Source organism: Sinohyriopsis cumingii, chromosome 13 (genome assembly GCF_028554795.1).
Source record: "Sinohyriopsis cumingii isolate HCF-2022 chromosome 13, ASM2855479v2, whole genome shotgun sequence".
NCBI lineage: Eukaryota > Metazoa > Mollusca > Bivalvia > Unionida > Unionidae > Sinohyriopsis > Sinohyriopsis cumingii.
Window position 1 is genome coordinate 56,375,996 of NC_142973.1, and position 144,179 is coordinate 56,520,174.

Below are 144,179 nucleotides of genomic sequence, written 5' to 3' on the forward strand. Positions count from 1 at the left end.
TCACGGCCATATGCGAAAGGTCTATTTTTAAGTATATAATATACATCTTTAGTCCAATCATCTTCATTTTGCCAGGATTCAACAAATTTAGGTTTTACATATTTTGATAATTCAATATATCCCCATACGGCAGTCATTACTGCATCGTCATAATTTCTAATAAGTTTAATCCCTTTAGTTGTAAATTTATTTTTAATATTAATAACTTTTGGATGTTCTCCAGAAGATTGTGGTTTTTGTTGTTGTGGTCGAGGAATTTTTGAAGGAGATTTTGGTTTTTTCTGTTGTCTCTCTATTTGTTGCTGCGTTGGAGGAAGTATATATGAAGACTCTTGCTCAGGAGGTTGCGGTGAAAAAGGTTTTTGTTGTGGAAGTTGTGCCACTGCCATATTATAAAGTCTTTAACTTCATTAACAAGATTTGTATACCTTAAATCATGAACTCTGGCTTTATTTTTTGTTGTAAAAAACTCGATATATTCATTTTGATAAGATTAGTATCAGTTACATTTTCGTGACCGGGTTTTAAGTATTTAGATTTATCTGAAATACACTTTAATATTGTTATCGATAATTTATTTTCCTTAATAGTTCTAAGTTTTTCAATAAAGTTATCTCTAAATTTTTCAATCAGTTCAATATTTTTTTTTTATACTTTGGGTTTAGGTGTAAGCTCTTTTAATTTAGCAATACCTTCAAGTATTTGTTCACCCACAGGAGGCGGCAGCTATCTCTGTTGGAAGATCTCGCAAAATCTATTTTGTTTGGTTAGTTCTTTTTGCTATTGTTACAGTTTGCTCAGCAATTTTGTCTCACTAGTGGAAGAAGACCTCCAGTAGCCTCTGCAACTCTTTCAGTAATTTTTGTAACAGGTCTAAATAACTCTTCTGTATCTTCTGAAAATTCAGCTTGCGTTTCTTATTGTTCTTGCAATTTTTGTTTGACAGAATCACGAACAGGAAGAAATTTCTTTATTTCCTCATGTCGCTCTCGAGCTAAACTAGCTGTGTAAGATTCCGCAGCTGGTGTCATTATTATATCAATATTGATTTAATTAATCCGCACGGATTTATAACAATAAATTTACATGATCCTTGATCACGATATCGTATAAGTCTTGATAAAATAGTTGGATGAAAGACTGATCTAATTGAAGCAGCAGAGAGGGTGCGACCTAAAATGAAACGTCCGGTGGGCAAACTAAAACACTCATACTTTAAAAAAAAACTAACGACAAAAATAAAATAACAAAAAACTAACCCAATTAGAGACACTCGGTGAGTTAGAGGCTTTTTTTGCGTTATTGGCCTTTTTTAAATGACGTTGTAGCAAAAGGTCTGTTCATCCTCTCTGCTGCTTCATTATTATTTTTTTTATTACCCGGTCAATTTTTGTTGAAAAATATATCAGCAATGTATGATTCATCTATTCTGTCATGTATGGGGGTGATAAACACAAGTGGTATTCAAAATATTATGAATATTAGTGCGCTGAACAAAATGTTCTGTATAAGTCAGCGGTACATCAGTGTATTCACGGAAAGTACTCCCCGGCGTACTTCATTAAGGGGATTCAAGCCAAAATCACTTGGAACTAAATCAGACATGTATCAAGGATGTGGCAAAGTTTGAATGCTGTACTCATCAGGAAGTCTGTCACGACGGTGGATTTATGTGCTATTGAGTTATCATCGACTATATGGATATATCGTGTATCGGTGTGCGGACGAGCGGTTCGGCAGTGTTACACAACTTTTGGCATGCAAATGTCGAGTAATATAAGCGGATGCACGCACAGGTACTTGGATGGCCTGACTTTTTGTAACGAAAAGTAATGCGTACAAATCTATATTGATAGGCCAGCTTTTGATCTTACGTCGTGTTCAAAAAAAGGAAAGCCATGTTTCATCACAAGAGAAAATCTTACAAAAGGTTTCTGGTCACTCTGTTCACATTTGGTCAGTAACAGTCTGTCTGGTTTTGATTAGCCATCAATAATGTGATCACACTTGCACAAACCTTTCTGAGCTTTGAATGGTTCTTCATTTTTTTAAAAATAGCTGATAACAGAAATATCTTCCTCCGTATATCGGGTATTTCCATCATTTTTCCTCTTCACTTCAGCCATTTCCAGCTTGCCAATCGCAGTCAACGGTAATCGAGAACGTGCGTCATTTTCCATGGATTTGTAACCATCCTTATACCATGTCACCATCTCAAAATTGTAGGATATGACAGGGAATTAAAATGTATTCAAGTCGGTCTCGATATCAGCTAGAGATTACTCTAAGAGCACATTGACTTTACAGTATGTTCAGTAGTACATTTATTCTCCTCCGCTGACATTGTACGTCACTGTCATTTACCTATGCTATCCACACACACACACACACACGCACAAATATATATATATATATATATATATATATATATATATATATATATATATATATATATATATATATATATATATATATATATATATATATATATATAAAGAGAGAGAGAGAGAGAGAGGTGGGGGGCGGCGGACGTGCTCCATTTGTAGCTACGGCTGATTTTATAGAACTTTTCATTTTGTCTATCAATCTGCATTAAAAGTTCTGATCTGCTAAAGGAAACAAAATTTTTCAAGAAAATATTCAAACCTGTTCGAATACCTCTCATAACGTTTACATAGTTTAAAGTAAAAATATTGACTGGTTAGATATCTGGATTGGGAAAGAGTTACGTTTTGCGGGATGGAATGGAAATAGTACGTTTTTGAGACAAGGAGAGATTGATTCCTGTATTTGCTTGCGCAAAACATGATGAAGCAAACTAAATAGGAAAGAAAAATCTTATTATTTAATTGGTTTTCATTACATAAATTTCCCCCCAACCCCCATATCATTTTCATGATAATACATACCAATGAAATTACAAGAGTCACGAGTTTGGAAAAATACTACATTAATCATCTCTTCTGTATCGACTTAAGGTTAGTTAATATCATGAATGACGTTACTGAGAACATTATGGATTTTAACATCTTCACTACTGGACATGCAGTTCTAGCGAATTTAAACGTCAGACTTTTGAATACATGTCAAATGCAGTTACACAGTTGATTCTACTTTTCCTTAGGATCTTGTGGGAAAAATACATTGTTATACGCAAGGGTTCCTCTACCGAGCGAATCAAACACCTGCAAAAGCGTGGATTGAAGTCCTTTGGCTCCCGCTGTTTCCAAGGATCTCAAGAAAACAGTGGTTGTCAATCGAGATGTTCTTAAACGCGCAAATGCTTCAGATTATTGTGCTCTAATCTTCTAATGAGCACTCATCAAGAAACTTCCATTTTTACGCTTGAGTATTTTTTATTTTCTTATTTCACATTTTTTTGATTTACCAGTAAGTCTTTCCAAGCCGAATATTAGTAATTCACGCCAAGCAATACAAAATACGACCCAAACACCTAATACAAAAAATTATTCCTATTTCAAATTACTAAACACATGTATATACAAATATCCAGATAATTTCCTTTATTAAGAAATTAGGGAGGGTTCATTTTAATCCATACCATTATAAAGTCTCTTGCATACTGTACATTTTGACGTCTGTTCCTAGAAACTGTCTAATTACTCGGGCTGAGAAATATCTTCCAAGACCGACTTCAATCAACGAACAACAAAATCCTAAAATCTAACGAAGCGTTGAACGGATACGTAAATACAAATATCACATATTTTAGGTTAATTGAATTAATTTTAGAACACTAAATGACTACCTTTCGAAAATCTATTAAATTGATGTTCGCTAACTTTCATATTAATTCTTTATATATTTCAGGTGAGTAAATTGCCAATGATTCGTAGCAAAAGATGTCAGTGTGGTGTCAAAAATAACAATAGCTGCTTTGCATGAAAATCTAATACGTGTTATGCATAAATCGCCCCACCAGTTACGTTCAAATTTTACTGTTACTGCCCTGGTCGTGCAGAGTTTTGCATTTATATACATGACGTAGAACTTTGGTTTTATATATTCGCCTATTTACAAAATGTCATTTCTCATTCACCGCCCCATCGTAACATGCTTTCTAAGCCATTATATGTGCTTTTTCAGACAGTTATGTGTGATCGCGTCTGTTTTTTTTTGTAATTGTTACGCTTAAATATTCCATTATTCATTCACAAAAAAACGTAGACTTGTTTCGATAGGCCTCATTGGAATGTTGATTCATGTGGAACACTTTTTTCCACGCTACGATGTGTTATCCACGTATGCTGTAAGAGAGGCATTTTTAACTGATTGCAACTTTTTCACGCACCTTGTCTATTTACATCTTAAGTGTATGACGTCTTGAATATTTAACATTTCATTTGTAGTCATTCATGTTTAATTTATATATGATTTATTCTAAAGTGTGTCATGTTTTTAGGTCTTCGTGTTTATGTTGCACAACGGCGACACCTAATCATTTGCTGTATTTGTACTCATGTCGAATTTTATCAGCAGCTGAAATTGGTAATTATTTACCAGGGATGGGCAAATAAATCTACCATTATTTTATTCGATTATACTGATGCAAACACGGTTAGATTTACCAATATGTGGTAACCTTGTGTTCAAGCGTTGTGTGCACTTGAGCGTTGACCAACACCGCAAAACACTTCTTCATTTCACATTAAAGTAGGCTTAATATTATACAAATGGTATATTAATATTTACGGACGTTACTGAGTCCCATGACATGGTGCTGATGTATGTCTGAGTCGGTTTGTCACCAGAGCGGATTAGACTGATTTTTCAAGTAGTCTAGTTCATTTTGGTGAGCTCGTAATGTTTGAAGAAAGAACTGGTAAACTGAAAACGTCAAACGTGGACATTCAAGATATTGTTTATAGGTTGAAAGGCACTGTCGCAGATATCTTGTTGTGATTAATGAAGTCGGAGGAATCAAAGACTCTGGCGTGTGGGTTGCGTATATCAGACACTAAGTTGAATCAAATACGGTTTTGCCGGTCACTGAGATTACTGCCTATAATCTTGTATGACTATGTCCATTTTTGGTCCACTTCACTTTTGTGCATTGGAATCCATTTGTTGCATATAGTATTTATCTGTAATGCTAAAATGAATACAAATCACCGGGAATAGAAGGTCGTTATTTTTATAGAAGCAAGAAAAGACAAAACATAATTTAACACAATACTCCTTCTAAGAAATTAACAATATACAGAGAAACAGATGATATAGTCATACCTATTACAGTGATAATTTATAACAAATATCTCTTTTTTTCCTCATGTTTTTACCGTAAACCCTGTATAGCTATGTCACATGTCCAATTATCTATGTGCCCTGTTTAATGCTTTCAGCATTGCATGTGTTTGTGGCTTGGGACTATGGTAACGCAGATAATGTTACATAATTTTCTTCCAGCAGATGCAACCTTTCACCTAATGGTAATTTGGAACTATCGTTCTCATTCTAGCTGTATTAGATATCCAACAAACAAATACGCTTTCTTCATGTGCGTCCTCTGAATTTTCGGGGTGGGGTGGGTGATGGAAAAGGACAGCTTCTACACCATTTATCCCTAAACTGTCATTCTTCTTGTGTAGTATATAATCTCTTCACTGCCAAATATTTCACTTCATGTAAAGAAATTCACCTAAATTCAAACTCAAAATGAGCGAATTAATGAATGCATGTTAATTTTATTCACATTCTGAAAAACGTTAATGGGCCAGTCTCTCCGTCATTTCATGCCATTCTCCATTTGACATGGATTTAGGGAAAGAACCGTTTTTTTGTTGAGGCTGACCCTCATACTTTATTTTACAGTGTACTCTACGTGTTGATCTGGGGAATGATTCAGTGAAACAATGTGACGACCGGATATAATCAGTTACTCTAATCCCACCAAGGCTACTGCTGCTAGTATTTGCGATGTATTAATAAATTGTCATATGGGAACATTTAGTCGCGACCATTGATTGAACTAATCGAACTGAGTACCATACTAGTTTGATTTGACTGGTGAAGCACATTTTCTGGATAGATTAGGCGGGTTTAGTCTCAGAACTATGTTATTTTCAGTCAGTGGCTTCTAAAGATTAGGCGCTATACAAAGTCCTCATTATTATTATTATTATTGCAACATAAGGAAGAACTTGTACATGTAATGATATAACATCCCTTGGGAGTGTTTTCTGGCTCTGAGATTTGATTGATGCAAATTTGTTTAGGCTTTGTAGGATATAGTACACACACACACACACACACACACACACACACACACACACACAAACTATCCTGCCACCTTTGCAAAAAGATTCGGAGATCTCAAGGGGGACTTTAGAAGGAGAGGTTACAGAAGGAGCTACATTGAGAAGGCTATTAACAAAACTAGACTCATCGACAGAGGAACCCTGCTGAAATATAAAACTAAGAAAACCAACAAAAGTGTCCGTTCATGCTAACTTACCCTGATGCCCCAAAACTACACCAGATCATACACTGGCATTGGCACCATACTGAATCCTCCGAACATCTCAATGGTGTATGCCAAGAAGTTCCTATGGCTGGGTGCCGGAGACCTAAAAATGTCAAGGACCATCTGGTACTTCACAGGGTAACTTCAAACAAGACCACAGATTAAGGCACATGCACTGCAAAGACAAGCGTTGCCTAATTGGCAAATATTTGAACGTGACCGAATCTTTCAGAAGTTCGACAACATGAGTTAACTACTTGATCGATCGGAAGTTTGGTTGTCGAGCCAATAATACAATCTATCTGTAAGCGACCCACGGTCCACTTTGTAGAAACGTTGCACAAAATCCACTCTTCTTGCAAGAGGTTTGTGGGTTGGCGGATTTTACCTTCTTTCAAGGTGTCCGCTTAATTTGGTTTTCGTTATCTAGAGGTTGACCGCCCTCGAAGTTATTGCCCGGTTCGAGTAAATATAAATATAAGTGGTGAAACTTATAGGTGGAATAGATAGAGATCTGAGCAGATATATAGAACAGACCAACACGAGCCCCGTCCATGTAAACAACAATTAAATCAATTACATAAAACAGCTGTGAGAATTAATTACATCAGGAATATACTCTTCTTCTAGAAATAAAACTTTCACCGAATTACAAAACACAAATATATTTAAATAAAGTAGCCGATCTGTTTTACTGATAGATTTAGTTCATCATAGGATCGAGTGAACAATCGAAGTCAATGCCTTGTACAATTGCATAACCTGCTTCTATTGTTCACTCCACTTCCACTGTAGCTGTTCCTTCGACTTCCCTCTGTCTTGTCTCTTTCGGTCCTCAACTCTGTGCGTAGCAAATAGATTCACAGATACCTGGATCTCAGGATAATATGTCTCACTATACGTCTCAGGATATGTCTCAGAATACGTCTCAGAGATAATATGTTACAGGATACGTCTCAGAATACGTCTCAGAGATAATACGTCACAGGATACGTCTCAGAGTTAATACGTCACAGGAGCTATTTTCTCCCTTTAAAAATAAATAAATAGAGACAACCTAAATTTTCTGTTGTTTATAATACGGGAGTTTGCATTATCCCCTCTCGTTATCAGATGTTACTATCAGTGCTAAACAGATGTCAAGGCTATCAGTCGGCTCCACATGTCTTATAACGACCCTAGTTAGTGTAATGGCTAATTCATCACGCGTTAACACCACACGAGGCATAACGGTTCCGAGCCAGCCTCAGTTTACACAAGTGAATGATTGAAATACATTGTATGGCTTACTATGTCATGTTCGGCGAATACATATTCAACCTTAATCATACGTGGAATCTTCTAAATTCGGTGAATTCACACGGATTTTCGTAACTCATGCTAACTAATGTAATGCATGAAATTCTTAGAACCTAATTCTTATGTAAACAAGACGACAAATTTAAACAATTCGTCAAACTTATCTAAAGATTAATGTACGACTTCCCATGCATAAACTCAACACAGTTATACTTCATAAAGCAAATTGATATACTAATGTTGCAAATAGATTCATGCAAATGTAAGTAAATAAATTCAGCAAAGCATTATTTATGGGCATCAACAAATTACATGGAATTGTCACAAATACATTTGAGCTTTCAGCGTTCCTCGCTTCTACCGCCAAATCTGTTCGTCCGTTTTTCCTCGACAACAGTCCTCTATAACAACAGGTTTACGAGAGAATTTCTCCCAAATTTACTCTCGCAGTCTTCTTACACTTGTTTTCTCTTGCAGAAAAGCTTAGACTAATGACATTTTCAATGTGGCGATATTAAAACTAGGAAATTTAGTGTGGGAAACACGCTTCTTATTCAGCGTAACAATCAGGATTAAATATATTTGCGGCCTTTTTATAACTAGGCGCCAAATCTGGGGTCAATTTGATCTTCTATGTTGCGACTACTGGTTCATCGAAATTTTAAATTTTTTGACAGTTCCACTATGAAATCGAAGTTTACCGTGTCCCTATTCGTCCGTCTGGCTGCTATATAAACAAAAGTGTAATTAGGCTCATTACCGTCCCGACCAGATATTTAGAAATTCTCGCAGTATAGCGATTTAACAAGCCGCCTGTCTCCATAAATCTAATTAAAATTAATTGTTCTCTGGTCTCAAACTAATGTGTTCTGCATAGATCGCCAGAAATTTGCCCTTTCACACTATCTTCTCACATGCAGGATCTGTGCCATTCAAAATGTTGGCGAAACCATTGATTTCATATAGTTAATGAATAATCACAAATACTACACTCGCAGCAAAATCGTTACTAAAGTCGATAACATCTACAACTCGAATCAGTCGAGTCCCTCGTTACAGATTGAATCTAACCAGGGTTGGACAGACAGGATGCACACATAATGAGCGATACTGGATACTGAAATTGGAAACTTATGGTGAATTCGGGAGAACTGCGAAAATCTTACCTTCCCGTTGCGGTGTTATCAAAATTACAGTCATCAGTTTTGCACCGGACTCGAACTTTGAATGTATTGTCTTTTATATTATTATTATTATTATTATTATTATTATCCTGATACACGATTATATTAACATCTTTCCATCAGAACCTCCTTGCAGAACTCTATCGGGATATAATTTATTTACCAAATCTTGTAGTTGGCGCTGATCTCTCGCTACGATGTCTTTCCGTCCTTTGTTCACAACTTGGAATTAAGTCAAAACATACTGGTTTGCAGGTCTGTAGAGAGCGATCACGGTGTGTGGGGTAAGAAACACCCGGGCCTCTCCTAGTTCTTGTTCAAACAAAACTTTTCTTTTATGAAATTAAAGTGTTGTTTGGCGCGGGCCACCTTACTGGCCCATGCGCTGAGGATCTATCGCCAGTTGCCTCCCCCTCCTTGTCGGTCCTGCTGGTCCGTCTATTAATTTTGCACAAGTTGGTATTATTAAATGCTAGGACATGCACGACTCGATTCCCTGAAAGTACTTATCCACACCACATCCAGTCTTTTTTCTCTGTTACAAAATCTCTGATAAATTGTACAAACTTGACATAGATTTAACAGTCATTACTTATACCCAGACAATGAAATATACGAAGTCCGTTTTTCGTATTCCGTGTAACATAAAAACGGAACCACACTAAATGCTAAGCAATGCAATGAAGCCCACATAACAGTAATATCACACTATCCATTGGCATATTTCTTTTTTAAATGAGGTTAAAACAAAACTCTTCTTTATACATTTAGTGGTGCCGTTCATTTGTTTACTACGGCAAATGAAACACTCAAATACAGGAATGCACACAGTATTAAGGAGATATCATTTAGTGCACTTCAACTGCGTGTACTATACACTGGCATAACGGCCATGCCTTGTGATTTCTTATCTCGGTTCATGCGGCGCATGTACACAATATTATACCGTCATCAGTCGTCACGTGGTTTCATACCTTAATTCACTCTATGTAATGACTGGTCTATCAAAAAACAATTTACAAGGGGAAAAGTGCATTTTCTCCAACGGAACTTAGTTTGTTCCCTTGTTTTATATTGCACTAGTCACATTCCTGTTGAATGTAACAGAGGGAAGGAGATGGAGAATAAAGAAAAATAAAGTGAATTCTCCAAAAAACGAAAGATTTAAATATATTTTGCATCCAATATTGCATCGAAAGAAAACATTATAGTCTGTCCACTGGCCCATTGAGGCCGACCTTGTTTATTATATGGTAACGAAGGTTCCTCAGTACATTAAACAATGCTGCAAACAATGTTATGAGTGTGTTTTATGACGATTACTACAAAAGTTTATCATTACTGATGTCCTTTCCGCTAGTGGAATTAGACTTCTATATCTCGCTTTCGATAAAATCATGCGAGACAGAAAAATCACTTCAGTGACGAAATGATAGATAAGAGGGTCTAAATTCAATGTAAATTTCATGCTGTAAAACTTGCAAATACTGTGACTATTTTACGATAGCTTGTAATATTTCTTACCTTTCACATTACATGCAACAAGTTAAGGTTTTATTTCCTTGTCCGATTCTTTGGTTTATTTTCATGCAGCTTTTCTATGCATACATGTTATGTGAGAGTTTGTGTGTTCTTTTAAGCACCAGACTGTGTGATTTTTCTCAAAAGATCTCATACCACCAGCTCAGATTCTGGCTATCTGCCGCCGTTCTCTACACAGGCTCATTTTATACGTATATCTTGATGTGCCGTGAAAAACAATCAGTGGATTAACGTTGCAATCGATAAAAATACACTTACATGGCGAAGATGGAGGTGTTAGGGTTGTTCAGTGTGCCTAGCTGGCTAATGGTGATTTTGATGGTTATTGTCTTATTGTTGATGTGAGTTAATATCTTTATTATGAAACTTGTTTTCAGATGTATATAACATTCATCCAAAGCGTGTAATATAACGGTATTTGCTTTGAGTAGCCACATATATATCTGCCTAAAGTGCTTTGGTAGTCATTGTTATTCTGTGACACTACAGAGAAAGTGTTTTGTGTATACCTCTATCAAATAGTCACTTTTTGCGAAAGAGATACGGCGCTTAGAGATAAAGAAAGCGTTGTTAGTGATTTAGTACCACAGGAATTGGTTTCTGCCACTTAAATAGGGAAGCTATTGACAACATTGACTCCTGCCCTGTGAATTACCACATTGTGGATAACGGTTTGAAATCTGTCCATCTACCTCACACCCCGTTTCCGTGTTAATTGTCGCATACAGTTGGAGTTTTCAGCCGCTCACAATTTGTATCACGTAAAGAGGACATTCCATACTTTTGCCTAAGTACGATTTAAGTATTTCACTGATCATTTAATGGTCACTGTTACTCAAAGTTCTTCTGTTGTTTCTTATCTTGCCTAGTTGTATCGAGTTCGAGAGTATACCATATATAATTATGGAATGTCGCGCGGTGCATTGGTTACATTTAGTTTAAATTAAAAGCTAAGTTTTACCCTCGACTAGAACAAACAATAACCACCAAACCAGAATTGAATGTAGTATATTCACCGCGTGAGTTAGTCATCTTATCTTAACGAGCAGAATGAGAGTGTGTTATGTTGTCAGTAGAATGAGAGTGTGTGTTATGTTTACAGTAGAATGAGAATGGGTGTTATGTTGTCAGTAGAATCAGAGTGGGTGTTATGTTGTCAGTAGAATGAGTGGGTGTTATGTTGTCAATAGAATGAGAGTGGGTGTTATGTTGTCAGTAGAATGAGAGTGGGTCTTATTTTATCAGCAGAATGAGTGTGTTATGTTGTCAGTAGAATGAGAGTGGGTGTTATGTTGTCAGTAGAATGAAAGTTGGTGTTATGTTGTCAGTCAGTAGTTTCCCTTTTCTTTTTTACGGACATAAAGAGTGCCTCTGGCTAGCAATAATGGTTCAGAGATGCTATTTGACATAGGGAAACTATATCACAAACAATAAATAACATTATGTACCGTGATATCTTTGTAATAAGAAAATCGTTTGCTTCATGTGGCTGACCTTGCATATCTTTAGCATAGTGGTTTTTCATGAAGGACAGGTTTCACAAAATAATATCGTTTGCTGTTATCGTGACAAAGCTTCTTTCACAAGAAATGTTTTCTTCAAGTAAACGTGTCTAAAACTGGTAAGCTCAACACGAAAAAGTTATCACTTAAATAGTGTTTTACACTGAACGATTATGACAGATATGAGGATTTTTGCCAAAGAAAAGTATTTTGATCAATCCTCATCGTTCACCTTAAAATCACACTTTCATGAAGATTGTTGCCTTTATATTTGGTTAAACTTTGCGTGTCCTCGAATAGAGTGTTTATAGCTGATTCGATTGCTTATTAGAAATGTTTATTGTCGTTGTTTTAGACATTAACGCAAACACTTTTCTGTGACTCACCCAATCAGGCATAATGAGAAAAATACACAACAGTATCTTCGACATCCCTGAAATATTGATTTATTGTACTATAATTTCTTTAATATTTATTTCTCTAGTAGATATTCTCATTTATATGTTTTATAATTTGTGGGTTTTTTTCTACTGAGAAAATTGTATTAGGATCAAATTGTTTCGCACTGTTACTGTCATTTAGTAATAAAAGTGGCAGATAGTGAAAATAGTATGTTACTTCCTGTACTTTTATGTAGTAATTATTAAACCAAATTTTGACTCGTTTTGTAACTCCATTTTACTTACCTAGGTGGTAAATAATGCCTAAACAACACCCATATTGTCATGTGGAATTTAACAAATGCTGTTAAAGGAAAATATCCAAACAATCTAGAAGACTATAAAAGATTGTAACTAGCACGTCTTTCCACCAAAACAAGAGATGCACAATAACACGAGGGAAGAAAGGGAAAATAGAACAATCTGAAATGCAATGCCATTGAGGAAGGTTTTGCCAGATCAGATAACGCATTTCAATAGAAGCAGCTTAAAGTTTGTTTTCAAACGAATTTAAAATTTAGAAAGAGATAGGTGAATTAGAAGGAAGCATGAACCGACTCTGTGTAATGGAGAACATACTTACGCTATAGTGAATTAGAAGAGGATATCAAAGAGTCGGAAAATGAATAACTTTGGAAATTTTTCTTGAAAAAAATGATTGAGTAGTCAAGGGTCAACACAACCTTTACTATATTTAATTTTTTACACATTCGGTGGCAAAATGAAGATCATCAATATATTGTATCATTTTTCACTCGATACAGCTTTCATCGTATTCATCACTCGATAGTTTTCATCGTGTCATTTTATAGCATTCATCAATCGATACAGCTTTCATCGTGTTATATCTTTCGTCACTTGTTACAGCTATCATAGTGTCATATCATATCATTCATCACTCGATACAGTTTTCATCATGTAATTTTATATCAGTCATCACTCGATAGTTTTCATCGTGTCATCATATATCATTCATCACTCGATAGTTTTCATCGTGCCATCTTATATCGTTCATCACTCGATACAGTTTTCATCATATAATCTTATTCATCACTCGATACAGCTTTCATCGTGTCATCTTATATCATTCGTCACTTGTTACAGCTATCATAGTGTCATATATCATTCATCACTCGATACAGTTTTTATCGTGTCATATATCATTCATCACTCGATACAGTTTTCATCGTGTTATCTTATATCATTTATCACTCAATACAGCTTTCATAGTGTCATATTATATTATTGATCACTCGATACAGCTCTCATGGTGTCATATTATATCATTCATCACTCGATACAGTTTTCATCGTGTCATTTTATAGCATTCATCATTCGATGCAGCATTCATCGTGTCATCTTATATTATTCGTCACTTGTTACAGCTTGTTACGTTGCCTGCCCACGATTACGTAAGTCAAGAACAAATGAATTGGTTAGAAGCCATGTGTATATGTTAGACCCCGCGGCGATAGTGGTCCGGTTCGTATTTGCTACGAGGGCCCAGATTTGTTGGGTGTCAACAATCACACGTAGACGTTGAAAGCTTTGTTAAGAACAAAGGACCCTTATTGGTGTCGTAAATATCACCACGCTGACAGACGGCCAGAGCATTGTCTGCTAAGTTGAATAGAACAGGGTAGAATCGATATCCAGTCGGAATTGAGAGAAGGTGTCGTCACCATTTTAACCCGGATTTAACTGAGCATGTTAGACTAGAAATCCCAGTCACTGTGAAACATCCTGCTGAGAAGTTGTAGCAATAACTCGGGGGATCCACTCGTGAATTGGCGGGAAAACTTAGGAAAATCTAAGGAAAGACAAAGCTTCGTAAAGGAAGCTTTTAGGGGACAGACTTCCGGTGTGGTTTAGTCACAATTCTCTAGGAGAGAGACGAAATAGAGACTAGTGGAGAAATCGATTGTGAATTGAGGGCTAGTCGGAGATCAGAGTCAAGGAGGAGGAGGAAAAGGAGAAAGGAGTCGAGGAGGAAAAATTGGAGGAGGAAACATCAAGAAGGAGTTAGGAGGGAAGTCGGAAGGAGAGAAGGAATTGACGGGATGGGAGAGATACAGATGAGTAGAAAACAAGGACAGGTGGAAAAGCGATCTCACATTATATATCACAGGATGCAATAGGCTATCACTTGGTCGAGAGGAAGAGTGATTGGGAAATTATTATCATTTGAATATTGAACTGAATTAAATTGTTATTCCTTTGAATTTCACCTTTGTTTTCTCAATGATTTAACTGTCGGCATTGCTGACTGGGGGCTTGGAGCTTTACCTCTCTCTATCACTAATATCACTTCCTACAAAATCGAGCCTGGGTGGGACTTCCATAGTAATTTAAATAATATATTGGGAGCACCCCACCCCAACCCTACCAAACGCCACACAGCTATCATAGTGTCATATTATATCATTCATCCCTCGATACAGTTTTCATCGTGTCATATTATATTATTCATCACTCGATACAGCTCTCATCGTGTCATCTTATATCATTCATCACTTGTTACAGCTATCATAGTGTCATTTTATATCATTTATCACTCGATACAGCTTTCATCACTCGATACAGCTCTCATGGTGTCATATTATATCATTCATCAGTCGATGCAGCTTTTTGTCGTGTCATATTATAACATGCATCACTCGACACAGCTTTGGTTGTGTCATATATCATGCGTCACTTGATGCAATTTTCATCGAGTCAAATTATTTTATTCATCACTCGATAGCTTTCATCATGTCATTTTACATCATTCATCACTCGGTACAGATTTCATCATGTCATATTATTTATTTCATCACTCGATACAGCTTTCATCACGCCACACAGTATATTGCTATACAAAATTTTGGGATTTAGCATAGCACCGCCCTACAGTCGAAGGATTTCCAACCGCCCTACAATTGAAGGTTTGAAGAAATGTTAAAGCTATTTGTGGCAGTAGGTTTGGCTGATCAAAAGCTATCTAATTGGTGGTGGTTTGTTACCTAAAAAGATTCTGTCAAAGTAGGATAGAAATGGGGAGTGTCAACATACTACAGAGTAGGATTGCTAAATGCGAATTTACACTCGTCGGCCTATTTCTCAAAGAGAACAGCACTTACGCATTCTAGATGTATTGATTAACCCTAATATCATATTTCTGGCGTTTACAGTGCATAGTCGTTGCTGTTATGGGTTTAACACTATTTTCCAGCACATAATGGGCTTTAAATGGCGGTCAGTATATTTGATGAAGGATGAAACCGGGAACCACCGATCCAAGGGAAGCTGCTGGCAAACTTTCTCATATACCCATGTTGACCTAGCCCGAGACTCGACCTCGCATGGGTATGTTGACATATCGGTGATATGTAAAGGTGAGCGTCTTAGACCACTCGGCCTCCCGGGGCCTAGGCAGTGCTTTGTACAAACACAGAAGTGAGAGAGATATTTTACCATTCATGCCATCATTAGCATTCTCTTGTATGTATTTAAAGTTTGCTTTATCTTATATGATTACAAAATGTGAACATATTCAGAAATTGGAGGAAATAAAGACAATTGATCAATTTAGTGCAGGCGAGATATCAGGAAGTATGGAGGTAATGAGTTGTAGATAGTACATGTATTTGTTTTAATTTTTGTATAACATACGCTAAGTTTGATATAGATAAGGCACAGTTTTTACAGACTTCACAGGAACTCATTCAAAACTGTCATTTTAATAAAGGGAACATAGAGGGCATTGATAAAGTTAATTTTATTTATTATCTCTGTACAATTTGAACACAGGTGACCCACCCGTTTAGGAGAAGCAAACCTTTCATTTTTTCGACACAGGGAGTTACTCCAGCTGTTTGTAGAGGACAGTAGTTATCAGATTTAACAGACATTTTTGTTTGATGTCGTGTTAGCGCGTTAAGGTCTATCGAACTCAACCCAGTCGCCGTCGTCGTGTGTGTGTGTGTGTGTGTGTGAGAGAGAGAGAGAGAGACAGACAGACAGACAGACATATACAGATTCTGTATATACTAGTATTGCAAGGACGAGTAGATGAGTTCGTTACATTTTCAGTCGCATATCATAAGACTGGTGAAAAAGAATAGGCCACTGACCTCCCAAATTTCATGTAATTCATCATGTCTAACATCATTAAAAGTCACGTTGTCCTGTGTTGTGAAGGACACATGACCAGACAAATTAACCATGTCAAATGACACATTCTATCCGTGATCAAATTCTTAAATGGTATTGTGAAATGCGATTTAATATCCTTTGTCGAAGGCCTACTCACTCTTTCCTATATAAATAAGTGAAAGAAGCATCACATTACAACAATTTGTGTATACACTTAGATACGAAGAGACGTGAAAGAAAAACAGCATTAATAGAATTTATATATGGACTTACATACCAAAGCATGTCAAAGAAACACGATATGAATTTAATTTATAAATACACTTACATATAAAACACGTCACAGTAATGCAACATTAATAATATAATTTTTACATACAAAAACAAATCAAAGAAACAGCACTTATAGAATTTGTATGTACATGTAGATATAAAACAAGAATTAGAAACATGTCATTATTAGAATTTGAATATACACTTACATATAAAACAAGTCAAGGACACACAACATTAATAGAAGTTATATATACCCATACATATAACATAAGTCAAAGAAACACAACATTAATATAATTTGTATTTTTTTCATGCAAATATTAACTTGTCTCTTTATCTTTTCAACCAGGCATAGACATTTGCATGATTTCGAGATAAAGGAAATTGTTATGCATAAACATTTGTCATATCTTAAAAAATCACAAAAAGAAACATCGACACAAATTTGATAAATACAAAATTACAGAAGTAATCTCTGAGTTATGTAGTCTCGTATAAAAATGTGTACACCCTAAACCATAGTCAGCAGCGGGATGGGCCAGTGCGACGCACCGGCAGAGTAAGGGAGTTAATTCAGTTACTCTTGGAGTGCCAAGCCCGATAAATTAAACCCCAAAATTATATTGGTACTGATGGATGATTTGTGCGTGTGATATCACCTGTTTAGTAAACTGTGCAATTTTCCTGCATGTAAATCTTTCCGGAACACACCTGCGTACAGTGTGGACACTTACCAGTATTTTCAAAATGGCCACAGGATATAGAGCTGTACTATTCCACTTGGGTTTACAAATCGTCAAAAATAGGATTTGATACCGAAATAGTATGTACATATCACCAAAACAACCCTTCAACCTACGGTAACTCAATAATCTCGAGAAATGCCGGTAAGTGTATAAAATGTACACCGATGGGTGCAGACGATAGTATTTGCATGTTCTAATGATTGCGTGAGATCAGCCCCTAAGCCTTCATTATCATTACAGGTGTGAGGCTAAATGTTTGGTCTATGGAGTGACATGCTTGAACCTTGTAAAAATTAACTTTTGATCTACGTCTTGATTATTTAATTAACAATAGCTTTGATAATTGTTATTATATATGTAGTTTAGCATATAATGAGGATTAATATATTTGAATGCATTATTATTATACTTTTATAGAGTCATTATTATAAGGCAATAGTTTTTTCTTCAAAGAAATGAGTGACATATATATCTCGTAATTTTGCCACAGGTACACCATTCACAAGCAGCGATACTTCAAGCGGCTAGAAATACCAGGGCCAACACCTATTCCCTTTCTGGGTCACTTACATCATATAATAAGAAAGGTATATTTACGTTTTTTTCTAATCTCACTGCTTAAACTAGTCGAGTGGGAATATTGGCATAATAATCGACTGCGTCCGTTCACCTGTATGTGATTAGCTTCACTAACACCAGCTATGTACGGACCCACGATGTATCTAGTTTGAGTATTGGTGTGGTATGAAACGCATTTTGTCCTAATGCTCAGAGTTATGGCCCTTTGTCGACATCGGCAACGTTTGGATACACTTATATTGAAATGTTTGCTGCAATTTCAACTCAGATGCTTCAGAGGCTTAATCAGATAAGATTTTGGATAACATAGATGATGTGCGCTCCTCCATTTTAAAACAAAATAAAGTCTGCAACCATTAGATCACTCGAAATATGCGTAGTCCTGATATTGAATCACTCAAGCATTCATCTTTGTTTTGTTCTAATGTTCTATTTCATTTTTTAGTGTTTTTTCTTCTTTATTTCTTTTTTTTTTTTTTTGGGGGGGGGGCAACTTTCTTCCCAGATCAAAACTTAACATAATACAAAGCCTTTTGTTTTATGGACACTGAAAAGCAGTCACATCTTTATTCAACTTCAAGTGAAGTTGGTAACTTTCATCCCGTCAAACTATGGAATAAATTTGACACTGAACAAATTTGCAGATTTGGTCATATAATGTTAAAAATAGCATTTTTAAGTTAATCTGGCTCAATTCAAGAGAAAACTTTATCCGTATTCTCATAGGGGAGAGAGTATCGCATTTACACGACAGGTCAAACAAAGATCAATATTATTACATTAGATTTTTTAAAATTTTAATTAGTTATTATTTCTGTACTATTTTTCAGGGTTTTCAAGAAATGGATATGGAGATGACGCGAATATATGGAAATTGCTATGGGTAGCCCTACTCTCTCTCTCTCTCTCTCTCTCTCATATATAACAAGACACTTAGAAAGTGATTGTTATAGGTTTAAAGTTGTGATGCAAAACTGTGGCTCCTAAACTTTTAATGGACTACAGATGACGGAGTAAAGCTAAACTTGTACCTATTTGGAAGAACTTTGCACGACGTTTTTTTTTTTTTTTTTTTTGGGGGGGGGAAGACAATGAAAATTTCATAAACGCGTGAACACTACAGTAATTTTATCCAATCACGAAACGAGCACACATCGCGAAACTCTAATTTCACACATGCATGACTTTCCTTTTTTTTCTTCAGATTTGCGTGTCTTATTAGTAAGTCTTTTCGCAACGAATATTAATACTTCGCGCCATGCAATACAGAAAGTTATCCAAACATCGAAAACAAAGAATTAATAAACACGTATCCCTAAAAGTTTTCATTGACTTCCATACGTTAAGAGAGTAGGGAGGGTCCATTTTACGAAACTGATCCATGCTGTCATAAAGTCTCGTGAATACTGTAGATTATGACGTCTGCTCCTAAAACTAAATAACCAGTCTGTTTCAATAATATCGTCCCAACACCGTCTCCCAATAATCTACAATTCATCACTAAAATCTAACAATACTGTACAATTATTATTGTTATTATTATTATTATTATTATTATTATTCAGGACGTTCTTTGGAAATATTCCCCAGCTAATGGTGACGGACCCAGAGATGATTAAACAGATGCTGGTCAAGCAATTTTCCGAGTTTACAGATAGACCGGTGCGTTAGAGCTCTCATTGTGTCTAAAACAATAATCCAGTTTGATATACTTCTTTGCTTTTTGACCATTGAAGTTTTGGGTCTACCTCAAACTAATATACATTTATTTATTTATTTTTTTAAATTATTATTTCAGTAGCAATACTCCCGGTTTGTATTGAAATTACATTCGATCTACAGAGCAATGAATGTATTTACATCTTTACATGTATCCATACATTGGTAGATGAATGGGCATGGAACTAATGATTGTGTACTTACACATTAAGTTTTGTATGCTAGTGCATAGAAGCTATGAGATATGTGGTAAAGCCTCCTGTCCAGCGTGCGGCGTCTGGCGACAGTGGTACTGTGTTCATCATGAGTCCGACGTCTGGTAACATGGTTTGCTTTTTTCGAAATTTTATCAAAATACAGATTGACCCATTTGAACTAAAATGTATGTATTCATTAGGGTTTCAAGACCATTCGGGAGTAGTAAAGGGGGACACCCTACGTACAATGGGAATTAGCATTACAGGGACCCCTGGGACACTCTACGTACAATGGAAATTTAACATGGAGAAAAATCGTGGGACACTCTACGTACAAAGGGAATTTAACATGGCGAAAAATCGTGGGTCACTCTACGTACAAGGGGAATTTAACATGGGGAATAGAGTTTGGGCTTGTTTAGGGACAAGGGGAATTGAACATGGGATTTTTTTAAAAAAATTTTTTTAAAAAAAGGGGTAGGCAATGGAAAGGCTATCTCTTTTCGAGAAATATGGCTGGCCCTGAAAAGGGCCTTTGGGTTTATGTTAATGTATTCATTAACATAAAGGGCACCGCATTGGTCTTCTTCTTGTCCTTAGGCTGCGTCTCACTGTTGGCCCGTAAATCAGCACTCTTTTCAGGCATCCTTGTCTTTCAACGTAGATCCTACGTATCCACAGACTGGTGTTTGTCCTGTGGACAACGGTCCACTTGGATCGGACATACATGAGCATGTCCGTCCTGAACATCATCGTTGACACAAGCGTAGAAGATTGCACATCGGTCCACATCTTGAAGCGACGAGAACAGGTGAATCAATGCAGTGAACTGCGCTTATTTATAGGTAGAGCTAGGATTAAAACGGATTGAGTTCATTCACCAATCCGAACACGCGTTACAAAATTCAGTCAGCCCGCATCCAATCCGAAGAGAGTAGTCTGTGACGTCTGTTGGTCTATATAGATTCGCTAGCGCTTGTGTGCAGTCAATCTATGCGACAGTGATTCAACATGACGGAAACTCAGAAAACGATCCATTGGGGTGCACCAACAGGGGAGACCGCCCAAGGGAACCCGGACTTACTTTCAGAAGAGGTGAATTGGGATTTTGTGGATTTTCTCTCCTCGCAAGAATTTGTTCCGGAACCTTCGTTACCTTCTTCATTACCGCAAGTGGAGAATTTTAGACAGAGACAGAAAGAAGAATTGGAGAATTTATACAACGACAAAAGGAAGCGGAACAAGCTTTTCTCCTACAGCAACAGCAGCAAGAAGAAGAGGTAAGAAAAAAACAACAGCAAGAAGAAGTAGCAGCAAAGAAACAAGAGGGTGAAAATCAAACGGTCACGGTACTGTTGGACATTTTAGCGGAGTTAAGAAGTCTGAAACAAATGTATCAGACTTCTTTATTACGACCGAAGAGAATACGACCTTCCCGAGCTAAACACGTCAACCCTGTGACTAAGCCTACCGTACCACCCTTAGTGATTTCAACCCAATCATTATCATCATTACGCAGTCCAGAAGTAGGCCTTGGTCGTGGCAAAGGCTTAAGGCAGTTAAAGTTGATTGCTTAAACTCACCCCTGCACCATAAAAAAAAAGGCCCTTTTCAGGGCCACCCACATTTCTCGAAAAGAAATACAATTTCAATTTGCCAATAACTCAAAAATAAACCCCACCCATTTTACCCTTATAGTACGTGTCTTTTTGTATGAGTGCGTGAGTGTAGCTTCTTATTTTAAAATCACAACTCAAAGACACTTACCTTATATCATTAATTTATTCTTTTCTCCATTGTTACAATCCAATTCACAATTCACATCATAACACTTTAATTAAAAGTTCATTGACTTCTTCTGTCTCCTTGTTTAGTCTCTCTGTTTTTTAAATTTCTTCACCGTCTTTTCCTCATTTTCTTCCCTTCTTCTTTTCTTCTTCTCCTGTTTCTTTGCCTCTTCTAAATAGAATTGTCTTCTTTCTTCCTCTTCTTCCTCTGAAGAATCCCTCTCTTCTTCCTCTGAAGAATCCCTCTCTTCTTCTGAAGAATCCCTCTTTTCTTCTGACTCCTCTTGTTTCTTTTTTGGGCAATCTGGAGACCAATGTCCTTTTTCTTTACAATAATAACAGGTATCTTGACTTTTGTCTTTTTTAGCCCCTGTTTTTTTTTCTTTTTTGACGGTCTGGACACTCTGAAGACCAATGCCCTTTCTTCTGACAGATATAGCAAGTATCTTGACTTTTATCTCGAAAGGAAGGAGAGTAGTCCGTAGGCTGGTCTGAAGAGAATTTTCTAGTGACCCCTCGCAAAGCTCTGACGAAACGTTCCATCTGGGTAGCCTCTTCCATCGTTGTGCTCGGCTTGAGAGTGAAATGAATAGTGAAAGAACAAGACACACACCCTTTTATATACGCTGGTTAGCCATGACTATAAATTAGTCTATGGTGTTTACACTTGAGTCATTTGACGTTTTGCACTCAAGATGAAACGATCCCATTCATTCGAGAAGAAAGAAGAAGAAAGTAAGAGGCAGAAAAGTGATCTATCGCCTCGTACCAGAGCTGAAATCTTGGCACAAATTCATGCCAGTGATTTTGAAGAGGACATGAGTGAACCAGAATTTGAAACCTCTAAACCAAGTTCGTCACCCTTAGTCAACCCTGGAAAATACTATTCCATTCGAGAGACGGAAAAGCGCTCCTCTAGAAAATTTAGAACCACGGCTTACACCTACACGGTGAAGTTTAAAGATTTCAAGGCCGACGTACCATTGGAGAAAGCAGAAGGGTTCATCACCGAGATGTGGGATTCTTTGCTCACTGCACTCAAGCGACAATGTCAACCCAAAGAAGACGATCGCTTGACACTATCCATAGATCACGACGGTTTGAAATCCCCTGTTTGGATCGAGTTTAGCAGACCCGCAGAACTAACCCCTTCCAAAATCATGGACAAGATTCAACACGTACAACAATCTAATGACCAGTTTGACATCACCGATGGTAAAGCCACACTGAAAATGGCCCACGTCTTTCTTCCTCAAGGGACTGGACGCAAAAAGATGTTATTGGTGGACGACCTTCGCAACACCAAAACAAGTCTCGTCCGAATTAACAACCCTCAGGACCAGATGTGTTTAGCTCGAGCCATCGTGGTGGGACGAACCTATGCCAACAAGAACGACACGGTAGAATGAAAAAGAACCTGGAACACTATTCAACGTTCCGATCGAGCCAAACAACGAAACGAAGCAGAACTCCTGTTACAACAAGCCGGACTGTCCAAAGACACACCCTGTGGCATTCCTGAGATGCAAAAATTGCAAGATGCCCTAGCTCCACGCTACACCTTGAAAGTGCACCCTCAAGAAATGCGTGGGTCTCTGTTGTTTCGAGGCCAAGATTTTAAGGACGGAAAATACATTCACGTTTATCATCACGATGAACATTTCGATACCATTACCAGTATCACTGGATTCCTGCGATACGGTTATTATTGTGAGAAATGTGATTATGGTTATAACAATCGAGAGCAACACAAGCATTGTGGATGGAAATGCCCAGGATGTTTGGCCTCTCCACCCTGTCTGAGCGAAGAACCAGTGCCTTGTTCGACTTGTCAGCGCACGTTTGTCAGTCCTACCTGTTACCAACAACATCTGAAGACGTAAGGTTCACAGAAGAAATGTGCTTGTCAACTGCTGAGATTGTGCCCTACGTGTGGACAAGTCATACGTACCAGTAAGGCCAAGACACACGTATGTCGAGGAAAGAAAAAATGTCACATTTGTCACCACATCGTGGACTTGGAACACCAATGCTACGTGCAAAAATACCAACCCCCACCAGAGAAAGAGGACGGTCACAAGAAGAAAGGCAATTTCATCTTTTTCGATTTCGAATGCATGCAAGAGACTGGCATTCACATTCCTAATTTTTGCGTGGCTCATCGAGCGTGCGAGAAGTGTATTCAAGAACCTATCTTCAGTCATTGCCCTCACTGCAGCAAGATTCCTGGAGGGCGTGAAAAAATCTTTCGGGGACCAAAGACGCTAGACGATTTTGCACAATGGGTCTTAGACCCCATCGACAAGACGTGGAGCCAAGAGGACATCGAACGTTACGGAGATTGTCATCTTCATGCCACAGTGATGGCTCACAATTTCTCCGGATACGATGGACAGTTTCTTTTGAGGTACTATACGGAACAAGGCACCGAGCGTCCTAAAGTGACTTTGAACGGAGCCAAAATCATTTTCATGCAAGTGGGACAAGTACAGTTTAAAGATTCGATGAGTTATTTGGCCATGCCTTTGAGTCGAATGCCTAAAACGTTTGGAATGACAGAAATGGCTAAAGGGTACTTTCCACACTTTTTCAATACGGAAGCCAATCAACACGCCGTTCTACCCCATTTACCTGAGGCTCACTATTACGACCCCGACAACATGCGTACCGAACAACGAGAAGCTTTCTACGCTTGGTACCAGGCTCACGCCTCGGACCCTTTCGACTTTCAGGAAGAAATGCTAAAGTATTGTCGTTCCGACGTGGACATTTTACGACGTTGCTGTGGAAAATTTCGAGAACTGTTCATGGAACACGGAGGGGTCGATCCTTTGAAAGAAGCTTGCACCATTGCCAAAGCGTGTTCCTTAGTGTATCGACAACGATTCATGCCTGAAAACACCGTGGCTGTCATCAGCCCTCAAACGACCCACTTTGTCAAACGTCAATACTCGGTCAAAGCCCTACGTTGGTTACATTACTTGTGCAACAAGGAAGACAAATGGATTCAGCATGCCCGCAACGGAGGGGGCGAAAAGACCATCGGAACGTATTCGGTCGATGGTTGGGACTTAGAAAACCCCAAGATCGTGTACGAGTTTAACGGTTGCTTATTTCACGGATGTCCCGTCTGTTACCCTGACCGTGACACTAAAAATCAGTTTTTACAACGGACCATGGAAGACCTGTACCAGGACACTTGTCAGCGGCGCCTAAAGTTAGAACAGGAAGGATACCAAGTGGTGGAAATGTGGGAACACGAATACGATCATCGTATGAAAACCGATCCCGAGTTTAAACGCCTCGTGGAAAGTTACCAGTTCATGGACCCGCTGAACCCGAGGGATAGTTTGTACGGAGGAAGGACCAATGCCACCTGTTTGCTGTACCAAGCCGACGAAGAGAAAGGAGAAGAAATCAAATACTTGGACGTGTGTTCGCTGTATCCCTACGTGTGCAAATATTGTCGCTTTCCTGTAGGGCACCCGCAATTGTTAACGGAACACATCGACCTGAAAAACATTCGACAATACGAAGGCTTGATCAAGTGTAAAGTTTTGCCTCCCACGAACCTATACCATCCCGTCTTACCTCACCATTGTCAAGGCAAACTGATGTTTCCCTTGTGCCGTACTTGTGCCGAAACGTGCAACCAAGACCAACCTTGTCAGCACAGCCAGGAAGAACGGGCCTTGACGGGAACCTGGGTCAGCGTAGAATTGTTCAAAACTCTGGACATGGGATACCAACTGTTAGAAGTGTACGAAATTTGCCACTTTCCCAAGACACAACAATACCACAAGGGTGACCCTACTCAGAAAGGCATTTTCGCCGACTACGTAGATGCCTTTTTGAAACTGAAGCAAGAAGCCAGCGGCTATCCTTCCTGGTGTCACACTCCCGAAGACCAAATAAAATTCAAAGAGAAATACTACGAACAAGAAGGCATCACTTTAGACCACATCGAGAAAAACGAAGGCAGGCAATCGTTTGCCAAAGTGATGTTAAATTGCTTGTGAGGTAAAATGGCACAACGACCGTGTTTACCCAAGACGGAATATTTGACAGAACCTTCCCGCTACTTCCAGATGATTCACGACAAAACCAAATACATGAAACACGTGGACGTCGTTCGAGAGGATTTGATCTTGGTCAATTACGAAGAAGATCTGGACTTTGTACAAGACGACCCTTTTGGAAATGTCATCATTGCGGCTTACGTGACAGCCCATGCTCGCTTAAAATTGTACGAAGCTTTAGAACTGTTAGAAGAACGCGTCTTGTACTTTGACACGGACAGTTGCATTTACATCCATCACCCGATTCAACATCACCCTGACATCGAAGGAGACCGTTTAGGAGCCTGGACAGACGAGCATCCCGACGACAAGATTCTAAGTTTCGTCAGTGGCGGTCCCAAAAATTACGGCTACGAATACCGTGACAAACAAGGAGAAGTGCACACGATGTGCAAAGTGAAAGGACTGACCCTGAATCATCGTACCAGTCGAGTGGTCAACTTTGGGGTATTGAAAGAAGCCTTGCAATCGGGAGAGGATGCAAACTTTAAAGTGACCACCTATCAACCGAACAAGATTGTACGTTTACCCACTCACCACATCGTCAGTCGACCCTTGGAAAAAGTCTATCAAATCGTGTACCAGAAGCGAGTGCGACTTCCCAATCATTTCACCTTACCGTATGGACACGTTGGTATAAAACATTGGTTGTAAGAGGATAGTCACCCACCAGAAAGATGACTTCGCCACAGCAAGAATCGAGTGAGAAACCCGATGAGAACTCCAAGTTCAAACCCTACCATTTTCCAGTCTTCTTACCTGACTATTGTGATTGTGCCCGTCGATTGGACACGTTTCAGAAATGGCCTACGGATAGGGAAGGATTACCTTCTTCGCATGTTTTAGCTAGAACAGGATTTGTCTACTTGGGACCTGAGTCAGGATTGGGATACGACGTACAGTGTTTCGCTTGCGGACTGAAGTTACGAATGGATCTATGTATCTATAAAGATTCAGCTATTCTGGAGCATACTCGATGGTCTCCGCATTGCCCTTACCTTTCTATGGCCTTTCCACCCATCACACTACGGTACAATGTTGACGGTACCTTAGAGACGGTACCTTCCAGAACAGGACATAAAAAACGTAAAAAAGGAAAGATGTACAAGCTGGAGACTGCATTGCGACTAGTATAAAAAGGGGCTATGGTCAAGATCGATAGTTCATTGTGACTACCAAGACCGAGCGAACAAGATGAATACTTTGAAAGAGACATCGTTCCAGTTTGGGGATTGTAAAAAAGTTGTATCTTCCTCTAGTGTGACTAATATTGGATGGATAAGACCCATGCATTGCGACGGAAAATGTCCGGAAGGAAGCTGCGATTGTCCATGTGGTTACCATTGTAATTGCGTAACGGAGTTTGCAGACGAGTGCGATTGTGAGCCTTGCGATGGGTACGATGCTGTACGTTGTGACCTGAGCGATGCCGTAAAGCATCATGGGAACTTTAGTGTCCCTACCCCTATCATGGAAAGTGATGCTGTGCGTGTCAAACCTGAGGGTTGCGAAAGTGATACCGCTCGTCCTCTTGGACATTTTACTCGGTTTCGTTTTAAAGGGGAATGTTCACCTTCACGTCTACCCCCCTACGGATGTCATCCAGCCCTGAGCAAACTCCTACCCATGTCACTCAACCCTCATCGAAACGAACCTGTGAAAGACGAATATTCGTTTCCTGTGCGTTTGTCGGAATACTGCGACTTTGAAAATCGTCTTCAATCGTTCAAAGGAAAATGGCCTAAGTATCTGGGAGGACCGACCCCCGAAGAATTAGCCAGAGCGGGATTTTTCTATTTGGGCGAAGGAGATAAAGTCAAGTGCTTCAGTTGCGGTGTGTCACTTCACCACTGGGAACCGCAAGATTCAGCCTACGTAGGACATGCTCGATGGTCACCGAATTGTCATTACTTACCCTTAGTGGGACCGAGACATTGAAGTAACTTACCATGTCGTTGACGAAGAAGAAACCAGATTGGTTAGGAGTCAAATGTTGGACATCACCGAGACCAGTATTTAAACTTCATTTCAAAAACGATATTGAATCATTACCTAAAGAACTACAAGAGAAGATTTACAAGGAAGTTTGGCAGGGGTTTGCCAGAGTGAAATCTCAATGGGTCACTGTAGAACTTTTGTGTCGAGAAATTCATAAGAGGAAAGTGAAAAAAGTCAACCAGTGTGTTAGATTTCTTTGGGTCAAGGGTGCATTCCTCCTATTGTATCGCTTTAGACCGTTTACATCAAAAGAGTTCAGTGACATTCTTGGACGTTACCCTGAATGGCAGTGGTCAGAAATTACTCACTATGTGGATTACTTTTGTGAATTGTACGGACTGACCTATTCATGAATACTTTAGAAGAGAACATTCGTGCTTTGCCTGTGGAGTTGAGAGAAAGGATTTACCGAGAGCTGGTCAAAATACAAGTGAAACGTAAAGAACAATTGCATCCGTTACGTCACCGGTGTTTGAACCACTGGTACCTGAATGCTATACAAGGACTGATTGAGTTGAAACTGTTCCATTGGACAGACATTGATCAACGACCTCCTGGTTATAAAAAGGAATGGTTTGATATTGACGATTCTATCTACTACATTGTAAACGTACTGCATCGAATTCCAGAGGAAGAGTTAACGAATTACCAACATCTTTCACGCAATGTCAACTTGGTGAAAGAGGAAACTTCTGAACGAATTGTAATGTGTAGATTAGTGGTGAAACGATTTAGATTCGACAATGAATTAAAACCATGTTTGTGCAAACAGTACATTTCTTGTGTCAGACCAAAGAGGATTTAGTATGACCTATTCATGGATACTTTGCTAGAGAACATTCGTGCCTTGCCTGTGGAATTGAGAGAATGCATTTACCGAGAGCTGGTCAAAATACAAGTCAAACGTAAAGAACAATTGCATCCGATACGTCACCAGATCTTTAACCACTGGTACCTGAATGGTATAAGAGAACTGATTCGTCAGAAATTCTTTCAATGGTCAGACATTGTTCAAAACTTTGAGGTCGCTAATGATCGACATGTTCATGATTATGGTTACTTCGAGATTCACCTAGTGCAACGCATTGAGGAAGACAAGTTAAAGGATTACAAACATATTTTACGTGGAATCTACTTAGAGGAAGAGGAAACACCTAAACGAACTCTGATGTTTCGGTTACAGTATGCAAGATTTAGATTCCCTACTGGAGAACGAAGATCTCTGGCTAGAAAGTACGTGTATTGCATCCGAAAAAAAGAGAATATAAAAACAGGCTGCCATGCCACGGTTTATGTCACATGTCATCCAACAGATTCCGTGGAAGGTACTCAATGACCATATTCAAACCGTGGATCATTACCATCAATTATTACAAGAACTGTATCCATTCAATTTGGGACGACAAGTGGTGTGTGTCTTAGTGACTTGTTTTCTGGGATTTCGTTTACCAGCCGATTCTTTGTGGACTCTTTACGATCAGTACTTACCACCTCAATGGCCTTAAATGGTCACGAAAAACTCCTTTTGCTCAAAGCCTTGCGTTTTCATCTGGATACTTCTCGACCTCAACAGGAAAAAAAGATTCGTCAACTTTTAGCTACCCAAGACGTGTATGACGATGTGTGTGTAGCTTGTGACTTACATCCCCATTGGACAGATGTCCGTGCCTGGAAAGAATGGGGTTTTGAGGCTTGGACCCAAGAAGTGGCCCAGTATGCACGAGAGTTGTTCAAGGAAAAAAGTTACTTTTCAACCCGTGTTAGTGACGGTGCCAGAAGAACCCGTCACCCAGGACAGGACTGTCGTGGACAGACCTGAAAGACCCTTTCGGGAGGACACTTGTGTGACCTTACCCCCTACTATAGAACTGGTTAGAACTTCACCCAAAACATGTGGTTGTTGTACAGACACTTGTGTTTATTCCACGTTCATGGTTATCATGTGCCTTTTATCCTTGTACTTAAGCCTTTGGCTTTTATGTATTTTTGTCTTTCGTATTCATGTTTGAAAAAAAACATTCAATAAACGTGTTCTGAAAAAAGTATATAAACTCTTGTCTTGTTTGTTTTTTCGTGTCACAAGTGACATTTCTCACACCATGGCTACCTCTGCTGTCTCTGCTCCCTCTTCCTCTACTGTCAAAGTCATCGACGAACACTTAGATCGTGCCAGTTGGGAGGCTTTGTATCTTCGCCATCCCTTTAACATGCTCATTGCCGGACCTAGCGGTTCAGGCAAAACCGAATTCGTCAAACGTTTGATCGAACATAAACATCATTTGATCGATCGACCACCTCAACGGATCGTGTGGTGTTACAAAGAGTGGCAATCGGCGTACAGCCTCTTGCGAGAAAGTCAAGGCGATTCCATCGTGTTTGTGGAAGGCATTCCTAAAGAAGACGACGGTATCGTCTCTGACTCCCGTCTAACCCATTTGGTCATTTTCGACGACATGTTAGGAGAAGACGAAGAAGAAATTAAACTGTGGGTCACGCGCAAAGGGCATCACCGTAATGCCAGTGTCGTTTACATCACCCAAAATTTGTTTCAACAAAGTAAAGCCCATCGCACCATCAGTCTCAATGCGCATTACGTGGTCTTGTTTAAAAGCCCTCGAGATAAATCGCAAGTGCAAGTCTTAGCGAAACAGTTAGGAACGCCTTGGCTGACTCAGGCATACGACGATGCCACTCAAACGCCACACGCCTATTTACTCGTCGATTTGAAACCTACGACTCCCGAGGATTTGCGATTTCGTACCCACTTGTTTCACCACTGGTGCCAAGACGGAGGGCCTGTCCTGTACACGTCTCCGTCCTCGACTTCATTTCACTCCCCATAAAAAAATCTATAAAAACCTCAGACCCTTTTTCGTCTGTCTCACACAGTGTGAACATGACGTCCCTTCAGTCGCATCTTCCCGTCAAATTGATTCGTGCCTTGTATGGCATCAGTCGAGAAAAAGATCCACAAACACGAGCTCGTGTCTTAGAAGCTAGTCTCAAAGAAGTCTTACGATGGTTCACGGCGACGGCACGTCAATTACTCCAAGGAATCATTCAGATTCCTCATCAAACCAAACGCTTTTTCGATCGAAACAAAGTCGCTTTGGTCCAATTGGCCGATCGCCGCATCGACACTCAAACCAAAAAACAAATCATTTTGAAACCTGGAGGGAGCGGTACTCTAGGAGGGGTCATCATTCGCTCACTCTTAAGATGGGATCCTAATGCCCCCAAAGTTATACCCAAGACAAAAGTCCAACGAAGCCCCAAGAAGAAAAAGACCAGGTCCCCAAGGAGAACTTCTCCAGTGGCAGGACCCTCCTCTGACCAGACACCACCACCCCGGAAAAAGAAAAGAAGCCCCCAGAAAAAGAAACAGAAAAAAGTCCCCAGAAAAAGAAGACTAGTCGCAAGAGAGGCACTTCGGCCAGGACACAACCTTACACTCGCAAACCACGACCTGCCACGGTAGTGACTGCGTCTCCGGCATCCTCACGTTTGTCCACTTCTCCGTTGATGACACCAGGAACTGAAGAGTACTTGGAGACGTTGATCACACCAAGAACTTCTCCGTTGATGACCCCCAAAAGAACTTCCCCAGTGGCAGGACCTTCCAATTTAGCGGCAGTGGCTGCTGCTCACAAAGTACCTTCTCCCAAAATCAAAGTCCATGAAAGATCGGGCATGTTACAAAGTTTACTGGATTTGTCCAAGCAAAAACTGGCTCGATTTAGTCCGTTGCGTACCCCTGCACGACGTGTCATGCCTGCCCTCAAACTGATACGCCGTAAAGACAATCAGTGGCGATGCGTTCCAGTATAAAAAAGGCCTGTGACCAAGTCGGGGTATCAGTGAACTTGTAAAAGATGTCACCTCCAAGAAGCCAAAGAAGAAAGAGACAAAGGCAGACGCGTCATCCTACAAAGCGCTTAGCCAAGCATCGACATTACCCTAAGAAAAGACACAGTCGTTCCAAGAAAAAGAGGCGTTAACAAAGGGGAGGATTCCTTGGCGATTTTGGGAAAAACATTGTCACCTTTATGACAAAGCGATAGTCCCAAAAAAAAACATAAAAGGGTGTGCGTTAAGTCATCGACGTTAGTGTCTGTTTGGTGAATGTCCCGGAACCCACAAGCAAAGATGTCACCCTCCAGAAAACCCCAAGGAAAGAAAAGGAAAGGACTGCCACCACGTTTAGCCAAACATGGGGACATGTTATCTGTCCTGTCCAAAGCTTCTCCACCCCTACGAAAAAAACTCATTCAAACGGCCTCCAAAGAGGTCATCGATACCGTGTGCGAATGTTGTTTGAACGTTTTGAAAGGCACGATCCCTTTGTCCAAACACCAGAAACAATGCTTAAGCAAACATCGTCACGTTCTTCGCCAAATGGTTCGAAAGAAAATTCCCATTCGTCAAAAAAAGAAGATGTTGGTCCAACGTGGAGGCATTTTGCCTCTCTTGTTAGGCCCCATACTGAAAGGAGTCTTGGGAACCATGTTGGGAGGACTGGTGGGAGCAAGATAAAAAGACCCTCGGAAGTCCCAAGATCTCAGAATCGACCCCTGACAACCCCATGGAAGGACGAAAACTAGCTTTAGTGCCTTACAAACGATGGATGGAATACCATCGGTGGCAAGAACAACGCACCCCGCATTTACCTCCCAATCCCAATTTGAGCGAGATGTCCCAGTTACAACACGAATTGCAGTCCTTGATGGATCGCCAAGATTTGTCCGAAACAGAAAAATCGCAAAAGTACGGTCAACTCTTGCAACGACTGCAACTCTTTCACCAGAAAGCTTTAGACGAAACAGCTCTACCCACTCTGAAAGATTTTAAGACCTTGATGAAAAGTCCAGCACCATCACCAGTACCAGTACCACCACTACCAGTGACCAAGACAGAAAAAGGAAAAGAAGAAGAAGAAGAAGGGTTTCAAACTCCACCAGAAAAAGTACGCAAGTTAACAACACCACCTACCTCCAGAATTGGATGGATTAAAAAGATGATGGCCACCCCTTCTTCATCACAAGAGAAAAAGAAAGTGAAGACAGAAGTGAAGACAGAAGTGAAACAAGAACCGATATCCCCCCTTCAGACATCCTCCTCCTCTTCGACACCTATTGCCGGTCGCACACGCAAAGCCTTGCAATCCAAGAAAATACCCCAAGAGAAAAAGAGTAGCCTCTTCCAAGAGTGGGTGCCTTATTAACACACCAACCAACACAAAAAAATGGAAAAAGTCTTAGCCAGCATTTACTACGATCCCTCGCATCCTGCACGTTACGCAGGAGTTCAAAAATTGTATCGTGCTGCCAAAACTCGACTGAAAAGTCTCCGTTTACCTCAAGTGCAACGATGGTTACAAGAACAAGCTACCTACACTTTACACAAACCCATTCGACGCAAGTTTGCCAGAAGTCGCACCCGAGTGGAAGGCATCGATCATCAATGGCAAGCCGATTTAGCCGATGTCTCTCATTTGGCCAGCTACAATCGTGGCTACAAATATTTGTTTTGTGTCATCGACGTCTTTTCCAAATTTGCTTGGGTCGTGCCCTTGACTTCCAAATCGAGCAGCGAGTTAGTGCGAGCCCTGCAACGGGTGTTGAAACAAAGCGGTCGTCACCCTCTTCGATGGCAAACGGACAAAGGCACCGAATTTCTGAACCAAGCTTTCCAAAAAGAATTAAAGAAACGTGACATTCATTTTTTTACCACCGAGAATTCCGAAACCAAAGCCAGCATCGTGGAACGTTTTCAACGCACTTTGAAAGAACGCATGTGGAAATATTTTACCCATCACCACACTCTGAAGTACATCGACATCTTACCGCACCTGGTGCAAGCGTACAACCAATCTTACCATCGAAGCATCGGACGTGCCCCGCAAGACGTGACTCCCGAGAACGAAGTGTTGGTGTTTGAGCGCCTGTTTGGTACGTTCCCGACGAGGGCTGTCCCCAAGAAAAGTGGAATGTTGGCTGTAGGAGATTGGGTGCGCATTGGCAAAACCAAACGCACTTTCGACAAAGGTTACAATGGCCGTCATCCTGCCGTCTATAAATTGGAAGACATGAACGGAGAAGTACTCAAAGGAACGTTTTATTTGCCCGAGTTACAACGTGTCACCAAAAAAGAAGACGACGTGTACGACATCGAAAGCATTCTCGAACGCAGAACCCGTAAAGTGGGCAAACGACGTGTCAAAGAAGTCAAAGTACGTTGGAAAGGATATCCGCCCAGTTTTGATTCTTGGATCGACGCTTCGCAAGTCATCGACTATAAAAAGAAGTGACCATCATGCCTTTTCACACAGCAGACGCAGCTACGTCGACCACTCCTCCTTCACCTAGTTCTTCTGTGCAAGATTTACAAAAACAACCCTTGTGGGTGTGGTGTGGAGAACGTGTGCCTAAAACGCAAATCGTCTTTTTCTGCCAAATCTTCGTGGTGTATTGTGTCATCGGGGCAGCCATTGCCAATTTGAGTTTGCAACAAGGAGACAAACAATTGTGGACCATTTTATTGAGCAGTTGCATCGGTTACCTGCTTCCCAATCCCTTCCTGAAATTCTCTTCCAACGGGAACCACGGGAACCTTGTGTCCAGTGCCACTGCCAGTCACCACTCCAACCACAACCAGAACCCCATTTTGGGCGGAGACACGCCTCTGACGTCCACTAACCCCTCGGACAGCCACAGAACTCTGGAATTATGAGTCACCAAAACCAATTTTACTTAACTTTACCCAGTGACAGTTCCATGGAGGTGTTTCCCAACAACACGTTGTGCTGTTACACGGCCAAATTACCTCAGGCCATCCCCTTAGATCACGAAGCCCATTGGGAAGTGGCATTAGTGGAAATGATTCACCCTACACAAATCTTAAACATCACCGAAAAGCATAACTATTTTGAGGTCTAAATCCTGAACGAACAATTGCAACAAGCCATGACTGACATCGGGTTTTCAGGGATCGCACCAAAACCAGCCAGCAATCCAGCCTTCAGTATCTACACCGTGAAAATTCAAGCAGGGTTTTATTTTAGTGGCCAACATTTGGTGGACACTATTGCGGACAGGTTCGAGTCAGCCTTTGGCAAAGCCCTGAACAGAGTAAAAAAAAGTGTCACCCTGGAGTACCATAAAGTGGCTCGTCGCTTACTGATGAAATTTCAGGATACTCAACTGTTGTCCCTCAGGTTCAATGGTCGTTTGTTTGAAATTTTGGGTGGACATCCAACAATGGTCGCAAACAATTGGAGCTCCAAGATAAACAGTAATATGGATTTTTACAAAGCTTTTGGAAACCCGGTAGAACTGAACCAAGGACTGAATTTGATGTTCGTGTACTCCGATGTGGTGGAGTACAACGTGGTGGGACACACCTCCGTGCCGTTACTGCGTGTCATTCCTTTCAAAGTGGATAGTACCGCGACCAGTGACCAGGAAGGTGGAAACACCTATCACGTCCACCGGGAATTTGTACATCCTCACTATTTACCCGTCAGCAAGTCGTATTTGGACACGGTCAACATTGCTATAAAAGGAGATTTGGGACAAAATATTCCATTCACCAAAGGAAAAGTCACGGTGAAACTCCATTTTCGAAAACGGTTCTCTCACGATTCGTAAGTAAGTCATGTATCCAGTGTACCGAGGGGTTGCTCGACAGCGAGGACACGGTTTAGGAGACATGTTAAAATCGGCCTTTCGTTCGGTGGCCCCGGTGTTGAAACCGATGGTGACACGCGGATTGCACGCCTTGAAAGATGCGGCACTGACGCAAGGCAAAGAATTTCTCCAAAATGTCATCATCGACAAACAAAACCCTAAAGAAGCCTTCATGAGGGCTGGCAAAAATGTCTTGCTGCAAACGGGCAAAGACATTTTAGGCCGACGAGACACACCTATAAATGCCCTGCACGCTACCGAGTCAGGCATTCAGCAAGGACAAGGCAGAAAGAGAGGACGCAGAAAACACCCTTTCACCAGACTTCAAGCTTGAAAGGCCAAGAAAAGAAGAACCGTTCGAGACTTAGACGTTTTCGATTATTGAGAAAGAACAGAACAAAAAATGATGCACCGAGAGTCTTGCGCCTGTTCCAAGACGGAACTGGATCTGTTTGCCATGCCCCCCACCATGATGACGATGCAAGAATCCCAGTGGGTGGAATTTCACCCCGTCTCCTCATTGACAGCCTCAGCTCCCATCGAGTTTGAAATTAAAGGACAGCCCGAAGATTACATCGATCTGAATAGCAGTTACTTGTACCTGAAAGTCAAAGTTGTCGAAGAAGACAATTCGACCCTAGAAAATACTGATGTAATAGCTCCCGTCAACAATTTCATGCATTCCTTGTTCAGTGAAGTGGACTTGTACTTGAACAACAAACTGGTCAGTAGCAGCATGGATACTTACCCTTATCGAGCGTACCTGGAAAATCTCTTGACGTACGGAATAGACGCCAAGAACACTCATCTCAATGCCTGTGTGCTATGGGAAGCTGACGAAGCAGGCCAGTTTGAAACAAAAGAAATTGATACAAAGGATAAAACTAAAACAACAAATGATGGATTTATAGAACGAAGAAACAGAATCACAGAAAACAAAAGTTTGGAACTGATGGATCGTTTGCATTTGGACATGTGGTTGCAAGAAAAGTATTTGCTAAACGGAGTGAATGTTCGCCTGAGACTGAATCGTAGCAGTGCCGCTTTCCATTTGAGAGGTAGTGACGCTTGCAAAACTGTCATCGAGGAAGCCAGGCTCTACGTACGACGCGTAGAAGTGTTACCTAAAGTGGGAAACGACATCAGTCAAACATTGAGCAGAACGACCGCCAAGTATCCCATACGACGCGTGGAAGTGAAAACTTTCACCATTCCTAGGCGACAGCGATTCATGATCGAAGATCATCTGTTCCAAGGACAGCTACCCAAACGTTTAATTCTTGGTATGGTCGAGAATAAAGCCTTCAACGGAGATTTGGGTAAAAATCCTTTCAACTTTCATCATTACAATGTGTCCAAGATCGAAGTCAGTCGCGACGGCAAGACCTTGTGTACCCGACCTTTTGAACCTGACTTTAGTGACGCGAAGAATTACTTGAGATCGTACTTGTCTCTGTACGAAGCCACCGGCCAGTTAGGAACCAACACCAGTCACGGCATTACGTACGAGGATTATGCAGGAGGCTATGCTTTGTGGGCTTTCGATTTCACTCCAGACCAAGGCAACGACGAGGGACATTTCCACCCTATAAAATCTGGCCAGATTCGTGTGGAACTTCAGTTTGCAAAGTCACTGGACGAGACAGTGATCGTCATCCTGTATGCAGAATTCGATAATACCATAGAAATCAACAGTTTGAGAGAAGTCATTCTAGATTACTAGAAACCATGGAAGACTGTTATCCCTCTTTACCTAGTGGAGAAACTTTGGAGATGGAATGTGAGGAGACCGTGGAAAAAGAAGAAGTGATCATGATGAAGTCAAGATGGCCAGAACAAGAAGCCCATTTAGTCTCCTGTTTTGCCAAACACTTGGTGGAAAAAATAACGGAATTGATCAAGAAAAATTGCTATGGATGCCAAAACGATCATCCCAGTCAAATTCAACACGATAAATGCCTGATGCTGAGTCAAGAAGAAAAATTGGACGAGTATCTGGACGAGGCTTGGAGTCTCATCTCGGACAAAGACGTGTTGCACCAGTGGTATAAAGACTTGCGTGAACATTCTTGTCCACCATTAACCACTCAAGAGATCCATCGTATCGAAGCTCTCCTGAATCAGAGTGAGGAAACAGAACGAATAACCGTTTATTCGTCAGACATTTTCAAGCAAAAAGTCAGGATCGAATTGACGACTTATTATCACCTGTGAAGAAGAAGAAGTAAAAAAGCACACACAAATCAATGGATACCTGGGAACTTTATTACCTTTTGAACCACAGTTCGTATACGGCTTCTTGGAATCCTGTCGTCTGTGCTAAAGATGAACTCCCTCATCGCAAACCTAAAGACCATCAAGCTTACGTGATCAACACGGACGACAGTCATCTCCCAGGAACCCACTGGATAGCCGTCTACTTTCCTCAAGAAGGATGTGCGGAATATTTCGATTCGTACGGATTGCCCCCTTTGGAAGACGATATCATTGACTTTATGAGAAGAAATGCTCAAACCACCCGATTCAATAACGTGAAATTACAAGGCACAGATTCCTTGGTGTGCGGACAGTACTGTGTGTATTTTCTGCATCATCGCAGCCTGGGCTATTCCTTAGAACATTTAGTGACTCATTTTGATCCTCGTTCTTCTGCTAGAAACGATGTGAAAGTAGATCGATGGTTTTGTGACCATTATGCTTATCTTTTGTCTCAAGCTAGGAAACGTAGTGTCCATCAATGGCCTAATGATTTCCAACAGTGGAAATCACAATTTCATTCACAACGTTGTCAGCCCTGTTCAAAGTAGGTTGTCCATTGAGAAAAAAAATGTTTGTGATTTGAAAAGATTGTTAGATGTTATATTAGTGGATTATTGTTAGAAATGTTAGAGTTGTTTAGTGTTAAGTGATTTTTGAATAAAAAATATTGTGTTTTGAAAATAATGCCTTTGTCTTTTGTTTAGCTATAAGAATGTTGGATTGATGCTCTTTCATTTCTTACTATCCCTCTCATGAACGTTGCGGCTCGAAAACCGTGTGGGGGATGTTTTCCTTCACGTCCGCGCTTTGACTTTAAGAACCGGGGGTTGTTTCCAGTCTAACCATCCATTGTCGACTCATCCTCCTAAGAAGATGTGCTCCAAACTAGCTAAGCTCAACGAAGCCTACGTGAATTTGCATAGGGTCAGACACAGTCTGATACCGAAGCCAGAAGAAATAGAGAATGTGAGAATGTTAAAAATCACTGAAGACCTGATAGAAGAGCTCTTCAGAGAAGAAATGAACAGGGAGAAAGAAGAATGGACAGAGAAGTACAGACTTCAGAGACAGCAGCAACAGCAGCAACAACAACAGCAGCAGCAACCTGAAGCTGACAGAGGCTTTGTCGATTGCCGTATAGGCACCAAAGAGTTCTTCTTCTCTTTCCGAAGAAGCAGACCTATCGCCAGAAAGTCTATCCTCAGAGGACATCGCATTCTTAGAAACTAAAAAAGAATGCCATAGCAAACAAAAAAACAGCCCTTTTCAGGGCTACCCAATACTCTAGAAAAGAAATAACGATCGATTTGCCAATGTGTGTAGGTAGAGTAGTGTGAAAATAAACACTAACTCTTTATTGATAGTGAGAGTGTATGTGTTTGTGTGTTTGTGTTAGTAACAGTTAACGTAAGTTTTGGTGAATAGTAGATTAAAATAATGTCTTTTTTGGTGTTTGAGGTGTATATTTGGGGTTAGATTGGATTGGTTTTGCGTATGTGGATAGTCTATTGAAGTGATTTATAAAAAATTTAAAATAGTGATGGGTAGCATAAAAAAGTGAGTGAGTATTTCTTTTAGGTCCGCGCGTTGTTTTTTTTTTGGTCATGATCTAGGTAAGATCAATTTTATGTTATTAGGGGGATGTTTTCCATCACGTCCGCGATTTCAGTATAAATTGAAACTCGCTCGGCAGTCTAGCTACCCTTGTTGATTTATCAACACCGCCAGAAGAATGAACACCAGAATTGTGAAACTGTTAGAACTCCAGATGCACCTGGAATATGCCAGGCGCATAGTAAACGAACTATCAGCGGAGGCTATCGTAGAAGAAGCAAGAATAAAGAAGGAAGAGGAGGAGAGAAGAGAGAGGGAAGAAGAGGAAAAGAAAATAGGAGAGAAGATGTCATACAATATTCCCGAGACAGAGGATTGGGGTGCTGAAGCGAATCATCCCGCCTCTGCACTCTCAAGACAAAAAGTAAAAAGAGACTGGAGTCAAAGATGCGCGTGTGGCGCCAGGCCTGGAAGGTGCAACCATTAGATAGGTGCATCTGGAGTTCAAAAAAAAAAAAACAAACAGCCCTTTTCAGGGCTACGCAATACTCTAGAAAAGAAATAACTATTAATTTGCCAATGTGTCTAGGTAGAGTAGTGTGAATATAAACACTAACTCTTTTTTCATTGTGTGAGGGTATGTGTTGGTGTGTTAGTGTTTATAAGAGCTCAGGTATGTTTGTGTGAATAGTAGATTATGGGTTTATTTATTGTTTCTTAGCGTATGTGAAGAGTATAGTTAGGGTTTTATTATATGAAATGAGAAAGTAGGGGATGTTTTCCTTCACGTCCGCGCGTTGTTGGGTCATGATCTAGGTAAGATCAATTTTATGTTTTAGGGGGATGTTTTCCTTCACGTACGCGCTTTCAGTATAAAACTAACAGTGTTGGTCATTGGAGCCCATTCTACGGAATAAGCAAACAAGAAGATGCCAGCAGCTTCAGCTTTATACAACGATCTTATGGGAAGTTGGTATTGGATGGTGGATGGATTGAGTGTAGTAGAAAGGGTTGAACAGGAATGGAGGTATGCAGTGACAAAAGACTTCGTCTCAAGACAAGTAATCAGCCTACACTTATCCGTAAATATTGTGAAAGAAATGATAGAGGATGAGGAGAAGAGAATCAGAGGTTTAATTAACCCACCGTATGTGAAATGGGTAAGTTAAAAGAAGCAATAGATCATGTGACGAGTGCAAGGTGCTTTCTAGAAGACATTGCAGAATGGACAGATTGGTGTTTCGCGAAGTGGGGGTTAGAAAAACTTAAGAAAGCTGAAGAACTAATGAGGAATGTGCTGACCGAAGAGGTCAAGAAGATCAAAGAAAAGTGGTCAAAGGAAAGAAAAGAAGAAGAAAACAGAAAAAAGGAAGAACTAGAAAAACTGAACACAAACTGGATGAAAATCCAAGAGAAGTTCCGGGCCATGGGCCACCCGGACTGGATGCCGGAAACAGAAAAGAAGAAAAAGAAAGGAATGATGGACAAAATAAGAGGATGGTGGAAAAAGTTAAGAAGTTAAAAGAAGAAAAAACCCAAAGGCCCTTTTCAGGGCCAGCCATATTTCTCGAAAAGAGATAGCCTTTCCATTGCCTACCCCTTTTTTTAAAAAAAATTTAAAAAAAAAATCCCATGTTCAATTCCCCTTGTCCCTAAACAAGCCCAAACTCTATTCCCCATGTTAAATTCACGATTTTTCGCCATGTTAAATTCCCCTTGTACGTAGAGTGTCCCACGATTTTTCTCCATGTTAAATTTCCATTGTACGTAGAGTGTCCCAGGGGTCCCTGTAATGCTAATTCCCATTGTACGTAGGGTGTCCCCCTTTACTACTTTCGGGTCTGTAACAATAATGCGGATCTGTCATCAAATTATGACTGCATTTACTAAAACCGAGGGGGAGGGTATCAAAAATACTTCTCAAAAAAACCATAAAATTACCATTTTGACATGGAGCATAGTGTCAAGAATTCGTACCATTGCTAAAATGTATGCCGATCCCAATCTTATCATCCTACGACACATGCGTTTGGATCACTTCGGGCTTTCTGTAATTTAGTTTTCAATCCATTTGGTTGAAACATTTAGTGGAAGTATTGGAAATATATGCAGCCGATTAGACAAGAAAAGCAAATGAGATTAGAAGCTGCTACTTAAGTGTATTCTGTTGCCCCGTACCAATTTCGTAAAACAATGCCTATGGCTAAATTACATATAAAAACCTTACCTTGAATTGAAGGAGCTTTTACATGTAGTTTTAGTATTCTGATAACACATGCATCGCAAAAGCGATGCAGCAGAACAAAGAATTTGAAGCAAAAGTCATATACCTTGGCTGGTTATCTCCTCAGAGTTGTTCTGATTTCTTAAAGCACTTCTAACAGGTGTTACGATCAGCTGATACGTAAAGCCACTGCAAAACGCTAGCCACATGGTTGTGACGTAAAATGGTCAGGCTCGCTCTAATGCTTTTGCAGGTAAGCGAACTCAATCCTTGTTGGACCTTTCTGTGTACAAATCCACACTGAATCTGAAGGTCAGTCTTAGTGGACCACACTTTTATAACCGCATCCACTATGCTTGAAAGAAGATCATTTTACGAACCTATTTACAATTTTGGCTAATACAGAGAAGCTGTATTGTCCAATGCAAATAAACGTGATAACTCTATATAGACACCTCACCAGATGGGTTATGCTTGGAAACGTATCCAAGGAAAATATGGCCTCATCACGGATTTCGGTATTTTCCAAATTCGGTGATTAAATTTTGATTTCAAGACCATGTTATTTATGAATCTCCAACGTAAAAGATTATTTTCAGCGAATAATGAAACTGTAGCGTACCAGACAATTTTCAATGAAACTGTGAGCATATCCAGATACATCTTGTTTTTGCTTACATGTATACTCATATCTATATAAAGGACATATACCGCCAATCAATTAATATTTTATTCAGCAACGTAGAACTGAAGACCGCACAGAACAAAGCATGTAGACATGAGAACAAAAGCAGGGATGCATTGTTTTCTAAGTCTCAATAGACTGCCGTCTATTCTCTGTAACATTAAGTATCACGACTCCATATAAACTATGTCCATCCTTCTGAAATTAAAAGAAATATTTCGTTAACTTGACTTGAAGATCTTTCTTGCGACATATATGTGTAGTGAGCATTTGCGTAGCTTGATAGAGAGGTCATAAAGACAATCATGTAAAACGACAGCCAAAGTCGAAATGATTTGAACAGTCAAATGCCTAACGTAACCAAAATAGCTATATTGAAATTTGCATCTTTTCACCAGCTATTATGAAGTTGTTGGGTCGGAATATTGTTGTTCTTGTCATTTGTTTTATTTGGGGTGGGTGGGTGTTTTTTTAATTATGACTTGGAACGTCTAGTGATTGGACGCCATGTACCTGACTATTCTTCCATACATGGGTGATTTGAAAAATTTTGAATATTTTCCTATAACCTTTTGGTTTCTTTGAACCTGTCTATAAATTGAATACCGATCGATAGACAAACTAATGTTCAATAAAATGATCTACAGCTGCACGTAAAACACGCCGGACACGTGTAGATGATATACGCTTGTGACATAACATAGTGTTATGTATATTTGATTTAATGTAATTGTTTTTTGTTAGTTTTAAAAAAAATTCCCATTACATGCTATTGTAATGTAACTATTTACTGGAATAGCGTTCAGTACTGACTGATTTTTTAAAATATTTTTCTAAGTAAACAACTGATAATAGAAACTTTGTATCTAATGCTGACCTAGTTCCAGACCCTGATTTAGAACCAGTAAGAGTTATAGTAATCAACTTTTAACAAAAATTCTTTCTCAGAATAAGATTCATAAATTGGAATCGAGACCATACTTGCAGTACGTGACAAAAAACATGTAGCAATTGTTACAAACTCTGGTTTATTCAGAGGATTGACCTACATCCGGGCATCTGTTTTGCGTTGTAGTTAGATATATTACTGATGTTTTGAGAAATAATCGTTATTCTTACTTTAACACTTGAGAATTAAAGTGTGTTATGTTGTGGCCAGTTTTGGGCTAATTATTTTGTTTTCTTCAATTTATTTGGATTTCAAGTTTATTTTCTCTGGAATTACTAGTGCTCTAAATTAATTCTTGGACACAGACATTTATCGAAATTTACACAGAATTCAAAAACTGGAATATAATTTTCTGTGGTTCAACAATGAAATATTGACACATCAGTACGACGCTGACCACAGCATACGTCATCGCCTTCCATTTTGGATTTCATCTGGATTTGAACTCAGTTTCATTAGGACTTTTTATTACTATGAGTTCTGTTTTTTATTCTTTGATTTTGTGGGTTTGATTCGTAAAACCGTAAGTTCTTTATTTCATTTTAACTAGTTTTTCTAAGGAAATAAATTAGTTTTTAAATTTTATGAAGCTTGTTGTCTTCACCTTTTTCTTGTTATGTTTTGTTAGAGCCTAAACACGTAACAAAAGAAAGTTGAAGCTCGTCCAGGATATATGAAATTTTGTCTAAAATATTTCAGAAAACTTTTGTTTTTGAAATTTAGAATTCCCTAGTTTTTGAAGGAAAAAATTAAAATCCCAAGTATTATTTCACATTTTTGAAATATTTAGTGAAATCAACAGGCTTTGTTTACAATGTCATCAAAAGTGGAGATCTTTCTTTCAAATCATACCTAGGAACTGTTAGGCCTTTTGAAAAAAGATGGATTGCTTCAGCTTGCCAGAAAATTTGATCTTTCTGAGGCAAAAGCTTCTCTAACGAAGCCAGAAATAAAAATATGTTGGTCCAGTATTTGGTGGAAAAGAATGTTTTGGATAAAAGTGTTTTGGTTTCGATCAGTAAGTCTGTGTCAGACTGACATAAAAGTAAAGGAATTAAAATTAAAATACAAGATGGAATTAGAGTTAATAAAGTTTGAACTTCAGAAAGAAAAAGAAGAAAAACAAATGCAGTTGCAATTTCAGAAAGAAGAAAAACAAATGCAGTTGCAGTTACAAAAAGAAGAAAAACTAATGCAGTTACAGAAGGAGGATAAACAAATGCAAAAATGCAGTTAGATAAGGTAGAAAGAGAGAGAGAGAGAAAAAGACAAATGAAGTTACAAAAAGAACAAAGGAAGTTACAGGAGAGAGAGAAACAAATGCAGTTACAATCAGAGAAAGAGAAGAGAGAGACGGATGCAAATGCAAAGAGAGAAGGAAGAGAGGGAATATCAATTTAGAATAAAAGATATAGAGCTGGCAAGTGAAATGCACGTTCCCACTTCACAGACAAATTTAAGTTTTGATGTCACTAAGAATATTAGGTTAGTGGCCTCATTTAAAGAAAAGGAAGTTGACAAATATTTTCCTCAGTCTGTAAAAATTGCTGAAAATCTGAAATGACCAAGGGAGCATTGGACTTATACTTTCAATGTGTATTTACTGGTAAAGCTAGTGATATCTACAATTCACTGTCACTGCAGCAAAGAGCTGACTATGATATGGTTAAGGAATGCGTTTTAAAGGGCTATGAGTTAGTCCATGAGGCTTATCGGCAAAAGTTCAGAAACTATAAAAAGGAAGCTGGACAGACTCATGTCAAATTTGCAAGAGAAAGAGAGAAGTTATGTGATCATTGGTGCATATCAAGGAAAGGTGATAAAGATTACGAAACTCTAAGACAACTTGTATTACTTGAAGAGTTCAAGAACTGTGTCCATAGTGACATTAAGACATATCTTGATGGCATTAGGTCGAAACTTTGGAAAATGCTGCTCGTACTGCTGATGAGTATTCCTTAGCTCATAAAGTTTCTTTTGTAAATAAGACTTCGATTGGCAGTCTTCTGGTAGAAACTATTTCAGTCTAATAGAAGCCCTTCTAAATTTCGATCTGGCACAACTTTTAGACATCAAGCTTCTGATAAGTTTCATCAAAAATCCTTGTCTCTTCCTATGTGTACCTATTGCAAGAAGAAAGGACACGTTTGTTATGATTGCTACAATTTGACCGCTCCGATGGCCTAATGGTTAGAGCGTCCGCCTCAGATACGAGAGGTCGTGGGATCGATCCTCGGCCGAGTCATACCGAAGACTTACAAAAATTCTACTAACAGCTGCCTTGCTTGGCGCTCAGCATTAAGAGGTTAGTGTTAGGACTGGTCGGCCTGGTGTCAGGATAATGTTACTGGGTGGGACATCATGCTACATGTCTGCGGCATGATGCCCCAGTGCTAGACATCACTCTAAACGGTCACACTGCAGAAATCATAGCGATATGACTGCAAAATTGTTAAAGCTGCGTTAAAAATCCAAATCACACACACGCACAAATTGAAAAATAAGTATCAGAATCAAGACAGACTTATTCCAAATGCTCTTATTTCTAAGAGGTCAAAGTCACGGTCATGTATTGAAAGCAATACATTTGTTGGGTCTAATAAACCCCACTCTGATTTTATTATGGAGAATTATGAACCATTCCTGTCGAAGGATTATATATCACTCTTGGGTGATTCGGACAACTCCATCCATATTAAAATGTTTAGGGACACATGAGTTTCTCAGAGTATTTTATTATCAGGTACTTTGTCTTTTTCTGAGAAGTCTTCTTGTAATGAAAGTACTCGTATTCAGGGAGTAGAGTGCGGCTTTGTTAACGTTCCTCTCCACTGTGTAAATTTGTCATCAGACGTAGTCTCAGGACCCGTGACAGTCGGAACAATGTATGCTCTCACCGTTGAGGGCATTCATTTATTACTAGGCAACGACCTATCTAGAGATAAGGTTGTGGTTAATCCATCTTGTAATTGATAAGGCTTGTTTGGATGAGAAAGTTGATCAATTGAAAAAGAATTCCCTGATTTATTATTACCAGTTTGTGCAGTTTCCAGAGCTATGGCAAAGAAAGCTCTTGAGAATGATGTCGATCAGGAAAGTATTCCTTTAGCTGGGACATGTATTGATCAGACTTTTGATGAGGTCGCTTTATCCCCTTGTTTGGATTAGTCAAAAGGTATTGATCAGAGAGATCATCTTTTAACTACTCATTCTCTTTATTCTAATGAGGGTGACAAACGATAATCACTTGTCGTCGAACAGGAAAAAGATCCAAAGATCTCCTGTTTGTTTCAAAGGGCCATTATTGAAACTAAAACCACTGACGTACCTGTTTGGTATTTAGTAAAAATGGAATTCATATGAGAAAATTGAGACCTCCCGAGATACCTGCTGGTGACGATTGGTCATTGAACTATCAAAGTACGACGCTGACCACAGCATACGTCATCACCTTCCATTTTGGATTTCATATGGATTCGAACTCAGTTTCATTAGAACTTTTTGTTACTAGGGGTTCTATTTTTTACTTCTTGGATTATTTTTGGATTTGATTCGTAAAACCGTAACTTGTTTTTCTAAGGAAATAAATTATTTGTTAAATTTTACAGAGCTTCGTGTTTTCACTTTTTCTTTTTACGTTTTGTAACAATAGGTAAATGACTGACATAGAAATGTCGGAGAAGGAGAAACCGTTCTGCTGTAGGGCAAAGAGATTACTGCAGAGTCCAGTAGCTCTTTGGTACTCTCTGACTGATGTCTAGGTCAACTTGGGTGAAGTTTAATGATGTAATTCACTGCAGTGTTCTACAATTCTGGGGTGGAATCTCCGTTTTAAAGATGGCACAGAATCCATGGAAGATGACCCACGTTCTGGAAGACAGTTGTCTGCGATTGGTGAGCGGGAATTAGTTGCTGTGAAGGGAGCAGTTAATGAAGATGCTTGATACACAGCGGAGGATATTTCTATTGTCACTGGCAATACTTCATCAGGTGTTTATTTTCCATACTGAAGAACTATTTAAAGGTTAGACAAGTATGTGCAAGACGGATCCCACGTTTGTTGACGGCTGATCGAAAACAGATTCGCCTTGAAATTGCCAAACAGTTCCTCGCCAGATATGAACACAGTGACCAGAAAAGTTAGACGAGATTGTCATAGGTAACGATTCCTGCATTTACTGTGTTGAATCCGACTCGGAAGAAAATAATAAAGTCTGGATCGGAGAAATGGAGCAGAGACCACAAATAGCTCGACGTAGTTGGACTCACAAGAGAGTTTTATACGCATTAGTTGTTTTTTATACAAACGGCATGGTTATCCATGTACCCGTGCCTGACTCTGCTGTTGCCGGTTTTCTTCTACATTTTTAAACGTCCAAAGTGTACCAATAGCTGAGAAACGCTAGCACCAACTAGTCTCCGAAGTATCCATCTATTCGATTATAACGTATTGGCACATAAATCCGCCATCGTGACAGACATCGGAAGGATCATAATGTCCGAACTTTGTCACATCTTCCATGGAGTCGTTATTGAGCTCCGAGTGATTTTTCACGAATTTGGTTGTCATATATTCGCCAAGGAGCTGACCGTCTGAAGGCCACAATGTAGTGAATTCAAAATGGCATTGGATAATTGGATAATCTGACTGAGAAACTTTGTTGTGGTGCATCGAGCGTACTTTGACGGGCTGCACTAACAAACAGTTCATTACAGACAGTTTAGGCACAATCCGACTTTTCCAAAAGTGGAAATCTGCGAGGAGCTGACAGTTTGAAAGCCACAATTTAGTGATATAATTTTTTAACAAAATTGTTGATTGTCTAAATAATGAATGGATAAAACTAAACCGTAATCACACAACTAATTTATACCTAAAGTACTACGTTAATATTATGTTTATAAATTAGAATAAAGAGTTTTCTGCTGATTAACTCAAAATGATTCGAAATATCTTACAAAATGACATTTTCTTCAAGGTCAAATAGTTTTTCTTTGTTTTTTATGTTGGTGTTTTCTTGGGGGGGGGGTGCATGGTTGTAGTAGGCCATCATAATGAAAATGTTATGTGAAAGAATGAAAGCCAGGCTGACATAAACTTGATCAAAGTTATAGTGAACGATAACCAAGTAATAAATCAAGGTCTATACAAATGTCGTGATCTTCTGGTCAATAAAGAAGTGATTTTGAATTGGATCTGTTAGCAGTGTTAAAATCATTTTAATGTGTCCGATGTCAACTAAGTCAAGAGGATCCACAAATGATTCACTCTTCTTTCTGGCTAAGAATCACAGTTCAATCAGTTGGTCGAGGAAATGAAATCTCACACGTTATTAATATGCTTGATCCACGAAATGAAATCTCACACGTTATTAATATGTTTGATCCACGAAATGAAATCTCACATGTTATTAATATGCTTGATCCACGAAATGAAATCGCAAACGTTATTAATATGCTTGATCCACGAAATGAAATCTCACACGTTATTAATATGCTTGATCCACGAAATGAAATCTCACATGTTATTAATTTGCTATTCAAAACTAATGAATAAGATAATTTACAAAGAGTGAACCTAATAAAAATAAAAACAGGAGGTCATATATTTCTTATTTGTTTTTGATAGCACGGTGGTAGAGCGGTAGGTTACATTTATTTAACGTTCCGAGGTCGAGATCCTGAACAGTCACGTGTAAGATTAAGTTCTAGGAATTTGTGGATGCTCTGTTTTTTCTATTTTCGACAAGTCAGGGACCACTCAAAGCCAAATCCCTGCTTTCAGTGATCTGTATAATATGATAATTTATTAGTAGATGTTCTGCAAACAGAGTAAGGTAGACCTTAGGCATTTAATCTTTTCTCATGCATATTTACATACATACATACATACATACATACATGCATGCATGCATCCATCCATCCATCCATCCGTGGGAGGTCGTGGTTTCGATCCCCGGCCGAGTCATACCAAAGACTTACAAAAATGGTACTAACAGCTGCCTCGCTTGGCGCTGAGTATTAAGAGGTTAGTGTTAGGACTGATCGGCCTGGTGTCAGGGTAATGTGACTGGGTGGGACACCATGCTACATGTCTGCGGCATGATGTCTCAGTGCTAGACATCACTATAAACTGTCACACTGCAGACATCATAGCGATGTGACTGAAAAATTGTTAAAGCTACGTTAAAAATCCAAGTCACACACACACACACACACGTACATACTGGAACCGCTTTCTAGAGAAAGTGTAACAGACATTCCAAGCAATTAATTATATCAGAACAATTATTTTCTTTTTTAAACTTTGCTTAATTTCAGAGAACAATACGGTTCACAAAATTTTTCGACTCAGCAGTCTCGGTGGCGCAAGGGGAACGCTGGAAGTTTCTTAGAGCCACTCTCAGCCCAACTTTCAGCTCTAGCAAAATGAGAAATGTGAGTATCACAACAGTAGAATTCCATATGCAAAGATAAAATATACAGTTAGAACAGAAGAAATGACCGCCCCACTAGTATTGAAATATCCATGCAGCGCTATGTGAATATCGTTGCAACGGTGTGCATAGCTCGGAACAGATCTGATGGCTTATCCGGGTTCTTTGAAATATTTATGTTGATTGAAAGAGAGGAATCACCTGCAAAAACAGAGAGAATCTTTTCCGAATGTGTATTAAATCCCAACTATCCACTCTTCATGCACGTGGAGAAATGAACATCAGATTGAGTCAAGCAAATGTTGCAGTTACTAAAGACGATATTATCCGTAAATATAGGTTTTATACTTATTAAGTAGGTAGGTATATGAAAATTAATTACATAACGTAAGAAGAGTGAGTTCTCCTTCACAACCTGTCTGATGGCTAAATCGCCTATTTACAAAATATTAGTCTCGCCATTCCTTCAAGGCATTTTCTATAGACCTCTAAATACCACTGCAACGACACCAATATTACAAAATATAATTGCAACGGTAAATTTTTATCTTACCACGGCAAAACGATAACTGGATACCGTTGCAACGATATTTGTAGACCCTTGTAGCGTTCGCTGACAACTGCTTTACACTTGCGGTGCTCGTGTGAGACCGGAATAGCTGTACTTCTTTCCCATTATGCACAGCACCCATTAGTTTGGTTCCCGGCTTCAACGCCCTCTTCTGCATGAATAACTAATTGGGAGACCATGATTTTACTTCTTACCATTCAGTGATATTTAATTACCAATTTGAGCCTGGTAGCAGCAAATTTGGTACCTTACCAGTTTGCTCCGATCGGGACATCGCTCAGTCATTTCAAGCAAGAAGTGAAATAACCTCGAAAGTAGTTACAGGAAAATACATGCATTTGATCGGTTTAGCGATACGCCTCTGGCGGGGTGCACCACATAATTATGTTACGAAAGAAGAGGCCGACAGTGTTCCCATTGTGACTTCGCTGCAATAAAATCTAAGCGAGACAAACCTCTGATCATTAATGGGCATTAAAAAACTGCCCTCAAGAAAGTGGATGTCATTGCATTATAATAACTTCTCCGACGTCACAACGACCGGACTAGGTGTCATCACTAACAAGCAACGTTAGCAATCGTTTCATGCGGTTGAAGCCGAATGATTTCTTCTATTGTTTCATTACAGAGTTGCCTGAATAACATTAATCACAAAATGCAGGTATTTGACTAATTATTGAAGCATCGAGTGTTTTCTTAACACTTTCATTTTACAAAAAAAAAAACCTGTTCTTATATATTGCCGAAAATTAGTCCGCCAAAATCGTACCATATTTAGCAGTATCACTACGATTACCTCCAAGACTAGTTCTAATAATATCAGCTCTAATCGGTATGAGTCAAAGATGTTACTCATGAGGTGGGTCACTCTTCCAGAGACGTATCACCTATCAAATTCATGTGTATTTCTACATCTATTATGATGTTATTTCTCTACTTCACGGAAATGGAAAAGCGATGTTCTGATCGGGTTAGCTGCAATCGGAACATCTCTTGGCCATTTACGCAAGTCAAAAAAAAACCTGTGATGTAGTTTTAGGAACATGAATTTGATGAGTTTTGTTGATTCGCCTCTGTCGGTGGGCACCATATTTCGACTGAAAAAAGCCGACAATGTTGATTATGACTTTGTCTCGTTCCTCTCCCATATTGTCTCATGTGAACAAACGTAGTTCCAACGTTAGTTCTCAATAGGAAATGCCAGTAACTAGTAGAACCCGTGTCTCCTGACTGGGTAGTCAGTGACATTTTCGTACAACAATGACGGCATTTCCATAACGCTTAGTTTGGAAAATTCCCTATAAATTCCCTCTGTGAATAACAATGTAGTAAGAAATTTTATTCAGTTTTATAAAAGAATTTTATAATGCTGCAAAGAACGAACTTGCATTTCGAATTATATTAAATTCCGTGAGCGGTACAAGTTGGATATTGACGTCGATCTATATCCATGTACCACATTATGCAGAAGAGGCAATACACCAGCGGATACTGAAAAACGAACGGCTACGAGTCGGAAAAAATTAAACACCTGCGGCGATTGAAAAAATCAACCAGTTAGATAACACTGTATGTATATACAAAGTTCAGTGGCATTTGTACGTAATAACTGCAAATGTGTATACCCTGGAAAATACGAACTGTGTGGCAGAACATGTCATTATGAATACTGAAAATCACATTTACTCGCAAATCGTGTGGGTATAGGTTCTCGACCATGTCTTCAATATGGCATCGGAATCAAATCATGTGATCAGCTTTGCTGGCCACGTGAATCGGTTTGCTAGTATTATCGTGCTCGTCAATAAAGATCTACTGAACGTATGCTTGTACAAACACCAGACGCTGTTGATACGCAAAGAAGTAAATAAAATTATAGCTAGGATTGTAGCGATTGCGGTTTCTGATATTGGTAGAGTATCGCGGATCGAGTTAAATACCAACATCAACGTATGTTCCGCGAAGTTCAGAGATAAATTTAAAAACAGTGATGATAATGTTTTGATTGGGAGATCTTATCTGCATTACATCTCGTTAGTGACAATAAAGACCATCCGTGTAAATATCAACAATACTTGGGCGAACTCAGTTTTGGTGATATAGAATTTTCAGTGCAGGTTACTAAGGCCGCACAAAAAAAGTTTGAAACACTTAACCCGTATATCGTTGTTAGTGTGTTTACAAGGGATACAGGCTTTTATCCGCTTCCACTATCCCTACATGGACAGAGCGAGCGGACCTAGTCTTATAGTCTTATTGCTTGGTTTAGGGTCGTTAGTTTATTCCGTTTGGGTAAAGAATATTGCCTGGTGGCTTAACAGACACATCAACACAAGAGTAAGAAATTTCCACGACAGACCCAAAGATAACGTTTATTGCGGTGGATTCTGTAAAAAACCACAGCTTAAGATTATGCCAGAACCTGGTAAAACTTGTTCAGTTTACAGCAGTGCAACTAAAATTGAAAGTACCCTATCTCATGCTTCTTGACCTCATGTTTCAACGTTCCATTGAATGATCAGGACTTAATAAATATACCACAAGTTGCTGAACAAGTCCCAAGCGGGCCTTGTTACAATGTTGTCAGATGCGATAGGCAAAGTGAGCCGCTAAGGTTGTATCGTGGCAAGGATTCATTTGAGGTGTTTCTTAAATCGCTCAAGATTACGGTAAAATGGATTCGACAACAACTATATTCACCCGTCGACATGAATACAGCCAGTGATGATATTAATGAGTTTTATGTCGTCACTTGTTGCCGGATCTGTGAGGGTCCTTTTGATGGAACTGAGAGTTCCAACATTCACAAGAACTATCAAATCACTGCTACTTCTAGCGTTGAACAGACTGCATACACTTTGCAATTACGAACAATTGTATTATTCAATGGCATCGCAAATATGGAAATTTTCTGTCATTAATTTATCTACACAATCAACACCTAACCAACTCGGAATAGTTCTGATTGAACCAGCTCAATATTTCTAAATTTAGTTAGCGCATTAATCTTTGGTCCTGCTGGATCAGATATAGACTGTTATTAAATATGATATTGAGATGGTTGACATGGGATCGATTGTACGTGAATGCACAGTCGGCTGAAGATGTGATCGGTTGTACGTGATTGCACCATCGGCTGATGATGTGATCGGTTGTACTTGATTGCACCGTCGGCTGATGACCGATCTTGTTATGATGACCTCAAAGATTATCAAAAAATCGTTACGAGACAAAGCGTCGTTGAGCTGCAAAGTGTCGTCCAACATTGATTTCTTTCCACATTTGATGAAGTACCTACATTGATAGTTTGGATGCTAGTGGAAATAATCTTGTTGTTTACAACGATATGAGTCTTGAAAACAAAGTTAATCCCTCAAGAATATTTTCACGAGGTCCACAAACAATGATACTCTCACGTGCATAAAGTGATCCATGACAACTGTAACATCTTGATGTTATTTTGTGGTGACGCGCATGGTCTTACTGTGGGATCAGTTCGTGCCGGTAATAATGCACAAAAAGTCATTAATGTGGTCATATGGATTTCTCAGCGCCTTTTCACCAATGACATAATGGACATGAAAACATTTCGCTCATTAATGCATGAACGTCTTGAAGATATCAATGACGTATATTACGACACGAATAATGAATTCTTCGATGCAACGTTGTTGTTATAAATACAACCCAGAGAGTTATTTCGATGATCACAATCTCATCAATAAAACTAGAACTTCATATGACTTTTTCTACACGTGTTATCGCTGGTGAATCACGTACACTTGGTATCGAATTAACGTCATTGAGAGTTTATGACAGTTAGCCTAATGTTCGACTACAGCCATTAGGTAGGCTTGGTGCAAATAGCTCATTTGTGTTTTCATCAGACAGTGATGCAGTCTGGAATAAAATTGCACTCACTGCAGGCGCATATGACATAGAAACCAACAATGATAAAATTCGACGAAGAATGAAATTGTTGAGCATAAAATTGCTTTACGTGCTCATAAACCCACACTCAGTTCTCCCATTTTTAATCCATTCAGCATTATATGCGGTCGACATCAAACGGTCGTCAGTAGGTTGTCCTGAAGACATTCCAGATAACAAACGATTTGTATGCATGGGATATCATATTTCACCTGACATTGTCAGGATTACTTCAACGATTCAAATCAATTTAACCTGTGTTTCCATCAGTGGCAGTTATGGAAGCAGGTCTGAAACGATCAATGTAGCTGTTAAGGGTTATATACTTTTTAAGTTTTCACCAACTGTGGACCGGGTGATTTGATATAAATTACTTCAGCGTCGCCTATGTCTCTTTCATATCATAACAATCTGTTGAATTGTAGTCATGTTTCCCTTGTTGATCAAAATGGGCATATTGTAGATCTTCGTGGGAAACTATGAACACTACATCTGCACATCATAGATCGATATGATATTTAATATATTGCCAATCGTGCGTTTGTATTTAATGCCAATACGTATTGTAAACGCTATGAACCCGTGTATACGACATATTATGGAACAGATCTCGGTGTTGTTGGTGGTGAATTGTTTGCAGGGCTTCCAAAGGTTCTCACGGCATTATCACTGCGCGTTACGATAATCGCTAAAGAAGTTGCAATGTTAGCTGTTGATAGCATCAGAAATGTTGCGGATCGATTAAAAAACTTGGAAATGTGAGACGTTCAATTGATTACCATATTTAGTGACTCGATCACCATCAAGCCTGTGATATTATCATTGACAGAAACAATGCCTCTTGCGGTTGGTAAAATTACTAATGAAGACATTCACAACGGCTGTCAGATTCAGTGATTGCAAATATATATATAGTTTCACCATGGTCCATTTCAAAGATACATCTGATCCCGCGTTTTATATGGTTTTGATAGTATTAGTGGATCAAAGCAAATAAGATCTTCAGCTTTATTCATAGCCGGCTAGGGTTCCTGATCAGCCGAAAGTAGAATTAGCAGTGCAGGACACCGAACGGGTTTTCTTCGATGTGAGGCATTTTTGTAAATTAAAGGAGAATTTGTATAGAATGACGTCAGTGGTACCAATTATCCCGCCAATACCACAGCTGAATTTGATAACAATGGCATTATGACGTTCAAAAGCGCACGTTATTTCATCGACAGAAAGGAAATTGAATACATTCTTGACAACGCTAACATTGCCACAATGATTATTGGATTCGCCAGGTGCAGCGATGATTATGCGAGATCAGCGTGTCCAGCTATGATGTTTATCAAGGACACATCTGATAATGATGATTCACAAAAACATTTAGTTTGGCGACCGCGGAAAAAAAATTTATCCTGCTAATGAGTCTGATGTAAAAGTGTGATAACAATGCTTTTAACAACGGATTTACACATTGTTACGGACAACGTCTTGGAGCCTCATTACATTTTTCAAACGCGATTTCCCTCAGTCATTTGTTTGGATTTCGCACAGATGTTAGCAAGGTTATTTTTGGTGCCAAACACAGACACATTAATCCTTAAGAATAACGTCAACGACGCAAATTTGGCACCATGCAGGTGCCGCTGGTGGTACAGTTGTATTAGAAACCTTAACATTGTGGATACCTGTTTTATCCTCATCATCGTCTACAGAGTGAGTTTGTTGTCCTTTATGTATTTCGGAACTGCATCAATGCTGTCGTTTCTGGAACGTACCACATATGCGCACCTATGAAGCAATATTGTGGGACAGTTTACATGGCAAATAAATACTCAACATGATCTTACTGCACCAATAATCGAGACGATGACCAAGGCGCTACTGAGATGATATTTGACAACTTAGAAGTGACTGTGGATTCATTGTTGGTAAATGGTCATCAGGAACCCTCTGAAAAAATATTGCTTGACTATGCACACAATCCTATTTTACGTGCATATCACAATCTTTGATCATATATGGACCGACATCAGAGCATTGATAACCATTCGCAAATGTCCCACCTTCCTTCGTTTCATTGTACCCGATTTATAAATTTTCGTTGGAACACCTCGAGTTGTATACACAGTCCATTGTCGATATACATTTTCCTGCACGTGTTTGTATGGCGGCAGTCGCTGGTTGTCGATGATATGCTGTGAATAATTTCTGACAAAACTTTGTTGGTGGAAGGTGTGGGTGGTCGAATGAAGGTCCTTGATGTGCCAATGGAAAATTCATATAGTAATTGAATCTGTTACGTTTTTAAATAATACTCTCCTGTCACGATATGATGATTGGCCTTAGCAAAAATCAGCAGAGTAAATAAACAAACATTAAAAAAACAACGTGTGGGCTCACACTGAGACTTTCTCCAACAAAATTTGCTTGAATTGCCCGAGTGTGGTTAATCCAATTACAGTTTACAATTACAAATAATACCTCGGTGGCATTAAGGTCATCTAAATCAGAGAAGATTGATTTTCAAAAGACTGGTGGGATATTTCCATTGCTCATAGCTATTAGGCAAAGTTACCGCAGCGTCTTCTGCAGCGCCATTATGGGCTGACGCAACAGCATCAGGAATGGCTCCAAAACAAGCAGTCGGGGAGAAAAGGCCTTCGCTTACCAGGAACAAGTTGTCCAATACCATCAGGCATCGATAAACAGAACAATGACGAATTTCAGCATATTTAGTCGCCGTAGATGAAATTCGTTCGAAGGACTCAACATTTATCCTGACGGGAACTTAACAGTTCTTGTTTTTTTGTGTTTAAAATTAGGTCTATCATTACGTGTAAGTAATGGATTCTGACCGCTGTGATGAGGTTGCGGAAGTTAACAACAAGGTGATTGATGACCTATATAGGATGTCAGTATGGATGGTGATTTTTTTCCACTTTTATCTAACATAGGATGCCAACATGGATGGTGACTTTGTTCCACTTGTCAAGAAATATCTGCTTCAAAATGGTGTTATCTGACACTCATGTACACTGAAATATAATCTTGTTCAAGGCCAAACAGAGATTGACAGTTGGAACCTCTGTGATTTACAAACTTATAGATGCTATCTGTAGTCTTGCCCAGGCAACAACTATTAGTTGTGGTGTGGCGGTCATGGCAATACAAACCATCGGGACAATATCCATAGTATCGGCTGTCTCTGATGATGCTAGCCAATTAATTTCAATACGATTACATTCACGAATACGTACTTATTCAGGACTTCTCGCGACTGCACAAAGTAGTCTGAATACAATTAGTAAACTGCACTCGGTGGCTATTGAGGATTAAATAATTAGCACTGTCAAGTTGGAGAGATTGCTTTTCTTCCCCATGAGCAAAAGATTAATGTTTTAGACGTTCCGTTTGACTGTTACCAGCAGCAGCATTACTGTCTCCATTCGATTAAAACTAAATCCAAAATAAATCCTCTCAACAGCTCCCGCTTTTGCCTATTTTTCCTTGCCAATGCATTCAGTTATAATTACTGGTTCATTAACATTGACCAAATTCTGACCACCGCATGTATTTCTGTGATACAAAATGTGTGTATCGATTGAATGTAGGTGCAGGAATTTAAAATAAAAAGAATGATCCATTTTCCTTGTCAGAAGTTTCTTCGCAGAGAAGAAACCTCAAACTTTTCAGACTTCTGGGCTGTTTCAACGGATGCATTGACCATACGATTGACAACGAATATGGGAACAAAAATGGCTCAACAGATTTGCAAATTCACGATAAATCCCTGTGTCGTGAATGGCTGAGGTGGTACGAATGACAGCGCTCCGCATACATTCGAGGTATGACCCATAGGACTGACCTAGAGGTTCGCATGCCATTACTATTGTGTTTACCCTAAGCAAAATTGACTTGATTGTATGAGACTGTGCTTATTATTCATAGCCATTAGGGAAATTTGACGTTGCGTTACGTTCTCACTGATGGTAAATATGACAATTTCAAGAAAAAGGGAATTTTGGGTACTTTCAGCATGTACAAATGTCAAGACTTTGTTAGATAAAAGTGCAAAACATCATTTTGCGTGGCACCTATGTATATTTTACTAACAATCTGTGGAGGCCAAGGAATGCGTAATTCTTTTTAATAAAAAAGGAAATTGTGGTAACAATACTCAGTCTATGAGCACGATTTTCATATTATCTTAAAATCTGACATGACACATAATCATAACCCCGTTAGAAATAAAAGAGGCAAACATATCTTATACTTACATGTACATATGAGGAAAACAAGTTATTTTTTTTCAGATGACACCACTGATCACAAAGTGTCTGGATAGTTTGATTCAAAATGCAAGGACCCTGTCAGAAAGAGGCAAGTCAGTGGAGATGAAGGAGTAAGTATATTAATGTCTTATTTAGTTTGCATGACATCGTTTTTTCTCGGATTTTACTTTTTCTGTGGAAGGGAAAATTATATCAGCTGTTCTGTAACTTCGCTACAAAAAAAACCCGTTTAAATAAATATAATATAGGTCAATAAACTGAAAGGTCCAACATTCATATTTACTGAGGGCAATATATGTTCAAAACATATATTATTTAAGCTTAGCCCTTACTGTAAAAGATTCCCGGCTGTAATATTTTTGTTTACAAGCAACTTGAAAAAATAATGGAAACTTAACTACTCTAGATATTGCACATTTTTAATAATGCTAAAATTATGGGACTAGTTATAACGTAGATCACAAAGATGCAATGTGTGGTCTTGTTCCAACCGTCTAACTGGAAATATATAAGTTTTGGTATTGGTCAAACCGTGTAACTGGAAAGGAGAAAGCTTTTACTATTATTGAAACCATTTAAGTAATTGGAACGAATTATTTGTTACAGATTATTTGGAGCCTTCACTATGGACACTATCTGCTGCACAGGATTTGGACTGCAGGTCGAATCCCAGAATAACCCGGATGATCCCTTTGTAAAGAATGCGAAGAAAGCTTTAAATATAACCGTAGGAAATGTAAAGCTTTTACTTGCTGGTACGTTGAACTTTAGACACCTAGAGTGCAAGGCGGTGCTGCATCTCAAATAATTTGGAAAGTTTTTATCTCGTTTGAGATACATAGGTATCACTTTTTGCTGTCGTCACTGTTGTGTTATGTTGGCGATATCTCAAACACACTGGAACACCTCGGTATCTTAAAGATACCGTGGACAATGAACCAAATCAGCAGTAGCACAGAACCAACGCAACCAAGTATGGCCAATTCTATCTGCCGAACTGTTACGATTCATGACTTACTGAGTCCTGACCTCAAAATGACGGCTTTCATATACAGCCTCATAACTCTCTGTTCCCCTCTCTCTCTCTCTCTCTCTCTCTCTCCCTCTCTCTCTCTCTCTCTCTCTCTCTCTCTCTGTCTCTCACCCTCACCCCACCCATAATAATCACTCACTAAGTGCAATAACCTATTCTGGTTTCCTGAAAACTGTTCATAAGGGTGCAAGACCCGTGTTACCCGTGCTCTTAAGTTCAGTGAGACATTTTAAAATCCCGACCTCCTTCAAGGGAATTGCATTAATATTCGTCACCGGCAGTCAAAATTCTACTTTCAGCCATGTTTCCGGAGTTGCAGACTTTTATCAGAGAGATTCCCATATTGGATCAAGAAGCAATCGACTTTTTCATACAAGCAACAAAGTCAGCATTGGCGGATAGGCGAGAAACGCAATCGAGGGTAGGCAAAATATTAATAATTAGACAAAAACATGTTTGATATCGTCACAAAATGGATGGATTTTTATTTATTGCAGCTCACCTGTAAAAAAGGAACACGTGAATATATGGTACTGCACTGAGTCAATCATGCGGAATGCATTGTTTGTTGGGCGTTATGTTGTGTTTTGATGGCTTTCTTAGCAAACATTTGACTTCAACAGCAACCAGAGGGAACATGTATTTTTAAAAAATCCCTTTCAAAGCACAGAATCATGTTGATCAGGTCTTGTGGGAGTGTTTCTAAATATACGCTCTTAAAAGCCTTGCTCTTTGGTGGCATCCCTGGCAATCGTTTGACTTCAGTATCAAGAGGAGATGAATGTGTTTTTGACATCGCCTCTAAAGATCCTGAGCAACCGTTTGTCGACCAAACTCTGTAGCAGTGTTTGTTTAAGACATTTCCTACTAAAGTTATGTTTTCTGGGTTCTCTTGTAACCATGTATATTTAGCGTACACTTTGTCAATCTCTAATTCACGGTAAAAGGTAATGACATATTTTTATACCATAGCTAGCTTGTAACCTTGTTAACTCGAACATGTAGAAAATAATTTTGATTAACGCTGCTATGTTGATCGTGTTCAGCTATATCTCAGCTGATGTCAATACACATCATTAAAAAGAAACAAAAGGATCGCCTTCTACATTCTTACAAATTCAAATCGGACACTATACTGTCATTCACTTAGCGGAACTCATGTCCAAACTGCAATGTGCCTGCATCTTAGACTTAAGATTTTGTCGTGCAGAAGATATAGGTCGCTGAGTTGCTGTAGGTGGTTTACGCAACATGGTGAAAAATTTCTAATTTTGCAATAGAGGAGTCAAGATGAGTTCCTTCTCCTCAGCAAGTATAGTTTCTCTTTATCAGAACTACAACGACTTCCTCCAGCTAATGATAAACGCCCACCAGGAGGAACGAACAGATGATGACGATGGCGAGGAAAAGGATTTTGGATTTGATGCCTACAAAAAGCGAGGTATCTTGTTTTCGTGCTTAATGCTCATGTTATTTAATTTCTGGTTACCAAACTCTGCAAGCAAAATTCCTTTTAATTCTAAATTTATTGCATGACCAAGTATATCACGTATTTATATGTTGACCATAAAAATGGTATATTAAGAAATAAACAGAACGACACGTATTCTTTAAATATCGAAGATTCAGTTATATTTCTTATTAATGTGAGAGTGCTGCGACGATTATGTACATGTTTCTGCTAACTTGTATAAGTATTTTGGACTTACTGCTTATATTTCATATGATACGTAATTAGTGTAGAACGTGCTCAATGGTCTAGAGCCATGGTGTTTGGAGCATAATAATTAAGTTACCATCTGTTTATTACTTCAGAGATTTAATGGATCATTGTCTTTATATGATAAGCCCAATTTCAAGTGATCTAAAGTTTAACTGTGTTCTGTAAATTCCATTAAAACTAGATGGAAAGCGTTAAAAAATACATATACTTGAGCCGTTATAGTTCATTCGGTGGAGCATTGGATTTTTAATCAGAGGTAGCGGGTTAGATACATGCCCAGGCCAGCCTGGGTCGGCTTCCTCAGTGTGTCCTTGGGAAAGGCACTTAGCTTTCGTATCCTACGGATGATATAGCAAATAACGTGCTGAAAATGTCGTTAAAAAGCAAACAACAGCAACAACTATTTGAATGTATCCATCTTCTCTACTGAAAATCAGAAAATATGTCGAGGTGAAACGTCTGAATGTTGCAGCCGCAGTAGCTTCGTTGTCTGAGTGAAAGACCTCTCATTCAAGGGCCGTGGGTTGAATACATGCCTGGGACAGCCCGTGTCCGCTGCATTGGTATGTCCTTGGAAAAAATATTCAACTCGCATTTCCTTGGTATGATATGGTCAAAAATGTGTTAAAAGTGCCATTAAAACCAGCAAAAACAGAAACAAAGTACTTAATATTTTAACAAACTTTGAATGTAGCTGAATGTTCGCAGTGACTCACGTCAAATCGGCTGTAGGGTTTGTCGGCGGTACATTGGTGTGAAATATTTGGAAGTTAGACTGGCAGGTTGTGGAGCTGGCGGGACGTAAGTTTGTTGAACACATCTCCTAATAAAATGTTTTCAACTACTATTTTATTTGCAGGTATGACGGATGCGGAAGTTCTAGCTAATGCAATCACATTTTTCCTTGCTGCCTACGATACAACATCAAATCTTCTGACTTTTGCATCATATTGCCTGGCTACCAACCAAGACGTACAGGATCGCCTACGGACTGAAATCAACAAAGAACTTGGCAAGGTAAGTTTCTTGATGAAGTGCAATATAGTCCGTGTTTGATTTATTGATTGACAGTTTGGTATATTAAACATTTAAAAAAAAAAAAAATTAGGAAGCTTTAGTGTATAGAGACACTCGATCATTTTTTCTAACCAAATTGCATAAAATCACATCTAGCTTGAAGTAAGGTTATTTTTAGCAAAACTAGATAAACATTTACAATCCTCATTATCCTATAGCACTTTCTGAATTTTGACCAGATTTTATGTGCTTCAAATTTATGTAAATACGTTACATAAAATAGATCAAATTACCTTATAAGAATTCTTTCTCAAAAACCTACCGACTGATTTGAAACAAATTTGAGTGGGACTCATTCCAGCTAGGTCTTTCAACCCAGATTCACTGGTCAACTACTGCTACATTTACTTTTTTTAGGCGAACGTAAGCCAGACGAATGATCTCCGACTCCCTTTGGGCCTGTTTATTTAACGCCTTTAGGTTCTTGAACGTACATGGTTCGGGTAAAAAGGAATTATCGGTGTCCTGTGGTGGGACATTCGTGTTCCCTGAACGCTTTTTTATCTCTCACATCATGACTGAGTTTTACAAAGCGTAACATTGAATGCATTTATTATTTCAGAGCAAGCCAACCTACGACAACGTCTTCAATTTAACTTACTTGGATATGACTGTGAATGAGACTCTACGAATGTATTCTCCCGCACAAAGGTACGTTTATACATAGTCACTCCTTATATGATAATTAAAAACACTATAACCATTCTGCATTATAAGTTTGAAACACGGAATCGGACCCAATCTCGTAACTATTTTATTATAAACTCCAACTTAAACTCTGTGTCCTCTTTTTAAAATTTCTAACAATAGTTAGCGTAAAGATCATAAAATTCGTACCACATTAATTTAATGATGTTCTCTGATTTTCGAGTCTGTAATTGCTTCAAATTATATATATATATATATATATATATATATATATATATATATATATATATATATATATATATAAATATAAAATTTTAGTATCATATTTAATATCGAGTTTTGTAGTCCAAGGCGCAAACTAAAAATGTATCAGATATCACAGATATTCCAGGATGTTTTAATTAAAGAAAGTTTGGTTTAGTGTGTAACGATAGAGATCTAACAAGCAAGGCATACCTCAGTCAAATCGAGGGAAATTGGTGAAAAACGAACATGGCTTAGTTTTCTTGAATTTCATTTACATCCACGAAGTTCTTCAAAAGTATTGAGCAGAAACATAATTCTTGACGGTCGGACGCATGGACATAGATGGCATCAGATGCTTCCTCCATACATATGGCGATGGCTTCAAAAACAGATTCGTAAATACGGAACTGTTGTCGTTTTTCAATCTCGAATCAATACGAAACTTTATGTATCTGTTATTTTCTGTGATAAGAGATCTACTACAGCGTGCATAATGCCTTCATTTTGTAAAATTTCTTGTACAAACATATGCATATGTATGTCACAAAACGTATAGCTTTGTATGACGAATTAACCTCAATGCAGCTTGTAGAAATCAGACGGCAAATATTAGATGTCAAACTCTAAACTAATACGAACATAGCCGTATCACTGAACAAAACTAAATGAAACATCCACAATCGAGACAGACAGTGATACATCAGACACTGCCGTACCAATGCGCGTTCTGAACAGCCTGGGACAGATCTAAATCGATTTAGCCATTCGGCTCCACTACCAAAAGAGACCCTGATAATATCAGTGGCTGAGCAACCGCCTATACAATCCCCTCGGCGGAAAGAGGGGTGCAGGTCCTGTGAAGGCCACACATACCAATCAAACAACTTTTCTGTTGGGAGGGGCCTCAGAATTAAGTTTTCCGGAGATGGCAGAATTTCGTGCTACGCCATCGATCTGATTACACGATCATCTATCCTGAAAGGAATCACCACCAAAGGACTTTCAGGTAAGATGCATGAGAAATTATACCCTTGTGTCACTACTGACAGCCTCAAAACAGAATTCAAGAAAAATGACCTCAACAAATACCACATAGTTAATGTCCAGGTACGAGAATACGATGCAGATAGATGTTTGGACCAAACTCAGTTATAGATCAAGTCCCTCATCAACCAGTTACTCGTCCAGGTAGATAAGGCCATTGTATCTGGCCTTAATCCACCACGTGCACACAGCGCAGTATGATGACATGTTAGTAAATATTTACAGATCGCTCCACCTACCATAGGTATTATCTTCTCGATGATATTTGTCCTGAGTGTTTGGGTTTTAAAAGTATGCAATTTTTCAACCTTAATGTGATACATGTTACCAGAAATCGATGCACTAAGACTTACAATACAAAATGAAACCAGCTGCAGCAATTGGAATGTGTGAAACGTTTCTTGACTGGAATGAACATGAATGTGTTATTTACATTAACAAAGATTCATAGGAAAGTCGAGACCGACGTCAAGGAATAGGGGGAGGTAAACGGCGTAATATTCAAGAGAAGAACTCATTTCTAAATATTTACTGCAGAATCAATATGGATGGAACTAAGTTTCCTCAATATCAAATCTAATAATGGTACTAACAGCTGCCTCGCTAGGCGCTCAGCATTTAAGAGGTTAGTGTTAGGACTGGTAGGCCTGGTGTCAGGATAATGTTACTGGGTGGGACATCATGTTACATGTTTGCGGCATGATGCCCTAGTGCTAGACATCACCTTAAACTGCTACACTGCAGACATAGCGATATGACTGGAAAATTGTTAAGGCTACGTTAAAAATCTAAGTTACACACACACACACATACACACACCTCTCTTATCTGATGCTATCGATATTATCAATGAAATTGACACTAACAAATTGGCTGTTCTTGATGGAATTGAATGCTCAAATTTTCAAATTTCGGCTTTTCAATCTCTGACTCATTGAAAGAAATAATTGACTTTAGTAATAACAACCGATATATTTTTAGTCATTCAAATTAGCCAACGTATTCCCATTTCATCGAGGAAATAAAAAGAATGAAATGATCGACAATTTTTCTGTTCTGTCTGTTCTTTCAACAAATATTAAAGAAGCAAAAAAAAAAAACATATCAGTAATCATCTGTTCATATAGCCAAACTAGTACCAACTCCTCCGTATGTCACAATCACGTTGCCGACAAATAATATTCATGGCAAGCTGACTTGACGAAACATATAGTCCAGTGACTTCTAGCGATTTAATACAGCGAACGTACCTGTTCATTCATCATTGATTTTAAAGAAACATTCCATTTAGTTGACCATTTGGTGCTCATTAAGAAACTATCAGTCTACAAGTTTTCTCCAAAACTCAGTTACTTGGCTCACATCATATCTCACGGACTACATTTTGTTTGTACGGGTAAAGATTTTAATAAATGTGGAGTATGCGCATTTGTTTATAGCGCCCCGTTTTGAGGATTTATTAGATGTTTGTGATTACTTGTTTGATTATGGGAAGTAGGTCCTGAGGAAATATTCCCAGACGAAAATAATTAGCCAATTGATATGAGCAAACGTGACGGAGTGAACTGTTAGTGAACTTCCATGATGCCATGGTTTACTTTTGGTGAATTCAGGTCAGAGCCGCGTGAGTGTCCCCGGAGTTTAATAGTCCGTATTAAAGTCTAATTGTGGACATTGTGTGACTCCAGATGCAGTATTTATGATTGGAGACTGGTATATTACACAATGGAATAAACGAGAAGGACTGTTTCCTTGGTGGTAATTGTGATGCAAAGTTACAGGCTAAATGTAGCTTAAAACCATGAATCGACTGAGCTAAGGTGGCATAGTAAAACAAGTTCCCTGTATTTGTAGGCTGAGTAGTATAGTTTTATGCGTGAAATGCTGACGGTACGTTACGGAAAGTTAATCAAAAGAAACCATTCAGTTGTGCGGTTGATAGAGAATCGGGAAGTTGTGATATCTGTCGTCTTGTAATAATTAGAGTAAAATATTTATAGAGTGGACACGTTGAACTTTCCTGTTTACAACAGTAGTTGTATAGAGGTCTTTGGAATTAGGGCAAACGTATGACTTCTACTGGAATCGCGCCAGGGTTTGACATTGCTTGGTCAAGTAAACTACATGGATTGTTACAATATATTTCCAATTCAAGTCATATTTTAATTGATGTTTTTCAAGGCTCTATATTAGGGCCTCTTCGTTTCTATTGTTTATCAGTGACTTGGCATTGTATCAACTGCACTCCAATACGTTTCTTTTGGATGACGATTCTACACTTCACACATTTATCAAATATTTCATCTCCGCTGGAAATAAACTTCAAATCGACCTAACAAAATGTATGAGGCTGGTGTCAACAACACATCATGCTTATTGATGAATTTATAACGAAATTTAGTACAGTCGGAAAAAGGCAGCAGATGTCCAATAATGGCTGCACATACAAAACTACATTTATTTTAAAGGAATCATGATATATACATCTCTAAGGCATCTTCCTCCAAATTATATATCTAACCTAATTCAAGCAAGATAATGAAATACTGAGTGTAATCTCTGATCTACAACTAATAACGAACTCCATATTCCGGGGGTTGAGAACCAACCATTTCAAAAGTTCTTTAACTGTATCAGCAACCACCTTTCATAAATCCTCACCTTAGGGGAAGCTGAGTCAAATTCACCTTTCCTTCCAAGCCTTACTGTAGAAAATCATTTCTTCACTGGATGAAATGATATAAAAAAGCCACCCCACCCCACCCCCAATTATCGTATTGTATCCAGAGATAATGTTATATTCTATGTACATATGATTTCTGATAAGCTGAAATGTGTATACCTTTGTATTGTATATTGTTCATATGTTGACCACTATAGTTTCATATATGATTCATAAATGAATCAATTTAAATCTATATGATAGTGAGTTATTTATATCAGTAGCGTCTTAAAGGTTGAGGACCACATGGCAGATGGGTCTCTCGTTATCGAATCTGTTATCTTCGTCAAATATAATAAGTAGTATTTATTATTATATCCTTATATAAATATAAATGCACAATGCTTTGATCGTGGTGTCCACGTGCAGTCCCTGGCCTTCTTGTTACTTTCTGTATTATAACAGATCTTTAATAACTACGTTATATCACGATAACGATTTAATACAGTTCCTACTAGCTGTTAGACATGATTTGGCAAGATGTTTTTTTATTACTCCTTAATATGTTTCTGTTCATTAGAGAATTTTTTTTAGCTGACCAATAATGTTTACACTTCTGGCACAAGTTCATCATGTGCCTTCGTATAAAAAAAAAACGTCGAGGTTTGCTTATCTGTGCATCGTATGTCTGTAATTATTTTGTTTAACTATTTGACATTGCAAATTTCAACAAAGCTTTCATGATGGACACTAAGGAAGTCATATAGCTACCGCTTTGGATTAGAAAGATCTTGGAGTTTGGTTGCTCTATGATAAATTAAGTATAAAGAATTAAGAAAACTCAGTAAAGCTGTACACATCTTTCATCAGTTTATAAAATATCAGATAATTAAATACATTTGAGAAAAATAAATTATTTAGGTATTGATAAATTTAATTAAATACGTAATTAGTCTTCGTGGTTCTGCTATCCATTGTAAGATCCAATTGACAGTTCATGTGAGCAAGTCAAGAAGTACGTCCAAAAAATATTTTGGACCAAGTTAGGTTGTGTGTCAAAGAGGTAATTGGGGCCAAGTACTTTTTGACAAAAAGATTCTGCATACATACATCAGCATTATAGCCCTGAGTAGACCTGAGTTTAGTCAAGTTATTTTCAGTACATGGCAACAGTGCCTTTTTGGAACTGTGCTTGGATACAAAACTCTATGCAACAAGTTCAAAATGAATCGCCACAGCATAAATACGATGAGTACAACAATGACCCCGGACAGTTTCAGGTCTATATTTGATCCAATGTGTGTTTCAATTCCAGACTTAGTAGAATGGCCATTCTGGACACCACCCTTTGCGGCGTCAAAATTCCAAAGGGGCTGGATGTTTCCGTCTCTATTCAAAGTCTACATTATGATACGAAATATTGGGAAAATCCGCAAAAATTCGATCCGGAAAGGTAATTTAATAGAACCTTTTTAAGAAGTAATTGTATATCTGGACAGGTACGTTATTGTACTTTTTAAGACGTACTTGTCAATGCAGACAGATAAGGTCTAGTACTTTTGAAGACGTATTTGCCGGCGCGACCAGTTATATAACTTTTTAAGATGTAATTCTCTATCCAGTAAGATAACTAAAAGTACTTTTTGAAATGATATTGTTAAAAAAAATGACGTTATGTCAGAAACGACGTTTTGTTCTTGTTCTTATTGTTGTCGACAACGTTCACATCCACCTTCACTTCACGCTAATACTTCGCATGAATATTCATGAAATAAAACGTAAGGTGACAGGTCTGTAAGTTGTTCACACTGTACTTGTACAGCCTGTAAGGATCTTTGTATATCACGCATTGATGAGGTAGCTCAGAGTAGTGTAACTACAGGCCAGGGGGTCATTTTTTGTTGTTGTTGCCCACACTTGGCCATGCAAAAGGTCAGGTCTATAATTATAGTATAATTACTATCACACACACACACACACACACACACACACACACACACACAGGGCCCACGAACTTTACTTCTTTAGTCCATGTGGCCCACGGTGTTGAAGATGTTGGACTCACCTGAAATAGGTTAATAACGACCCCACTACATATTAATTTTAATGACCGCTACGTATCACAGTTGGAGTAGATTACTGAGGACCACTACATATCACAGATTGAAGAAGTAGGTTACTGAGAATTACTTTTACGCCCTTGGTATATATAGTGATGACAATGCATTCTTTCATCTTAAATTATTTTCTTAAGAAATGAAAATGAAGTTACAATTACTTGTTTTATTATTCTAATAAAGGTATGAAAATTTAGCGTTCATATCCATCTCTTGGACACTTCGTCAAGTACAAGAATGAATCTTGATAGGTGCAATAGTCATAAGAACACTATATGTATTCGAAAAGTAGGTCACAATAACTATGTCCAAGTTCCACGATTGTTTGTGTTTTTGTATCTGCTTATTGCCTGTTTTAAATTCAGTTTAGCTCATTCATTCATCTGGCGAGTCGGGAAAACAATGTTTTCACAAAGTTCATCAATGACTATCAAAAACACTCTTTCTAATATTTTGCATTCATATATTTTATCACATATTTCTTTCCATTCAAAAGCATCTCGATGTTATTGGATTTGAATAATCCACATCACTTAAGTAGAACTAGCTTCAATGGAAATAAAATTCATTTTGATAAAATTATTGCTTTTTTGTCATACACCTAAATCATGGAACTGCACTTAGGGGAAAAAATGTTATATTCTTTTCGTGACCGCTCGAGGCATCTAATGTGTACACTATATCAGTGAATCTTTACGATACTTTCCTTTTGAAAGTTGGTTTTCACAGGCGCATGTAGTGTGTTCAAATATGCAATGAATACATAAACTAAAACAAACTTAAATTTAGGTTTTCCCCTGAAAACAAGGACACAATCCATCCATTCACATTTTTGCCATTCGGTGGTGGACCAAGAAATTGTATCGGAATGAGGCTAGCTTTAATGGAAGCCAAGATGGCAATCGCTGCTCTTCTCCAGAACTTCCGCATTTTGACTTCCCCAGAGACAGAGGTAACCTTCCTACCTGCTTTCCCATTTATCTTCCTGTTTCTCTTTCTTGTCCGTCTGTCTGTCTGAACTAATAGATCAGTCTGTCTGTCTGCCTGTCTATAAATGTAGTTATTGTCCTGCTAATGATACCTTGACTGGTGAATTGTCCATTCGTTTACTTTTTAAATTTGGTACGTTTGTTAAGGAAATACACACAAAGTTCGATGCATGGAATTTTAATGAAAAAGATTAAATGCTGCTGGATTCAACCACTCATTTGCGCCATCGCCCAAAACGCAGTGGAGGTGTGTTTTGGCGTGATGACGCATGTGCTCTTCGGCTTGAGGTATTTCAAATCTCAGTACGCGTATTGGCCTAGGCATCTGATTCCATAGAAACAGCCGTGCGTAGACATTAATTCCAAATAGCTTAAGCGGAGAAGCAGTTGGCATTCGTTCTCGTGGATTTACCGAGTAGGAATGATGTTTTTAGCCCTGTCCACGTAAGCGCAATAGCTATGACGCCATAGATCGCAAACTGCAACCTAGGTCGCGCTCTAGTTTCTCTGGAAACGCCAGTTCCACCAAAAGTTGAAATCAGTCAGTTTCGTGCAGAAACTTCTGCTTTTGTTTTTACATCATTTTTCAAGCAATCCTCGAAAGAAGTGGAAAAGAACGAATTTTCAGGACTTTAGCCAGAAAGTTTGGCCCCGTATTTTAATTTCCTCAGAACATAGTTTCTGCTTTCTATAACTGCGTTGTCCTACACGACTACAGTGTAATAAAACATGTTGTATATCGTGCTTTCCCAGACTGTGTCTTTATTTATTTCCCTGGTATAGCAGGAGTCCCTGGCGTTGTTAACGCAGTTAACAGTTAATTTCTTTCTTTTCTTACTTTGTTGATTTAGAATTAACAATAACGACGAAGTGTTCTAAATGGAAGAAATTCATAACAAGTTAACCTTCATATGTGGAATCCAGTCTTCCCTCAAAGGTTACCCGAGTTATAGGAAGGATGTTCAACGTTAACTCCGTCAGTTACATATTCTCATAACGTTGTTTATCGAAGAATACAGCACATTTTTCAGTAAATTATGTTTTCCCTAAAATACTTACATAATCACATTGCTTTAATAGTCTCCCCTCCTCCCCACAATGGAAATATCCCGTTACACGATGTTACGCTCAGATAAAAACTAGCACTACATTTCGGTGGCAAGGGAAGTTAATGGGAAAGAAATATTGCCCCTTTTCTATATAATATTGACAAAAAAGACAAATTTTCATCTTTAGCGAGGGCTGGATTCGGAAGCTAGTGGGGCTTATATTCTTGATGTTAATTTGATCGGGTTAGTATTATAGGAGGGACATAATTTACTGACAGATTTCCTTTTTCCAGGTCCACAAACTATAACCCGTCTTGACATGTGGCTATGTTTAAAATACGGAAGGGTCTGAATATGCAATATTGTGCTCTACAGGTACTACATACTTCGGACAGGTGTGTGGTGAAATTGGTTGCATTTGCAACATATTTACATTTGCAACATATTTACATTAAAGAGAGTGCTAGCGTACATTTCTGCTACTTGTATCTGCATTTGAAATTTCTTTACAATTGTACTTGTGCAAACTGAACATAATCTAAGCACACAGGTGACAAAAATGGCTACTCTCATGTGCTCAAAAACTCAGCAAGAACTAGTTCAAACTACACCAGTTATAACAATTATTAAAATAGGGAAAACGTGTTTTGACTGAGATGGTAATACAAGTCTTTAAGTGTTATGAATCAATTACAAAAGGTGTAAAAAAAAAAGTAACTAAAACGTTATCTGCTCTCAATTGTTTTAAAAGTAGCGTTTGAAGATGACATTGAGGAAGTGAAAGTGACCAAACGGAAATAACAGTTGTTTGATAGGTCCATATCTGAAGCATGAGCAACTTATATATTCTTCAATCCAAGTTACACCCATCAATCATGCACCAAAATAAAATGAATAAAAAGTTATTTTAACAACATCTTTCAAATAACTAGGAAAAACAGTGAGGAAAACCTCTGAAATTCTTTGTTCTTTAAAATTTAAACTCTATGCAAAGCACGAAACTGTAGATAGCAACTAATGTATAGACTATTTCTGCTGAACCACATTGAGAAATACTGCCAGTTTTTATCCTAAAACTTCATTATAATGACCCGAAGATGGCACTCTAAAGTTTCGTATTTTGTGTAGCTTTTGATTTGTACTGAAAAAGATGTTTCCAGGCTTTCATCACTGGTTGTACTTGCTATTTAAAAATAGACCTTGTGTATCTTTGTTATTATTAAAAGAAATTTGTATTCCCTTTTGTTTGGTATACGATTGATGTGTGTAACTTGGGTTATAGAGTATACAGCTTGGCCTTACTACACATGTGCACATATTAAAAAAAATAATGCTATCGCCTTTGGTCATTTGCACTTCCCGGGCGTCAGAGGTAAATTGTAAAAATAAATGACTGTTTTTACGTTTTATATAGTTTGCAATTCACTTATTATACTTTCAGAAGCTGATATTGTATAGTCTGGACAAAATTCGTTTTCCCTATTTTAATAACTGTTCAAGATAGTTTATTTTATAGTAATTCAAGCTGGTTTTTCGAGTACATGGCAGCATCCATTTTGGTCAGCCGTGTGCTTAGATTATTTACAATTTCTACAAGTGAAAGATCCAAAGATATTTCAGCCACAATACATGAAAATATCATAAAGGCATGCCAACATTCTCTCCATTGTGCATGTTGCAAATGCAAACAACTTCACCTTAGTCCCCTGTCACTCTACCTTACACCTATCACTCTCTCAGAAATATATAATATTTGTAGAGCGCCCCCGAAACAGTACATAAGCCACCCTCTTATCTGACTGGTGCTTCTAAATGCAGTTTATTAGTTTCAGTTAGTTTAGGAATCTGTGTACGAACTATAACATTCTAGTATATGCATGGTGTTTTCAGGCTTGAATTTTTATTCTGAAACAGCCAATCAGATTACAAAATTCCAACAGTGAAGAAGCACTGTCAGTAAAACGGTAATATTTGAGTGATAACAAAATTGAGATTAGTTAGGTATTTTCATTATAGTTATTATTATTATTATTATTATTATTATTATTATTATTTCAGATCCCGCCTAAGATTGACAAAAGAAGAGGATTAACTACACCCCTGAATGGCATGTATCTAAGACTGGAGGCATTGTAAAAGCAAATCATATCTACATGCAAAAGTCCAGACAAGATCAGGACACAAACATATCATGACCTTACACTTCAATACAATCCTAGAACAAATTTATACAAATTCGTTGTTTTCGTTGCTGTAAACAACAACAATAACAACCTCAATGAAAAATATTTTAACAACATCACAAGATAAATTAATTCCCTCGGCGGCTGACACGTCATGTGTTATAAACTCTGTCCTGGGTTTTACAATATGTGAACTAAATATAGTTATTTAATTTGATAAATTTTAGAAACTTAGAAGCAGATTATTTTTGAAGTTTTCATGTAAGTTTTACGTGGTCTTAGTCGCTTAAGTTTGCTTTCTTCAAGTTGTGTCATTTTTTAAAACGCTGGCGAGCAAGTGCTAATGCATCATAAAAGGAATGATAAAGTCAAAAATAAAATAAAAATTCTACGCAGATGAACACAACGCATGTTTGGTGACTATGCGATATGTCTGTGACAGAACACAGATCTAAAAAGCCACATAGACGGCTAACAACATGTACCAGATAATATAAAACTCTAACCAAGCCGCTAAATCGATATATTTCGAGCATAGTGATCACACTAAAGTCGGTTCAAGTTCACATTTATATACCTTTAGGCATTTCCAAGACACTTGAATTCTATTTTTGTTCCTAAAAATGGGATCGTCTTATTTTAACTTTATTCATTCTTTTTATTCCTAACGATTCCTTGCTTTTATTGTAAAAAGATTTATTGAAAGCCTCTATTGCAAAGTACCAAAATAATAATGTACCCCCAGCCCCGAAAAAATATACACGTGTAAAGTTTCTCTCATATTTAATGGGAAGTTACCACAATTCCAACTCGGCTACAGATCAATCGGGAAAATTCCACAAGTTTATACAGGCTGATTATATATGAATTGAAGGTTTCACTCTCAAGTTGTTACCGAAAAAAGTCACCAAGTCCTTCTAGTCGAGTTTTTTAATGGAATGCAATTTAAATCCCATGCCTAACTCATTCAACATTTTCAAGACTGTATAATAAAATATGTTCACAACCTGATTTCTTTGCACAATTAGGAAGATTGCTAGAAGAGCGAAGTCAATAAGTCCATCAAATTTGCTTAATAATGGGAGACAGTAACTTGTGTAATGTCCATTTGAGCAGGGTTTACAAACAAAAACAATCTGCATTGTTTTGTCAAGACATGTTGATTTTATAAGAGACAGACATACCGATGAACAGGATGAAGATATAATTCCACTTAATGCTTTCCCAGCAGAAAAGTAAAAATAATTAGATTTGTTGTTGTGTGTTTTTGATCAACAACTTCATTTAAATTGTATATCATCTGCTCTTTAACCAGACCATGTGTATCCCGATATGTATTCAGATATGTATGTTATTATTTATAGTGGTTTTTTTATATTGTTATCTGTATTATTCTGATTCAGCAATGATTGTTTTAATATCCTTTAACTGAGTCCTCAGAAACTTTAGACACAATGTTTAATTAATGCCAATATTTTTTATTTATTTACTTTGTACTAGCAAATTTCTAATAACTGTTTTAACGTAATTTGATATGCATCTTTTAATAACATTATGATAATGTCCAGCTGGGATAAACTTGTGTATATGTCCTGAGTGCTTTACCATTATTATTAATAATTTTATTATTCGATCAATTTATTTTTTTTGGATGGGGGGGGGGGGAGGAAATATCAGCAATGTATGATTCAGCCTTCCTGACGTGTATGGGTGTTGATAAAAATATTTTAATTAGTGAACAGTACATCAGTGCATCAACTCAAAGTACTCCCCTGTATACCGCATAAGAAGATTAAGCCAATAATCACGTGGAACTAAATTGGACCTGTATGAAGGATCGGGAAAAATTTGGATGGTCTGCTCCTCAAGGAGTCTGTCACGACGGTGGATTTATGCACTAGTGCATTGCCATGGAGTAAATTGATATATCGTGTACCGGTGTGAAGACAGGTGGATGGTCAGTACTCTACAACTTCTGGCAACACTCTGGAGGCATGCAAATGTCCAGTGATACTAGCCGATTTTAGCACAGGTAACTGGATGACCAGTTATTTGGTATCGAAAAGTAACGAGTACAAAACTCCATACATGCCGACTACGTGGAGGGATTTGTTGTCTCAGTTCGTTTCCTCCGATCCAAACTTTATTATTTGATTTTAAGTCGTGTTAAAAAGAATGAAAAGCCATGTTTGTCAGTTGTGAAAATCTTACAAAACGTCTCTGGTCACACTTCATATTTGGCGAGTAGCTGTTTGTAGATTTCGAGTCTATCTTTGATTAACCATCAACAATGCAGGACTCACCTGCACAAACCTTACTAACCTTCAAATGATTCTTCAATAAATTAAAAAACAGCTGAAGAATTATTGCCTGTGTATCGGGCATCTGAATCAGCTTTCCTGTTGACAACAGCAACATCCCCATCACTTATCGCAGACAACTGTCTTCGAGAACGCGGGCCATCTTCATGGATTTGCGACCATCCTTAAACTAAGTTACCATTTCAAAAGTGTAGGGTATGACAGAGAAGTACACCCATAAACTTTATTCAAGTCGGCCTTGATGTCAGCCAGGGATTCCTCTAATAGTGCACGGATTTTACAGTATGTATTTTGCTAAGTAGCACAACTATTCTCCTTTTCAGATATTTTACGTCACTGTCGCTTATCTATGTTATAACACACCCATAGATCTAGAGGTGTCCTGCGTGCTCCATTTGAAGCTGTGGCTCAACTTATAGAACCTAATATTGTCAATCGGTTGGCATTAAATGTACTGATAGGTTAAAGGAAACATTAATTTAAAAAAAATGTTCGGACCTGTTCGAATAATTCGCGTAAGTTTAATATGGTTTAAAGTGAAGATTTTGAATGTGGGGTGGAGAGGAAATTGTACATTTTTGTGACAAGGAGGGATTAACTACTGTATTTACCTTTTTAAAATAGGCATCTAATTACAAAAGGCATGCACACAAATTCGATATCGATTAATGCACCACTAGATCTAGATCTACCCTGTTTTGGAAATTGGTGTACGTTATATATGGATAAATCCTGTACACAACAAAATTTGTGGGAATTTTGATGCTTTGCTGACGATTTCTAGGTAATTAACTGTTACTATTCATCTTACTTACTATTAGTATATACACCACAATGTAAATGTGTATATTAAAGTATTATAATATGCATTCTTACCATTATAAATGCCTTCCTTTCTTCCCATTCCTTCTGATTTATGTCCTTGATATCAACATTATATCATTTTCTTCACATTATGTTTATATTTATTGTCACTTTTCGTGCTTATTTGTATTGAAGCCATCTTCCCATTCTGTAATTATTCTTTTTACGGAAGTATATTTATTGTCACTTTTCGTGTTTATTTGTATTGAAGCCTTCTTCCCGTTCTGTGAATATTCTTTATACGGAAGGATGTTTATTGAAGAATCAACTTTAGGTTCTGAGAGATTTCACTCTGTCCAAGTCGCTTTCTTTGAAAGAAATTAATACATGTTTAAACCAAAACGTTCCTATGCGTATTGAAATATTAAACACGCACATTGTATAAAATTTGTATCTTTGTGCCATACAAATCAATACATGTATTTCTTGCTACGGACATTAAAATTAACACACGTTTTGTTTGAAATTATATGCACCGTATCTTTGATTTCCTTCAAGAATTCAACAAGGCTGTATCATTAACTTTCCTTGTTAACCATTCTAGTCTTTAGCAGGCCATGTGTGCTACTAAGGCCTCAACCAATTTTCTGTCCACTATCGTGCTTTCTCTCTCATTAATATAATAATATGTATTGCTTTAACATCGAGTTTGATGTTCTGTTTCCTGTTCGTGAAAACATTTGGTTTGCTTAAGCCTGATCCGTAGTCTAGTTTTAAAATTATCAACCTCAGTAATTCCGTATTACGGTCTGGAATAAAATTTGTATTATTCAATTATTTTTTCGTTACATATATTACCCCCAAACATAAAGCTTAGTTCTTCATGTGTTATACATACCAATGAAATTCAAGAAGTTACGAATATGGACAAATACTAAATTAATCATCCCTTTAGACGGACGACTATCGACTTATGATTAGTTAATACCAAGAATACCGTTACTGAGAAAAATATAGATATTAACTGCTTCACCGGTAGACATGCAGTTCTAGCCCGTTTAAACATGTAAGACTTTTGCATACAGGTCATACGTAGTTAAACAGTTGATTCTACATTACCTTGGGGTCTTGTGGGGAAAACTATAACGTTACACGCAAGGGATGAGAGAATCAAACACCTGCGTGAGTGTGGTTTGAAGTTCGTCTTTTCCCTGTTTCCAAGTAGTTGTCAATTGAGAGGTTCCTAAAATCGCAAATACTTCAGATAAGTATCCTCGGATCTCCTAAGGAACACGCAAAGGTCTAACGTGGATATCGTTTTCAGGTTAGAATCTCTTTTGCAGAAAATCTTGTCTAGATTAGTGAAGTTGGTGGAATCAAAGACTCTGGCGTGTCATTTGGGTATATCAGACAGTGAGTCGACTCAGATACAAATTCAAAAGTTAAAAATACCTGTGATGCAATGAGTGGAGACCTGTGATGCAATGAGTGGAGACCTTATCATAAACGGAAACTCAGTTCAACAGATAAATGAATCATTCAATGGTGATGGTGCTTCAACAAAGCAGTATGTGGAGATGAAGATAGTTGAGGTTCCTTTGCCACCAAGAATAGTTACTTTATTTAGTGAAATTTGAAACATTAATAATAGAAGTAGAGGAAAAGGCTGAGGCATTAACTTTAGTAAGTAGTCGACTATTTTCTATCCAACCCCAAATGGTTTTGATAGACCTAATCATCACATCTTGAAAGTGACTCAGTCCGGATCATACTTGTTTTTTTTAACTGGAACTCAAGGTTTCTGAAGTAGAATAGTAATGGTGCCAAATAATAATAATCGGGATGCTGGTTTTAAATGACCGCTAAGACCTAGTGAAATAGCAAGTACTGCAAGTACCGCGCATGCTGCTCTAATATATTTCATATTTATAAACATTAATTGTCATAGATAAAATTTACATCGAGGCATTCAACCTTTAATCAAGTGGATACTTAAACGTTATTGGGGTTTGTGTGTAAGATTAGTTTTAACATTACCGACAAGTTATGGATTCTGATTAGGATCGGATGACTGGTGATGCCAACATGTACAGTGATTTTGTACCACTTGTCTACGAATATCTGCTTTATTCTGGTGTTACCAGCTCAAATCTAATTTTCTTAAGGGCCAAGTGAAAACTCATAGTTGGACCACCCTGTTGTGGATATGACAACTCGAGGGCAGATTGGTGTAATGGCATTAGCAATTGAAAACGTCAAATCGTGGCTGCGCCACTATGTGCGAAACCACCCAGAAATGAAAACATCAAATCGTTGGCGGCACCACCATGAGCGAAACCACCCAGAAATTGTTTTACAACGACGAAATGGAATTAATCACTGTATCCACCCAGGTTACGTTCACCAACGAATGTTAAACCTGTAATAACTTATTTAGGACAAAAAAGATCTCGACTATCATTCAGCAAGGGCACACTTGTGCGTTTCATATATCATTCAATGGTATAATCGGTATGGTTTTAAATGAAAAGGATGCTAGGTCGCCAAAACGCTCAATCGCTGGATATTTAAAAATTTCCCAATAATATATTTTCTATAATTGTATGACAGCCGTGCCAGTAAAATTGGGTAGTTGGTTTCGAAGTGCATGTACGTCTTTTACCTGATCAAGGTCGACCTGTAGAGCAATTGCACTTCACAATTACATTATTAAGAGAAGAAGTATGATGAACCTTAAGTGTTACCGATATGAAAAAATAATCGAAACGGAACTGCAACTGCAAAATGAAATCAACAAGAGAACAGTGCTATTCAAAAATATAAACGTCCATGTTTTGTCGCCAAAGCAATTTGTGCTATCGCCGTGAAAGAAACTGTTGGTCTTGGTGTGGATGAATCACATCAACAACAACCGTCATACGTGCACCAGTCGGAATTGTTCTCAGGAGTATATCCATAATATCCGATGTCTCTGGTGGTGTCGATACGGTTACATTCACGAGTAAGTGTCCATTCAGAACTACTTGAAGCGGCAAAATGTAGTCTCAATACGATTTACGAATTGTATTGCCAATTCACTTTCCTGGAATATTAACCCATGGGTTGCACACAGTATGTATCATTTATAAAATCAAAACGATATCATTGGGAATAGAAGGTCGTGGCTTATAATGAGCCACAATTGATAAAACATACTTTAACACGATACTCCTTCAACCAAATTCGCTATATACAGAGAACATTTTATATAATCATACCTATTATAATGGTAATTTTATAACAAACTTTTCTATTGGTTTTCTTTTCTCCTCAATGTTTTCACCGTAAACCCTGAATAGCTATGTTAGATGTCCAACCAGCTATATGCTCTGTTTTATGCTGTCAACACTGCAACTGTTCGTTGTTTGGGTCTGTGCCTATAGCAGATATTGTTACATCATTTTCTTCAAACAGTTTTAGCCTTTCACCTAATGGTCATTTGGAACTATTTCCAGCTATGTTAGGTATCCAACAAACTAAATGCTCTGTTTCCACAGGCGTCTGCCGATTTTGTTTACGGGTGGGTGCGTGAATAAATTCAAAATCAAAGGGATATATATTGTGTTCACTGCCTCATGCTAACTCTTGGTTGACATCTCGCTGCCTTGAAGGGACTTTGATTTGCTGCCGGATACTTACTCTTGGTTGACATCTCGCTGCCTTCAAGGCACTTGTATTTGCTGCCGGAAACTTACTCTTGGCTGACATCTCGCTCTCCTCATGCACTTGTTTTCACTGCCTGATGGTAACTCTTGGTTAACATCTCGCTGCCTTCAAGGGACTTTGATTTGCTGCCGGATACTTACTCTTGATTGACATCTCGCTGCCTTCAAGGCACTTGTATTTGCTGCCGGAAACTTACTCTTGGTTGACATTTCGCTCTCCTCATGCACTTGTGTTCACTGCCTGATGCTAACTCTTGGTTGACATCTTGCTCTTCTCATGGATTTTTGTTGGTTGCCTGATGATAACTCTTGGTTGACATCTCGCTGTCCTCAAGGACTTGAATAGGCTGACTGATGCAAACATTTGGTTCCAATGAATATTAACGGGCAAAGGTTTAATGACATAGGATACCAGGGATTCCAAATGTATTTCAAAGTAATTATGTCAGTAAGCTATTCTGCGTTTTCAGTAAATAAAATCAGTATTTTTCTTCGCGTGAACTCGTTTCATTTATTTGACATTAAAACTCATTTATGGTCCTTTACTTTGTACTGAAGCCGGTTGGGAATTGTTGGCATTGCATATAATCAATACTGGAATCTCTCTATAGGCCTGCTAGTACCTTGTAGACTTTATTCTTTCATTGAAATACTAGAATCTCTCTATAGACCTGTTAGTACCTTGTAGATTTTGTCTTCCATATAAATACTGGAATCTCTCTGTAGGCATGTTAGAAACTTGTAGACTTTCCTTTCATAGAAATACTGGAATCTCTCGATAGGCATGTTAGAACCTTGTAGACTTTTCCCAGACTTCAGCCTAAGCATGGTTTGATTGATTTAAGAAGAAAAAAACGTTTCTTCGGCAGGGTGATGCTTTTGATAGCAATGGTGTTTGCAAGAAGAGACCTTGAGTAATTCTGAATATCTCAAATTAGCTAGTCTCCTTTTCATCTCCTGCTCTAGTTGACATTTGTTGATGGAAAGAACCGTACTGTTGAGGTTGACTCTCCTTTACTTTAATAGACTCCCCATGTTGAGCTGGGATTTGATTCAGTGAGCCGATATGATGACCGGATAAATTACAGAAAGAGTTACCATATTTAGAGGGAAATTAAAATAATTAGTTCATGCAAGCCAAGAAAGTGCTGCTTCTAGCATTTGCGATGTCTTAATAAATCGTCATATAGAAAAATTTAGTCCGTCCATTGCTCGAACTAATCCCATTGTTTTCACTGACTGCTGAAGCACATATTCTGGTTTGATTAGACGGATATAGTATCAGAACTATGTTATTTTCACATACCGTTGCAAAGACTAATGTTACCTAATTTGGAAACGTACGCCCGAGACCAAATCTTTCAGAAGTTCGACTACAGTCCTGGAGTTAACTTCCCGATCAATCAGAAGTTAGGATGTCGAGCCAATAATACAATCTATCTTCGGACATGCACGATATGTGCCATTCAATATGTTGGCGAAAACATTGATTTCAGAAAGCGAATACATAATCACAAAAGCCACATTCGCAACAAAATCAACGCAAATGTTGCCAACCAGCCAACCACAACAACTCGAACAGACATTCATTCGAGTCCCTCGAGATGTTACCGATTGAATTAAACTTGGTGTGGACAGACACAGAACGCACACGTAATGAATGATACTGGATACTACAATTTATATCTCGTCGTGATTTTGGTCTAATTAAAAAATGTAACCGTTCCGTTGCAGTCTTTCAATACTACAACCAAAATCGTCATTTTTGCCCCTACGTAATTTTTGTGCTAATATCTACCCAAGTACCTAATTGTTTTTATCTTATTGTCTTTATTATTATTATTATTATTATTATTATTATTATTATTATTATTATCGTTCTTGTCCATTATTCCGACACACACTTATCTTAACATCTTTTCTTCAGAACCTCGACGCATAACTCTACCTCGATATAATTTGTTTACCAAATCCTTTAGATGACTTTGATCTCTCGCCACGCCGTTTTTCCGTCGTTTGTTCACAACTTACAAATAGCTGAAAACACAATAGTTCGCTGTGATATATACGAAAACTCGCTCGTCTATTATTCTTGCATAACTTAGTATTATTATATATGTTGTTATAAATTGCCCCTAGTGTTTCTGATATCTTGGAGTCAAGACCTTTTCGTACCTTTTGTTTTATATTTTATCATTTGTATATATAAGATTTTTTTCCTTAACTAAGAGCTTGTTTAGCTCGAAACGCTGGAAACCTTTGTGAATTTGTGCCGTTATCAATATATATATATATATATATCATCATCATCATCCATCATCATCATCATCATCATTGGCGACTCGGTCTCGAAAGACCATGCGAATAGCGCCCTTGGGGTGTTGCCTGTCTCTGTTGGCAACGTCTGCTGTGGCTGTGCAGGCCTATACGTGAGTGACAGTCCCTACTGCAGTTGGTGCAGACATACTGGGAAGTCTGCATTACTGTGGTTGCTGTTGCGTTCTTCTTTCTCTTGCGTTTCTCTGCCACCAACTGGCCTCTCCTCGCATCAGCGACTGATATGCCATTGTTTACCATCAGTCTCCAGGTGCCTCGGTCCTCAGCCAGCTCTTCCCAGCCATCGGGTGAAATGTTGCATGCCTTCATGTCCCTCTTGCACACATCTTTGAAACGGAGTGAGGGGCGTCCGACTCTTCTCATGCCAGTGGCCAGCTGTCCATATAAGATGTCCTTTGGCAGCCTTCCATCCTCCATGCGTCGGACGTGACCCAGCCATCGAAGGCGGCGTTTAATTAGCAGGGAGTACATGCTGGGGGTTCTTGCACGCTGCAGGATCTCGCTGTGTGGAACACGGTCTTGCCAGCTGATTTTCAGGATGCGCTTTAGGCACCGTATATGGAAGGAGTTGAGCCGGCGTTCTTGCCTCATGTAGGTACTCCACGTCTCACTTCCATATAGAAGGGTGCTGAGAACGCAGGCCTGGTAGACTCGGACCTTGGTGTGCTCTGTCAGCGCGTTGTTTTCCCAAACCCTCTTTGTTAATCGAGCCATGATGGTGTTTGCCTTTCCAAGCCTTCTGTCCAGCTCCATATCAATCGAGAGAGTGTTGCTGATGGTTGACCCTAGGTAGGTAAAGTTGTTGACTGCTTCCAGGGTGACACCGTTGATTTTGATTGAAGGGGCAATGGTGGTATCTTGCACGCTGACATTTGTTTTTTCCAAGCTGATTGTGAGACCAAAGTGCGTGCAGGCAACAGCAAAACGGTCTCCCAGTCTCTGGAGGGCTTCCTCGGTGTGGGCCACAAGAGCTGCGTCATCTGCAAAAAGCATCTCCCTGATGAGCACAGCTCTCACTTTGGTCTTTGAGCGCAGTCGTGCCAGGTTGAACAGGCTCCCATCAGACCTGGTGTGTAGATATATGCCATCCGTGGACGTGTCGAAGGCGTAGGAGAGGAGCAGGGAGAAGAAGATCCCAAAAAGTGTTGGTGCCAGCACGCAGCCCTGCTTCACACCACTGTTAATTGGGAAGGAAGTTGAGGATGATCCATCATACAGGACTGTTCCCTTCATATCTGCATGGAAAGAGATTATCATGCTGAGGAGTTTTGGGGGGCAACCGATCTTACTCAGAAGTTCAAAAAGGCCCTTCCTGCTGACCAAGTCAAAGGCCTTGGTGAGGTCGATGAACATCATGTAGAGTGGTTGACCTTGCTCTCTGCTCTTCTCTTGGAGTTGTCGTAGGGAGAAGATCATGTCTGTCGTCGACCTGCCTGCTCTGAAGCCGCACTGTGATTCCGGGTACACACGGTCTGCCAGCAACTGCAGCCTGTTGAGTATGATGCGGGCGTACACTTTACCAACAATACTTAAGAGCGAGATCCCTCTGTAATTATTACAGTCACTGCGGTCGCCCTTGTTTTTGTAAAGGGTCACAATTGTGGCATCACGCATGTCTTGGGGGACTACTCCTTCCTCCCAGCAGCGGCAAAGTAGCTCGTGCAGTGGTTTAATCAATGCTGGTTTTCCACGTTTGATAGCTTCGGGTGGGATGCTGTCACTACCTGGTGCTTTGTCGTTTGGAAGGCAGTCGATTGCTTTGCTGAGCTCCTCTAAGGTTGGCACTTTGTCGAGCTCTTCCATGGTGGGCAGATTCTTTATGCTGCTGAGGGCTGCATCAGTGACTGATGTTTCTTGGGAGTATAGTTCTGAGTAGTGCTCCACCCATCTGGCCATCTGTTGCCCACGGTCTGTGATCTTCTCTCCCGTCAGGGATTTCAGGGGAGCGACCCCTTTCACTGTAGGGCCTAGAGCCTTCTTGATGCCACTGTACATGCCTTGGATGTGTCCGGACTCGGCACTTCGCTGGATCCCTTCACACAGTTGTTGCCAGTACTCGTTCGCACACTGTCTAGCAATGCGTTGGGTGTTACTTCGGGCACTTCTGAGAGCAGCAAGCGTCCGTTCATTAGGGCATTTTTTGTAAGCTATGAAGGCTTTTCGTTTCTCCTCGATTTGTGGTTCCATCCTTGATAGGTGTGCATTGAACCAGTCCTGGCTGGGTCGTTCCTTCTTGCCAAACGTTGACATAGCTGTACTGTAGATGGCACCCTTCATGGCGTTCCACTTGGCTGTAGCGTCATACTCAGGCAGGTCCTGGAGAGCCTTGTTCAGGGCAGACACATACTCCTCCACCTTGGCAGGGACTGACATATGTGCAGTGTTTATGCGAGGACATCCTTTTGGTTTTGTGCGGTGTAGCACATGTGGCTGTAGTCGCACTCTGCTGCTCACAAGGGCATGGTCGGAGTCACAGTCTGCACTGTGGTAGGTTCTGGTGGAGAGGACGCTGTTAAGGGCAGAGCGCCTGGTGATGACCAAGTCGAGTTGGTGCCAGTGATGAGATCTGGGGTGTTTCCATGACACTTTGTGTTGTGGCTTACACTTGAAGAAGGTGTTTGTGATGCACAGGCCATGGTAGGTGCATAGCTCCAGCAGTCTCTGGCCGTTTTCATTGGTCTTTCCAGTGCCATGATATCCGAGGCAGGTAGGCCAGGACTCGTGGTCCGCACCTACTCTGGCATTAAAGTCGCCGAGGAGGAATAGTGGTTCATTTTTGGGGCATCCTTTGATCTGTTCGTCCAGCTGCCCATAGAACTGATCCTTCACGTCTTCTGATGACGTGAGGGTTGGGGCGTAGACACTGATGATGTTGACAGGACCTGAAGTAGTGGTGAGGCGGATGGACAAGAGACGCTCAGTGCCCCCTGTTGGAGGTTCAACCGAGGCCAGGAGATTGTTTTTGATGGCAAAGCCCACTCCGTGCTGACGGGGCTCCTCAGGTTCTCGACCCTTCCAGAAGAAGGTGTAGTTTTCCTCTCTGAGGGAGCCACTAGAGGCGAGCCTGGTTTCCTGGAGGGCAGCTATGCTGATATTTAGTCTGGTGAGTTCTCTATCGATGATGGCCGTCTTTCTGGTGTTGTCCACTTCTCTGAGGTCGTCGGAGATGCCTGTACACATGGTGCGCACATTCCAGCTTGCAAATCGAAGAGCTGGAGTCTTCTTTATTGGTTTCTTGTTTCTTTTGTTTGGTGTGGAATTACCATCTGCTTGTCATGCTGAACAACACACTGAGCTCCAGACACCCACTGGAGCAGGCAGACGATGGCGGGTCAACACCTTATTGACCGGGGGCTGCCCGGCTTGAGGCGGGCGATAGTTGGCCAGTGGGACACGATGATCCCTCCCACCGTCAAAGCTGACCCGTGGCGCCCCTTCCCTACGCCAATCGGGTGGGACTTATAACCCGTAAACTGTCAGCTTCCGTGTTGTTTCCTCACTCAGTAGCGAGACTGGAGTGTCCTCTCCAGGGCGCAAGCCTGGGCATGGAATATGGAGATCCTGGGCTGCCCAGACGTCAGGATCCCCCTCTCGTCCTTGCTGGTGGGGTCCAAAGGAATGCTGAGCATGACATTTGGCACCAGTTTGGATGCAGGAGCTGCCGGAAGGAGGTCGTAGTCGACCCCCAGCCGCCTTAGGGGCTCCACTCCTGATTTTCTGTCTGGGTTTACTCCCGTAGCCTTTCCTTCTCCCGAAGATATCCACAAGGCAGTGGAGCCATAATCCAATGGATGGGACTTGGTTGGTTTTGAATCAGAGTTTCCTTCTCCTAGATGAACTGCCTGACAAGGCTAACGAGCTTCATCTATATCTATATATATATATATATATATATATATATATATATATATATATATATATATATATATATATATATATATATATATATATATATATATATATATATATATATATATATATTACTTTATTTAGAGAACCAAGGATTGGTAAATTATACGTGTATACTGTTTATATATACATGTCTTATGTATAGCATGAATAGAGTATCAACACCGTGTACTCACCCGTGAATCTCATCACATACATTGAATCCACAATACAAGTAATTCCATCGAAAACATGCACACACACAGATTTAAAATATTCAATATTTATGTCACAGGTTATATAGGTCTGAATTCAGTGGATAAACATACAACAATCACGTAATGAATGATGAAGCACATTTACTTTTCAGTACGTCCGAAGTCGGTAAAATTTAGTCTGCGTTTTAAGCCGCCGTTCGTAGCATTCGTAAGCACAAACTTTTTTCCTGCAAAAAGAAACCTTTCACGGCACAGTAAATGTGTTCCCGTCATGTTGGAAAATGAAAAAATCCATCAGATTCTATTGCCTTTATTTAAGTCTGGTACTTACTTCTTTGAAGAAAAGTTCTTTGTTTTGGGTTTTTTTTTTGAAGATTGTAGTCGGCTTTTCTTGATGAAATAAGGATGCGTTATTGAAGTCACCGCTAAAGGCAACCTTTTCAACAAATGCCCTTTTCTTATTGTGGCGGCAACATAAAATAATTGCATTGCATGATTGAGACTGGTTTTTTCTCCATTGGCTTAGTACGTTTTGATAACGGTCGGTGCTTCAAAGGTAATATTTTCTTTGAAATTTCAGCAAACTATTTTATCTGGGTACATTTTTAAGAAAGGAATTGGCCGTTTGTTTGGTCGATTGTAATTACAGTTCCTCCCTGCCTATTGAATAAACCAACAAGTACTATTTTTTATTTACATTTTGGTAGCGGAGTGATGCTGCCTTCCTCTCATGGATCAGAAATTTAACAATAGAACAAACAATAAGCACCAATCAGAATTGAATGTATTCAATGCGCAAGATAAGGGGTAGAATGAGAGAGGGTGTTGTCGTTTATGTCTTTTTTCTCTTTTACTGACCAAAACGAGAGCCCTTTGTTAGCAATGGTGGTTACGATATGTTATTGTGACATCGGGAAATTATACCACAATATATATATGACATGATGTACAGTGATATCTTTGTTGCAAGAAAATCGTTTGCTTCATGTCGTTGACCTTGCATAGCTGTAACTTAGTGGTTTTTCATGAAGGACAGCTTTCACGAAACAATATCATTTGCTTTGGTCGTGACAAAGCTTTCTTTTTTCACAAGAAATTGTTTTCTTCAAGAAAATGTGTCTATCTTACACTGTCAAGCTCTTTACGAAAAGGTTATCACTTAAATAGTGTTTTACACTGAGCGAGTAAGACAGATATGAAGGATTTTGCCCGTCGAAAAGTGTTCTGTTCAGTCCTCAATTTTTACCTAAAAATCGCGCTTTAATCAAAATTGTCACCTTTTTCGTGAAAAGAATAGCATCTTTTATAGCAATCGTTCATTTTTCACGAAAAAAGTCCACCGACGCATAAGGGCACGTTGTTCGTCCTAGGAATAACCTTTAGCATATAAAATGTGCATCGACTGCTTTGTGGAAGAAAGTGATATTCTTCAAGATCAGTATTGCCATGTCTACAAGAATATTTGTTTAAATTATATTTGGTTGACCTATGCGGATCCTTAGATTTGGTGTTTATAATGATTCGATTGCATATAAGAAATATTTTTTGTTGTTTTAGACATTGATGGAAACCCTTTTCTGTGGTTCACCCAATCAGGTATATCGACAAAAATACACAACAGAATCCTCAACAATCCCGAAATATTTAGTTATTATACTATATTTTCTTCATTAGATTATTATGGAAATATTTCTTGATATAATTGATCGTGTAGTCAAAGGACAACACAGCCTTTACTGTATTACTGTATTAATTGGGCGAAATGAAGATCATATTCAGGAAAATATATCATTCATCACTTGGTACAGTTTTCATTGCGTCATATTATATCATTCATCACTTGATACAGTTTTCATTGCGTCATATTATATCATTTATCACTCGATACAGCTGTCATCGATCATGTTATGTTATATCATTCATCACCTGATACAGCTTTCATCATGTCATATTATATCATTTATCACTCGATACAGTTTTCATTGCGTCATATTATATCATTTATCACTCGATACAGTTTTCATTGCGTCGTATTATATCATTCATCACTTGATACAGCTATCATTGCGTCATATTATCTCATTCATCACTTGATACAGTTTTCATGGCGTCATATTATATCATTTATCACTCGATACAGCTATCATCGATCGTGTTATATTATATCATTCATCACCTGATACAGCTTTCATCATGTCATATTATATCATTTATCACTCGATACAGTTTTCATCATGTCATATTATATCATTTATCACTCGATACAGCTATCATTGATCGTTTTATGTTATATCATTCATCACCTGATATAGCTTTCATCGTGTCATGTTATATCATTCATCACTCGATACAGCTATCATCGATCGTTTTATATTATATCATTCATCACCTGATACAGCTTTCATCATGTCATATTATATCATTTATCACTCGATACAGCTATCATTGATCGTTTTATGTTATATCATTCATCACCTGATATAGCTTTCATCGTGTCATGTTATATCATTCATCACTCGATACAGCTATCATCGATCGTTTTATATTATATCATTCATCACCTGATACAGCTTTCATCATGTCATATTATATCATTTATCACTCGATACAGCTATCATTGATCGTTTTATGTTATATCATTCATCACCTGATATAGCTTTCATCGTGTCATGTTATATCATTCATCACTCGATACAGCTATCATCGATCGTTTTATATTATATCATTCATCACCTGATACAGCTTTCATCATGTCATATTATATCATTTATCACTCGATACAGCTATCATCGATCGTGTTATATTATATCATTCATCACCTGATACAGCTTTCATCATGTCATATTATATCATTCATCACTCGATACAGCTTTCATCATGTCATATTATATCATTTATCACTCGATACAGCTATCATTGATCGTTTTATGTTATATCATTCATCACCTGATATAGCTTTCATCGTGTCATGTTATATCATTCATCACTCGATACAGCTATCATCGATCGTTTTATATTATATCATTCATCACCTGATACAGCTTTCATCATGTCATATTATATCATTTATCACTCGATACAGCTATCATTGATCGTTTTATATTATATCATTCATCACCTGATATAGCTTTCATTATGTCATATTATATCATTCATCACTCGATACAGCTTTCATTATGTCAAATATCATGCGTCACTTGATGCAGCCTTCATCGTGTCAAATTATATCATTCATCACTAGATACAGCTTTCATCGTGTCATGTTATATCATGCATCACTCGATACAGCTCTCATCATGTCTTATAGTATATTGCTACATTAAATTGTAGGATTCAACATTGAACCGCGCTACAGTTGAAGGTTTGTAGAAATGTTCAAGCTAGTTCTGGCATTAGTTTTGGCTGAGCTGATCAAAGACCAATTGGTAGTAGTTTGTTAGATGAAAAGGTTATGTCATTATATGGTAGAAGGTGTCAATATACTTTCCGGGACCAGTTTTCTTTTAGTGAATTTGACGTCGTACCTCTCCATAAGAACAGCAACTTTCTATACGTCTTTATTCACCCTACCAGCACATGACTGGCTTAAATGGCGATCAGTATATTTGGTGGAGGATGAAACCGGGAACCACCGACTTACGGGAAGATACTGGCAAGCTTTCTCAATACCCACGTTGGCCGATCCCGAGACTCCAACGCACATGGACGTGAGTGAGATATCAGTGATCTGTAAAAGCGAGCGCCTTAGGCCACTCGACCTTCCGTGACCTCACTAGCGCTTTATTGCAACATGGAATTGAGAGAGTCGGGTTACCATTAGTGCCGTCAGTAGCATTCTCTTGTATGTATGTAAATTTTGCTTTATTAATTTATATGATCACATAATGGGATCATCTTCAGAAATTGAAGGAAATAAAGACAATCATTCGATCAATTCGGTGCAGACGAGACATCAGGAAGCATGGTGGCAATGAGTTACAGATAGCACAAGTATTTGATTAGCATTTTCAATAACATGTGCCATGTTTGGTGATAGTTAAGGCACAATGTCTACAAACTTCACAGGAACTCATTCAACATTGGTCAAAATTTTATTTAAAGGGAACATCGAGATTATTGATGAAGCTAATTGTATTTATTACATATGTAAAATCTGAGCACTGTTGACTCACCCGTTTAGGAGAAGCAAACATTTAATTTCTTGACACAGGAGTTTTGCACTTTGGTTGTTGTTGTTGTTGTAGGGTTTAACGCCATTTTTCAGCACACGATAGGCTACACATGGGGGCTAGTATTAATGGTGGAGGAAGAACCCGGGAAAACCCCAGAAAGAACCACCGACCCACGAGAAGCTACTGGCAAGCTTTCTCACATACCCACATTGGCTGAATCCAAGACTCGAACCCACGCAGACAGAGGTGAGATGGCAATGATCCGTAAGGGAGACCGCTTTAGACCACTCGGTCACTCGGGGCCCCCACTTTGGTTGTAGAGCACAGTATATATCATGTGTTACACATTTTTTAATGTCGTGTTAGCGCGCTTAGGTCTATCGAACTCGACCCAGTCGTCGTCGTGGTGTGTGTGTGTGTGTGTGAATGTGTGTGTGTGTGTGTGTGAGAGAGAGAGAGAGAGAGAGAGAGAGAGAGAGAGAGAGACTTAGAGACAGACAGACAGAATGTGTGTCTACTAGTATTGCAAGTACGAGCAGGTGAATCCGCTACATATTCTGTCGCATATCTTAAGATTCAAGATTAGATGAATAGGTCATTGTCCTGCCGAATTTCTTTTAATTCATAATATTTACGATCATTAAGAATAACGTCCCTTGTTGTTAAGGACGTAGGACCAGACATTAACCATGTGAAATGATACATTCTATCCTTCTCCAAATTATTGTGAAATGCGATTTAATATCATTTGTACTATGCTTGCTAACTCTTTCCTATATAAATCAGTGAAAGAAATACCACATTAATAAAATTTGTATATACTCTTACATATGAAACAAGTCGCAGAAAAAACAATAAAAGAATGTTTATATATTCTTACTTACAAAAAAAGTAGAACAAGCAGAGCATTAATAGAATATATATATATATATATATATATATATATATATATATATATATATATATATATATATATATATATATATATATATATATATATAAACAAGTCAAAGTACCACGACATTAATAAAATTTTTACATACACTTTTAAATACAAAAACCATGCCCAAAAATCACATCAATAGCATTTATATATACTCTTACAAATAAAACAAGTCAAAGAAACACAACATTAATAGAATATATATATATAAACAAAAACAAGTCAAAGAACCCAGACGTTAGTAAAATTTTTATATACACTTTTACTTACAAAAACCATGTCCAAGAAACACAGTATTAATACAAGAATATTAATAGAAATTATATATACCCTAACATATAAAATAAGTCAAAGAAACACAATGTTAACAGAATTTGCATATACTCTTATATATAAAAGAAGTCAAATGAACACAACATTAAAAGAATCTGTATATTTTTCATGTATAAATTATATATTCGTCTTTTCAACCAGTCGTCGACATTAACATGATTTTGAGAGAAGAGGGAATATTTATGCATACGTATTTGTCAAAACAAAATTGACACAAGTTTAGTAAATACAAATATACAGAAGTAATCTCCGAGAGATGTAGTCTCGTATAAAAATGTTTACATCCTCAACCATTTTCATCAGCGGTATATGCCAGTGCGACGCAAAGGAAGTGTAAGTGAGTCTTGGAGTGCCTAGTCCCATAAATCGAACCCCAAAATCTGTGTTGATACTGATGGACGATTTGTGGGTGTGATGTCACCTGTTTATTAAAATGTGCAATAGTCTTGCATGAAAATCTTTCTGGAACACACGCGTACGGTTTGGACAATTACCGGTATTTGTTAGACGTATCTAGCGCAAAGTGGCCACAAGACATAGAGCTATGCTATTCCACTTGGGTTTACAAGTCATCAAATAGGATTTGATACGGAAATATTATGTACATGTCGCCAAAATAACCCTGCAACCGATAATAGCTCAATTGTCTCTTGAAATACTGGTAAGTGTATAAAATGTACACCGATGAGTGCAGACGATAGTGCCTGCAAATATTTGCATGTTTTATAATGATCACGCGAGACCAGCCCCTAAGCTTCCTTATCATTACAAGTGTGGGTCTGATGTTTCGGTCAATGAAGGGCCATGACAGAACCTTGTGAAAATTACCTTTTCATCTATGTCCTTATTTTCTGATTATCCATAACTTTGATAATTTTTACAATACATGTAGTTTAGCATAAAGGGAGGGTTAATACAGTTAAAAGGCATTATTATTATGTGCACTTCTCCATTTCAAAACAAAACAAAATAAAATTTGCGACCTTTAGGTCACTCGAAATATGCATTGTAATGTATCGGAAACACTCAAACATTCAAATTTTTTTCGTTGTAATGTAACAGAAAAAAAGGCGTCATTATATAAAACTCTTCAGTGATTAGCATTTCTTTTTTTAGTTGTTTTTTCTTTCTTTTTCGGGCGGGGGTCAACTTTCAGACACTTAACGTAGCACAAAGCCTTTTGTTTTATGCACACTGAAAAATAATCATTTATTTTGTTCAGCTTCAAGTAAAGTTGGTAACTTTCTTTGCATCAAGCTATCCAAAACAACTGACACTGAGCAAATTTGCAGATTTTAGATTTTGTCCAATTTGTACTAAGGTAGAGTCCTTGATGAACTACGTGGCAGATTTAAAGGCCGAGTTTTAATCCGTCTGTTCAGATAAATAGGTGGGTCAAAGTTATATATCCGTATCAAGCAAATACCTCATTTTAGTTGAATGATCACATGATGATATGAGTCGCAGTCTAATTGGCTAGGACTTTAACCAGTAGACATAGAAACATGGATTCAAACTCTTGAGCGAGGATTCTAGATTATTTCTACAGCCTTTCTGGAAACCCATGTAATGTTAAAAATTGCATTTCAAGTTAATAGGGCTCAATTTATGGGAACAATTTATCCGTATTATCGTATGGGAAAGAGTCTCGCATTTGCAGGACAGGTAAAATAAAGAGCAATTTTATCACTTTAGATATCTTTTCTTCTTTTAATTAGCTATTGTTTCTTTACTATTTTTCAGGGTTTTCAAGACATGGTTATGGAAATTGCTATGGGTACTCTCTTTCTCTCTCTCTCTCTCTCTCTCTCTCTCTCTCTCTCTCTCTCTCACACACACACACACACACACACCAAGACAGTTAGAAAGTGATTAGTATAGGTTTAAAGTTGTGATGCAAAAATGTGACTCCTACACTTTTAAAGAGCAGTAGATGAGGAATAAAGATAAGCTTGTACCTGCTTAGAAGAACTTTGCACGACAGTAGTGAATGGGGACACCCTAGTGACAATGGGAATTAGCATTAAAAACACCCTTGGGTCACTCTGGCGACAATGGAAATTTAACATTAACCACCCTGGGTCACTCTAGCGACAAGGGAAATTTAACATGGGCAAAAAACCCTGGGTCACTCTGGCGACAAGGGAATTTAACATTGGAGAAAGGAAATATCCATGCTAGGGATAGTATATTTGGGGTTTGTATGCGTTCGCGTACGTTTGTGTGGATAGTTTATTTGGGGTTTGTATTATCTCCCTTCTGTATTGATAGTATATTTGGGGTTTGTTTTTTCCTCTTCCCTGTGTGTGTGTGTGTGTGTGTGTATGTGTGTGCGTATGTCTGCGCGCGTACGTTGTGTGTGTGTGGGTGTGGGTGTATTGGTCTCTGTTTGTCCCTATATAAAAACTCACTTTATCCCTATCAGATACACTCTACCTACCTACCTGCAGTAGCGTGTATTCAGGTCAGCCACTTGCAACACTGTTGACATTTATCCCCTAGTGTTCAGTACAGTGACGTCACTGACGCTGGAAATTTCGAGACTATAAATATGGACTTGGGGATTTCCATAGGTTGTAGCTATACATATGTACTAGAGTTCATAAACAGGAACGTCACTCAAGCTGAGGCTATAAAAAGATAGTGGGATTTTCCAAAGGAATAACCCACAAGTTGTAGTATAAATAGATAGTGGGATTTCATAGGAATTTTAGCTGATTATAGCTATAAATAGATACCTTTGTGTTTATCCACGATCGTCACACAAGTTGATATTGTAAGTAGTTACTAATTTTATCCATTTTAGTCTAAACCATTGTAACTTAATTTTCAGGGATATGTTTATTTTCCTTTAAATTCTGGGACAATTTCGTCATTTTAGCGTTACTTTTAGTCACATCCATTTTGTCGTTGAACATTTCCTTGATTATAGCTATTTATAGCATCATTACAAATATGCAAATTTTTGAACACCCCAGCAAGACTTCAGGTCTTGGTAATGCTTTATATATAAATCTCACGCTTGTACCAGTGTATGTATGTCTCTGTCTCTGTTGTGTTTGACCCTCTACCATCATTGTCCCTAGACAGTCCCACCATATTCAATTCCCCTTGACGCTATACAGACTCACCATGTTCAATTTCCATATGTTAAATTCCCTTGAGGCTATATCCCCCAGGGGTTTCCGTAATGTTAAATTTCCATTGTTCGAATGCCTTTGTCCCTAGAATGTCCCTAGCATGGATATTTCCTTTCTCCAATGTTAAATTCCCTTGTCGCCAGAGTGACCCAGGTTTTTATTGCCCATGTTAAATTTCTCTTGTCGCTAGAGTGACCCAGGGTGGTTCATGTTAAATTTCCATTGTCGCCAGAGTGACCCAAGGGTGTTTTTAATGCTAATTCTCGATACCAAGATTCATTCACTTAAAATCTTTATCTGTTAAACATTAGGATATATATATATATATATATATATATATATATATATATATATATATATATATATATATATATATATATATATATGTGTGTGTATTGTTACAAGCAATTGGGTCTCATACTAAACGAAAAACCTGCGTGAGCGTTGCTTGAGGTCCATTATTTCCCCTATATTGTCATCAATGTCGTAAAGTGGTAGGTTACAGTTAATAAACGTCCCGTGGTCGAGAACCTGGAACAGTCACGTGTAAGATTAAGTTCTCGGACTTCGTGGTTGCTCTTTTTACTCTATTTTCGACAACTCAGGGACCACTCAAAGCCAAATCCCTGCCTTCAGAGACTTTTATAATATGTTAAGTTATTAGGAGATGTTCTGCAAACAGAGTAAAGTAAGGTTAAACCTTAGGCATTTAGTCTCTTCTCATACATACATACATACATTTTGGATACAATCTATCGAGAAAGTGTAATAGATATTCCGAGCAATCACTTACATCAGAACAAATCTTTTCTTTTTAAAAATTTCAGAGAACAATAAGGTTAACAAAATTTTTCGACTCAACATTCTCAGTGGCGCAAGAGGATCACAGCAAGTTTCTGCGATCCACATCAGTCCAACTTTCAGCTCTAACAAAATGAGAAATGTGAGTATCACAACTGTAGAATTCCATATGTAAAGATAAAATATACAGTTAGAAAAGCAGATATGACCGCCCCACTAGTAACCGTATATCCTTGCAGCGGAATGTGAATGTCTTTGCAACGGTATTCATAGGTCCTCACAGATCTCTTAGTACTTCAGGGTTCTTTCCAATATTTATGTCAATTTAAAAATAGAAATCAGCTGCAAAAAGGAAGAGATTCTTTCCAGAACATGTATTAAATGCCAAACATGCACTACTCATGCACGTGCAGACATGCACATCAGATGGAGGTATGAGAGACGATATTATTCCCATTTGAAGATTTTTATACTTATTAAGTAGGTAGGTATCTGAAAGCTAATTTTATAATGTAACAGGAGTGAATTCTTCTTTACAAGCTGTCTCATGGCTAAATCCCCTGTTCAAAAAAATCTTACACTCACACGCTTTTCGAGGCATATGCTGGACACTTATAAATACCATTGAAACAGCACCAATTTTTAAATACCTTGCAACGGTAAATTTTATCTTAGAACATCAAAATTACAGTTGTACCGATAAAATTTAGCGTTGCAACGATGACCGGATACCATTGGAACGATAGTTGTAGACCGCTGGTGCGTTCCCTGACCAATACGTCACACTTCAGATGCTCGTGAGAGACTGTAGGTAATGGACATCATTCGTCTTAGTGAAAGTGCGAAATAGCCCTACTTTTTCCACATTATGCACAGCATCCATTGCTCGGTTCCCTGCTTCAACGCCTTCTTCTGTATGACTAACTAACTGGAAGACCATGAAATTACTTCGTATCAATCTATGATATTGGATTACCTGTTTAAGCCTGGTACCAGCAAAGTTCAAATGTTACCAGTTCGCTGCGATCAGGACATCGCTCAGTCATTTTCAATCAAGAAGAGAAATAACCTCGAAAGTAGTTGTAGGAAAATGCATTAATTTGATCGGTTTAGCGGTTCGCCTCTGGCAGAGTGCACTACATAATTATGTTAAGAAAGAAGAGACCAACAGGGTTCCCATTGTGACTTCGCTGCAATCAAATTCTAAACTAGAATAAACCTCCGATATAAATAATGGGCATTTTGAACTTCCGTTAAGCATGCGGTTGTCCTTGTGGCATAACAACTTCTCCGACGTCACAATCTATCACCGAATTACGTTTCTGCAGGATAACATTAACCACAAAAATGCAGATATTTTACTGATTCTTGAAACGTCGGGCGTTTTGTTAAAACTTTCATTGTACAAAAATCTGCTCTTCTCACATGTTGCCGAATATCTTACCATGTTGGGCTGTATCGCTACGATTACCTAAAAGACTCGTTCTGAGATTTCAGCTAATCGGTATGAAACGAAGATGTTACTCATGAGTTGGTTCACTCTTCCAGAGGCGATCAACAAACCTATCAAATTCATGCATATTTCTACATCTACTTCTGAGGTCATTTCTCTACTTTACGGAAATGGAAAAGCGATGATCTGATCGACACAGCTGCAATCGGAACATATCTCAGCCATTTCCGCAAGTCAAGAAATAACCTTTGATGTAGTTGTAGGAACGTATAAATTCAATGGATTTTATTGATTCGCCACTGTCTGAGTGCACCATATTTCGCTGAAACGCCGACAACGTTCGTTGTGACTTTGTCTCCTACCGCTCCCATGTTGTCTCATGTGAACAAAAATAGTTCCAACGTTAGTTCTGAGTAATATATACCAGTAACTGGTAGAATCTGTATCTCCCCAATGGGTAGTCCGTGACATTTTCGCACAGCAATGACGTCATTTCCATAATGGTATGTTTGGAAACTTCACCCATAAACTGCGTTGATCGGTTGGTAGTTTCACACCAAAATTCGATATTCTGTTGCTGGTAATTGAGGGCCCATCACACAATAGGACAAAATATATCAAGCCAATATTAAATACTGCGTGGTATTTTCGTGCCAATATTAAATACACATGTTAATGCAATGCCAATATTAATGTGTGGCATTGCCATACCAATATTAAAAAATGTGTGGTATTGCCATGCCAATATTAAATACGGAGTGATATTGCCATGACAATTTTAAATAATGTGTGGTATTGTCATGCCAATATTAAATACTGTGTGGTATTGTCATGCCAATATTAAATACTGTGTGGTATTGCCATACCAATATTAAATACTGTGTGGTATTGCCATGCCAGTATTAAATACTGTATGATATTGCCATGACAGTTTTAAATAATGTGTGGTATTGTCATGCCAATATTAAATACTGTGTGGTATTGCCATACCAATATTAAATACTGTGTGGTATTGCCATGCCAGTATTAAATACTGTATGATATTGCCATGACAGTTTTAAATAATGTGTGGTATTGTCATGCCAATATTAAATACTGTGTGGTATTTTCATGCCAATATTAAATACTGTGTGGTATTGCCATGCCAATATTAAATACTGTGTGGTATTGCCATGCCAATTCTGTTTCATGAAATCCCTCACTCTTTGAGAAAATGCAAGTACAAAGATACTAACACTTTCATCATCTTTGAATATCCATACAAATCCCAAACCGTAATTAAATAATACGTTTCTCACATGTGATGCTCACGTAACCCCTTCGTTATCGTCAAATGAAGCAGCGCCAAAAGAGAGGTTTTACCGTGTTTGGTTCAAACCGTTTTACGCATATGGGTAACTACCTCTATTTCCCATGATTTTTAAACGTGATAAAATGCGACATGTGCAACCCACGGATTATAATCAGTGAAAATTGCAAGTGACCAAACAGGAGAACAGAATCATACGGGATACAGGCTGTTTAACTAGATAAGTAACCAACAAGCGCCATTTTGAAACAACAGTGGTAGATATGAAAATGATCCGCATGATAAAAGTTTGTCAGGCCTATATTATTGATTTCAACATACTAAAATAATCGCTGTACCGAATCATAAATAGAAGTATTGATCGGCACTGCAATGGTATTTTATGGAGAAAATTCAGAGATAGATGCGTACAGTGTTCAGAAGACTTCATGGAGATCTTTAGTCGCGGTATAATTCTGCCAGATGATAAGCGTGAAAAATAAACGTTGCAATAAAGATTAAATCGTTGCTTCGTTTGAATGCATCGTACTGATTAATCAAATAGGCCCAAAAGATGTTATATGCGTTTTCTAACATATAGTCCAGTCATATTAGTAAATTAATTAAATTAAAAATTATTTTCGAATAGCAACGAGTTGAGTTTGGTAAACCTTTTGAGATAAAACCTGAAAAGCTATTGTTTGACATTGTACAAGAAAACTTAAAGGCGCTAACATGACGACGACTACAACATTGGCATATCAAGTGAATGTATAATCTTCAGTAATGAGATCGCTAATGGTAAATCACTCTGATGGTTTAGTATTAATATAACAATGATATCTACACTCAATAATCTTCAGAAGTGTTACGAAAGAATTGCAGTGAAGATGAAGCAGAGCAGCTCGTGCACTGGAAGCAATTTTTCAGAAGCAATTACTAAAATCAATGAAGAAAAAACGTTAGAGGAAATTTAGAAACGCTCCAAGATATTTGACGCTGTTAACGCTGTTTGGTACAAACGTACACAGTCTAGTCGTATTCAGATTAGCACAATATTCAGTGATGGCACGTTTCAGCTGACTCGGGATTCACAATATTGGAAGAAATTTTATGAAGCTAATAAGAACGAACTTGTTTAGCTATGAAAGCCTCATTCGCATTTCGAATTATATTAAATTCTGTGAACTGTACAAGTTGGATATAGATATCCATATCCATGTACCACACTATGCAGAAGAGGGAATACACCGGCGGCGATCCTAAAAATCAACTAATTCGATAACGCTGTATGTATATATAAAGTTCAATGTCATTGGGACGTAATACCTGCTAAGGTGTATGTCTTGGAAAATACTAACTGTGCGGCAGAACATGCCATTATGAATTCTGCAAATCACATTTACTTGCTTATTGTGTTGGTACAGTTGCTCGACCATGAGGCATTGGATTTAAATCATATTATCAACTTTGTCGACCATGTTGATCTGTTCGCTAGTATTATCGTACTCGTCAATAAAGATCTAGTGAACCTATGATTGTACAGACGCCCGATGCTGTTGATTAAACACCTGTTGAAACATATACAGAAGTGAATAAAATAATAACTAGGACTGAAGCGACTACAGTTTCTGATTTTGGTAGAGTAAATAAAAAACTAGATATTGACGGACTTTACAATTAGACGAAAATTTCACTTATTATTGCGACTCTATAGTAGAAACTAAGTAACAGAAAAAGCAAAACTCAAACAAGTTTTGTATAACTTAACAAAAAATTTAATTTTCAAAGTTAAAAAATGAAAATGTGAGAGGAACTTATGATTAAGTAAATCCAAACTAATCCTTATGAAGATCTATCAAGGTCTTAAATTAAAGAAAAAGTCCTTACAAATTTCGAATCCGGAAATCTAGTTTTCCTCCAAGAATCGTGTCGTTGTAAGATGGTGTTGTAAAGAATTCCCTGGAATAATTTATAATTGTTCCAGAATAATAGTATAGTCCCAATAATTATCACTTTATATTTCCCCATAACATTCCAAACAAATAGTTTTCTTCGCGAATAATATATAAGCACAACATAAAACACGTCTGCAGACTTAAAACAGGAACACAATACATGTGAATGACTCCGAAATTCGGAATGAAACTCATTGCTTAATTTTCTCCTAATACCATATGTTGCGATTGTATTTCGCAATAGAACCCACGTGACAGAATACACAAATCATTTTGCGTCGATTAGGTCTATTCATGTGACCTAGCCCAGTCAATGGGAAGTGACAGAATTATTCTTTAAAAAAAAGTCGCAACACCATCAGCCACGAAGAGATTAAGCCAAAGGCACATTTTAAGTTTGATTATTAAGATTATTATTAATAATTGTCATCACATACGTAAACATCTATTTATTGATCCTATGCAATATTATTATCTTAGCAAATTCACGTCACATAGGCAAAACAAAATAAAGATATTCTGTAAACATTACAGTCATGAATAAAAATTATAAAAAAATAGATATAATCATGTTCCAGGTGTAACAAACATATAGATATACATAACACTTATATATAAGCGTTCCGACTGTGATTTGACTAAAACAAATGAACACTAATACCAGGCCGTATGCATAAAGTCGACATACCTGCATTATTAAATGAACAAGTTCGTCTCCGTATTGCATCTTTCATTGCTACTGATGCCGCTGAGTATGTTCATGAACAAAATAGTCGTCGCCGTATCACACATACCGAATCTGAAGTAGCAAAGCAATTAAAAGTACCTGAATTTAGGTTTCACAAGCGCAGTGGTGGGTTAGAAAATCAAGTGGTAATTATCCCACATACATACAAACCAGTTAAAAACACTCGACAACTATCGTCAAATATACTTCCTGGTATGTTTTCTGTGTTACAGTGATCAAGTACCTCAGAAATTAAAGTAGATATTGTTCTCAATGTGCTTTTAAATTACGCCACTTAATTTTGGCATGGTTGGATTTAAAATAGTAACACCACAGATTCACAGCAGTGCCAATGCAATCCTGAGCAGCAAAGATACCAAGGATATCAATAATGAAATAAACTAATACATTTAAAAGATTGTCTTGACGTTGGAAATATACACCAATACAAGATTAGGAGGGACTCTGTACATATATGAGCACGCTGAAGTACATATTTCCCCATACCAATCATTTCGCGGATTGAGTTGTACACCAATAACAACGTATGTTCCGCGAAAGACTGAAATAAATGTAGAAATATTGATGCTGATGTTTTGAATGGGCGATCTTATCCGCGTTAATAAAGATCATCCGCGTAAATATCGACCATACTTGGGTGAACTCAGTTTAGATGTGATAGAATTTCCAGTGTAGGTTACAAAGGTCGCACTTAAAAGTTTGAAACAGTCAACCAGATAACGATGTTGATGCGTATACATGGGATAAAGGTTTTTATCCGCTTGCACTATCCCTACATGGGCAAAACGAGTGGACCTAGATTTATCTCTTATTGCTTGGTTTAGAGTCGCTAGTTCATTGCGTATGGATAATGAATATTGCCTGGTAGCTAAACCGACAGTGTGAAACAGAACCAGGTCGATTACGTAAAATAGATAATCGCACTAAGGATATTAAGAAAACAACAAAAGCAACGACAGAGACTATTGGATTCTTGCCACAGACGATTGAGGAAATTAAAGAAGACGTCGCAGAAATTGGATATATTACATAACAAAAGAGGAAAAATTTGTGGGCCAAGTGGGTATACAGGGAACTTAAAGGGGTTTGCTTCTTGTTAGCTGTTTAAATTTTAAAATCAAATACTTACTTTGGCTGAAGCTGGAGAAGTTATCTAAACCAATGAAGCGATGAAAAATGTTATCAAACAGATACATGACAAAACACGCTCCTATGTCGCGAGCACCTAAAGTAACCACTGAATAAACGTTAGAAGTTAAACCTGAATATACACGGGAAAACGCTGATCAAACATATGCAGAACAAAGAGAACTACAACGTTTATCTGATTCAGCGTGCATATGGGATATGGGTCGGAACAAATGCTAAGAGAACAACAAACGGCCATACCCGCACCCGAATATGTACCTATATCCTCACGGGCACAAATACACCAACCAACGCGTGTATAACGTGCGAAAACAACAGAAAAAGCAAAAGGTACATATGAGAAACAACAACTATTAGAACAGTTCAAAGTAGAATCTAAATTTCTTAGCCAGAGGGCAGAAAACCAAAACAAGGAAAAGGTCTTGGTGGACTGTGTGACCAAACGGACTTACTGATCGACTGGAAACACATCTGGGATCAGTTCGTGCTGGTAATGATGCAACAGAAGTCATTAATGAGGTCACAGCGATTTCTCAGCGATTGTTCACCAATGACATCATGGACAGGAAAATAATTTCGCACATGAACCCACGAACGTCTTCAAAACATCAGTAACGTATATTACGACACGAATGATGAGTTCTGAGGCGATTTTGCGCCAAATATATGCTGTCATGAAACGTGTTGCTGTAAATACACATGTTGTACACTTTTTAAAGCTGGTGAATCACGCACACTTGATATCAAATTAACGCCATTGAGAGTTTATGACAGGTAGCCTAATATTCTATGACGACCATTTGGTGAACTTAGTGCAAATAACTCATTTGTGTTTTCATCAGACAGTGTTGCAATCTGGAATAATATTGAACTCAATGCAGGCCCTTACGACAAAGACACGATCACTGAAGAATTTCGACGAATAATAAAATTGTTGACCGTGAAAGTGACTAAAGTTCTTTGCATACCTATGAACCCACACTCACTTCTGTCATTTCAATCGATTCAGCACCATATGCGGTTGACATCACAAGGTCGACAATAAAATCAGCTTTAGACTGGCCTGACGACAATCCAGACGACAAACGATTTTTACGCATGGCATATCATTTATCGCCTGACATTAGCAGGATTACTTCAACGTTTAAAATCAATTTAACCTCTGATGCCATCAGTGGCAGTTATAAAAGAAGGTCTGAAACGACAGGTGTAGCCGTTAAGTGTTATATACTGTTTAAGTTTTCACCAACTGTGGAACCGGGTGATTTGATATCAATTACTCCCGCGTCGCCTATGTTTCTTTTATGTCATAATATCCGGTTGACATATATTTATGTTCCCCTTGTTGATCAAGACAGGCATATTGTATATCTTCGCGTAGAAATATTGACAGTGCATCTGTTCATTATAGATCGATGATATTAATATAATTCAATCGTGCACGTGCGTTTGATACGGGTGCGTATTGTAAACGAGAGGAAGCCGGTTTACATGACATTATGGAACTGATCATGGTTTTATTGTTCGTCGATTGTTTGCAGGGCATTAGCACTGTGTGTTTCGCCAATCGCTAAATAAGTTGCAATGCGAGCTGTTGATAGCATCAAAAAATTTGAGGATCGATTAAAGAATTCTACAACGATCACCATAAAAAACATGTGACATTACTATCAACAGAAACAACAGTTGCGGTTGGTAAAATTACTAATTAAGCCGCTCACAACGACTTCAGATTCAGTAATTTAAAATCTGGCAACGGGAAGTGGATTATGGTTGTGGACGGCAATGCCGTCAGTAGAAGGCATTAGACAAATATACCTCAGATTCTTCATCTGATATGGCTGCACCATTATTAGTGGATCGACACAAAGAAGATCTTCAGCTTTATTCATACCCGGCTTGGGTCTCTGATCAGCCAAAAAGTAGAATTAGAAGTGCAGGACACGTATAGGTTTTTCTCCGATGTGAGTCATTCTTGGACATTAAAGGGAAACTTGTACAGAATGACGTCAGCGTTTCCAATTATTCCGCCAATACTACAGCTGGACAACAGTTTATGCCGTTGTTCAAGATCACGCGTTATTTCATTGACGAAAAGGAAATCCAATGAATTCTTGACAACGTTGACATTGCCAAGACTATTATTGGATTCGCCAGGTATAGCGATGATTATGCGAGATCAGCTGGTCCAAATATGATGTTTATCAAAGACACGTCTGATAATGCGGATTCTCAAAAGTATTCAATCAACCAACCTCGGCTAAATACCAATCCAGCTAATGGGGCTGTTGTACAAGCTGTAGTCATGGGCGATACCAACGCTTTTAACAACCTATTAGCGCAGCGTTACGGACAACGTCTTGGAGCCTCATTACGATTTCCATACATAATTCCCCTCAGTCATATATTTGGATTTCACAAAGATGTCTGCAAGGTTATTTTTGGTGTTATTTTTAGGGCCAAACATAGCCACATTAACCCGTAAGAACAACGTCAATAACGCGATCTGGCACGAAGAAGGTGCCACTGGTGGTACAGTTGTGTTAGAAACATTAACATTGTGGATGCCTGTCGTATCCTCATCACTGTCTACAGGTGGAGTTTTTTTGTCCTTCATACAGATAGGAACTACGTCAACGCTGTTGTTTCTCGAACATACCACTAATGCGCACCCACGAAGTAATATTGCTGTTCAGTTTCCATGGCAAATAAGTACTCATCATTATGTTATTGCACCAGAAATCGAGACAATGACCAAGGCGCTAGTGAGATGATATCTGACAACTTAGAAGTAACTGTGGATTCTTTGCTGATATAAACGGGCATCAGTAACCAACTAAAGAAATGTTGATTGACAATACACACAATCAAACTGCACGTGCATATCACAATCTGTGGTCGTATATGAACCGATATCAGAACGTTAATAACGGTTCGCAAATGCCCCACCTCACTTCATTTCACTGTATCCGATCTATAACTTTTCGTTGGAACAGCTCGAGTAGTTTAGACAGTCCATAGTCGACATGTATATTCTTGAACGTGTAGGTGCGGCCGGAGCCAATGTTTTTAAATGTTATACTGTGAATTTTTCTGACAAGACTTTGTTGATGGAAGGTGCGGATGGTCGAATGAAGGTCCTCGATGAGCCTGTAGAAAATTCATAGAATAATTGAATCTGTTACGTTTTCAACTAATAATGTTCTGTTACGATGGGAAGGTCGGCAAGAGCGAAAATCAGAGGAGGGAAATAAAAGAAAATGTAATTTAATTCAATTGTGGGCTCACACTAAAACTTTCTCCAACAATATTACGTTGAATTGCCCCAATGTGGTTAATCCAATTACAGCTTACAATTACAAATAATACCTCAGCGACATTAAACTTATCTAAATCAGAGATGATGGATAAGCAAGAGTCTAGTGGTTTATTTCCATTCCTAGTAGCGATTCTAGAGTTGTTAGACGCAGCGTTCCCAGCGGTTGCAAAAGGGGCGGCATTAGGGAGGGGCCGACGGAACAGCATCAGGCATGGCTGTAAAATGAGTGGTCGGGGAAAAGGTCCTCGATTACCAGGAGCAAGTGTTCGAATACCATCGGGCAGAGGTTATCGATTATGCAGAAAGCTGGTGGTACCAGTCTTGAAATACTCGCGATGGTACTCAATCAATACACTTGTATCAATGGTGCCACGCACACGTGAAACCTGAATTGTTAACCTGGATTTCACAACAGGACCTGGCACTCAATTAGGTGCATATGTGGTGATATCAAATCATTTATTGCAGCTTGATTCATGGACCTGCACCACCATTTGAAGTTGTTAATTATTGAATGAGACGCGGACATATATGGTTACCATGATTTTATTCGACTGTACCGATGAAAACGCGGTTGGATGGCCCCATATGTGATTATCTTGTTGTTGAAAGTGTTGCGTATACTTGATCGGTCACCGCAAGCACTTATTGCAGTTACATTAAAGTACGTTAATATTATATATCAACTAGACGCCATGCTGTGTGGATATATGCAGGTTCGTCACCAAAGCGGATTTGACTGAGTTTATTGGTTGTTATGTGAGCTTGCGATTTTTCAAGATCGAACTTAAAGATTATAAAACGTAAATGTGGACATTCAAAATATTGTTACAAGATTTAGAGGCACGGTTGCAAAGAACTTGGCCGAGATCACTGAAAACGTTAGTATCAGAGACTGCAGTTTGTCGGTTGCGTTAGTCAAAGACTATGTTAATACTGCTAATGGTGGGACGAAACAATGCATGGATTAACAAATGGTAGCTGTGCCCCACCACCGAGGGTAATAATTCCATGGAACGAAACTATTAGAATATTGATCAAAGAAGGATAGGAAAAAACTAACCGGGTACCAACAGCAAATGGCCGACTCTGTTTAGGTTCTACTTTCAAAGTTTTTGATTTACCTAAACGTCACATTTCAAAAATTTTTGAGCATGTTTTTCATAACTAGAAGTAAATGTAAATAGAGTTAAATGGGGATGTTGATAAATCATAAGCGGTATCTTGGTCTTGATTTGTAGAATCAATATCACGTATCGAATAAAAAAAAGATGACGAAAATCAGCATCATTAGCCGCCAGAGACGAAATTTGTTCGATGGACTCAACATTTATCCTGACGGGTACTGATCGGTCTTTGTTGTTTTTGTTTTAAATTAGATACGTAATTACATAAAAGTAATGGATTCTGACAGCGTTAATGAGGTTGCGGTATTTACCGACAAAGTGATTGATGACCTAACAAAGGATGCCAACATGGATAGTGATTTTGTTCCACTTGTCAAGAAATATCTGCTTTAAAATGGTGTTAGTAGACCCTCATATACACTGAAATATAATCTTGGTCAAGGCCAAATAAGGATATACAGTTGGAACCTCCGTGATTTACTAATTCATAGATGCTATATGTGGTCTTGCCGAGGCAACAACTATTGGTCTTGGTGTGACTAGAACCACGGCAACAACAACCATTAAATCTTCACCAGTATTAATTATTGTTGGGGAAATATCGATAATAACAGGTGTCTTTGGTGGTAATATCAAATTAATTTCAATCGATTACATTCACTAATACGTATTTATGAAAAATTCTCACGACAGCACAAATTATCCTTAAAACAATTAGTAGTCTGCACTCGGTGGCTATCGATGATCAAATTATTAGCACGGTCAAGTTGGGGACAGTGTTGGTAGAAATGGAATTATCACCGACAACTCTCAGCACACATAAGGAACCATGTTGTAGCCGATTTACAAACCAAAAACGTCGAGTAAAAACAAAAGACAATCTCAAAGACGTTTGCAATAGTAGTTTCGTAGTAGGGTTTTTGTTGGTTTCGGATCTATGTCAACAGCCTCTAAACAATATGACTCTGTTCTCTTGTTGGGTTACTTTCAGTTTTCACTGATTGTAATCCGTGGGTTGAACATACACATAAAGGCTTTTCTTCCCCATGAGGAAATGATTAATGTTTTAGACATTCCGTGTGACTCTTACGAGTAGCAGCATTATTGTCTTCAAAAACAGAAATCAAAAGTAAACCCTGTCAGCGGCTCCCGCTTCCGCCACCTTTTCGTTGCCAGTGTGTTCAGTTACAATTATTGTTTCGTTAACATTGACCATAGCTATTCCTGCGAGACAAAAAAGTATGCCTCGATTGAACGTAGGCGCAGCAATTTAAATAAGAAACAATTATCCATTTTGTTCGTCAGAAATTTATTCGCAGAGAAGAAACAAAAAACTTCTCGGACCACCTGGGCTATTTCCACGATTGCATTTACTATAACATTGACCAAAAAGATCTGAATAAAAAATGGCTCGACAGATTTGCAACTTTACGATCAATCAGTGTGTCGTGAATAGCTGAGGTGGTACGAATGATCTATAACCCATAGGATTGACATCGAGGATCGCATGCTGTTACTATTGTGTTTACCCTAAGCAAAAAAATAGCTTGTTTGTATGAGACTGAGCTCCGAACCCTATTCGTTATGGTTAGTAGGTGGGTTTGACGTTGGGTTTTCACTGATGCTAAATATGAAAATTTCAAAACAAAGGAAATTTTGGGTATTTTCAGCATGTACAAATTTCAAATTTTATTTTGCATGACATCGTTTTTACTCGGATTTTACTTTTTCTGTGGGAGAGAAATTTTGATAAGCTGTTATGTTACTTCGCTACAAATATTTTTATAAATAAATAGAATATAGAACAACAAACTAAAAAGTCGAACATTCATATTTACTGAAGGCAATGTATTTAGCTAAGCCCTAATTGCTAAAGAATCCCGGATATCGATTTTTGTTTACACACAACCTGAAGAAGAAAAAAAGACATAATGGAAACCTAACTAACGTAGATATAGCGCATTTGTCAAAATACTAAACTTATGGGACTAGATATAAAGTAGATGATAAAGATGCGATATTTGGTATTGTTCAAACCGTCAAACTGGAACGATATAAGGTCTAGTTTTGTTCAAACTGTCTATTTAACTGGAATGGAAAGCTCTTTTACGATTATTCAAACCGTGTAACTACTTGGAACGAATTTTATGTTACAGATTATTTGGAGCCATTACTATGAACGCTATTTGCAGCATAGAATTTGGACTGCAGGTGGAATCACAGAGTAATCCAGATGATCCATTGGTTTAAAAAAAATGCAAAGAAAGCTTTAAATATAAGCGTAGGAAATGTTAAGTTTCCAATAGCTGGTACGTTGTACTATAGAAACACAGAGTGCAAGGCGGCGCTGCTTCTCAAATAATTTCGAAAGCATTTATCTCGTTTAAGATACATAGGTATCACTTTATGCTGTCGTCACTGTTGTATTATGTTGGCGATATCTCAAACACGCTGGAACACCTCGGTACATTAAAGATACCGTGGACAATGTACCTAACCACCAGTGGCACAGAACCAACGCAACCACGTATGACCAATTCTATCTGCCGACCTGTTAAGATTCATGACTTACTGGGCCCTGACCTCAGAATGATAGCTTTCATATACAGCCTCATAAATCTCTCTCTCTCTCTCTCTCTCTCTCTCTCTCTCTCTCTCTCAAACTACTAATAATAACCTCTCACTATGTAAAATCACCTATTATGGCTTCCTGGAAATTGTTCATAAAGACTGTGTTCCCCGTAGTCCTAAGTTTAATGAGACATTTTAACATACCGACATCATAAAAGGGAATTGTATGAATATTAATCATCGGCAGGCAAAATTCTACTTTCAACCATATTTCCTGAGCTGCAGTCTTTTATCAGAGATTCCCATATTGAATCAAGAAGCTATCGACTTTTTCATACAAGAAACAATTTCAGCATTGGTGGATAGACGAGAAGCACAATCGGGGGTAGGCGAAATGTAACTAATTTGAATTTAGGATATTGCACTCCCACAATTGCGAGGCATGCATTGTTTGTCGGGCGTCATGTTGTGCTATGACGGCTTCTTGAACAACCATTTGACTTCAGCAGCAACCAGAGGGAACATGTACTTTTTAAATCTATCTCAAAACTACAGAGTCAAGTTGATCAGGCCTTGTGGGAGTGTTTCCAAACATACGGTCTTTAAAGCCTTGCTCTTTGGTGGTTTCCCTGACAGTCGTTTGTCTTCAGTATCCACCGGAGGAGAATGTTTTTTTGACTTCGCCCCGAGAACTACTGACCAAAGGTTTGTCGACCAAACTTTGCAGCAATGTTTCCTAGTCATTTTCTACTGAAGTTATGTTTTCTGGGATTTCTTGAAACTATGTTGCTCCTGTAGCAGACGCACGTAACTGTAATTTTAACATCTCCGCTGAAATTAGTGAGCCAGTTTCAACTAATATCTGTACGTATGTTTCTCACGATTTCTTACTTTTTTTAGGCGAACGTAAGCCAGACGAATGATCTCCGACTCCCTTTGGGCCTGTTTATTTAACGCCTTTAGGTTCTTGAACGTACATGGTTCGGGGAAAAAGGAATTATCGGTGTCCTGTGGTGGGACATTCGTGTTCCCTGAATGCTTTTTTATCTCTCACATCATGACTTAGTTTTACAAAGTGTAACATTGAATGCATTTATTGATTCATAGCAAGCCAACCTACGACAACGTCTTCAATTTAACTTATTTGGATACGACTGTGAACGAGACTTTACGAATGTATTCTCCCGCACAGAGGTACGTTTATACGTAGTCACTCCTTATAAAATAATGGAAAACACTAAAACCATTCTGCACTATAAGTTTGAAACACGGAATCGAAATGTATTCTCCTAACTGTTTTATTATGAACTCGAACTTAAATTTCAAGCCCTCTTTATTTAATATTGGTATCAATAGTTAGAGTAAATTAGATAAAATATTCATACCACAATAATGATTTTCTCTGATTTTCAATTCTGTAATTGCTCCCATAATATTTCTAAATACTTTGCTTTAATTTTGGTCTCTTAGTTAATAACATGCAGGAGAAGAACTGATTTATAAATATCCACTGTAGAATCATTGCAGATCGGATTAAGTTTCCTCAATAGCAAATCTATAAATGCTCCTATTTGACAGCAATCATTGCCTTAAACTCTGATAGCAGACCTATCTGGAATCACCTACGAGAACTAACTTCAGCGTGACAAGTACTTCTAAGTCCATTTCAAATTATTGCTAATGGCAATAATTATACTTATGATCTTGATATTGTAATCAAACTAAACCACTCTATTTACTAATATCTCCCAAACACTTGATAATTTTACAGAGCCTAGCATTTAAAAACTTACTGTTCTTATAAATGATAGGACACCCATCATGTTAATTTTCAATAGACCCTGGCATTACCTGAGCTGATTGATATTATCAATGAAATAGACACTAACAAAGAGGCGGGTGTTGGTGAAATTGACCCCCCAAATGTTTTCAAATTTCGGCTTTTTCAATCTCTGACTCATTGAAAGAAATAATTAACTTTAGTATCACACCCGATAAATTTCTAGTCATTCAAATTTGCCAAAAATTCATTAAGGAATAAAAAAGAATGAAAATATCGACCCACGTATGTTTTAGCTGTGCTTGAAACAACTATTGAAGAAGAATAAAACATGTCAGTGATCATCTGTTCTTTATAGCTTAACAAGTACTAACCCCTCCGTATGTCACAATCGCGTTTCCGACAAAAAAACATTCATGCCAAACTGACTTGCCGAAATACATTGATCAGTGACTTCTAACGATTTGAATACATCAAACGTACCGGTTCGTTCATCATTGATTTTAAAGAAACATTCCATTTAGTTGACCATTCTGTGTTCATGAAGAAACTATTAGTCAACATGTTTTCTCCAAAACTCAATTACTTGGCTAACATCATATCTCACAGGCTACAAGCTGTCGGTACGGGTAAATATATTTCTCATTCAAGTCATAATTAAATTGATGTTCTTCAAGGCTCTATATTATGATCTCTTTCTTTCTATTGTTTTATCAACGACTTGGCATTGTATCAAGTGCACTTAAATACATATCTTTTCTATGACGATTCTACACTGCATACATATATCAATATGTTTTATCTCGACTGAAAAGAAACTTCAAATCTACCGCGAAAACGCACGAGGCTGATGTCAACAAAACAACACTTATTAATGCATCGATAACGAAATTTATTACAATCGGAAGAAAGTAGCGCCTGTACACTAATGCCTGCACATACAACAATGTATCATTAAATCTCTAACGCATCTTCCACCATATTATATATCTAACCTAACTCAACCAAGATAGTCAAACATTGGGCGTAATCTCAGCTCAACTAATAACGAACTCCATATTACGGGATTGAAAACCAACCATTTCATAAGTTCGTTTACTGTATCAGCACCACCTTTCGTAATTCCTTACTCTTGAGACATCTGAGTCAAATTCACCTTATTTTATTCAAAGCCTTACTGTGGAAAATCATTTCTTCAGTGGATGAAAGAATATAATAAAGCCTCTCAATACATAATTTATATGTTGTATCCAGACATAATCTCTGTTTTATTCTATGTATATATGACTTCTGATATGCTGAAATAAGTGTGTGTGAGTCTGTGTGTGTGTGTGTGTGTGTGTGTGTGTGTGTGTGTTTGTGTGTGCGTGCGTGCGTGCGTGCGTTCTGTTATGGCAAAACAAGTTATAATTCGGATCAAAATTGTTATCACAATTCCGATTGGATGTCGCTTTGACCCAATCCAATCAAACTTAGCGGACACTGTCCTTCACTCTGTCTGTCCACGTGGGGACGGATTAGGAACATGCACCGTTACTTCGCGGGTTACACTGATCTTAGGACAAAGCTGTAACACATAGGTGGGAAGTTACGCAATCTAACGCCAGTGCTGATTCAAGATGTCGAGTCTTTTCTCCGGTCATGGTAACCTTCCTTAAGAGATTAAATCTAGCCTGCGGCAATGTTTATACATCAACCATGGCTTGTATTAATACCATAGTTTATACACGACTTACGAACTGGGGCTGAGCAAACGCGAGAATGTATGTATGTGTGTGTGTGTGTGTGTGTATGTCGCAGGCTAGAGCTAATCTCTTACGCAAGGTTACCGTGACCAGAGAGACGACCCGGCATCTTGAAACGGCACAGGCGTTAGATCGAGTGACTTCCCACCTATGTGTTACAAAGATCAGAGGAACACGCAAAGAACCGGGGCGTGTTCTAAATCAGTCCCCACGTGGACAGACAGAGAGAAGGGCATTGTCCGCTAAGTTGATTGGATCGAACCAAAGAGACATCCAATCAGAATTGAGATGGAGGGTGTGGTAACAATTTCGATCCGAATTATAAACTTCTAACTAGCAAGCGAAAATTAAGTTCTCCTGGGAAGATTGCTGAGTAAATAGGATTACTCAGAGAAAGCAACTCGTTATTTGGCACTAAAACTAAAAAAGGAGACTCTAAAGAAAGACAAAGCTTCGTAAAGGAAGCTTTTTGGTGGATAGAACTTCCGGTTTAGTTCAGTCCCGAGTCTCTAAGAGGAGAGATGAAAGTAAGACTAGCAGAGCAGTTCGAGTCGACATGTCTAGTCGGTACGGAGTCGAGGAGGAGGAGGAGGAAAAGGAGTCCAAGAGGAAAAAGTGGAAAAGGAGCAGAAGTATAGAGAAGTCGAGGACGAGAAGGAATTTGGAGAAAGGCCGGAGGAAGACAAGAAGGAATAGGAGGGATAGGGGAGAAGAATACAAGAAAAGTAGAATAGAAGGACAGGTAGAAAGCTATCTCACACTACCAATCAAATGATGCATTGGCTATCACAACGTCGAGCGGAAGGAGAGTGCTTGGGAAATTTTAATCATTTGATTATTGAATTGTCATCAAATTGTTGTTGAATTTCACCTTTTGTGTATATTCAGTCATTTAACCGTCGACATTGCTCACTTGGGGCTCGGAACTTTACATCTATCTTTCACTAATTTAACTTCCAACCAAAATCGAGCCTGGGTGGGACTTCTATAATAAATTAAATAGTATATTGGGAACACCCCACCCCAACCATAACACACCTACTACTGTGTTGCCATAACAACAATGTCATAACAACAATGTATGTATGTATGTATGTATGTATGTATGTATGTATGTATGTATGTATGTATGTATGTATGTATGTATGTATTTATACATGTATGTATGATGGATGTAATTAAACATTTCATAATCAAAATTTAAAATCCTGTCTGGTGTGTTATTTCACATTTTCAGGAAAATTGCAACCAGTATTTTGTTGTTTGAAATGATCAACAGTATATCTTGATTATTTTTTCCATATACCAACATTTGGGCACATTTGTTTTGGAAATTAGTTCATATAGACAGACGTATAGTGTATTTAATACTTCTCAATTATCCAAGAAAGTTACATTATCAAGTAAAAGAAAATGTATGTACAGGTACTTTTTCCGTATATAGAACTGACGATATCAGACAGTTTATTTTAAATGAAATCGATTCACGCTAAGGTTAGTTTAGAAAAGGATGAACGCGTTCGTTGATTTCTTTGTTACCTCAAGAAACCAGCTCTTCACAAATACATAAGTATGCTTGGCCTTAATGTCAGATAATTCAATTCTACAATATTTTAAGAAAATGAATAAATAAAACAATGAACGCTTTTATTGATTTTTAGAAATAGTTTCGTCTATATATTATGCTTAAAACCCTGCTGAAATGCGAGATAAATATTCATGCAACCGGCATTTAGTTGTTACACGGAACAATTATGTATAGGACAGGGTAGAAAACTTTGATAAGCTTTTCGTTTGATAGCTAAGAGTTAACGGTGCTTTAAGGAAAGGATATTGTTCAGTAAACCTACACTATTTGATTGTTTTTTCCAGGAGTCTTGCACACATGAACACTTGTTTATAATGAACTCATGTTTAGAATGAGCACTTGATCATAACTGAGTAATGTTTAGAGTAAACATTTACCTATAACGGACACAACAATTATATAATATAACCACCGATTCCGTAGCAAGTCACAAAGAAAAAACTACCAGTTCCAGTAATATATTGTCCAACAAGAAAACAATCAAGACGCACGAATAAGCAAGAAGATTTCTTCGGCATCAACATTTTCTGTTATATTGATTCAAGAGAGTTACCTTGCTTTACCTTGGCTAACTTAAGACGTCTACCCTGAAATATATTCTCGAATTTCATTCTCAAACCAGTCTTGACACAATGATTGCCAGTTTACAAATTTAACACTTACGGTATTGAATTATACGTGATCTGAATTATTCATCGTAGAAATACATAATGGTTTATGTAAACGGTTGTTTCAGCTGAAAACCCGGGTAAGAAACCATATTTGGCATAGCCTCTTTAATATTAATAGAAATTTTCTGGAGCACATTCTCCACTCTTTTTGCACAGTATCAAAACGCACTTTTAACTCGTCTGGGAGAAGTAGGCACGAAGTTCCTTAAAGCTGCACTGAATTGCAAGATCTTTAATTTTGTTTTACTGACTACACGAAGCCTCCTGACAAGATTCAGCACCAAACACATTTCAATTTGATTGATAACTTTCAACCATTCAGAGAGCAAGATCAAGGAAATGAAAGAGATTATCATTTTTGGGCACAAAATTAGCAATGTACGTTATGCAGACGATATGATTTCAATCACAAATTCCGAGGAAATCTTGCAGGAAAAATCCCGAACAAAGTAATAACGGAAAGCGTAAAGTGAGGGCTGACCATCATCTTTACGAAAATGGAGTGTATGGTTATTACAAAGAAAATTGCCCCAACTTGTACAGTAAGTATAAACGACAACAAAATGAAATAAACGTGTCCTGCAAAAAGTATTAAAATAAACTCTTGTCTTGTCTGTCTTCGTTTCAAAGTGACATTCCCTGCACTATGAATAATTCTGAGAATTAGACGTTTTCGATTACTAAATCACAGAGAGAAACAAATGATGACCCGAGAGTCTTGCGAATGTTCCAAGTCGGATCTGGATATGTTTACCATGCCACCTACTATGATGACGATGCAAGAATCCCAATGGGTAGAATCTCATCCCCATCTCCTCTTTGAAAACCTCAGCCCCCATCGAATTTGAAATCAAAGGTCAGCCCAATGATTACATCGATCTGCATAGCAGTTACTTGTACCTGAAAGTTGAAGTTCTTGATCCGACTGGAAATGCTATAGACGGCAATGAGGAAGTAGCTCCTGTCACCAATTTCATGCATTTCTTATTCAGCTAAGTGGATTTGTACATGAATAACAAACTGGTCACTAGCAGTATTGACACTTACCCTGACCGAACGTACATAGAAAATCTCTTGCCGTACGGAAAAGAAGCCAAGAACACTAATCTGGATGTTTGGGTGGTATGTAAACTTGACACAGTAGGTAAATTAAAAGACACAGATTTGATTACAGATCAAGAACCAAACCAAAATGCGGGATTAAACGACCAACGAAATAAAATCAAGGATTGCCAGAGTTTATAACTGATGGATCCTTTGCATTTGGACATGTGGTTGCAAGAGAAGTATTTGCTGAACAGTGTGGGGATCTGCTTTTGACGGCTGATGCTGCCAATTACAAAACAGTCATCGAAGAAGCCAGACTCTACGTGCGACGCGTGGAAGTGTTACCTAAAGTGGGAAGCGACATCTGTCACACTTTGAGCTGAACGACCGCGAAGTAACCGATACGACGCGTGCAAGTGAAAACTTTCACCATTCCTTCTGAACTCCGATCCAAGATCGAAGATCATCTGTTCCAAGGACAGTTACCCAAACGTTTAGTCATTGATATCGTTAGCAATGCACCCCTCAAAGAAGCCCCCGATCAAAATCCTTTTTAGTTTGAGCATTACGACGTGTCCAAGATTGAAGTCAGTCGCGATGGCAAGAGCTTGTGTACCAGACCATTCGAACCTGACTTTGACAAAAAGAATTACTTGAGGTCGTACTTGTCCGTGTGCGAAGCTACCGGACAGCTAGGGACCAACAGTAGTCACGGCATTTCGTACGACGCTTTGTGAGCTTTTGAGTTTACTCCGGACCAAGGCAGCGACGAAGGACATTTCCACCCTGTAAAATCGGGTCAACTGCGTGGAGAAATTCAGTTTGCTACAGCTCTACCTGAGACGGTGAACGTCCTCACGTTCTCTTGTATGCCGAATTCGACATTACGCTAGAAATCAACAATTTGAGAGAAGTCCTTCTACACTATTAGAAGCTACGGAAGACTCTTATCCCTCTTTGAATGGTGGAGAATCTTTGGAAATGAAGCAGAACCACCCACCCAAAAAAAATAAAGACGAAGAGGGGATGGTCATGTCCAGATGGGAAGAACAAGAAGACTATTTAGTATCCTGCTTAGCTATGCATCTGTCGGATAAATTACGGAATTGACCAAGAAAGATTGCTTTGTGTGTCAAAACGATCATCCCAGTCAAATTTAACACGATAAGTGTCTGCTGATGAGTCAAGAAGAAAAATTAGACGAGTATCTGGAGGAAGCTTAGGGTATCATCACGAATGAAGCAGCGTTGCATCAGTGGTATAAAGACTTGCGTGACCATTCCTCCCCTTCATTGACTGCTCTAGAGATCCGTCGCATCGAATCTCTCTTTCCACAGAGTACGGAGACAAAGCCAAGAGCCGTTTACTTGACAGAGATTTTCAAGTAAAAAGTCAGAATTGTACTGATGACTTATTATCACCTATAAAAGAAGACAAAAAATGGATACCTGTGAACTTTATTACCTTTTGAAAAACAGTTTGTACGTTGCCTATAGATATCTCTTGTCTATAGGTAAGAAACGTAGTGCACATCAATAACCCAATGACCTCCATCAGTGGAAGTCTAACTTGACTTCGCAACGTTGTCAACCTTGTCAAAAATAGTTTGTTTTATATTGTATGAATTGATGTTATATGATTTTTGGTTAATGGATAGTTGAATACAATTTTGTATTATGAAAACAGTGTTGGTAGTTTGTTTTAAACAATGAATAAGATAAGTTATAGCGTTCCGACCCTAAACATCGTAGGGTTGTTTTCTATCGCGTAAAGCAGTGCGGTCTACAGTGGCTCGACTTCCTTCCACTTGGAGTGATCAAACAGCCTATCGTGTAGGCATGCACGACTGTGCAAAAACCACTTAAATCTAAATTAATTTACTAACATTCTGACCATCCATTGTTGACTCTTCAACCTATGAAGATGTGCTCAAGACTAGCCAAGCTGAACGAAGCCTTCGTGAATTTAGATCGGGTCAGGTAAAACCTGATACCCAAGCATTGATGAGATCGAGAATGTCAGGATGTCAAAAGTGACCGAAGACCTGATAGAAGAGATGAAGAGAAATCATGAAAGAGCAGAAGGAATGGACCGAGACTTATAGACTTAGAAGCAGAGAGAGCAGCAGCAACAGTCACATGAGTCAGGCTTTGTCGACTGTCGTGTAGACACGAAAGAGTTCTCCTTCTTCTTCTGAAGTAGCAGACCCTATCCTGTCGGAAAGCCTGCAGCCAGACTGGGACGCAGTCTTTGACAATAAGAGATTGTCATAAAAGCAGCAATTTTCAGGGCTCCCCAACCATCTAGAAAAGAGATAGTAATAAAATTGCTAAACTATCTGTCTGTCTTTGTGCTTGTCTGTATTTAAAAATAGAAGTGTGTCTATAAGCATTTAATTTATCTGGCTTGTAAGATAGTGTGTGTGTGTATATATGTCTGTTGTAAGGCCGCGTTCGTTTGTGTGTGTATGTGTACGCGCCTACGTTTGTATATGTTTGTGAGTTTGTTTCTTTCCCTTAACGAAAAGCTTATCCATTAACAAAAAAGTGTGTATGTATGTGTGTATGTGTGCATGCGTACGTTTGTGTGTGTGTTTGTTTTTTCGCTTTACAAAAAAACACTTGTCCCTAAACACAAATAAGATTTTCGTAGCAAAGAAAATGACAAGGCAGAAATTAAAAGAACAAGAATAAGAAACCCAAAGACCCTTTTCAGTGCCCCTCCATCGTCTCGAAACGATTTACTCTCTTGCCATATTTGTGCATTTGTTTTGTGTTTGTGCTTTTTATGTTTGTGAATTTGTTTATTTGTTTATGTCTATAAAGTTTTATGTCCCGCCCCGCTAGCCTATGTTTTGTTTCTTGTATGAATGGTACGGGTTCCCGCCCCGCTAGGCGATGTTTGCGCTTTTTGGTCAGTACAGCGCGAAAGTTCGTTCAGGCCCCGCCAAGGGTTATATCTTTTTTCCACTGTCAATGTGTGGCCCGATTGAGGTCAACCACTTGCAACATTGTTTCCAATGTCCAGTACCGTGACGTCACCTTACCTGTTCCATTTCCCTTGTTGCTAAACAGACCCAATATTTTTTGTCGCTATACAGGCCCAATAATTTTTGTTGCTATACAGGCCCAATATTTTTGTGTCGCTATACAGGCCCAATATTCCCCAAGTTAAATTCCCGTTTGTCGCCAAAGTTGCCCAAGACCTTTTGGACTGGGATTTCTATACACCCATCCCCTATGTTAAATTCGCCTTTGACCCTATACAGTCCCAATCCATTGTCGCAATGTTAAATCTCCTTGTCGTTATACTGTCCCAATCCCTTGTCACTATGTTCAATTTCCCTTGTCGCTATACAGTCCCGATCCCTTGTCACTATGTTAAATTCCCCTTGTCGCCATACAGTCCCACCCACCTTAAATTACCGTTTGTCGTCAAAGTTGCCCACGACCTTTTTGAATTATATTACACAGTAGATGGCGACTTTTAGTTTATTTTTATAACTTAATCCATCCTAATAATCGACTAAAAGTTTTTGGTTTAAAACAAAAACAACAAAAAACCAACTTGTTATTCATATCTGAGGGCACAATAATAACAATGTCAACATCATTTGTTTATTCCATCATCATGGGTCAGTGTAGTTTGCAGATGGACGCGACTTAAACGCGACTTTTCTGGTGACAATTGCATTTTTTCAAATGGTAAGCATTGTTGTATTGTATTTTTGTCAATCGCTCGAATTCGGTATACGTTTTGCTTCAATATTGGAAACGAAAACCTTAGGTGCGCAGAAATGCTCGACAGCAGTGTACGCTGACCTACTGACAATTTCATAGGATGCATTTGCTGATTTGGCATGATAAAGAGAAGTTTTATTGATTTGGGGTATTTGAGAGGATCATATTCGATTACTGGAGATGATATTTAATATATGTCATCGATCCTTATATATAAAAATGGGCTTCATTTGATCCATCACATGTAGCTTTCGTAGGTCGCTGCCATTGGTGTTTATAATTCACTGAGCATGCGCAAGGTCAGTCAAGTATGGTACACCCGTTCGGAGAGCAATATGAGTTACCAAATTACGGCTCAGCGATGGATTTTTGATAAATTTTCAATAAAGTATTTATTTGGACGATAATTGCAACAAATATATTCTTTTGATTGGAAATAATCATTATTTTTGCATAGATTTATTGTCTCAAAACTAGTTGAGATTTTCCATCAATTTTTCAACTTCTCCAACATCCAACGCTTTTCCAACAGTGTTCCAACTTTCAACGATTTTCCAGCAAATTTCCAATTGTATGATATTTAAGGCCCGGGAAATTCTGAATCATGAGCCATAACGCCAGAACGCCGGTGTGCGAGCAAGGAGACAAGAGACCATCCAAAGCCCAAATTCGTTGGATTTGTACAGCAGTATGTAACAGTCAGGTTTAAGAGTCAAAATAGCAAGACATGGGTGTCTACTTTGTTTTAGTTACTTATATAATTTAATATTTATTTTGCAATTATATGTAATGCATTAACAATTACGTATGTTAAAGAATTTTAAGATACACATAGCTAATGCTGTAATTTCAGTATGTAAAGTAGAACTTAAATCTCTTAGTATTCTAAAATAACAATTTCATCACTTATAATATCTCATCTAGGATCCATTTCCATGAGTTTGAAATATTTATATATGTGGCAGTTAGTTCCTGTTCTTTGAGAAGATTTGTTTGCAAATCCCAGTTGTGTAAATGTAAAAGAGTTCGCCTTGACGTCAGGATACATTTCAGTTAGAAAACTTCGTTTGGGTGATCATTGGTGACGTTTTCTCACCACATATCGCCCCGTTCTAATTAATCGTGTGTGGTTATTGAATGAGTCCAATTTCTCTTCACATATCACACTTTTACTAATGTTAATTGTGCATGGTCATTGAACAAGCTTCTTTTCTCTTCACATACTAAGCTTTTACAAGTATACATTGTATGATTATTTCATGAAAATAATTATCTCCTCATATCACACTTAATTCCATAAATGTATTTGTGATCATTGAATGTATATATCTATCTCCAAATATCACTTTCTTAGACTAAAACTCTCGATCTGATGAACTTACATGGGTTCGTCGGTCAAACATAATCTCCCTTCCCCCATACCGCATTTAACTTCAAGTAGTCACCCCGTCTAAGGGACACAACTCTTTTCTGTCTACTGCAGTCCTGTTAATTTAAGTCGACATTATCTACTAGAATCCTAATTAATATAAGTCGTTTTCTGCCCAGGATTGTGTATTATATGAATAAAGACAATCTTCTCAATAGTACCCCCTCCCTCCCCCCCCCTTTTTTTTTTCTTTCTCACAGCCCGTCAGTAATAATAAGCTGAGTAGGAGTCCAATCACACAGATAAATAAAGTTGGTGATATTTTCCCCTGTATACCAGTGACTGCAAGCAAGGATAAAGGTCAACGTGTGAGAAGGATACCCGAATACCAGACCTGACTCAAAAGTTTGCATCTTCGTCATCATGACGCGTTTCCGGGAATCTAGGTGATTGCTGAATATTCAATTTATTGCTGTATAATGTATTTGAATCTTGCATCTTGAATAAATATGTTTAGTATGCATACAAAAGTCTGACTCTGTCATGCTTTTAATCAAGTTTATTGCATAAGGTGTCTTTAGCAAATAAAGTGTTAGTGGTGTCAATGGTTGTCGTATCACAAAAAGTGATAGAGAAATAAAGTACCTAACGGCCAAAAATCCGTTACACTTATTACAAGAAATGAGTTCACTGAATTGGGGTCGTCGTGTGGTGTGTTTCTTAGTGACTTTCTTTATTGAGATTCCGTTTACCAGCGGATTCCTTGTCCGCTGTTTACGAACAGTACTTGTCACCAAATAAAACATGAAAGTGGTCCCTTTAAATTCCAAAAGAGACTAATTCTGTTAAAAACCTTGCGTTTTCATCTAGATACTTCTCGACCTCTAAGATTCATCAACGTTTAGGTACTGTGCGTGTGTGTGTGTGTGTGTGTGTGTGTGTACACATTACCTGTATTAGGAGGAAAACCCCATGTTTACACACCAACATTAGGAGGACCTCCTACATTAGGAGGATATCCTCCTAATGCTTCCTCCTAATGTATGTGGCGTAACATGTGAAAAAATTTAAATACTGGAATTTGTGTGATTTTTGAAGTTAGATCGTAATAAAATTTGGTCATATTGGTTGGGCCGAAATCTTGGATGGATATGATAATATGTAAAGAAAGTGTGTAAAACAATATTTCCCTATGTTATCTGACATACCTTGGGAAGACCTGTTTGAAAAGTGTACCAATTGTCACTTAAAAGACCTGGTAAAGATATCCCAAGTAGCGAAAAATATGTATTTAATAATTTTTTAAGATTCATACTAATTGCTTTATAAATAAGAGAATACACACCTGATTTGTGCAGTCCTCTCAACGTTGGTGTGTAAACAAGTCGCATGATAAATCCTCGCAATGTTTGTGTCTAAACAAATTAACTATTGAAATATCTCGTTTTGCAGTTAATACCAATGATTCGATCTCTCAAGGTTGATGGGTAGTCAGTTCAGCACGTTATATTTGACACATATAGGCAGTAGGGTGCTGACGTACTGTTAAACTCTACCTACCTACCTACCTACCTACCTACCTACTTACATACATACATACATACATACACACATACATACATACATACATACATACCACCCTGCTGGTATGTAATATTTGTGGGTGTCATCTACCTTTTGTAAATGCATTAGTTGACGATGTATATATCATGCTTGCGTTCTCGTCTCATAATCCTATGATATGTATAATATGTATCTTAGCAACCTGATATACTCTTTGTTGAAGAGGTAACTAAGTCATTTAGACAGTCAGTCATAGATAAATGCATGCACGCACGCATACGCGCAAACAAGTATATATATATATGCATAAATACATGCGTCATATGAAGAAAAAAAAACTACATATAGAATTACACTGTTATAAGTTTTTCATTTCATTTTCGTTGCTATCTCGAACTTAATGTTAAGCACATAACACTATAGACGTATTAACTTTTTGAAATATTATTATCATCAAGCAACTGTTAAAAGATCAGTGCCATGCTCCGCCAAATGATTGCAGATTTGCATAATTGCAGGTATTGAGATATTTCGTTTTGTCAATACGGTAGCTGACACAGTATTACTATTGTATTTTTGTCAATTTTCTGTTCTATTTTATGATCTTGTATTATCATGATTTTGTTTAATCTGATGTAATCTCTTTTTAAGAGGAAATAAAGTCAGCCAGTCAGTCAGTCATACATACATACATACATACATACATACCACCATGCTGGTATGTAATATTTGTGGGTGTCATCTACCTTTAATAAAGTGTGAAGTTACAAGTTACAAGTTTGAGTTCTCAGGCTCATATATTTAATTATGCAGATGGTGTTTAAAATGTTTCGAAGGTCTTTATCAATGTTTCGGAAGTTTATGGACCTGCGCAAGATGGACTTAAGTAATCTTAAATATGATTAGAGTTCGTGATAATACGCCTACCACCCTGCTAATGTCAGCGTTTTGATGACGAATACAATTTTCTTACCAAGTGCAATATAACCATTGTAAGTGTCTGTTATTTTTAACATACAGCATGGATACTTTTTTCGAGAGTGAGAGTGGCAGTACAATTATTGGCAAAATAACAGAATTTCAAGAAAAACCGTTCTTCAATACGCTGACCAAATCGCTACGTAAACCGATGCAAATACGTTCATATTTTGAGCCAGTACTTGACCAAACGGCATCTAATCTTGCCATGAATTTTGTTTTTAAATGTAAGCAACAAGCACATTCTTTGTGTCTTTAAGCTTTATGATAGTTTCGATGACAGTAGTATTAAAAGAAGCAAGTACGTATGATTTTGATAACAGTGACATGCGCACACAATTAATTTAAATGTTAAAGTAGCACCAGTCCTCAGTGGCCTACACGTCACTTTAAGCAGACGTAAACATAAACATTTTAAGGCTAGTGCTCAAACATTGTCGTTATAAAAACATTTTCATTTCTTTGGCAAGGGTATGGGCATTTATTTTGTATCAAAAGGATAAATGAATGAGTTACTTTAAGGTACATCGAGTTCATACATACATATGTAACTACATTCGTGGTGAGAAATTGCACACATGATGTAAATAAGACCTAACATTACTAAAATCTACCTTAAAAGTCACTACCATTATGCAAGTACCTTTCTTCAACAGTTATATGTTTAAGAGTTTTGCATCAAACAAGTAGAAGAAATTAACCTCTTTAAGGCGAACAGTTGTTTCCAGAGGCTACTTGTTTAACTTGGCAGAGGTAGTTGTTTAAGAAGGATTGTACAGTATTCAAAACCAGTATGGAAACAAACTTATTTATTCTATACAGTAGAAACAAAGTTTAGACTACATATAAATTAAACACATTACCATTTTCAGTGCAGCCAATGAAGGCCAAGCAAATATTTACCTGACATACGTCGGTTTATTAAGTAAAAAGAACCTAAATCATACTGCGGAAATATCTCATGTATTAGCTGACAACCTATTTTGCACTGCAATTTTTCACTATAGATAAGTTTTATAATAGAAATTGTGCAGATCACATTTTACCCAATTTTAATATTGAGTGCATTATTTTAAGGTATTTAATCTGGAAGCCTCTGTATTTATTAAATTATTCTTCATCAGAATTGACCTCGATATTATATAAAAGGTTTTGTAAGACTTTTGTTTTATATTACCCGCATTTCTTGAATAAATATAATTTTCACCACACCAAGAAAACAAATATTCTTGAGCTCCTGGATATAGACTAACATATCGTGTTATTATGCCCCTTCTAAAATAGCATAATGAGAGCTATTGTTTTGTTGCAAACCACGAAATCTGCAACTTTATTACCTGTAAGTTATAAATAGATGATATTTTCCATTTTCAGACTATTACAGCAATATATAATTAAACATTTTTAAAATTTTGGTTTTACATTCATAGGAAAATATTAGTTATGCATTATGTTGTTTACAAAATAAGTGTTGCTGGACGTCATAGCATATGCTGGCCTCAGAATTGTTTCCTTCTCTTTAGCATATTCCATCTCCATGATAGCAATTCCTTTCAGAACGTTATGCCTGGCATATTTTATATATTGTTTACAAATGTTATCTGTGGTAAGTTAGTTCAATAAAAAAGATGTAAAATACTTTGTTGGAATAACTTGACTGATGTTCAGAAATGAACTACTTTGTTATTATTATTATTATTATAACGGGGTGTTTTCCTTCATGTCCGTGCTTGACATATATAAAGGGAACGCTCGTCAGTCGGGCTACCCTTGTTGATTCACCAACTGAAGAATTAGTTGCAGAATCGCTAAATTAATTGAACTTCAAATGCACATGGAGCATGCCAGGCGACTCATTGATATGCAAACCATTGAGGCAATCAAGGAAAATGATAGGATAGAAGAGGAGGAGGAAAAAAAAGAAGAAAACCGGTAACAGTACAGGTACGTGTGGAAAATATAAAGAGACCACAACATCCTCGACTACAAAGCCAAATATACGTCAGGTTCTTGTGGTACGTCAGAATCTCAAAGTGAGGCCCCATCGTTCCCTACAGACTATAGTCTGGGTCTATGTACGTCATTAGGTAGACAATTCTGCTAGATCAGCTCATTTACTCATCTAGAAAAATCCTTGGAATTCGTCTAGTTCATCTATCTACACAACTTAATGATTGTAGATTTTTGCTGACTTATGATACAAGGGCAATGTGTGTACGAGAGGGTTTTGTCTTTTTGCTCATGAGGGCGCAATCTTTATTAAATAGGATAAAATTGTAATACCGAAATAAATCGATTGAATCTCAATATATCTTAATAGAAAATTATTTTCAATACAATTTAATCAAACAATAATTTTAATACAATTTAGAGAAAATTTCAATCTTATTACTTGTACTAAAACATTCTATCCTAATAAAAATATTAATATAGTTTTTCCATCTATCTATAATCTGAGACTTAATACGAATACCATAATTCTACAGAAATTCAAGATGTAGTTCTTTCTATTACATATTCTTGTTATGACTGAAAACAATACTTTATAATTATTTCTTCAAATCTAAATACCGTATAGTTTTCAAACATAAAAAATAACTGATTTTATTTGTTAACATTCACTAAAGTTTCTCAAAAGAGGTACACATTTGTACCAAGATAACTGAGTGGGATTTCCGGATTCACAAAAGAACACTTTTGACTATGATATAAATACAATGTTTAATAATGAATGACTTGAATGAGCAATTAAGGATGAATATGTACGTGTATATATAATCCAAATATTGGATTAAATAACATACGAACGCACAGACTTAATGATGAAAAATACCAGATAAATTACTTTACAAAGTACAAAGACAAGAGGTAAATGGTGCACAGTGATTTCACATTGAAAAGATGGATGTGGTTTACTCAACTAGCAGACACTGTAGAATGTTACTCATGTAGTAAAATGAATTCACTCATATAGAGAAATTATGCAAACAAAAAGGGACAGATATACAAAGCATCTTTACAGTCCCTAAATATACAATGGGTTTTACGAACCCCAAAATTAGCCCACGACTAAAAGATTATATGTATGGAGATACACTCCGTCATCTGCACACTTTATTTCAGCTCCACGGCTGCTACAGTTCAGCTTCACAGCTGCTAAGGCTAATTCCTGCTTACAGCTTGCATCACGTCGACCTCGATCTCTCCGATAACTTTGAACGCTCGGGACACTCTGGTCAATCCAGTTACTCTAGACACTCCAGACACTCTAGACACTCCAGACACTCTAGACACTCTAAACACTCCAGCCACTCTGGCCACTCAAGACACTCTAGACACTCAAGACCCTCTGAACAGCTCTGCACACTCCAAACAGCTTACAATATATCCAATAACGTGTACTATACATGACACGTGTATTTAAGGTAAAATGTAATGACGTTATGCACGATAAGCTATACAGATTACATTATCGGCACAATAATTACAAAACAGCAGGTTCAGAAGTAAACCTAATCCTGCTTGATAAGAATCCTACTGTACTAAACATTTCTTAAAACCATAGCCTTATATTACTAATATAAATCCCTTGCTAAGTCGCATACAAGAATAGAAATATGTGCATTATACTGTGTAAACCAAAGCTACATAGCAAACATACAAAAATAAATGTGTTAGTACAATAGTTATAACTTAATATACAAGAAATTAACAAATTTACATATCTCTACAGCTGAAGATGTGTAAGTCCTTAAAGTAGACCGCTGACTGACAAGACTATCCATAATGTAAACAATTTTACCTACGGTGAGGTATTTGTACACAGATATAGTCTGTGCACTGAAGACATTCGGTTCTTCCCATCGAGAGCACTTCGCACGTGCGGAATAGGATGAACCGAACTCACTATTTCGAAATACCACACTATATACATATCTCACCCTCGGGTATCGTTGTACACAATAAACGAAACCCGAGTACATGTATTTAATAAATAAAAGAATTTATACAATTCCGTGACAATACCTGCCCCCTATGAAAAAGTGGAAACACTTTTAGAAAAATCACGGAATGTGAACATAAACAATTGTTAAAGCTTCCAGTTTGAATACTGAACGAAAATGATCTGCTAATTACACCCTATTTAAAAAAATCAGCACCCACATTTTCCGATCCACGAATCGCCTCGATTGGGAAACTATGCGGTTGCAAAGACAACGCCCAATGCATCAATCTTCCATTGGTGACCTTTGCCTTGTTCAAGTATAAAAGCGGCTGATGGTCCGTTTGTAAGGTAAACTCCCTCCTAGAAGAGTACGTATGGAATTTTCCTATCCCCCATACTAAGGCTATGCATTCCTTCTCAATCAAGGAGTAGTTTTCCTCCCTAGAGAGCGATTTCCTACTTGCATAAGCAATGGGAAATTTCATCCCCTCTTGCTCCTGTAGCAAAACAGCCCAAGACCCGTATGGGACGTATCAGTCCTCAGCACAAAAGCTTTGTTCAATTCTGGCAACTTTAAGATTGACGCACTTACCAGTCTCTGTTTTAAAGTTAAATGTTTTTTCCTCCCACACACCCCAGGGAACTTTATTCGGTTGCCCTTTCCTAGTCAAGTTTGTTAATGGGCTGGCAAATGGGCTGGCAATAGCCGCAAAATTTGGGACACATTTTCTGTAAAACCCAGTCAAACCTAGGAAAGATCGTACTTGTTTTTTAGTTTCTGATCTAGATGCATCTCTGATTACTCCTATTTTATCTGGGTGAGGTTTCAACTGACCTAGTCCACATGCAAGATGTCCCAAACATTATTGCCTAAAATACCCTATACTACATTTGGTGGGCTTAGCTGCAACATTTGCAGTGTGAAATCTATCGAACGGATCCCGTAATACTTTAACGTGTTTATTCCATGTATGTGTATAAACAAAGGTATCATCTATAAAGGTTTGCGCATGAGACGAACGCACGACGCACCGGCGTTGACTAAACCGAAATGCATAACTTTAAATTAATAAAGACCTTTGGGAGTCGCGAATGCCGTTAACTCGCGGACACAGTCAGCGATTGGTATCTGCCAATATCCCTTGGTAAGGTCTAATTTGGAAATGTATTTATGACCTGCCAACTTTAAAAATAAACTTTCCATGTCTGGCATTGGTTCTGCGTCGAACACGGTGATTTTGTTCAATTGCCGAAAGTCAATGCAAAAACGGTTCGTCCCGTCTTTCTTTCTGACTAACAAAACGGGGGACGAGTACTGGGAACTGGAAGGTTCGATCACTTCCTGGTCTAACATTTTCCCACTTCTTCGTTGATATCCTTTAATCCTGAGAGGTAGTCAACTTGATCTAGTGTTGAATCAATCCAGTACGGCCCGGTTTGTTCGTAAATACGTAAGTGTATTGGGACAAAACCTCCAAGATATGTGACCCACTGATTAATCCGGGTATACACTGGTCTGGTCTATACCGTCTTTCCCTACGTCAATGGGGTTTTCACGGGGCATTTCTGTACTGGTGACGAATTCCGAGTCGTCACACGACCTATCCTCAAACAATTGTTTGTCCAGGTCTTTCTACGTAGAGTACTTCGTGTTTTTACGACTAGATTTCGCAAGTTCGTCTTGCGACATTCGACATGTACTCTCTAATCTTTCGCGCAAATCTACGGCGTATTTGTAAGTGGTCTTAACTTCTTCATTCGCGACCTCGTCTGACCATAGTTCGCGTAGAATACGCATATGACCACGAACTGTCATACCGTACAATAGTTCAAACGGGTAGAAGCCTAAGCTTTCATGAGGAACCTCACGATACGCGAACAGAATTGCGTTCAGATATCTATCCCAATCATTGGGTCTTTCCGCTACATTTGCTTCAACGTTGAATTTCTCGATCAACCCATTTCACATAGGGTGGTAGGTGTTGTGCGCAACTGTTTAAGGGACAGCAACCTACTAATTTCTACCATGGGATCTGAGGTGAATTGCGCTCTACAATCAGTAAGAACCTCTTCGGGCACTCCGACTATGTCTACGAGCGCTTCGGCTACACGGTCGGTTTCGATCGATGGCAAAGCTACGACTTCAGGGTTCCTTCTAGTGTAATCTACCAGCGTTAAGATGTATCGGTTTTTCTAATCTGTATGTGTAAATATAGGTCCTACAATGTCAACGGCCACTTCAAGGGCATCTGACCTAACGGTACTCTAGTTACCCTGCCCTTAGAGACTGTCTTCTGGCAGACATCGCACGAGCGACAGAACCGCGCTTCGTGGCTATTAACACCAGGCAAATAAATTTCTCTTAACACCCTATCTGTTGTTTTCTTCATACCTAAATGACCCGCCAAACTATACTCGTGCGCGACCTTGAGTACATGCGGCCTAAATTTCTGGCGGACCACTAGTTTCAAGAACTTCCTATCAAGTGTAGATTATTCCCTATACGTTAAACCTTTTCGAATAAGGAATTTAGAGGAACCCCCGTTCTTACACTTCCTCACGGTACCCGATAATGCTTTTTCTGCGGTTGCGCGTAGAGACAAGTCACGTTCTTGCTCATTCTGAATTTCTTAATTTCCGGGAATCTGAAGTCAGACATGGTTGGGAGTCTAGATCCTTGTACATTGCCAATCGTAAGATCATATATCGGGTTGGCTATGCACAAAACTTCCACGGTTCCGGTCAAGAAAGGTGTTTTGATAACTTTCCTTGCAACAGGAAAGTCGCCGATTGGTTGGTTTAAACCCAAGCAATTGATCATCGAGGATTTTGCTCCATTTCACGACTACAGTAGTACACCCTGTGTCTCGTAAAACGGTCACTTCTTGTCCGTTGACAGTGCCATTTGCCGTCGGCACCCGTGCCTCGGGAAAAATACACGTGCCGATCGATTGGATCGCATCGCGACCGATCTCTGCACGCACTACTGGCTCGTACACCACTTTCCGCTTAGTTTGCTGGGAAACATCGAGTTTTCTATCTGCAGACCGACTGCAATCAATGGCTACCGCGACTCTCTGGACTGGTCCTTTCCGCTTAGGACAATATGGGGAGGTATGAACCTACTATTTGCAAGTGAAACGTTGCTTGTCCTTATGCCTTCCCTGGTTATCCCTACCAGGTTTTCCGGGTTCCCTGGGTTACTGGTCCTTAACCTGATTCCCATCTTTGTTGTCTCGCTAGAAGACGTTCTGTGAACCTTCCCGAGCTTCAGCGAATAAATCTGCCTGGGTGGCCATGTCATATATATTCGTGAAGGACTTTTCCCTCAAGAACAAATATAACTCCTTACCAGAAGTTGTCAATAGTTAGTCCCGAAGCAAGAAATCGATAAGACCCTCAAATGTCTTAACGACTTTACCACATTCCACCCATCGCTGCAAGTAATTGCACGTCCTACTGTCAAACTGGGTGAATGTCTCGCCTCTCTCGGGGCTGCTAGACTTAAAATTCTTGCGAAACCCTTGCTCAGTTAGCTCGTATTTCTTCAGAAGTGCATCTTTCAACGCAAGGTAGTTCATCGGATAAAAGCGAATACAATTCTAACGCTTTACCCTTCAACAACGCGCTAAGATAAAGCGACCAATCTTCTTTCTTCCATTTTTGTACCGTGATGTACCTTTCGAACCTGTTTAGATAACTATCCATGTTATTTTTATCGTCTTCGAATGGGGGCAATTTTAGACCTGAGTTTAACGTCATGTTCCCCCTCCTTTCTAGTTTGCAAAAACTCAGAATTTATTTGATACTCCCTCTGCCTTTTCTATCTTATATCTCCAAAGCTTCTAACCGTACTTGTTTTTCCCTTTCTAACTTCCGAATTTCTATCTCTTCAAGCAGTTCTATCTACTCCCTCTCTGCTTCCCTTTCCCATTCTATCCTTTCCTTGTATGCCTGTTTTTTTTTCTTCTAATTCTATCGTCTCCCCTCAGCCTGCTTTACTAATTCTATCAACTCCTTCTTGGTTTCCCATTCTATTGCCCTCTCCTTTAACCTTTGATCCCTTTTCCTAGCCTTTTCTTTACCAACAACATTTCTAAGGAACTCCCCCTCATAGCCGAACTGTTTCCGCAGTTCTACAAGTTCTTTCATTGATGACATTTCAAAAGTTTGATGCGACCAACTTAAAGTGCAGTATTATGCAAAATGCGTAATTACTAGTTCAACAAACCGTATTTTCCTGTTCGAAAGGCAACAAAAACATGAAATTTATACCAAAAAATAAAGTAATGTTATGTGTGTCTACTCAACCTCACTGTCTTGTCAAGAGCGTCTGAAACATACAAAAGAACATACCAATATAAGGAAACAATACTAGTGTTCCGTTAAATCCGAAATGATCTCACTTCTGACACCATTTAGCAGTTTCTAAATTTATGTTACGTACGTCAGTATATACTGATAAAAGAAACTCGAATTTACTGTCGAACAACGAGAGGTATAGAAAGAAAGTCGAATTTACTGTCGAATAACGAGAGGTATATAAAGTCGAATTTACTGTCGAATAATGAGAGGTATAGAAAGAAAGTCGAATTTACTTCGAATAAAGAGAGGTATAGAAAGTAGAATTTACTGTCGAATAATGAGAGGTATAGAAAGAAAGTAGAATTTACTTCGAATAAAGAGAGGTATAGAAAGCAGAATATACTGTCGAATGACGAGAGGTATAGAAAGAAATTCGACTTTACTGTCGAATAACGAGAGGTGTAAAAAGAAAGTCGAATTTGCTGTCGAATAACGAGAGGTCTAGAAGACGAATATACTGACAAATAACGAGAAGCATTGTACAAAAGTTGAAGTTTCTGCCGAATAACGAGAGGTATAGAAAGTAGAATATACTGTCGAATAACGAGAGGTATAGAGAGTATAACTGACTGTTGAATAATGATAGGTATAGAACGAAAGTCGAATTTACTGTCGAATAACTAGAGGTATAGAAATAAATTATAATTTACTTCGAATAAAGAGAGGTATAGAAAGAAATTAGAATTTACTGTCGAATAATGAGAGGTATAGAAAAAAGTCGAATTTACTGGTGAATAACGACAGGTATAGAAGTCGAATATACTGTCAAATAACGAGAGGATTAGAAAGAAACTCATATTTACTGTCGAAAAATGACAGGTATGGAAAGAACTTAAAGCTTACTATCGAATCACGAGAGGCATAGAAAAAAAATAGAATTTACTGTCGAATAACGAGAGGTATAGAAAGTCGAATAATGAGAGGTACGTAACGAAAGTCGAATTTACTGTCGTATAACGAGAGGTATAGAAAGAAATGTGTAAAGTAGCAATCATTTAAAGTTAAGTCCGATATTATCACTTTCAGAAAATAGAGTTTTATATGCATCTTTTTTATTTTTCTCCTTTAGTTTTGGTAATTCATGTATATTGTTTTTCTGCTCTGAATTGCTTATATATATACAATTATTTGATTTTCCTGTCGAATGGATAGAAACATTTTAGTCAAGCTGTATATTTGATTTAATGGTACACAGAACAAGTACTGACTGATTGATTAATTGATTGATTGATTGGTATTTCTAAGTTTTAAGGCTTCATAAATAATTAAATCAATACCTTTTAAGTACAATTATCGCGGTTCAAATGAGAATGCATTGCACAATAACTTTTGCAATTTATTATAAACAATTTTTTCCCGAGCCATTATATATCCGTGACTCTTAAAACTCCCCTCAATCAATTACAAGAACAGACTAAAATGTTTAATGATGTTTACTTCCTTGAATTATTGTCAGCATGTTTTTGTTTTGTAATTCATGTTGTTTGATTTTATAATATTTTTTGTCGTTGTAAATGTTTGCATGTGTTTTCTACCGCTGTAAAGCTCTTAGAGCTTTTAAATATTAGGCGCTGTATTATGTGCTAAGTCCATATTATTATTATTATTATTATTGTCTACCACGGATGATCAAACTATTTCACCTTATTTCAGTTCATGTTTAAATGAATATATTACAAACATCAACATTTGTAAATTTGTTGTGCAAACCACTTAATACTTTCAAGTATTATTTTCAATTATTAATAAGCTAAATTACGCTTTTTACTCATTTCGAGGGGGACAGAGGAGGACCCCTCTGAAATACGGAGCGGCACACTCTTTCTTAACTAAATGTAGGTACAAATAACAGTCAATGACGTTTTCAATTGTCTTATTATGAGATAGTACGTCACGTGTATTTGACGTCATTACTTGACAACAGTACCAATTCCATTGTAAAGCTTTCACGTGCTGCGTGTCTTTCTGAGATGGTTGATCTTGATGTAGATTTTGTCTACATTCCACGTATCTGGGAAACCAGTGGAGAATCGGAGATGTAAGTCTTTCTTTATTTTTTCTTTCCATGAGAATTTGACTTCTAATTCTTAGACTTGCTATCACTGCCCGATTGAGATTTGACTCCGTGGTGTACGGATAAGTCTAGCTAGAATTTCGGTTCAATCGCGTATGCATTAAATGTGACACAACAGTGAATCTGGAAAGAACGATCCTGTTTTGTGCATTTTGTGTTTTTGTAGTTAGGGCTTCTTATAATCCTTGTAAAGCCGTGCACGGTATTTTTTTACTACGTTCACGAGCAATATCATAAAGTGGTTTCACTGATTCTTACTTGCTGTATTAGATTTTAGTAATGCGGAAATTGTACCAACAAGACTACAGCAAATGCACTATTTCAATGATGTTGTATTTTTCGGAGGATTTTGCCTTTAAATGAATGCTGGTTTTTGAATGTTTTAAGCGTTTGCAATTTTATTTACTTACAGCTTTCGAAGGATCCATATGTTTCTCAAATTGGCGTCTATGCTCGTCTACTTTAGACCAGCAATTGAAGGGCCAACATTTACTTACACACGCCAGAGAGTCCTCATTCAACTGATGAAACTCAAGCCTTGTGTGGGTAAGGAAATAAATATTTATCAGCCAACTCTTTCTAATGGTTACTAAAAGCGGTAATAAACAACAATTCTTTTTCTTTCCTTTTTGAATTCCTTGATTCTTTGGTTTAGAGTCAATTTCAGAACTGAGAGGAAATCAGGAAAGAGTTTCTCCCTGCAGATTTTTCATCACTTAGTCAAAATATAATCACAAAGAATGGACTACTTATTTGTAAGATTTTATATAAAAACCCTACTGTAAATACTTGTATTTCTCTCTGGGAATCCACGATTTACACAACGATATATCAAGTTATATCTAGTAATTGATCAAAATAAAGTTTATCCCTAAGATTGCATTGCTTGCATTTGAAATATTAAAGAAAATGATGTTTTATTACAGTTATAATTCGATCTAAAATGTATTCGTCGAACACAAATGCCATTCCATAATCTTCTTTGCATCGTTCGAATTCCCCGATTTAAACGTAAACCGTAACTTATGACGGACAGACACACCAATAAGGGTAAAACAAAACACCCCTTGCACATTCATGGAAACAAGACCGATGTCAGATTTTAATATGAAACATATATACATGCTTATAAGTTAAGTCCAACAGCAAGCAATCTAGATTTTACTTTGCCGTCGTACAATGCGCCAGCAGATTACTGTCTATGTAGTTAATACTGCAGAAATCTAGAAGGCGGTTCTGGGTTAGTAGATACGGTAATAGTGTTATCTTTTGGAACTAGACCAAGATGACTGGTTCTGGGACAATTTAAGTTCTATTTAACTGATCCAAAAAATGTGATATACGATAAAGAAATAAAATATTAATTCCAGTGATAAAATTACCTCTTCCGTAATACAAGGCGGTTTTGAAATCCGAATTTAGGTAAACTTTCCTTGACTCTCCACACTTTGCAAAATCCAGATCGAAATATCTCTTGCGGTAAAGAATACAGTTCAAAGGTTATAAAGGCGATAAGATCATGCAATCAAATATATAGCACATATATCTTTCGTCATTGTTTTGGTAACAGTAGGGTGCATTATTTAATATTTTGAAACCTAAATAATCGCTGTAAAAAGGAACTTTAAGCCTTAATTGACTTCTTGCCTTTTGAAAAACAAACTGCATATGATTTCCACTCTATTGATTATGAAATATGGGTGCAAAACAGTGAATAAAATCTAGTATTCCATATTTTTACATTTCTGTGAAATTACACGCATCAACTAACTTAAACAGAAGAAGAATATGTATTTTAAAGTCAATAAACTCGTTGATTAGTCTAGTCTTTTTTTAACTCCTATGTAAATAATGGTAAAACATATTACAAAGACCTAAATCCATTTGTGATTTGAATTAATTGTAGTTCCTGATGTCCAGCAACTGCTTGATATAATGCAGGAAGCGGCATTGGCTTACAGAATTGATAAGGCTGAGTTAGAAACTGCAACCCAGGCACCTGAGCAGTTGTAAGTATTGAGAGAGAGAGAGAGAGAGAGAATACATGTGATAAAAGGCGAAACATTGAATAACGTATGCATATTGAATAGCATGTAATATTTATGATCGTGTTTTGCAACAATTATCATTTATGACAGTAATGAGACTGGTAGTAATACGGGATAGCGTAATAACTGCTTTAATATGACTAACGACAAGAAAAAGTAATTATTCAGTATTATATAAAACAACAACAATAATAACTACAACAACAACATTAACAACAACAATAATTATAATAATTATTATAATATTAAAATGAATAGTACCAGCACCAATAAGTATGAGATAATACTATTTCACATATTAAAACACAGTCTTCCATCACGAGATATATACACCATGGTCAGGATCAAAAGCTTCGTTTTTCAAGTTGTCTTGACTGATAGTCGTTTGAACCTGATGCTAACCTTTATTGTTGTTGCTGCTGCTGCTGATGATGATGATGATGATGATGACGCTGTTGTCATTGTTCTGAAAGTAAATTGATCATATCTGCAAAATGAAAAGGAGTCTGATCGCTTCTAGTTTAAAATATTTCGAAAAGTTTATCAACAGCAAAAGCAGGTTTGGCGGCATCGCATATACTTTATTTTTTCAGGTTTCCAAAAGATCAGCTCGAAAACTGGTATCACAGAAAGGTCGAACTGAAAAGCTACATCAAAGAGCACAAGGCCGCTATAAAGAAAATACTTAAACTGCAGAAGGTAATACTTTTAAAAGTATTGACTTTCTTCTAAAAAGAGGAATTACAACTCGAAATGTTGCACGCACATGTTTGATACCTAATATTTTATATTATCTTTCTCTGAAACTTAATTTACTTTGTGTTTTATTTGTAATTTTGTTTATATTTTTTTATTTTTTTATTTAGCTACGCACATGCTGCGAATATCCAGCTACGCAATTTCTATTAGTTTAGGACAAAATACTTTGGAACTCTTTTACTCTTGGTACTCTTTTATTACGGTTCAGAACATGGTTATGCGTGCGAATTCCTATTTTTCGGAGACAGCCATACATATTATCGACTTGTTTCTTTTTAGTATTTCTCCACAAAGTATGATACGAACGAGACCCTTTGGGAAGCGATTGAGAAAATTCCCAGTGAAGCGAGTCCAAGGATGAGCAGAAGGGAGAAGAAGCTCTTGATATACAAGGATACAGTATCACAGGAACAAATCTTGAATTCCAAGATTTATTCGGTACGTGCTAAGTGCTAGAAAACATGTATTTTTATAGTATGTACTAGAACACGTGAAAAATAGCATTGGCAAATTATCTGGAACTATTTTCTTGAATAAGCAAATTCATTATATCATTTTAATGTCCTTAATCTTATTGAATGATGCAGCCTGCTCGCATTCAAATCAGTCATTTACGGGGCACAAGGTGTCGTAATTGAAGAAGGTGACAACATTACCAGTACAAAATATCCTTGCAAGGCCAATAACTACAGCGTGGACCTTCACCGTATTAATGTATGGACCAATTTAGGACAACTCGCAAGAAACGATATAACGAAGGCTTCAATTATCAACGCATTTTTTAATCAATATAATTCAATTTTTCTTATAAACTAATTTCATTTTTTTCTCGAGAAATTATTTCGATTTAGACCCAAATTTTCACGCGATATGGATGAATATTCGTAACGTTATTTATCATTGAATTTATAAATGTTATGGAATGCCAACTGTCTATGTGTCTAACCTGTATGGCAGTTGACTTACTCTCTGTCAGATAATCCTTTCTCAAATGGTCAGTAACGTAACAGATCTCATATTTCCTGGGATAACATTTACGAAAGCTCGTTCAAATGTCAAATAAACGCCGATTTACTGACTTCTGGTGGTAGGTGGAATTTAGAAGTTTGTCCATTTTTAATGGCAAATACATTTTTGTGTGTTCTAACTTTTTCGACTGTTTGGACACCTTCCAATAGGAGGAAATCTTTCATTTGTCTAGCTGATTGCATATGTTTTTGGTCATATTTCAGGAATCCTGCAGCCTAAGAGCCGAGATCGAGGCTGTGCTTCAAAATAAAATAGCAGAGGGTATTTCCAATTTAAGACTGGTTGCGGGGTACAAATGGTGAGATTTCCTTCAATTTTGTCTAAAAATCAATTACAAAGTGTAGTTGGTGAAAGCACATTTTCGGTAAAGGTGTCAAAAATTCTAACAACTTTGTATAATTAAAGGCTCTAATGTGCGCTGGTTTGTTTAAACTGAACCTGTTGCAATTATCTGATTAACAAGAAAAGTAACTGCCGTAAATACTGAGACAAAATTATTATTTTAAAGAAATGATGTCCTATTTGTCTCAGTCGGTCGACCATTTATATGTAAAAGTGTAGTCCAGCTAATACGTTTTCCATCGCATATTATTATTGAATATTCTAAAACCACAGTCTCGTTCTTTCTTCACTTTCCGCCTGTAAATATTTATCAGGTTCAACTGGGAGCGAAATGAGCCCTGAACGAACTGAACGAAATAGCGTTTACACACAAATTATAAACAAAGAACATTGCATCGTCTTTCTTCGTGAAAAGGCATATTTTCTGGTTACAAATATTACCTAATGGCTTCAAAAATATTACTTTCGACGAGATAATACATTATAGAGCTGAACAGTACAGAGATATACCGATTCACTATCTCGGTTGCATTAAGTCGAAGGCAGTACATACGGTATATTAATTCTCATTTTCAGTCCTGAAATCGACATTGCGGAAATATGTGCACGGACTTATGCTTTGACATCCAAAAAATATTCATACGTCGATTCCAACATAAAGGTGAGAATTATGACCTCATCGTTATTACTTTTAACCATTGTTATTATTATTATTATTATTATTATTCATTCGTTCATTCATTCATTATTTCATTCATTCTTTCATTCTTATCCCTTTATATGCAGGGCATTGCATGTTAGTTATGGTAAGTCCACCACGTACAGTGTGGTTATATGGCTTTCAGCCTGGTACCCAATCCTGTTGGCAAACATATTTTATTAAATTTGTTTCATGTTTTGCTTTGGACATATGTGTCTCTTCCAGTTGAAAAGCTGATGTTGTTCTTGTTGTTGTCGTTATTATTATTTTGAAAGCTCTGTTTGCAGTGTCAATCAGGAAATAATGATTGTTTCAAGGCTGTTTTACCTTTTCTCCAAACATTTCCTGTCAATAGCTTTTGTTAATCTTCCCAGTCCAATTATGTGACTGGCAAAGAAAACTGCGACCCAGATGTATTGCAGGTAAATTATGAATTGTAAAAAAGCTCACCATTCCACTGCCAAAGTAACTGAAAATGACTTTGTCAAAAAAATGGGATGACAGTGAGTATTACATAATAACATGGACTGATTACTCATTTCACAGAGTTCGTCTTGAATGGATACACTGCTATAAAGCACACGAACAAAATGTAATTCGTGTAGAATGCATGAAGATGAAACAATATTCGTGTGTTATTTTGTAAACAACCCCACCCAGTTACAAGATACCATGTATCGATCCCAGAAACTTGTGAAGAAATTTATTTACGTAACAATATTTCCAGGATATCAACGCCAACTGCGGATTTCTTCCGGAGGTCATAAGAACAAAAGTCGACGCAAGTAAATTTGTAAAGTTGACCGATGAAGCCAAGAAAGGACCAAGACCCAGTAAGGAAATTGACTATTGATTTCTTTTCTTTCTATTCTAATACTATTATTACAAAAGATGTGTCTGTGTCTGTGTGTGTGTGTGTGTGTGTGTGTGTGTGTGTGTGTGTGTGTGTGTGATTTGGACTTTTAACTTAAACTTTAACAATTTTCCAGTTATATCACTACGATGTTTGCCGTTTGGCAGTTTAATGTGATGTCTAGCATTGGGGCATCATGCTGCAGACATTTAGTTTCATGTCCCATCCAGTCACATTATCCTGACTCCAGGCCGAATAGTACTAAACACTTACTTCCTAATGTTGAGCGCCAAGCGAGGCAGCTACTAGTACCATTTTTATAAGTCTTTGGTATGACTCGGTAGGGATTGGAACCCGCGACGTCTAGCATCCGAGGCGGACGCACCAACCACTTGGGCCACCGGAGCCTTAAAAAGAAGAAAAAGAAGAATGATGGCAACAACAACAATAGTAATAATCAGGAGAATGGGGGAAAAATAACAACAGCAATATTAATGAAGATGATGATGATTATCATGATGATAAATTTAGATAGGTGTACAAGTACTTACGATGGTAGAAAGTACGTATGAATGTATGGATGCCTAGACATATGAATGTATGGATGCCTAGACGTATGAATGTATGGATGCCTAGACGTATGAATGTATGGTTGCCTAGACGTACGAATGTATGGATGCCTAGACGAATGAATGTATGGATGCCTAGCCGTATGAATGTATGGATGCCTAGACGTATGAATGTATGGATGCCTAGCCGTATGAATGTATGGATGCCTAGATGTATGAATGTATGGATGCCTAGACGTATGAATGTATGGATGCCTAGACGTATGAATGTATGGTTGCCTAGACGTACGAATGTATGGATGCCTAGACGTATGAATGTATGGATGCCTAGCCGTATGAATGTATGGATGCCTAGACGTATGAATGTATGGATGCCTAGACGTATGAATGTATGGATGCCTAGCCGTATGAATGTATGGATGCCTAGACGTATGAATGTATGGATGCCTAGACGTATGAATGTATGGATGCCCAGCCGTATGAATGTATGGATGCCTAGACGTATGAATGTATGGATGCCTAGACGTATGAATGTATGGATGCCTAGCCGTACGAATGTATGGATGTCTAGACGTATGAATGTATGGATGCCTAGACGTATGAATGTATGGATGCCTAGACGTATGAATGCATGGATGCCCGGATGGATGAATAGGTACAATTTGTCTCTCATCATATTTTATCAGTAAGTTTTGTTTCCTGTCTTTATAATAAAACAATTTTTATAATGAGAAACATGTGCGCAAATACAAACATTTCCACCATTATTTTGTACAATTCAATGTAATACAATAGCAAAATATGCATCGTAAACGTGATAAATTACTCTTTCAGGGAGGGTTGTTCTGCCAAAGAAAATCTATGTGACCTACTGGGGACAAATCCTTGACCCAAAGGAGAGAGGAAAATTTACTTGTGGTAAGAGAAACGTTTACAATAAGGTAAATTGTTCACAAGAAATGATAATTAAAGTACTGAAAGAACTTACTTACGGATACTTTAGGGTAGACAAACTATAGAAAGCTGTGTTGGGGTGGGGTGAACTGGGTTTACATGATGTAATTGTAATTGTTTTCCCATTTGGTGTGTAAAGATTTCGTTGAGTATCAAAAATGTCAGAGATTTTCTTGCATTTTCCTCTTGTTTTGGTGGATTTTTTTTACGTACGGCATTATTCCATAAATTCATCCCTTCTCAGCAAAAAATCAATTGTTCTAGCCTTTTTTAATAAGCAAAACTTATTTTCCAAAAATCATAGACAAACGATATTGTCTCTTTTCTGTTTCACTGTTCTTTCGTTTCTTCTCTCAATTGAAATGTATTATTTTATTAAAGTAAGTAAAACGATGATACGCCGCATTTAAGTATCACATGATGATAACACAGATTTGAAAACTTTTATAAATTAGACTGACTGTAGAGTATTTGACAGTCAACATTCACATTGTATAATTTATATAGGTGATAATTGCATGACTTTACATTCACAAGCATTTTGCAATCTTTAAAAAATTTAAAATCGAAAAAAAGAATTAGATCTAATATAATGTGGTGAAAAACTCGCTGATTCTAACACCATATAATCCATTTGAAAATGTCATAGTTATAATAAATTACTATAAGATATTTCTGATTTCTATTGTATGATATGTGTATGTTATTTGTTAAAAATTCTTTTATTAGAGAGACCAGTCAAGCAGAAGATAATTTCAACAGATGCTGGTAAAGGATTTGGCTGGACAAGGCGCTCTATTTTTTCCAGCAAGGAGTGGATTATTTACTATTTGGAAAGAGCTCCAAATCCTGATTTATTATAAATGAAGACATATTCCGTATTGCTTGTGGAAGCAATACAATTTTTTAATTTTTTTCTACAAGTTAGTTCTCACTCTATATGATGCTATTTGATGTATTTATGTATCTTCTATCAGTTGCTTAAATCCATGTATAAATATATTTCCTCAGTCGACATATTTCGTTTTTGTGTCTTTGCTCTGTTCGTAAATCACTTCAGCAGTTTCCTGTAATCCTTGTTGTAGTACGAGATCTTTCTCAGCTCAAAATCTTTAAATTCCTTCTGTCTCAGAGGGGTGAGGGTGGGTGAATCTTTTCTCAAACGTATTTAAATTTTTAATGTTGATTGTTTTATATCAATGCCAGTTCATATATTTGCTAGGATGGAACACTATCTAAATGAGACTTCAGTGACGTCCAACCTGCTGTCATGGTCTCCGTTAGGCACAAACCACCAATACATCAAGATCAAGTACCGTTAGTCCATCTTTCAATAAATCGGAACATATTCACCTACATGCTGGTAACCTTATCATGACTTCCGTTTCTGCAAATCTCATCACAAACCTTATTGATAACTTTTAAATTATTTACACAGATGTATATTTAAATTAAATAAATAAATGGTACACCAGCCCAGGAAAATACAATAATATCATTAAAATGCATTAGAAGGCCGTCGTTGTAATAAATGAAACAAGTGTAGAAAGGCAAATTCATTTGAAAAGAGTTCTCTGAAAGTTGGCATTGATGCATTCGCCCTGTATCTGACATTAAAAAAATAAACCAAACACAATGAGATATTGAAGAGTTTCAAAAGCAAACAATTCGATTGTATCGGTACATCAATTCCATTTTATCGGTACATCAAAGAACATACCAGAAAGTTTCTCAACACTAAGTTTTAGATTCTGACTGAATCAACGTCATTTGTGGAATCCTACCATTCCTACACGTGGAACAATGGCGATGGTTCTGATGTTCTGCTTTAAATATTTACCTCAAGATATGAAGCGACATCTCACTAAAATAGTAAAAATAGTGTAGGACATGAAGCAATTATGTTTTGTGTGTTGTAGCTGTTTTCATTTCTAGCTATGTCGAAAGGTCTATTAGAGGATAACCTGTATGCATTTATGGGGAAAGTATGGTTACTAACTAATGGGACACCCCAAGAATTCACCAGTGTTTATATCTTTGTCCAATTCGCCGAAGAGTTCTTTCAGTTATAAGAATCACGCAACGTACTGTTACACAAAAAGGGTCTCACTAAAGAGAGAATCTAACACATGAAGGAATCTGACTTGAAGCCCATTTCTTTTCCCAACTTCCATGGAGGTCAAGGCAACGGTCATTGTCAACTTAAAGGTTATTAAACAAATGAATACCACAAAAATGTTCTTTAATCACCTAATAACTACACACCATCAAACACTTGCATGGGTGTTCTTGTTTCACATTTGTATAAGACATGTGTATGTATTTCAAAGTCGAATATCAGTAATTTACGCCATGCAAAACAAGGCACGATCCAAACACTCAATACACTCAACACTCAATGTCCAATTACTAAATACGTATACCTAACTCATCCAGAGAATTCCATATCTTAGGAATTTAGGGAGGGTCCA

At 38.0% G+C, this 144,179-nt stretch overlaps 2 protein-coding genes across 2 annotated transcripts; both read left to right on the top strand.

The window, feature by feature from the left end:
• The first annotated feature begins 10,718 nt into the window (after window positions 1-10,718).
• On the top strand, window positions 10,719-77,273 carry LOC149785622 (cytochrome P450 3A24-like). The gene is made up of 14 exons (XM_089979442.1): window positions 10,719-10,850; window positions 18,098-18,194; window positions 19,017-19,069; window positions 19,752-19,848; window positions 49,644-49,760; window positions 58,565-58,653; window positions 59,150-59,298; window positions 59,876-59,997; window positions 60,909-61,017; window positions 62,159-62,316; window positions 62,939-63,027; window positions 68,292-68,429; window positions 69,883-70,045; window positions 73,190-77,273. Exons 1-14 carry the CDS (start codon window positions 10,768-10,770, stop codon window positions 73,265-73,267), a joined length of 1,542 nt encoding a protein of 513 aa, XP_089835568.1. The 5' UTR covers window positions 10,719-10,767; the 3' UTR covers window positions 73,268-77,273.
• Window positions 77,274-134,086: 56,813 nt separating this feature from the next.
• LOC149785623 (uncharacterized) lies at window positions 134,087-142,649 on the top strand. Its single transcript, XM_089931218.1, has 10 exons — window positions 134,087-134,418; window positions 134,867-135,000; window positions 136,361-136,463; window positions 137,096-137,201; window positions 137,541-137,699; window positions 138,494-138,588; window positions 139,209-139,293; window positions 140,060-140,165; window positions 141,589-141,672; window positions 142,438-142,649. Exons 1-10 carry the CDS (start codon window positions 134,351-134,353, stop codon window positions 142,569-142,571), a joined length of 1,074 nt encoding a protein of 357 aa, XP_089787344.1. The 5' UTR covers window positions 134,087-134,350; the 3' UTR covers window positions 142,572-142,649.
• The last annotated feature ends 1,530 nt before the right edge of the window (window positions 142,650-144,179 follow it).

What these genes read in the sequence shown, in the direction of transcription:
- LOC149785623 (XM_089931218.1), top strand. Translation starts at nt 134,351, where the DNA reads ATGGTTGATCTTGATGTAGATTTTGTCTACATTCCACGTATCTGGGAA. An exon ending in CTGGTTGCGGGGTACAAATG is followed by an intron (nt 138,589 to 139,208) that starts GTGAGATTTCCT and finishes TCTCATTTTCAG; the next exon opens with TCCTGAAATCGACATTGCGG. An exon ending in CAAGAAAGGACCAAGACCCA is followed by an intron (nt 140,166 to 141,588) that starts GTAAGGAAATTG and finishes TTACTCTTTCAG; the next exon opens with GGAGGGTTGTTCTGCCAAAG.
- LOC149785622 (XM_089979442.1), top strand. Translation starts at nt 10,768, where the DNA reads ATGGCGAAGATGGAGGTGTTAGGGTTGTTCAGTGTGCCTAGCTGGCTA. An exon ending in GCTCTAGCAAAATGAGAAAT is followed by an intron (nt 49,761 to 58,564) that starts GTGAGTATCACA and finishes ATTTTTTTTCAG; the next exon opens with ATGACACCACTGATCACAAA. An exon ending in TCAACAAAGAACTTGGCAAG is followed by an intron (nt 62,317 to 62,938) that starts GTAAGTTTCTTG and finishes TTATTATTTCAG; the next exon opens with AGCAAGCCAACCTACGACAA.